This window comes from Macrosteles quadrilineatus, unplaced genomic scaffold (assembly GCF_028750875.1).
Source record: "Macrosteles quadrilineatus isolate MER2022 unplaced genomic scaffold, UCM_ALF_1.0 Scaffold_6__1_contigs__length_79288215, whole genome shotgun sequence".
Lineage (NCBI taxonomy): Eukaryota > Metazoa > Arthropoda > Insecta > Hemiptera > Cicadellidae > Macrosteles > Macrosteles quadrilineatus.
This window is the reverse complement of record NW_026542599.1, coordinates 73,921,931-74,066,109: the sequence shown is the minus strand read 5'-3', so window position 1 is coordinate 74,066,109 and position 144,179 is coordinate 73,921,931. Positions and strand designations below refer to the sequence as shown.

The following is a 144,179-nucleotide window of genomic DNA, read 5'->3' as shown; positions in this document are numbered from 1 at the left end:
TCTTTCACCTCTTCCTACGTTGCGGGTCTGTTTCTCTCTCTTCCCATAGCATTTTAAGATTGTAGATACCTTAATCTATTCGTCATAAACAGTTCACACACTCCGGACAGCTCGCCTTGAATACTTCCTTCACCACTTCCTACGTCGGGGACCTGTTTTCCTCCCTTCCCATAGCATTTTAGGATTGCAGATACCTTAATCTAATCGCCACAAACAGTTCCCACAGTCCGGACTGCTTGCCTTTACTACTTCCTTCACCACTTCCTACGTCACGGACCTGTTTCCCTCCCTTCCCATAGCATCATAGGATTGCAAATCCCTTATTTAATGGTCACAAACAGTTTCCACACTCCGGACAGCTTGCCTTGACTACTTCCTTCACCACATCCTACGTCGCGGACCTGTTTTCCTCCCTTCCCATAGAATTTTAGGAATGCAGATACCTTAATCTAATCGTCATAAAGAGTTTCCACACTCCAGACTGCTCGCCTTTACTACTTCCCTCACAACTTCCTACGTCGCGGACCTGTTTTCCTCCCTTCCCATAGAGTTTTAGGAATGCAGATAACTTAATCTAATCGTCATAAACAGTTTCCACACTCCAGACTGCTCGCCTTTACTACTTCCTTTACCACTTCATACGTCATGGACCTCAAGCTAGTGTCGTCATCTTATCTTATCTTACTAATATTATAAATGTGAAAGTTTGTGTGTTTGTTTGTTTGTTTGTTTGTTTGAAGTTCAATCACGCATTAACTACTGGACGGATTTGGCTGAAATTTGGCATAATGATAGCTCACATTCCCGATTAACATATAGGCATATTCTTATCTCAAAAATCCGTTCGGGCTCCGCCCCAGTGGCTCTTTAGTTCCCCATGTTAACCTTATGAGTATTCATATTTAAAGGGAAATAAACAATTTAGTCAGCTGTTTCAACTAAAAAGTTGGTTCTATGATATGAAAAAGCATTTAAAGTTATAAGATTTACCAACAGGTTGCAGCACTATTATTTTTTTCATTTATGAAAACAGCTAATTTGAACTAATACCAAAAATCTGTGATACACAATGAGGACTGTCAAAGTAGGATTGTTAACAGTTATGATTATGGTTTTAATTTCATGAATAATTTGTGATATTTTGCGAAACTTTAATAATTTATTTTTCTCTATTGATTAGGTGAAGTGGTAGAACATTTTGGCTATGGTAGATGTATAGTACTATAGTATATCGTCAATTTAAAGAAGCAACTTTTTTCATACTGTGTCCTCCCCCCATTGCAAACGCTAAGCTTGAGTATAATGCCAATCCCGTACGAAGGACGGGTTCTCCGCTAGTTTGATTATATTTATGATCCATACAGTTTCTGTTCTAATATCTGTGGAATAATGCTTTCAGCTATTTCTTTATCTACTGCATTCAAAAGTCAACAGCTGATCATATGTCTTTGTTTATGTGTCAAATACTGCTTCCATGGATTACATTGAAACTTTGTGACCCAGTGGGGCGGATTCCTGAGAGACTTTTTTAACGCCATATAGATGTTGGCACTCACCGATATGGTCTTTATCACCATGCAAAATTTGAAAACAATTGAATCAGCCGTCTAGGAGGAGTTTGCGTATTACGAAATGCATAAGAGTCGACGTATAAGAGCTTCGCTCGCTCCGCTCAATAACATAACATATTTAATACAGTTTGTTTGTTTGTTATATTATAATTCAAACAATTCCGAAAATTTAAGTAAAGGTTTAAAAAAAAATTAAGAAAAGAAAATATAGTCTCTATTTTCTTCTCAGTCATTATGCATGGTTTCAAAAAGTTTAGGTGAGAAAATAATTAAGGTAATTTGTTTACAGATTGTTGATGAATGCGGACGTACCAAAGGTAGACTTTCTGTGATGTCTTGTGTTGGTTTGGACTTCACTTCAAGCAAAAGACGAATCTACATCTACAGCTAAAATCCAGTATGCAAACTACATCTGTCAAGTAAAAAAATCAGTTGGAAGTCAGGAATCTGAAGGGGGTTATGGCTAAGTATAACGTTAGTTAGCTATGGAGTTAGGTTTCAGCGTTTTAATAGCCAAAAGTGGAACTGGCAGTAGATTTTGAATATTTTAGTTAGCTTTTACAGTTTAAAGTTAGCTGTGAGCTGTATAAATATCAGGATAAGGCCTCAAATGTGGACTTGTTAGGGCTTCTATAGAAGCAAGTAAATATTTTGAAGTTAGCATTTTTCAGTTGGGTTAAAACATGTTATGACTTGATAAGCTAGAGTATGAAGTTAGTGCCGAGTTTGGGTCCTTTAAATTGTAAGACCCCCTACAGGTCATCGACGTCGTTTTGAGGTGACCACAGAGAAGGAGGTATAATTCTTGAATTATACTTGGATTATAATGTATTTTTTGTACCAGGCAAGTTATCAGTGAACCATTGATTATGTTAAAAATTAAATACCCCTGATGCAGCAAATCTGCAAACTTAGCTAATCTCCATTCCCATTGGACTTTTACTTAATATTTCCTTACAATTGTCACAATTATTCCCTACTAGCCGCTATATCCTTGCTTTGCAGCGGGGAGTGCAGTTGTGATAGTCATTTGTAACGGAAATCGACACCTGGGAAAAGCGATTTTAGTAGCATCCGATCTCAAGGATGTTGCAAACATCACCTGAGATCAAGGCAACATCCGTGTTGATCCACTGCAGTTGTGATATTTTAATTGACACGACAACTATCAAATTCCTGAAGCCTCGATCAAAGGGTATTGGCGACGATGATTTAAAAATATAAGATTGTTCTTTTTAACAAGACTGTTGAATTCTACAGGATGGCAAGTGCTCGTCAAACTATAATTTTTTACAGGTATATAAACATTGTAAGAATGTGATCAAGTTTTTAACTGTAAAGTGCTGTAAGATGATCCAATGTTTATAGATAATAATAAATTATTGTTCACTAATATGTTGGCTGCTACTGATCTTGAAGTGCTGTTGTGTGTCACATTATATATTTTTCTGATACTGTAATTGTTTTTTTACAAATACAAGTCAGTACGAGACTGTGATTATGTGTTAGAAATGAATGAGCTGTGAGATCCCTTGTTCATTTATTATAATTTTTTGCAGTTTCTTAAGTTTATAAAAATGTAGGACATGACAATTCATTGTAGTTATTAAGTTTTGGTATGAAAATAGAAATTGGATCCGGAAGACAAGAAATGTGTAGAAATAACACAACAAATTTAATATAGTTTGATATACTATATTTTAAACAATTCCGAAAATTTTAAGTAAAGGCTTAAAAAAAATTAATATCGACTTGTAGCGTCCTTAGAAAACAAAATATGGTCTCTATTTTCTTCTCAGTCATGCTATGCATGGTTTTAAAAAGTTTAGGTGAGAAAATAATTAAGGTATTTTGTTTACAGGTTGTTGATGAATGCGGACGTACCAAAGGTAGACTTTCTGAGATGTCTCATATTGGTTTGGACTTCACTTCAAGCAAGAGACGAATCTACATCTACAGCTAAAATCCGGTTTGCAAACTACATCTGTCAAGTGAAAAATCAGTTGGAAGTCAGGAATCTGAAGGGGGTTATTGCTAAGTATAGGGTTAGTTAGCTATGGAGTTAGGTTTCAGCGTTTTAATAGACAAAAGTGGAACTGGCAGTAGATTTTGAATATTTTAGTTAGCTTTTACAGTTTAAAGTTAGCTGTGAGCTGTATAAATATCAGGATAAGGCCTCAAATGTGGACTTGTTAGGGCTCCTATAGAAGCAAGTAAATAGTTTGAAGTTAGCATTTTCCAGTTGGGTTATAACATGTTATGACTTGATAAGCTAGGGTATAAAGTTAGTGCCGAGTTTGGGTCCTTTAAATTGTAGGACCCCCTACAGGTCATCGATGTCGTTTTGAGGCGACCACAGAGAAGGAGGTTTAATTCTTGAATTATACTTGGATTATAATGTATTTTATGTACCAGGCAAGTTATCAGTGAACCATATGATTTGGCGACGATGATTTAATAATATATTGTTCTTTTTAACAAGACTGTTGAATTCTACAGGATGACAAGTGCTCGTCAAACTATAATTTTTTACAGGTATAAACATTGTAAGAATGTGATCAAGTTTTTAACTGTAAAGTGCTGTAAGATGATCCAATGTTTATTAATAATAATAAATTATTGTTAACTAATATGTTGGCTAGTACTGATCTTGAAGTGTTGTGGTGTGTCACATTATATATTTTTCTGATACTGTAATTGTTTTTTTACAGATACAAGTCAGTACGAGACTGTGATTATGTGTTAGAAAGTAATAAGCTGTGAGATCCCTTGTTCATTTCTTATAATTTTTTGCAGTTTCTTAAGTTTATAAAAATGTAGGACATGACAATTCATTGTCGTTATTAAGTTTTGGTATAAAAATATAAATTGGATCCGGAAGACAAGAAATATGTAGAAATAACAAAACAAATTTAATACATTTTGATATACTATATTTTAAACAATTCCGAAAATTTAAGTAAAGGTTTAAAAAAAATAATATCGACTTGTAGCATCCTTAAAGAAAACAAAATATGGTCTCTATTTTCTTCTCAGTCATGCTATGCATGGTTTCAAAAAGTTTAGGTGAGAAAATAATTAAGGTATTTTGTTTACAGGTTGTTGATGAATGTGGACGTACCAAAGGTAGACTTTCTGAGATGTCTTGTATTGGTTTGGACTTCACTTCAAGCAAGAGACGAATCTACATCTACAGCTAAAATCCGGTATGCAAACTACATCTGTCAAGTAAAAAAATCAGTTGGAAGTCAGGAATCTGAAAGGGGTTATTGCTAAGTACTACAATTTTAGCCTTTTTATATTGATGTGTGAAATGTAACATTATATGTTATTGTGATAATTCTGTTAGATGTAAGAACAGAGTATCTGATCAAGATCTGTACAATGAAGCGCTGCTAGATGCTACATTGTTTTTTAATGATAATTAATTTGGTATAACACAGTGTGGTTATACGGTGATTTATTTATTTATTTTATTTTATTTTATTTTCCAATGCTACAAAACAGCACATGCCAATTACTCTGTAGCATTAATCATATAAAAATAACTTTAACAGAGTATTACAATATATAAATTAATACAGTAAGGGGAAAAAAGTCTGTCTTCTATGGTGGCAGTCATATAACACTTTCACTGAAAATATAAATATAATAATATGGTGTGGTTACACCATAATCCGTGATAGTAGAGTCATTTGAGATGTTTACCTACATTTTCTTATGTTTATTGTTTTTTTTTTCTTACAGACTTAAAGACGGTGCAAGATTGTGATTAGGTTTTTGACAGGAAGGTGCTGTGAGATGTTACATGGTTTACTTCATTTAATTATTCTTTTTTAGAAATCACAGTATGCTGCTCCGTGATTGTGGAGTAATGTAAGATATTAGATGATTTTTCCTTGTGATAATTGTGCTCTTTACATAAAATAAGACATTGCAAGATTGGAATTAGGTTTTTGGCAGCAAAGTGATGTTATATGGTACGTTGTTTATTACTATAATGATGATTGTTTTATACAAAAATATAGGCTGCTACGTGTTTGTGAAGTGCTTAGAGATATCACATTATTTTTTAGAAAGTAAATGTATGACTTGTTAACTGTGGCTTCAATTTAAAATTACTCGGATTAAATAACCTTAACAAGGGATGACAGTGCTTAATGATAGGCATACCACAAATTGTAAAAGTGATATGTTTTGTGACAAAAAAGTAAATTATTTGTTGTTTATTGAACAGTCTCTGTGAAAACAGTGTTTCAATGTTCGAATAATAAACAGCAAGACAGTGATTCAGTGTGTTGTTGTGCATTTGCAACTACTGGGGAGGTAGTGTTAACAAAATGGATTGGCTACCACTGTAAGTAGCCGCTGTGATGTGTTAAAGTCTTCTGATCGATAAAAAAAACAAATGGACAAACCAGTGTTTCAAAATGATTGATAATCAGCAAGGATCACGACTGTGATTCAATGTGTTGTAGTGCAGTGCGTGAGTATTACTAGGGAGGTAGCGTAAACAAAATGGATTGGCTACCACCGTAAGTAGCGTTGGATGGGGCTACTTACTTTGACTATATGCTCTATACGGTTTTTGAAGAACTACTTTGAAGCAGCAAGCTAGTAATGGTTTTGTGATGGATACAAAAAGGACTATATCTCCATATTGTTAACAGTGGTGTTCTGAATCTACCGAAAGTAGACAAAATCTTTGGAAGTGCGTGAGTGTGAGGGACAGCGACTACGTGTCACCTCGACAACCAGTCACCCCGACCAAGCGTCACCTTTTAAGACAGGTTTTGAGGTGACACGTTGTCGCGCATCGTTCCCGACTACCCGTCACCGTTTGAATGAGGTGACAGGTAGTCGGAGTGACAACTAGGCGCAAGCGTGCGAGGTGACAGGTTGTCATGTACGAAGGCGTCTAGTCGTCACCTCCAAAGAGAGGAGGTGACACCTTGTCTGGGTGACACCTAGACGCGAGCGTGAGAGGTGGCGGTTTAGCGTCGATGCAGCCGACAACTTGACACCGCCTCAAACCGTCACTCCGATAGTATCATCACTTTTAACTAAAATTACATATATGAACAAACTAGCAGAGTACCCGTCCTTCGTACGGGGCTGGCGTATACGAATACAATGCTTATTGCAGTTATACTCATGCTTTGCATTTATTATAACAAATCTAAAATAGACATAATGTTCTACCACTGTACCTAAATAATAGAAGAAAGTAAATTTTCAAACATTCGCACAATACCGCAAATTATTAATTAAAAGAAAAATGCATACCGGTACGTAAATGTAAACAATACTACTTTGCAATTTTCATTGTGTATCACAGCTTTTTGTTGCTGCTTAATTCAAATTAACTGTTGTCATAAAATAAAAAAATAAATAATAATAGTGCTGCACTCTGTTGGTAAATCTTTTAATTTTTAATGGTATTGAATATCATAGAACCAACCAGTTTAGTTGAAACAGCTAACTAAATTCTGTAATTCCTTTTAAATATGAATACTATTCTTTTCTTTAATCATACTAAATATTATAAATGTGAAAGTTTGTGTGTTTGTTTGTTCGTTTGAAGCTCAATCACGCACTAACTACTTGTCGGATCAGGCTGAAATTTGGCAGGATGATAGCTCACATCATCGATTAACGTATAGACATATTCTTACCTCAAAAATCCTTTCGGGTTCCGCTCCAGCTAACCCGAAATATGTTTTTCATATAAAATATGTTTTATATGTTTTTCAACTTTACATCACTCGTGAAGGAGTTGTATACATCACGCTTGGGATAGGGAAGTTTAACATGGCGGGTTAGGTAAAAAATATACCTCGACGTTCAACGCTAGAAATCAGCTGTGTGCTTCAATTTTATTGTGTTGATTTAAGAATTTTCCTAACGTAGCTTTTGTTTGTAAAAGAACCTTACTGTTAGAAGATGAGTGAAATGGATAATACAAAATATTGAATGTAATCCCCTGTATATTTTCGGGTCAGGTAAAATCTTGTACGTTACACGTTACGCAAGAGCGTGTTTACATCACTTAGGTGAATTATGCAACTCGCATTCGCTCGTTGCACAACATTCACCTGCGTGATGTAAAAACGCTCCTACTACACTTGTAATGTAAATAGCTATAAATGGGTTTCATTACATCACCGAGTGAGTTTTTTTCAACTTTACATCACTCGAGAAGTAACGAAGTTATATACATCACGCTTGGGATAGGGAAGTTTAACATGGCGGGTTAGGTAAAATATATTTCAAGCTTCTATATCAGATTAAGACAGAGACATTCACCTGCGTGATGTAAAACCGCTCTTACTACACTTGTAATGTAAATAGCTATTGTAATATTCAGTAGATTAAGACGAAGTTAAAAGGTTAGTCAGTTTTGTTGGAAGAACAGAATTGCCTCAAGTTCAAATAAGAAATATTTATAACGGTAGGAGGAGACAATTAATAATAAAATATCTTATCTGTATGAGGAGAGTAGAATAGGCCTGCTCTAACAGATACTCATCCAGATACACATTTACTTGGTAAGATATATGCCAGTTCTGCTATGCAACTTACTTTAGAAGTGAAAAACATACGAAGCACATAGTGTTGTCTTGGTGGTAAAGTTAACTTGCTTAATGTCAGATCAAATTAATGCATACAAGAAATGTTTTACTTCTGACACTAACAGATCGAGATATTTCAAACATTTACGAAACCATAATAATGCCTTGACTGTGATAAATTCAAGTTAGATTATAGCAAATCTTGGCGGACCTTATGTCTTTATTGTAAACTTTAGAATTACTCACTCTACCTCAATTGAAAAAAAAAAACGCAAATGGGTCGTTTAAGCAACTTTCAATGGTGTTGTTACTTTAGCCTATTCAAAGCAGATTATGGCTGTCCAGTTGGTAACCCAGAGTTTCTGGGTAAAAAATGGAGCACATGAAAGGGTTGATATCACCATCACCCCACTTTTCAGGATTCTCTACGGAGAAAATTCGTTTGATCAAGGGGATGCCTCAATTCAAAGAAATAAAATGGCCCAACTTAAATTACTTAACACAGGTTATCAGTGAGGCTACAGTTTTTTAAAATTTTATTCTCAATGCTGTGATAACTTTGTTGCGACATGTTAACTCGAACTGAAGCAGATCGTTTAGCATTTATTAGAAGTTATCAGTATAAAACTGAGAGCCGAAATAATGTAGGCGAACCTTGACGACGCAAATGCAGATATTTATAATTAGTTTCTAACAAGTGTAACTCTAAGATGTAACTAGAATTACTCGAATATGAGCTTAACACTTTGTTCGGCGCTATGTTTCATACTATGCGGCTCATTGAGCCGCGCGGGTTCTCTAGTATTAAATAAACTAGGTAGCATTCGCAGAGGCATCCACAACATTGAGCGGAGTCATCAGGGTTTATTTTATACTAGGTGAAACCCGTCGAAATCGACGGTTAGGGGCCTCCTCGTTTATATGGTCGTGTAGCTTCATTGGCAACAAATAATGTAAATGAAATAGCAATGGGGCATATCCTAAGCGAAAAACATACTGTAAATTGGCTGTTACGTAAATATTGACATTTACATGCATTGTTAATCAACGTATCTTATAAAGGATTTAAAAGGAATATGACCTTTCTGTCATGACAGTAGCTGCTTAAATAGTATTTACTCTTACAGCCAAAATATCGTGTTACTTTCAATAATGTTACCAACCCAGTGAGCCACGGTCCGTAATATAGACCAAACTGCAAATAATTTGTCAAAATAGGTACCATTTTAGGCAAGGTTTGTGTGTTTGGATGTTATTAGACACGTTAAGAGCACACTGAACTTCTTCTGCAGATGAATAACTGTTGGAGAAATATAAGCCGAATCATAAATGTCACAATGTGAGTTTGAGTTTTAGGCTGCTGCTCAGTGCACTTTAAGGATATATTTTTTAGAGATAAATTAAATTGTTTTTGTTGCTGAGTAGCGCCAGTAAACATGCACAACACTTTTTTCGTTAAGCTAGTAACATTCAAAGGACCTCGAAGAGTTCAAGAAAATAACATTGCAAAAAATACTTCCTTTGGACAATTCAGTAACTCTCAATAAGTGTTTGTTGTTTAAAATACAATTTAAAAATTAACAGTTGTTTCATAAAAAACAAAAATTATTATCCACATGGCCAAAATGTAAACAAATCTGTGGAGGGATCTTTAAAGGCTTCTGGGGCAGAGCCCTAAGGGAATTTACTTCGTTTTTCTTTTGATAACTCATCTACAGACCAAGACCGTTCTTTGGACACCTCTACCAAGTTTCTACCCCCAGACGTTCTCTTAAATTAGCAGAGGAAAAGTTTCTAATTAAATATTTAGATTCCCCCATGTTAATATTATGGGAGAAAACCCAACTTTGATGGAAAATCCAGTCCAAACTAATAAAGATTTCAAACAAATAAAAACACTTTGTAAAACTACAGATCAGGGCCATTCTTTTGACACTTTAATCATCAAAATTGGTCCAAAAATGAGGGAGGAGTTCTGTTTACAAAAATCGGCTTAGCGTATTATATATATGGATGGATGGATTGTGTTGACCTGGTCCATTGAGCTTTATAATTATTCAACCTACCATTTTAAGTAAAGACTTAATTTTCGTAGAGATAAATATGTAGAGGCAGTTGTATGTAATAAGTGGGATTAAAAAGGTGTTGTAATCTAAGAAATATTCAGGTAGACTTGGTCAGACTTAACCCGCTGTTGTCAAAACATTGGTATTGTTGTAAGACGAGAGGGACGAGAGGGTGCGCTACCCTTTCCCGGCGGTCATTGCCACTGATTCTAAAAAATTAAAGGGAGGCAGTAGCAATGACCGCTGAGACGCAACCCCTCGGCTTCCCAGAGAAGAACAAGAGCTACTGTATGTTTTGACAACAGCGGATTAGGCTTGTCCGGTATCTGCGTGATGATGGACGCAAACATTGTGTAACGTAGCTAGAATTGGAACACCCTGGAGAAAAAATAAAACATGATACACAATTTTTAAAGATGTTTTGTTAACAAGCACAAAAAACTTCTCAAAATTGTTTTCAATTCACAAAACTTAAATGACATACCAGTAAAATCAGTTCAGATTATATTTTGGCACTTTATTTTGTCATTTTTCGATCTCTGAAGATATTGAGGACTTATATACTATTATGAAATTTATAATTTATTACGAAATACAAGTTTAATTCATTGTTCAGGACTTAAAAGACTCCATTTAAAACAGATGATTTACACAATTGGCAGTACATGTGGGTGATTGCGCCAGTGAATAACCGTGCGTATGATATAAGAAAATCATATCAGGCTTCCGGTCTTCCTATTCTATGACAAACAATTTTAAAAGTAACTTTCGGTCCTTACATGGTATATACTTTGTGGCTGATTAAAATACCCCCTCCGCACATTTATTCCTTGGTTTTTTTATATTTTTTTGTTAATAGTTTAATATGAATTAAAACTATATTACAAATATATTATATGTACTTATCTTTTCTCCAACCTTCAATAATTATATAATCCTATAGATATATTTTGGTCTAAGACGAACCTTCAGTGCAATATCGGTTTTCATTTAAGCTATTAGTCATTCCAATCGGACGAGTTTCAAGCAAAGGCAAGGTGAACAACCTACATAAAAATTATTTTCTATAAAGTTTGTCTATGATTTAAAATCAATTGCTCCAGTATTGTTTATGTTTTTGACTCAAAATAACCGTTGAATTACAGTTTTTAATTTGATTGTTGAACTATTGATTGTTAGAATCAGCTAAGTTCAAAACTCTACTATATCAAGAAACAATATTAATAAATCAAAAATCATAAATATGATCATTTCTAGGATATGATAATTATTTCGACACTGCCGAGCAGAATGGGTCTTTTAGTAAATTCATATTTTATTTCCCATGCATCGCAGAGAAAATCTACACAAACCTTTTAGAAATATATTTTCCTGTATATGTGCGGAATCCCTATATAAATAAAACAGGCTCAAAAATAAGTACAAAAATCTGTAAAAAAAATAATACCTCCGCTGCAGCAAGCCTGCAGTCTATTAATAAGCAAATTCCCATTTACTTGAACTGATTTTCAATTAGGCCTAAAAATGCATTTTTAGCATTCAGTTTAGCGAGTAACTAAGTTTGCTGCTACAGGGAAACTAATAAAGTGTGTATTTTTAGAAAAATAATAATATCTCAGTATATAATAAATAAATTTGCCAAGTTTGATCAAAATATTTCCATAAACAAGCAACTACAACATTTTACAATATTCTTCATAAGAATAACATAGGAAATTTCAGATCACATTTTTATAAATTTTCTCTGTACAATAACTAATAATTGTACAAAAATACTTAGATATACTGAATTTTTTGTGTTTTAAGCTCTCTAAAGAGGTCTATAGGCAATTTGGGAAATTTTGTGTCTTGAGGGACAAAAATGAGAAAACCCAGATTTTTAGCGGAGCGGAGCTCTTATACGTCGACTCTTATAACAGTTAATAGTAAACAGTGATTAACAGTTAAATAACAGTCAAACAGTTAACAGTTATATTATATTTTTTTAAGTAACCCGTTTTATTAGCAATATGGATTGGTTTGTTAGTTCGGGGTTTAAAAGAACAGAACGACGTGTTTTAATGCGAACAAATTTGAAGTGTTTACATGGTAAGACATACAGCTTTTTAAATAATAGTATCTTAGTCGGTATTGTGTTTTTTATGCGATAGGCTTACTTGAGAAATATTGAATTTATAATATTAGCATTCATAAAATAATTAAGTACTATGTACCTGTTGCTCCAAATCTAGCAATTGTCAAGTACCGTTGTTATAAAGGCGTTATTTAAAACTGCAGTAACTACAGTCAAAATTTTCGATTTTGATAAGTTAAAAAAACTCAAAGTTTGTATATTTGTATTAACAAGAATACCTTTTACTTAAGTCAGGTAAATGCATCCTTTAACATTTAAAAGTCTATTCTTGAACTTCCCAAGAGTTATGTGTTCAATATGTAAGATACGTTTTTTTCAGTGCTGTTTGAAAGCTTATATTTTGGAATATCAGGTTTAATTTTTAATTGAATAATAGTTTTAATCTGTTGAATTACATGGATTATAAAAATTAAATATATATTTGAATTTAATGATTGTAGTAAGCTTAAGTAAAGGAACTTAATTTTAATTTAGCATGAAACGTATTTTTTTCTGACATATCTTGTAGTTTTTTTTTTATATTTAACTAGTTCATTTTTGTGTTTGAATGCAAGAAACAAATTTCTCTCGTGGTCATAGAAGGCCTAGTGGATAATAATTATTAATTTATCCAAATACACTATGAGCTATTTCAATGTATGTTCAATTAATTGGTCAAATGTCTAACGGCGTCTTAAAAATTTAGTCTCAAATGTAACATCTGTTATGATCTGGAACTAAGTTTATATTTGGCACTAACATGAAAAATTTTAATCGCAAAAGGTCGTTTTTATTTCCTCAGGCACAATGACTGACTTCTATTTAAGCTGAGAGCATGCAATGTTGGCTTGAACTAAAATTTATGTAACAGTGTCACTGAACTTTTTATAAAATCTCCTACATTGGAAAATGTCCTAACTGCATTTAGATTGCAAATATTTTTTTTTCTTCTACTTGTTGCAGTATACAGAACCAACCTAATGTTATTTGGTTCTAACTACCTATATTTTAGTATTATTTTATTAATTTGTTAGATTTTTTAGTTTTATTACCCGGGTGGAGCCTGCGTGTATCATCAAGTTAGTGAAGATTAAACATGCATAATTTATAATGTATTTTATTATTTGTTTATTATTTATTGTAACATATACAATTATTTGTTTTCAAGCATGGTAGCGCCGATAAACCAAGTGGAGAAATCCTATTATGCGTTATAAGAAAACGTAAACAGATGGAGCGGGGTGGCAGGTAGTCGGGGTGACACGTTGTCGCGAGTGTACGAGGTGACTGTTTGTCGTAAACGGCAACGACAGATCGTCACCTGGGCCTAGAGTAGGTGACGGGTAGTCGGGGTGACACGTTGACGCAAGCGTGCGAGGTGACAGGCAGTCGTCTCTACACACGACAAACAATCACCTCCAGAGAAGAGGTGACAACTAGACGAGGTGACACCTAGACGGCATCGTTATATTTTTACGAGGTGACACGTTGTCGTCTGTGCCCAAAATACCGAGGTGATGGGTTGTCGGGGTGACACATAGACGGCCACCCGAGTGTGATAGTGATACAATTTTTCAAGTAGTACATCAACGAATTTAAATAGTTTTTTCTATACAGTCATATACGTGTCTCCATTCCGGTATTATTTGTTGAACATACTTGGTTGAGATAGTTAGGTGGCGATATTTATCTTTTCCCGTTTTTCTTTAATTCAGTGTCAAACAGTTTTGTTGTTGTGCCCTTCTGGTGCAAATTTAATTTAAAGAGATAATAAAATAACGATTAACGATTATAACTTGATTAAATATATCCATTAGAAAGGGTTTTTACGTAAAATACAATACTCGAGACCTTCAGCAGCATGATAATCCAATTCGCCATGTGTTCAGCTGGTAAGGATAATAAGTATTTTTTAAACTTTGTACAGTATAACAAAAACTAAAAAAAAACACACACACAACTTGGAAATATCCTTTCTTGTCCTGGAAGTGTTATATTTGTTTTGTTATTATTTATTTTATCCACTAAAGTGGAGTAGGTTAGGAGGGAGAGTGAGATATCGCCAAAAATCTAACTAGCTCAATAAGACGCGTCAAAGTGTTACATTGTGTGTGAAGTGAAGTGATAGAAGAATGGACTGTGAAAATTTGTCTACCATGCAGTGAGATATGCAGTCGAATTAGAATCATGAAAATGGTGACAGTGAAGTGTTACATTGTATGTGTAGTGAAATGATAGAAGAAGAGACTATGAAGATTGTCTACCATGCAGTAAGATATACAGTCGAATCAAGGAGTGGTGACAGTACAGTGTTTTATTGTTTGTAAAGTAAAGTGATAGAAGAATGGACTATGAAAATTTGTCTACCATGAAGATTGTTAAAAGAGTGGTGTCAGTGCAGTGTTATGTTGTTTGTGAAGTGAAATGATAAGAGAATAGACTATGAAGATTTGTCTACCATGCAGTGAAATATACAGTAAATCAAGAATCAAGAGAATGACAGTGAAGTGTTAAATTGTTTGTGAAGTGAAATGATAGAAGAAGAGACTATTATGAAGATTTGTCTACCATACAGTAAAATATAGGGTCTAATCATAAGAATCAAGAGAGTGGTGACAGTGAAATGTTACGTTATTTGTGAAGTGAAATGACAGAAGAATAGACTATGAAGATTTGTCTACCATGCAGTGAGATATACAGTAGAATCAAGAATTAAAAGAATGGTGACAGTGAAGTTTTATGTTGTTTGTGAAGTGAAGTGATAGAAGAATGGATTATGAAGATTTGTCTGCCATACAGTAAGATATAGGGTATTATCAAGAATCAAGAGGGGGGTGACAGTGAAGTGTCCTTGATGTTTGTGAAGTTAATGGATAGAAGAATAGACTATGGAGATATTCCTACCGTGCAAAGAGATAAACGGTAAAAAATCAAGAATCAAGATAGTGGTGATAGTGAAGTGTTAAGTTGTTTGTGAAGTGAAGAAATAGAAGAATAGACAATGAAGATTTGCCTACCATGCAGTGATATGTACAGTTAAATCATGAATTAAGAGAATGGTGACAGTGAAGTGTTTTTTGGGGTCGCCGTCTATGTGTCACCCCGACAACCCATCACCTCGGTATTTTGGGCACAGACGACAACGTGTCACCTCGTAAAAATATAACGATGCCGTCTAGGTGTCACCTCGTCTAGTTGTCACCTCTTCTCTGGAGGTGATTGTTTGTCGTGTGTAGAGACGACTGCCTGTCACCTCGCACGCTTGCGTCAACGTGTCACCCCGACTACCCGTCACCTACTCTAGGCCCAGGTGACGATCTGTCGTTGCCGTTTACGACAAACAGTCACCTCGTACACTCGCGACAACGTGTCACCCCGACTACCTGCCACCCCGCTCCATCTGTTTACGTTTTCTTATAACGCATAATAGGATTTCTCCACTTGGTTTATCGGCGCTACCATGCTTGAAAACAAATAATTGTATATGTTACAATAAATAATAAACAAATAATAAAATACATTATAAATTATGCATGTTTAATCTTCACTAACTTGATGATACACGCAGGCTCCACCCGGGTAATAAAACTAAAAAATCTAACAAATTAATAAAATAATACTAAAATATAGGTAGTTAGAACCAAATAACATTAGGTTGGTTCTGTATACTGCAACAAGTAGAAGAAAAAAAAATATTTGCAATCTAAATGCAGTTAGGACATTTTCCAATGTAGGAGATTTTATAAAAAGTTCAGTGACACTGTTACATAAATTTTAGTTTCAGCCAACATTGCATGCTCTCAGCTTAAATAGAAGTCAGTCATTGTGCCTGAGGAAATAAAAACGACCTTTTGCGATTAAAATTTTTCATGTTAGTGCCAAATATAAACTTAGTTCCAGATCATAACAGATGTTACATTTGAGACTAAATTTATAAGACGCCGTTAGACATTTGACCAATTAATTGAACATACATTGAAATAGCTCATAGTGTATTTGGATGAATTAATAATTATTATCCACTAGGCCTTCTATGGCCACGAGAGAAATTTGTTTCTTGCATTCAAACACAAAAATGAACTAGTTAAATATAAAAAACAAAAACTACAAGATATGTCAGAAAAAAATACGTTTCATGCTAAATTAAAATTAAGTTCCTTTACTTTAGCTTACTACAATCATTAAATTCAAATATATATTTAATTTTTATAATCCATGTAATTCAACAGATTAAAACTATTATTCAATTAAAAATTAAATCTGATATTCCAAAATATAAGCTTTCAAACAGCACTGAAAAAAACGTATCTTACATATTGAACACATAACTCTTGGGAAGTTCAAGAATAGACTTTTAAATGTTAAAGGATGCATTTACCTGACTTAAGTAAAAGGTATTCTTGTTAATACAAATATACAAACTTTGAGTTTTTTTAACTTATCAAAATCGAAAATTTTGACTGTATATAGTTACTGCAGTTATAAATAACGCCTTTATAACAACGGTACTTGACAATTGCTAGATTTCGAGCAACAGGTACATAGTACTTAATTATTTTATGAATGCCAATATTATAAATTCAATATTTCTCAAGTAAGCCTATCGCATAAAAAAACACAATACCGACTAAGATACTATTATTTAAAAAGCTGTATGTCTTACCATGTAAACACATCAAATTTGTTCGCATTAAAACACGTCGTTCTGTTCTTTTAAACCCCGAACTAACAAACCAATCCATATTGCTAATAAAACGGGTTACTTAAAAAAAAAATATATAACTGTTAACTGTTTGACTGTTATTTAACTGTTAATCACTGTTTACTATTAACTGTTATAAGAGTCGACGTATAAGAGCTCCGCTCCGCTAAAAATCTGGGTTTTCTCATTTTTGTCCCTCAAGACACAAAATTTCCCAAATTGTCTATAGACCTCTTTAGAGAGCTTAAAACACAAAAAATTCAGTATATCTAAGTATTTTTGTACAATTATTAGTTATTGTACAGAGAAAATTTATAAAAATATGATCTGAAATTTCCTATGTTATTCTTATGAAGAATATTGTAAAATGTTGTAGTTGCTTGTTTATGGAAATATTTTGATCAAACTTGGCAAATTTATTCATTATATACTGAGATATTATTATTTTTCTAAAAATACACACTTTATTAGTTTCCCTGTAGCAGCAAACTTAGTTACTCGCTAAACTGAATGCTAAAAATGCATTTTTAGGCCTAATTGAAAATCAGTTCAAGTAAATGGGAATTCGCTTATTAATAGACTGCAGGCTTGCTGCAGCGGAGGTATTATTTTTTTTTACAGATTTTTTGTACTTATTTTTGAGCCTGTTTTATTTATATAGGGATTCCGCACATATACAGGAAAATATATTTCTAAAACGTTTGTGTAGATTTTCTCTGCGATGCACGGGAAATAAAATATGAATTTACTAAAAGACCCATTCTGCTCGGCAGTGTCGAAATAATTATCATATCCTAGAAATGATCATATTTATGATTTTTGATTTATTAATATTGTTTCTTGATATAGTAGAGTTTTGAACTTAGCTGATTCTAACAATCAATAGTTCAACAATCAAATTAAAAGCTGTAATTCAACGGTTATTTTGAGTCAAATACATAAACAATACTGGAGCAATTGATTTTAAATCATAGACAAACTTTATAGAAAATAATTTTTATGTAGGTTGTTCACCTTGCCTTTGCTTGAAACTCGTCCGATTGGAATGACTAATAGCTTAAATGAAAACCGATATTGCACTGAAGGTTCGTCTTAGACCAAAATATATCTATAGGATTATATAATTATTGAAGGTTGGAGAAAAGATAAGTACATATAATATATTTGGAATATGGTTTTAATTCATATTAAACTATTAACAAAAAAAATATAAAAAAACCAAGGAATAAATGTGCGGAGGGGGTATTTTAATCAGCCACAAAGTTTAAACCATGTAAGGACCGAAAGTTACTTCTAAAATTGTTTGTCATAGAATAGGAAGACCGGAAGCCTGATATGATTTTTTTATATCATACGCACGGTTATTCACTGGCGCAATCACCCACATGTACTGCCAATTGTGTAAATCATCTGTTTTAAATGGAATCTTTTAAGTCCTGAACAATGAATTAAACTTTCATTTCGTAATAAATTATAAATTTCATAATAGTATATAAGTCCTCAGATCATATCACAATATCTTCAGAGATCGAAAAATGACAAAATAAAGTGCCAAAATATAATCTGAACTGATTTTACTGGTATGTCATTTAAGTTTTGTGAATTGAAAACAATTTTGAGAAGTTTTTTTTGTGCTTGTTAACAAAACATCTTTAAAAATTGTGTATCATGTTTTATTTTTTCTCCAGGGTGTTCCAATTCTAGCTACGTCACACAATGTTTGCGTCCATCATCGCGCAGATACCGGACAGGCCTAATCCGCTGTTGTCAAAACATACAGTAGCTCTTGTTCTTCTGTGGGAAGCCGAGGGGTTACGTCTCAGCGGTCATTGCTACTGCCTCCCTTTAATTCTCAGAAACAGTGGCAATGACCGCCGGGAAAGGGTAGCTCACCCTCTCGTCCCTCTCGTCTTACAACAATACCTATGTTTTGACAACAGCGGGTTAAGTCTGACCAAGTCTACCTGAATATTTCTTAGATTACAACACCTTTTTAATCCCACTTATTACATACAACTGCCTCTACATATTTATCTCTACGAAAATTAAGTCTTTACTTAAAATGGTAGGTTGAATAATTATAAAGCTCGATGGACCAGGTCAACACAATCCATCCATCCATATATATAATACGCTAAGCCGATTTTTGTAAACAGAACTCCTCCCTCATTTTTGGACCGATTTTGATGATTAAAGTGTCAAAAGAATGGCCCTGATCTGTAGTTTTACAAAGTGTTTTTATTTGTTTGAAATCTTTATTAGTTTGGACTGGATTTTCCATCAAAGTTGGGTTTTCTCCCATAATATTAACATGGGGGAATCTAAATATTTAATTAGAAACTTTTCCTCTGCTAATTTAAGAGAACGTCTGGGCGTAGAAACTTGGTAGAGGTGTCCAAAGAACGGTCTTGGTCTGTAGATGAGTTATCAAAAGAAAAACGAAGTAAATTCCCTTAGGGCTCTGCCCCAGAAGCCTTTAAAGATCCCTCCACAGATTTGTTTACATTTTGGCCATGTGGATAATAATTTTTATTTTTTATGAAACAATTGTTAATTTTTAAATTGTATTTTAAACAACAAACACTTATTGAGAGTTACTGAATTGTCCAAAGGAAGTATTTTTTGCAATGTTATTTTCTTGAACTCTTCAAGGTCCTTTGAATGTTACTAGCTTAACGAAAAAAGTGTTGTGCATGTTAACTGGCGCTACTCAGCAACAAAAACAATTTAATTTATCTCTAAAAAATATATTCTTAAAGTGCACTGAGCAGCAGCCTAAAACCATAAAACTCAAACTCGCATTGTGACATTTATGACTCGGCTTATATTTCTCCAACAGTTATTCATCTGCAGAAGAAGTTCAGTGTGCTCTTAACGTGTCTAATAACAATCATACACACAAACCTTGCCTAAAATGGTACCTATTTTGACAAATTATTTGCAGTTTGGTCTATATTACGGACCGTGGCTCACTGGGTTGGTAACATTATTGAAAGTAACACGATATTTTGGCTGTAAGAGTAAATACTATTTAAGCAGCTACTGTCATGACAGAAAGGTCATATTCCTTTTAAATCCTTTATAAGATACGTTGATTAACAATGCATGTACATGTCAATATTTACGTAACAGCCAATTTACAGTATGTTTTTCGCTTAGGATATGCCACATTGCTATTTCATTTACATTATTTGTTGCCAATGAAGCTACACGACCATATAAACGAGGAGGCCCCTAACCGTCGATTTCGACGGGTTTCACCTAGTACAAAATAAACCCTGATGACTCGCTCAATGTTGTGGATGCCTCTGCGAATGCTACCTAGTTTATTTAATACTAGAGTACCCGCGCGGCTCAATGAGCCGCATAGTATGAAACATAGCGCCGAACAAAGTGTTAAGCTCATATTCGAGTAATTCTAGTTACATCTTAGAGTTACACTTGTTAGAAACTAATTATAAATATCTGCATTTGCGTCGTCAAGGTTCGCCTACATTATTTCTGCTCTCAGTTTTATACTGATAACTTCTAATAAATGCTAAACGATCTGCTTCAGTTCGAGTTAACATGTCGCAACAAAGTTATCACAGCATTGAGAATAAAAATTTTAAAAAACTGTAGCCTCACTGATAACCTGTGTTAAGTAATTTAAGTTGGGCCATTTTATTTCTTTGAATTGAGGCATCCCCTTGATCAAACGAATTTTCTCCGTAGAGAATCCTGAAAAGTGGGGTGATGGTGATATCAACCCTTTCATGTGCTCCATTTTTTACCCAGAAACTCTGGGTTACCAACTGGACAGCCATAATCTGCTTTGAATAGGCTAAAGTAACAACACCATTGAAAGTTGCTTAAACGACCCATTTGCGTTTTTTTTTTTCAATTGAGGTAGAGTGAGTAATTCTAAAGTTTACAATAAAGACATAAGGTCCGCCAAGATTTGGTATAATCTAACTTGAATTTATCACAGTCAAGGCATTATTATGGTTTCGTAAATGTTTGAAATATCTTGATCTGTTAGTGTCAGAAGTAAAACATTTCTTGTATGCATTAATTTGATCTGACATTAAGCAAGTTAACTTTACCACCAAGACAACACTATGTGCTTCGTATGTTTTTCACTTCTAAAGTAAGTTGCATAGCAGAACTGGCATATATCTTACCAAGTAAATGTGTATCTGGATGAGTATCTGTTAGAGCAGGCCTATTCTACTCTCCTCATACAGATAAGATATTTTATTATTAATTGTCTCCTCCTACCGTTATAAATATTTCTTATTTGAACTTGAGGCATTTCTGTTCTTCCAACAAAACTGACTAACCTTTTACTAACCTTTTAACTTCGTCTTAATCTACTGAATATTACAATAGCTATTTACATTACAAGGGTAGTAAGAGCGTTTTTACATCACGCAGGTGAATGTCTCTATCTTAATCTACCTAACCCACCATGTTAAACTTCCCTATCCCAAGCGTGATGTATATAACTTCGTTACTTCTCGAGTGATGTAAAGTTGAAAAAAACTCACTCGGTGATGTAATGAAACCCATTTATAGCTATTTACATTACAAGTGTAGTAAGAGCGTTTTTACATCACGCAGGTGAATGTTGTGCAACGAGCGAATGCGAGTTGCACAATTCACCTAAGTGATGTAAACACGCTCTTGCGTAACGTGTAACGTACAAGATTTTACCTGACCCGAAAATATACAGGGGGTTACGTTCAATATTTTGTATTATCCATTTCACTCATCTTCTAACAGTAAGGTTCTTTTACAAACAAAAGCTAGGTTAGGAAAATTCTTAAATCAACACAATAAAATTGAAGCACACAGCTGATTTCTAGCGTTGAACGTCGAGGTATATTTTTTACCTAACCCGCCATGTTAAACTTCCCTATCCCAAGCGTGATGTATACAACTCCTTCACGAGTGATGTAAAGTTGAAAAACATATAAAACATATTTTATATGAAAAACATATTTCGGGTTAGCTGGAGCGGAACCCGAAAGGATTTTTGAGGTAAGAATATGTCTAGCTATAACGTTAATCGAGGATGTGAGCTATCATCCTGCCAAATTTCAGCCTGATCCGACAAGTAGTTAGTGCGTGATTGAGCTTCAAACGAACAAACAAACACCCAAACTTTCACATTTATAATATTTAGTATGATTAAAGAAAAGAATAGTATTCATATTTAAAAGGAATTACAGAATTTAGTTAGCTGTTTCAACTAAACTGGTTGGTTCTATGATATTCAATACCATTAAAAATTAAAAGATTTACCAACAGAGTGCAGCACTATTATTATTTATTTTTTTATTTTATGACAACAGTTAATTTGAATTAAGCAGCAACAAAAAGCTGTGATACACAATGAAAATTGCAAAGTAGTATTGTTTACATTTACGTATGCATTTTTCTTTTAATTAACAATTTGCGGTATTGTGCGAATGTTTGAAAATTTACTTTCTTCTATTATTTAGGTACAGTGGTAGAACATTATGTCTATTTTTAACCGACTTCCCCACTACCAACAAAAGGAGGAGGTTCTCAATTTGTTTGTGGCGATGTTTTTTTTTTTCTATGTATGAGTGAAAATTTAAAAACGTACGTTTTCATGTCCCTGGCCTTTTACTTCGTAGATACTGGATTTGTAGTTTATTATTATGTGTTTTAATATTTTTTGGGACGGGGGCAACATGTTACACACATTTATTTGGTTTTAAATAGGTTCTAGGTATTTTTTTCGTATTTTTAAAGTCTCGAAATTCACGACCATGACGTGTCCCTAGGGTACATTTTCCAACTTTCACGCTGTTTTTAGACTAATTATTCATGCCGAAATATATAAAGCCATATTTTTATGTCATCAATGGTTATTAAACTTACAAAAAAGGAGCATATTATAATTTTATTGACATTGCAGACTGACTACCATGACAAAATAAGTCTGTCCCTCGATTTGGCGTCACGACCATTTGGGAAAAATTTTCAACTTTGGAGCACGACAGTGGCAAGCCTGGCGACGATGGAGTCAGTTGGTTTTAGAGACTAGTTCGGGGTGTACGTCAGGATTGTTGTGCCGGTCGTTTTGAGTTGAAAGGAGGAATTACAAGATTAATAAAGGAAAGATTGTGTTTTTTGTAATTTTGGTGTGTCCATGACCGTACGTAGCCATTCGATGAAGTAGACATGGTGTTCATTTTTGTTTATAAGATATTTCAATTGCTAGATTAACCTAGAAGTCCACTTTGTATCCTCGAACATGAGGTGCAGGGCTACCGCCAGAACAGAGCCAAATAACACGTAATTTCACGACCAAAGTTTCACGACCATCGTGGTTTTTTTCACGACCAATCCAGCCTTATGGATTATAGTGTGTTTGTTCGTGACAATAACTTTAGTATAATTGTAAATTGTACGGTTTAGTTCAATTGAAACACATAGTTTTATTATAACTAACAGTATAATTGAAGGATTGTTTGGAAAGATTTTAGATTATTCCAGACAATTCACGACCGTACCGCTTGTCCCTGACCATCACGTTTATGATTTCTATCATAAAAATTTCAAAAATTAAAATATTGTCATATTTAAATGTTTTATACACAAAAGAAGCACACCTCTATACAAACATAACGATTTTTCGGGTCTCAGGTAAGTTTTTTTCGGAGTAATACAAACTTAAAAAGATTTTATTGGCTTTTTTCTATTTTTTGAGTTTTTTTCATTTTTTTCTAGAAAGACCAAATATACCAAAAGCTCAGTGACCTTTTTATTGTATAATGGTCATGAAAGTAAATTAGTTTATAGCAAAACATAGTTATAAAAATAATATTAACTATTTTTAATATTCATTTAAACGTCCGTTATGGTCGTGACAGGATTTTGTGTTTTTCTACTAAAGATGCTCTTTAAAAAGAAAACTACCAAAGATATTGCGTTACCATGGACATTTTATGAAACTTCAAATGTTAATGAAATAAAAAAAATAATAAAAGTTTTGAAAAAAGGGGGAAAAAATTTCCAAAGTGCTTTTCCTGAAAACGTACGTTTTTAAATTTTCACTCGTATGTTCACCAATTTCTCTGTGATTCTTTTACCGATCAGTGTGGTTCCACCACCAAAATAATCAGGAGAGTTTCTATTTGGTACCTTACATATTATGTTTAAGTATAATATTTGTTTCGGTGAAAAATTCTGAAAACCTTAAATATTCAACATTTATTTTGTTTACATTTGTGCAGATTGTTTACATTTGTGCAGGGAAGGCAATAAAATAATAATAACATTCCTACAGCTGTTAGTTGAAACCATTTAAATGAAGCTACAGACAATTCTTCATGAAACAGTTGCTTCATATTGATCAATAAACTATTTCTTGCCATGGAGCCTAAATGAATTACATTGAGAAAAATGCATTTTGTTTTGGTTACTATAAAAAATGTATTTTGACGTTCGACCTGAATCAACACTGCGAAAACAGTGTTTCAATGTGAATAATAAACAGCAAGACAGTGATTCAGTGTGTTGTTGTGCATTTGCAACTACTGGGGAGGTAGTGTTAACAAAATGGATTGGCTACCACTGTAAGTAGCCGCTGTGATGTGTTAAAGTCTTCTGATCGATAAAAAAAACAAATGGACAGACCAGTGTTTCAAAATGATAGATAATCAGCAAGACTCAAGACTGTGATTCAATGTGTTATAGTGCAGTGCGCGAGTATTACTAGGGAGGTAGCGTAATCAAAATGGATTGGCTACCACCGTAAGTAGCGTTGGATGGGGCTACTTACTTTGACTATATCTCTATACGGTTTTTGAAGAACTACTTTGAAGCAGCAAGCTAGTAATGGTTTTTGTGATGGATACAAAAAGGACTATATCTTCATATTGTTAACAATAGTGTTCTAAATCTACCGAAAGTAGAGAAAACCTTTGGAAGTGCGTGAGTGTGATAGTGATACAATTTTTCAAGTAGTACATCAACGAATTTAAATAGATTGTTTTTATACAGTTATATACATGTCTCCATTCCGGTATTATTTGTTGAACATACTTATTTGAGATAGTTAGATTGCGATATTTATCTTTTCCCGTTTTTCTTTAATTCAGTGTCTTTAACAGTTTTGTTGTTGTGCCCTTCTGGTGCAAATTAAATTTAAAAAGATAATAAAATAACCATTAACGATTATTACTTGATTAAATATATCCATTAGAAAGGGTTTTTAAGTAAAATACAATACTCGAGACCTTCAGCAGCATGATAATCCAATTTGCCATGTGTTCAGCTGGTAAGGATAATAAGTATTTTTTTAAATTTCTACAGTATTACAAAAACTTTAAAAAACACACACGACTTGGAGATATTCTTTCTTGTCCTGGAAGTGTTACACTTGTTTTGTTTTAAATTTTTTAATTTCTACTAAAGTAGAGTAGAGTAGATAGTAGGGATGAGTAGAGTAGATAGGAGGGTGGAGTAGAGTATTAGAGTAGGGGAGGGAGAGTGAGATATCGCCTCAAATCTAACTAGCTCAATAAGACGCGTCAAAGTGTTACATTGTGTGTGAAGTGAAGTGATAGAAGAATGGACTGTGAAAATTAGTCTACCATGCAGTGAGATATGCAGTCGAATTAAGAATCATTAAAGTGGTGACAGTGAAGTGTTACATTGTATGTGAAGAGAAATGATAGAAGAAGAGACTATGAAGATTGTCTACCATGCAGTAAGATATACAGTCGAATCAAGAGAGTGGTGACAGTACAGTGTTTTGTTGTTTGTAAAGTGAAGTGATAGAAGAATGGACTATGAAGATTTGTCTGCCATGAAGATTGTCAAAAGAGTGGTGTCAGTGCAGTGTTATGTTGTTTGTGAAGTGAAATCATAGAAGAAGAGACTATTATGAAAATTATCACTCATGCAATGAGATATACAGTCGAATTAACAACCAAGAGAGTGGTGACAGTGAAGTGTAACATTGTTTGTGAGGTGAAATGATAGAAGAAGAGACTATGAAGATTTGACTTCCATGCAGTGTGAGATACAGTCAAATCAAGAATCAAGAGAGTGGTGATAGTAAAGTGTTAAATTTTTTGTGAAGTGAAATTATAGAAGAAGAGACTATGAAGGTTTGACTACCATGCAGTGAGATATACAGTCGAATCAAGAATCAAAAGAGTGGTGACAGTGAGAAGTTCTGTTGTTTGTGAAGTAGATAGAAGAATAGACTATGAACATTTTTCTACCATCCAGATATATATACAGTGAATGAAGAATCAAGAGAGTGGTGACAGTAAAGTGTTTTATTTTTTGTGAAGTGAAATGATACAAGAAGAGAATATTATGAAGATTGTCTCTCATGCAGTGAGATATACAGTGGAATCAAGAATCAAGGAATGGTGACATTGAAGTGTTACATTGTTTGTCAGGTGAAATGATAGAAGAAGAGACTATGAAGATTGTCTACCATGCAGTGAGATATACAGTCGAATGAAAAATCAAAAGAGTGGTGTCAGTGAGGTGTTACGTTGTTTGTGAAGTGAAATGAAAAAAGAATACACAATGTAGATTTGTCTACCATGCAGTGAGATATACAGTCAAATAGAAAATCAAGAAAATAATGACAGTGAATAATTACATTGTTTGTGAAGTGAAGTGATAGAAGAATGGACTATAAAGATTTGTGTACCATGCAGTGAGATATACAGTCGAATCAAGAATCAAGAGAGTGGTGACATCAGTGAAGTGTTATGTTGTTTGTAAAGTGAAGTGATAGAAGAATGGACTATGAAAATTTGTCTACCATAAAGTAAAATATAGAGTTTAATCGTAAGAATCAAGAGATTGGTGACAGTGAAGTGTTACGTTGTTTGTAAAGTAAAGTGATAGAATAATGGTGTATGAAGATTTGTCTACCATATAGTAAAATATAGGGTCTAATCATAAGAATCAAGAGAGTAGTGACAGTGAAATGTTACGTTATTTGTGAAGTGAAATGACAGAAGAATAGACTATGAAGGTTTGTCTACCATGCAGTGAGATATACAGTTGAATCAAGAATCAAGAGAGGGGTGACTGTGAAGTGTCCTTGATGTTTGTGAAGTTAATTGATGAAAGAATAGACTATGGAGATATTCCTACCGTGCAGAGAGATAAACAGTCAAATCAAGAATCAAGATAGTGGTGATAGTGAAGTGTTAAGTTGTTTGTGAAGTGAAGTAATAGAAGAATAGACTATGGGTTTCCAAGTAATGTGCTGTTAGATCATTTGTTGTTCATTTAATGTGATTATTTCATTGAAATTGTTAGCCTTTTTTACCTTTTGCTGTGAAATGAAATTATTGTAATTGATTGTTATTGTGGTACTGTAATTCTGTTAAATGTTAAAAAGAGATTGTGTACAAGGTCTGTTCAGTGAAGTCCTGCGAGCTACATTGTTTCTTTTAATGATATTTTTATTTAATATAACACAGTGTGGTTATACTGTGATGGTGTGGTTACACCATAATCCTTCATAGTAGAGTCATATGAGATGTTTACCTAAATTTTCTTGTGTTTATTGTTTTTTTTTTCTTACAGACTTAAAGACGGTGCAAGATTGTGATTAGGTTTTTGACAGGAAGATGCTGTGAGATGTTACATGGTTTACTTCATTTAATTATTCTTTTTTAGAAATCACAGTATGCTGCTCCATGATTGTGGAGTAATGTAAGATATAAGATTATATTTTCTTGTGATAATTGTGTTCCTTTACAGAAAATAAGACATTGCGAGATTGTAATTAGGTTTTTGGCAGCAAAGTGATGTGATATGGTACGTTGTTTGTTACTATAATGATGATTGTTTTATACAAAAATATAGGCTGCTACGTGTTTGTGAAGTGCTTAGAGATATCACATTATTTTTTAGAAAGTAAATGTATGACTTGTTAACTGTGGCTTCAACTTTAAATTACTCCGATTAAATAACCTTAACAAGGGATGACAGTGTTTAATGATAGGCATACTACATATTGTAAAAGTTATATGTTTTGTGACAAAAAAGTAAATTATTTGTTGTTTATTGAACAGTCTCTGTGAAAACAGTGTTTCAATGTGAATAATAAACAGCAAGACAGTGATTCAGTGTGTTGTTGTGCATTTGCAACTACTGGGGAGGTAGTGTTAACAAAATTGATTGGCTACCACTATAAGTAGCCGCTGTGATGTGTTAAAGTCTTCTGATCGATAAAAAAAACAAATGGACAGACCAGTGTTTCAAAATGATTGATAATCAGCAAGACTCACGACTGTGATTCAATGTGTTGTAGTGCAGTGCGCGAGTATTACTAGGGAGGTAGCGTAATCAAAATGGATTGGCTACCACCGTAAGTAGCGTTGGATGGGGCTACTTACTTTGACTATATGCTCTATACGGTTTTTGAAGAACTACTTTGTAGCAGCAAGCTAGTAATGGTTTTTGTGATGGATACAAAAAGGACTATATCTTCATATTGTTAACAATAGTGTTCTGATTCTACCGAAAGTAGAGAAAACCTTTGGAAGTGCGTGAGTTTGCTTTTTTTATACAGTTATATAGGTGTCTCCATTCCGGTATTATTTGTTGAACATACTTGGTTCAGATAGTTAGGTGGCGATATTTATCTTTTCCCGTTTTTCTTTAATTCAGTGTCTTTAACAGTTTTGTTGTTGTGCCCTTCTGGTGCAAATTAAATTTAAAAAGATAGTAAAATACCGATTAACGAATATAACTTGATTAAATATATCCATTAGAAAGGGTTTTACATAAAATACAATACTCGAGACCTTCAGCAGCATGATAATAAAATTTGCCATGTGTTCAGCTGGTAAGGATAATAAGTATTTTTTAAACTTTGTAAAGTAACTTATCACAAAATCTTAGAAAAACACACACACAACTTGGAAATATCCTTTCTTGTCCTGGAAGTGTTATATTTTTTTTGTTATTAATTTTTTTATCCACTAAAGAGGAGTAGGTTAGAAGGGAGAGTGAGATATCGCCAAAAATCTAACTAGCTCAATATGACGCGTCAAAGTGTTACTTTGTGTGTGAAGTGAAGTGATAGAAGAATGGACTGTGAAAATGTGTCTACCATGCAGTGAGATATGCAGTCGAATTAAGAATCATGAAAATGGTGACAGTGAAGTGTTACATTGTATGTGAAGTGAAACGATAGAAGAAGAGACTATGAAGATTGTCTACCATGCAGTAAGATATACAGTCGAATCAAGAGATTGGTGACAGTACAGTGTTTTGTTGTTTGTAAAGTGAAGTGATAGAAGAATGGACTATGAAGATTTGTCTACCATGAAGATTGTTAAAAGAGTGGTGTCAGTGCAGTGTTATGTTGTTTGTGAAGTAAAATGATAAGAGAATAGACTATGAAGATTTGTCTACCATGCAAAGAAATTTACAGTAAATCAAGAATCAAGCGAATGGTGAAAGTGCAGTGTTATGTTGTTTGTGAAGTGAAATGATAAGAGAATAGACTATGAAGATTTGTCTACCATGCAATGAAATTTACAGTAAATCATGAATCAAGAGAATGGTGAAAGTGCAGTGTTATGTTGTTTGTGAAGTAAAATGATTGAAGAAGAGACTATTATAAAAATTGTCACTCATGCAATGAGATATACAGTGGAATTAAGAACCAAGAGAGTGGTGACAGTGAAGTGTTATATTGTTTGTGAAGTGAAATGATAGAAGAAGAGACTATTATGAAGATTGTCTCTCATGCAGTGAGTTAAACAGTGGAATCAAGAATCAAGAGAATGGTGACAGTAAAGTGTTACATTGTTTGGGAGGTGAAATGATAGAAAAAGAGACTATGAAGATTTGACTTCCATGCAGTGTGAGATACAGTCAAATCAAGAATCAAGAGAGTGGTGACAGTGAAGTGTTATATTGTTTGTGAAGTGAAATGATAGAAGAAGAGACTATTATGAAGATTGTCTCTCATGCAGTGAGTTAAACAGTGGAATCAAGAATCAAGAGAATGGTGACAGTGAAGTGTAACATTGTTTGTGAAGTGAAATGATAGAAGAAGAGACTATGAAGATTTGACTTCCATGCAGTGTGAGATACAGTCAAATCAAGAATCAAGAGAGTGGTGACAGTGAAGTGTTATATTGTTTGTGAAGTGAAATGATAGAAGAAGAGACTTATGAAGATTGTCTCTCATGCAGTGAGTTAAACAGTGGAATCAAGAATCAAGAGAATGGTGACAGTGAAGTGTTACATTGTTTGGGAGGTGAAATGATAGAAAATGAGACTATGAAGATTTGACTTCCATGCAGTGTGAGATTCAGTCAAATCAAGAATCAAGAGAGTGGTGACAGTGAAGTGTTATATTGTTTGTGAAGCGAAATGATAGAAGAAGAGGCTATTATGAAGATTGTCTCTCATGCAGTGAGTTAAAAAGTGGAATCAAGAATCAAGAGAATGGTGACAGTGAAGTGTTACATTGTTTGGGAGGTGAAATGATAGAAGAAGAGACTATGAAGATTTGACTTCCATGCAGTGTGAGATACAGTCAAATCAAGAATCAAGAGACTGGTGACAGTGAAGTGTTATATTGTTTGTGAAGTGAAATGATAGAAGAAGAGACTATTATGAAGATTGTCTCTCATGCAGTGAGTTAAACAGTGGAATCAAGAATCAAGAGAATGGTGACAGTGAAGTGTAACATTGTTTGTGAAGTGAAATGATAGAAGAAGAGACTATGAAGATTTGACTTCCATGCAGTGTGAGATACAGTCAAATCAAGAATCAAGAGAGTGGTGACAGTGAATTGTTATATTGTTTGTGAAGTGAAATGATAGAAGAGGAGACTATTATGAAGATTGTCTCTCATGCAGTGAGTTAAACAGTGGAATCAAGAATCAAGAGAATGGTGACAGTGAAGTGTTACATTGTTTGGGAGGTGAAATGATGGAAGAATTCACAATGAAGATTTGTCTACCATGCAGTGAGATATACAGTCAAATAGAAAATCAAGAAAATGGTGACAGTGAAATGTTACATTGTTTGTGAAGTGAAGTGATAGAAGAATGGACTGTAAAGATTTCTCTACCATGCAGTGCGATATACAGTCGAATCAAGAATCAAGAGAGTGTTGACAGTGAAGTGTTACGTTGTTTGTAAAGTGAAGTGATAGAAGAATGGACTATGAAGATTTGTCTGAAGAATTGACTATGATGACTTACCATCTGAGCAGTGAGATATAAGATCAAATGATTAATCAAGAATGTGGTCACAGTGAAGTGTTACGTTGTTTGTGTAGTGAAGTGTATTGTGAAGGTGAAGTGTTAACGTTGTTTGTGTAGTGAAGTTTATTGTGAAGGTGAAGTGCTTAACTTAATGTCTCAATTAATTTTTTTTACACATATAAAATCATTATATGAATGTGATCAAGTTATTCACAGCGAAGTGCTTTATGATGTTCTACTGTTTATTAATAATAATAAAAATTTGTTTACTAATCTGTAGGCTGATACATGATGGTGAAATACTGTGGTTTGTGTCATTATACTTTTTTTTATACTGTCATTAGTTTATTTTTAGACTGAGACTGCGATCATGTGTTTCCAAGTAATGTGCTGTGAGATAATTTGTTGTTCATTTCATGTGATTATCCAGTGAAGTGCTGCGAGCTACATTGTTTCTTTTAATGATAATTAATTTTGTATAACACAGTGTGGTTATACTGTGATGGTGTGGTTACACCATACTCCGTCATAGTAGAGTCATATGAGATGTTTACCTTTATTTTCTTGTGTTTATTGTTTTTTTTTCTTACAGACTTAAAGACGGTGCAAAATTGTGATTAGGTTTTTGACAGGAAGGTGCTGTAAGATGTTACATGGTTTATTTAATTTGATATTAGATTATATTTTCTTGTGATAATTGTGTTCCTTTACAGAAAATAAGACATTGCAAGATTGTAATTTGGTTTTTGGCAGCAAAGTGATGTGATATGGTACGTTGTTTATTACTAAAATGATGATTGTTTGATACAAAAATATAGGCTGCTACATGTTTGTGAAGTGCTTAGAGATATCACATTATTTTTTAGAAAGTATATTTATGACTTGTTAACTGTGGCTTCAATTTAAAATTACTCGGATTAAATAACCTTAACAAGCTATGACAGTGTTTAATGATAGGCACACCAAATATTGTAAAAGTGATATGTTTTGTGACAAAAAAGTAAAATATTTGTTGTTTATTGAACAGTCTCTGTGAAAACAGTGTTTCAATGTGAATAATAAACAGCAAGACAGTGATTCAGTGTGTTGTTGTGCATTTGCAACTACTGGGGAGGTAGTGTTAACAAAATGGATTGGCTACCACTATAAGTAGCCGCTGTGATGTGTTAAAGTCTTCTGATCGATAAAAAAAACAAATGGACAGACCAGTGTTTCAAAATGATAGATAATCAGCAAGACTCAAGACTGTGATTCAATGTGTTATAGTGCAGTGCGCGAGTATTACTACGGAGGTAGCGTAAACAAAATGGATTGGCTACCACCGTAAGTAGCGTTGGATGGGGCTACTTACTTTGACTATATGCTCCATACTGTTTTTGAAGAACTACTTTGAAGCAGCAAGCTAGTAATGGTTTTGTGATGGATACAAAAAGGACTATATCTTCATATTGTTAACAGTGGTGTTCTGATTCTACCGAAAGTAGAGAAAACCTTTGGAAGTGCGTGAGTGTGATAGTGATACAATTTTTCAAGTAGTACATCAACGAATTAAAATAGTTTTTTTTATACAGTTATATACGTGTCTCCATTCCGGTATTATTTGTTGAACATACTTGGTTGAGATAGTTAGGTGGCGATATTTATCTTTTCTTGTTTTTCTTTAATTCAGTGTATTTAACAGTTTTGTTGTTGTGCCCTTCTGGTGCTAATTAAATTTAAAAAGATAATACAATAACGATTAACGATTATAACTTGATTAAATATATTCATTAGAAAGGGTTTTTACGTAAAAAACAATACTCGAGACCTTCAGCAGCATGATAATCCAATTTGCCATGTGTTCAGCTGGTAAGGATAATAAGTATTTTTTAAACTTTGTATAGTATAACAAAAACTTAAAAAAAAACACACACAACTTGGAAATATCCTTTCTTGTCCTGGAAGTGTTATATTTGTTTTGTTATTATTTTTTTTTATCCACTAAAGTAGAGTAGGTTAGGAGGGAGAGTGAGATATCGCCAAAAATCTAACTAGCTCAATAAGACGCAAGTGTGTGTCAAAGTGTTACATTGTGTGTGAAGTGAAGTGATAGAAGAATGGACTGTGAAAATTTGTCTACCATGCAGTGAGATATGCAGTCGAATTAGAATCATGAAAATGGTGACAGTGAAGTGTTACATTGTATGTGAAGTGAAATGATAGAAGAAGAGACTATGAAGATTGTCTACCATGCAGTAAGATATACAGTCGAATCAAGAGAGTGGTGACAGTACAGTGTTTTGTTGTTTGTAAAGTGAAGTGATAGAAGAATGGACTATGAAAATTTGTCTACCATGAAGATTGTTAATAGAGTGCTGTCAGTGCAGGGTTATGTTGTTTGTGAAGTGAAATAATAAAAGAATAGACTATGAAGATTTGTCTACCGCCATGCAATGAAATTTACAGTAAATCAAGAATCAAGAGAATGGTGAAAGTGCAATGTTATGTTGTTTGTGAAGTGAAATGATAAGAGAATAGACTATGAAGATTTGTCTACCATGCAATGAAATTTACAGTAAATCATGAATCAAGAGAATGGTGAAAGTGCAGTGATATGTTGTTTGTGAAGTAAAATGATTGAAGAAGAGACTATTATGAAAATTGTCACTCATGCAATGAGATATACAGTGGAATTAAGAACCAAGAGAGTGGCGACAGTGAAGTGTAACATTGTTTGTGAGGTGAAATGATAGAAGAAGAGACTATGAAGATTTGACTTCCATGTAGTGTGAGATACAGTCAAATCAAGAATCAAGAGAGTGGTGACAGTGAAGTGTTATATTGTTTGTGAAGTGAAATGATAGAAGAAGAGACTATTATGAAGATTGTCTCTCATGCAGTGAGTTAAACAGTGGAATCAAGAATCAAGAGAATGGTGAAAGTGCAGTGTTATGTTGTTTGTGAAGTAAAATGATTGAAGAAGAGACTATTATGAAAATTGTCACTCATGCAATGAGATATACAGTGGAATTAAGAACCAAGAGAGTGGCGACAGTGAAGTGTAGCATTGTTTGTAAGGTGAAATGATAGAAGAAGAGACTATGAAGATTTGACTTCCATGCAGTGTGAGATACAGTCAAATCAAGAATCAAGAGAGTGGTGACAGTGAAGTGTTATATTGTTTGTGAAGTGAAATGATAGAAGAAGAGACTATTATGAAAATTGTTTCTCATGCAGTGAGTTAAACAGTGGAATCAAGAATCAAGAGAATGGTGACAGGGAAGTGTTACATTGTTTGGGAGGTGAAATGATGGGAGAATACACAATGAAGATTTGTCTACCATGTAGTGAGATATACAGTCAAATAGAAAATCAAGAAAATGGTGACAGTGAAATGTTACATTGTTTGTGAAGTGAAGTGATAGAAGAATGGACTGTAAAGATTTGTCTACCATGCAGTGCGATATACAGTCGAATCAAGAATCAAGAGAGTGTTGACAGTGAAGTGTTACGTTGTTTGTAAAGTGAAGTGATAGAAGAATGGACTATGAAGATTTGTCTGAAGAATTGACTATGATGACTTACCATCTGAGCAGTGAGATATACGATCAAATGATGAATCAAGAATGTGGTCACAGTGAAGTGTTACGTTGTTTGTGTAGTGAAGTGTATGGTGAAGGTGAAGTGTTACGTTGTTTGTGTAGTGAAGTTTATTGTGAAGGTGAAGTGCTCAACTTTATGTCTCAATTAATTTTTTTTACACATATCAAATCATTATATGAATGTGATCAAGTTATTCACAGCGAAGTGCTTTATGATGCTCTACTGTTTATTAATAATAATAAAAATTTGTTTACTAATCTGTAGGCTGATACATGATGGTGAAATACTGTTGTTTGTGTCATTATACTTTTTTTTATACTGTCATTAGTTTATTTTTAGACTGAGGCTGCGATCATGTGTTTCCAAGTAATGTGCTGTGAGATAATTTGTTGTTCATTTCATGTGATTATCCAGTGAAGTGCTGCGAGCTACATTGTTTCTTTTAATGATAATTAATTTTGTATAACACAGTGTGGTTATACTGTGATGGTGTGGTTACACCATACTCCTTCATAGTAGAGTCATATGAGATGTTTACCTATATTTTCTTGTGTTTATTGTTTTTTTTTCTTACAGACTTAAAGACGGTGCAACATTGTGATTAGGTTTTTGACAGGAAGGTGCTGTAAGATGTTACATGGTTTATTTCATTTGATATTAGATTATATTTTCTTGTGATAATTGTGTTCCTTTACAGAAAATAAGACATTGCAAGATTGTAATTAGGTTTTTGGCAGCAAAGTGATGTGATATGGTACGTTGTTTATTACTAAAATGATGATTGTTTGATACAAAAATATAGGCTGCTACGTGTTTGTGAAGTGCTTAGAGATATTACATTATTTTTTAGAAAGTATATTAATGACTTGTTAACTGTGGCTTCAATTTAAAATTACTCGGATTAAATAACCTTAACAAGCGATGACAGTGTTTAATGATAGGCACACCAAATATTGTAAAAGTGATATGTTTTGTGACAAAAAAGTAAAATATTTGTTGTTTATTGAACAGTCTCTGTGAAAAACAGTGTTTCAATGTGAATAATAAACAGCAAGACAGTGATTCAGTGTGTTGTTGTGCATTTGCAACTACTGGGGAGGTAGTGTTAACAAAATGGATTGGCTACCACTGTAAGTAGCCGCTGTGATGTGTTAAAGTCTTCTGATCGATAAAAAAACAAATGGACAAAACAGTGTTTCAAAATAATTGATAATCAGCAAGACTCACTACTGTGATTCAATGTGTTATAGTGCAGTGCGCGAGTATTACTACGGAGGTAGCGTAAACAAAATGGATTGGCTACCACCGTAAGTAGCGTTGGATGGCGCTACTTACTTTGACTATATGCTCTTTCTTTACGGTTTTTGAAGAACTACTTTGAAGCAGCAAGCTAGTAATGGTTTTTGTGATGGATACAAAAAGGACTATATCTTCATATTGTTAACAATAGTGATTTGATTCTACCGAAAGTAGAGAAAACCTTTGGAAGTGTGTGAGTGTGATAGGGATACAATTTTTCAAGTAGTACATCAACGAATTTAAATAGTTTTTTTTTATACAGTTATATACGTGTCTCCATTCCGGTATTATTTGTTGAACACACTTGGTTGAGATAGTTAGGTGGCGATATTTATCTTTTCCTGTTTTTCTTTTTATTTTAGTGTCTTTAACAGTTTTGTTGTTGTGCCCTTCTGGTGCAAATTAAATTTAAAAAGATAATAAAATAACGATTAACGATTATAACTTGATTTAATATATCCATTAGAAAGGGTTTTTACGTAAAGTACAATACTCGAGACCTTCAGCAGCATGATAATCCAATTTGCCATGTGTTCAGCTGGTAAGGATAATAAGTATTTTGTAAATTTTGTACAGTATAACAAAAACTAAAAAAAAAACACACACAACTTGGAAATATCCTTTCTTGTCCTGGAAGTGTTATATTTGTTTTGTTATTATTTTTTTTATCCACTAAAGTGGAGTAGGTTAGGAGGGAGAGTGAGATATCGCCAAAAGTCTAACTAGCTCAATAAGACGCGTCAAAGTGTTACGTTGTGTGTGAAGTGAAGTGATAGAAGAATGGACTGTGAAAATTTGTCTAACATGCAGTCGAATTAAGAATCATGAAAATGGTGACAGTGAAGTGTTACATTGTATGTGAAGTGAAATGATAGAAGAAGAGACTAAGAAGATTGTCTACCATGCAGTAAGATATACAGTCGAATCAAGAGAGTGGTGACAGTACAGTGTTATGTTGTTTGTGAAGTGAAATGATAAGAGAATAGACTATGAAGATTTGTCTACCATGCAGTGAAATATACAGTAAATCAAGAATCAAGAGACTGATGACAGTGAAGTGTTAAATTGTTTGTGAAGTGAAATCATAGAAGAAGAGACTATTATGAAAATTATCACTCATGCAATGAGATATACAGTCGAATTAAGAACCAAAAGAATGGTGACAGTGAAGAGTAACATTGTTTGTGAGGTGAAATGATAGAAAAAGAGACTATGAAGATTTGACTTCCATGCAGTGTGAGATACAGTCAAATCAAGAATCAAGAGAGTGGTGACAGTGAAGTGTTACATTTTTTGTGAAGTGAAATTATAGAAGAAGAGACTATGAAGATTGTCTACCATGCAGTGAGATATACAGTCGAATGAAAAATCAAAAGTGGTGTCAGTGAGGTGTTACGTTGTTTGTGAAGTGAAATGATAGAAGAATACACAATGAAGATTTGTCTACCATGCAGTGAGATATACTGGCGAATCAAGAATCAAGAGAGTGGTGACAGTGAAGTGTTACGTTGTTTGTAAAGTAAAGTGATAGAAGAATGGTGTATGAAGATTTGTCTTCCATACAGTAAAATATAGGGTCTAATCATAAGAATCAAGAGAGTGGTGACAGTGAAATGTTACATTGTTTTATAAGTGAAATGATAGAAGAATAGACTATGAAGATTTGTCTACCATGCAGTAAGATATACTGGCGAATCAAGAATTAAGAGAGTGGTGACAGTGAAGTGTTACGTTGTTTGTAAAGTAAAGTGATAGAAGAATGGTGTATGAATATTTGTCTACCATACAGTAAAATATAGGGTCTAATCATAAGAATCAAGAGAGTGGTGACAGTGAAATATTACGTTTTTTTTTAAGTGAAATGATAGAAGAATAGACTATGACGGTTTGTCTACCATGCAGTGAGATATACAGTAGAATCAAGAATCAAGAGAGAAGTGACGGTGAAGTGTTACTTTGTTTGTGAAGTGAAGTGATAGAAGATTGGACTGTAAAGATTTGTCTGAAGAATTGACTATGATGACTTACCATCTGAGCAGTGAGATATACGATCAAATGATGAATCAAGAATGTGGTCACAGTGAAGTGTTACGTTGTTTGTGTAGTGAAGTGTATGGTGAAGGTGAAGTGTTACGTTGTTTGTGTAGTGAAGTTTATTGTGAAGGTGAAGTGCTCAACTTTATGTCTCAATTAATTTTTTTTACACATATCAAATCATTATATGAATGTGATCAAGTTATTCACAGCGAAGTGCTTTATGATGCTCTACTGTTTATTAATAATAATAAAAATTTGTTTACTAATCTGTAGGCTGATACATGATGGTGAAATACTGTTGTTTGTGTCATTATACTTTTTTTTATACTGCCATTAGTTTATTTTTAGACTGAGGCTGCGATCATGTGTTTCCAAGTAATGTGCTGTGAGATAATTTGTTGTTCATTTCATGTGATTATCCAGTGAAGTGCTGCGAGCTACATTGTTTCTTTTAATGATAATTAATTTTGTATAACACAGTGTGGTTATACTGTGATGGTGTGGTTACACCATAATCCGTCATAGTAGAGTCATATGAGATGTTTACCTATATTTTCTTGTGTTTATTGTTTTTTTTTCTTACAGACTTAAAGACGGTGCAACATTGTGATTAGGTTTTTGACAGGAAGGTGCTGTAAGATGTTACATGGTTTATTTCATTTGATATTAGATTATATTTTCTTGTGATAATTGTGTTCCTTTACAGAAAATAAGACATTGCAAGATTGTAATTAGGTTTTTGGCAGCAAAGTGATGTGATATGGTACGTTGTTTATTACTAAAATGATGATTGTTTGATACAAAAATATAGGCTGCTACGTGTTTGTGAAGTGCTTAGAGATATTACATTATTTTTTAGAAAGTATATTAATGACTTGTTAACTGTGGCTTCAATTTAAAATTACTCGGATTAAATAACCTTAACAAGCGATGACAGTGTTTAATGATAGGCACACCAAATATTGTAAAAGTGATATGTTTTGTGACAAAAAAGTAAAATATTTGTTGTTTATTGAACAGTCTCTGTGAAAACAGTGTTTCAATGTGAATAATAAACAGCAAGACAGTGATTCAGTGTGTTGTTGTGCATTTGCAACTACTGGGGAGGTAGTGTTAACAAAATGGATTGGCTACCACTGTAAGTAGCCGCTGTGATGTGTTAAAGTCTTCTGATCGATAAAAAAACAAATGGACAAAACAGTGTTTCAAAATAATTGATAATCAGCAAGACTCACTACTGTGATTCAATGTGTTATAGTGCAGTGCGCGAGTATTACTACGGAGGTAGCGTAAACAAAATGGATTGGCTACCACCTTAAGTAGCGTTGGATGGCGCTACTTACTTTGACTATATGCTCTTTCTTTACGGTTTTTGAAGAACTACTTTGAAGCAGCAAGCTAGTAATGGTTTTTGTGATGGATACAAAAAGGACTATATCTTCATATTGTTAACAATAGTGATTTGATTCTACCGAAAGTAGAGAAAACCTTTGGAAGTGTGTGAGTGTGATAGGGATACAATTTTTCAAGTAGTACATCAACGAATTTAAATAGTTTTTTTTTATACAGTTATATACGTGTCTCCATTCCGGTATTATTTGTTGAACACACTTGGTTGAGATAGTTAGGTGGCGATATTTATCTTTTCCTGTTTTTCTTTTTATTTTAGTGTCTTTAACAGTTTTGTTGTTGTGCCCTTCTGGTGCAAATTAAATTTAAAAAGATAATAAAATAACGATTAACGATTATAACTTGATTTAATATATCCATTAGAAAGGGTTTTTACGTAAAGTACAATACTCGAGACCTTCAGCAGCATGATAATCCAATTTGCCATGTGTTCAGCTGGTAAGGATAATAAGTATTTTGTAAATTTTGTACAGTATAACAAAAACTAAAAAAAAAACACACACAACTTGGAAATATCCTTTCTTGTCCTGGAAGTGTTATATTTGTTTTGTTATTATTTTATTTATCCACTAAAGTGGAGTAGGTTAGGAGGGAGAGTGAGATATCGCCAAAAGTCTAACTAGCTCAATAAGACGCGTCAAAGTGTTACGTTGTGTGTGAAGTGAAGTGATAGAAGAATGGACTGTGAAAATTTGTCTAACATGCAGTCGAATTAAGAATCATGAAAATGGTGACAGTGAAGTGTTACATTGTATGTGAAGTGAAATGATAGAAGAAGAGACTAAGAAGATTGTCTACCATGCAGTAAGATATACAGTCGAATCAAGAGAGTGGTGACAGTACAGTGTTATGTTGTTTGTGAAGTGAAATGATAAGAGAATAGACTATGAAGATTTGTCTACCATGCAGTGAAATATACAGTAAATCAAGAATCAAGAGACTGATGACAGTGAAGTGTTAAATTGTTTGTGAAGTGAAATCATAGAAGAAGAGACTATTATGAAAATTATCACTCATGCAATGAGATATACAGTCGAATTAAGAACCAAAAGAATGGTGACAGTGAAGAGTAACATTGTTTGTAGGTGAAATGATAGAAAAAGAGACTATGAAGATTTGACTTCCATGCAGTGTGAGATACAGTCAAATCAAGAATCAAGAGAGTGGTGACAGTGAAGTGTTACATTTTTTGTGAAGTGAAATTATAGAAGAAGAGACTATGAAGATTGTCTACCATGCAGTGAGATATACAGTCGAATGAAAAATCAAAAGTGGTGTCAGTGAGGTGTTACGTTGTTTGTGAAGTGAAATGATAGAAGAATACACAATGAAGATTTGTCTACCATGCAGTGAGATATACTGGCGAATCAAGAATCAAGAGAGTGGTGACAGTGAAGTGTTACGTTGTTTGTAAAGTAAAGTGATAGAAGAATGGTGTATGAAGATTTGTCTTCCATACAGTAAAATATAGGGTCTAATCATAAGAATCAAGAGAGTGGTGACAGTGAAATGTTACATTGTTTTATAAGTGAAATGATAGAAGAATAGACTATGAAGATTTGTCTACCATGCAGTAAGATATACTGGCGAATCAAGAATTAAGAGAGTGGTGACAGTGAAGTGTTACGTTGTTTGTAAAGTAAAGTGATAGAAGAATGGTGTATGAATATTTGTCTACCATACAGTAAAATATAGGGTCTAATCATAAGAATCAAGAGAGTGGTGACAGTGAAATATTACGTTTTTTTTAAGTGAAATGATAGAAGAATAGACTATGACGGTTTGTCTACCATGCAGTGAGATATACAGTAGAATCAAGAATCAAAAGAATTTTTGACAGTGAAGTGTTATGTTGTTTGTGAAGTGGAAATCTGGAATCAAGAAAGTGGTGATACTGAAGTGTTAAGTTATAATAATAAATGAAAATTTGTTTACCATGCAGATATATATACAGTCAAATGAACAATCAAGAGAGTGGTGACAGTGAAGTGTTACATTATTTGTGAAGTGAAATGAAAGAATAAGAGCCTATGAAGATTGTCTACAATGCTGTGGGATATACAGTGGAATCAAGAGAATGGTGACAGTAATGGTTTACATTTTTTGTGAGGTGAAATCATTGAAGAAGAGACTATGAAGATGTGACTACCATGCAGTGAGATACACAGTCAAATCAAGAATCAAGTGATTGGTGACAGTGAAGTGTTACGTTGTTTGTAAAGTGAAGTGATAGTAGAATGTACTATGAAGATTTGTCTACCATACAGTAAGGTATAGGGTCAAATCAAGAATCAAGAGAGAAGTGACGGTGAAGTGTTACTTTGTTTGTGAAGTGAAGTGATAGAAGATTGGACTGTAAAGATTTGACTACCATGCAGTGAGATATACAGTCAAATCAAGAATCTAGAGAATGGTGACAGTGAAGTGTTACATTGTATGTGAAGTGAAATGATAAGAGAATAGACTATGAAGATTTGTCTACCATGCAGTGAGATATACAGTTAAATCAAGAATCTAGAGAATGGTGACAGTAATGTTTTTCATTGTTTGTGAGGTGAAAGAAGAATAGACTATAAAGATTGTCTACCATGCAGTGAAATATACAGTCGAATGAAGAATCAAAGAGAGTGGTGACAGTGAGGTGTTGTAACATGGTTTAGTTTCATATAGAAATTTGAGAAATAATTTTTATTTTTTGTTGTTGTAATGATTTCAAATTAAAGTTTTATATTCACAATAGTCAGGAGTAGCCTGCAGTAGCAAGACATCTTGATAAGAAAGCTCTGGAAGCTTCCTTATCACCTGGTCCAGTGCAAGTGCTGCAGCAAGGAACAGCAAAGACGTCACAGACCGGACAGTCACGGGCGAGGGCCACGACGAGGAGATGACCAGAACTACTGGGAGATGACACCTGGGCGAGGGGAGAGTCTCGCGGACCACTTTGGATCTCCGGATGTTCAGAACTTCGGATGTTTTGAAACTTCGGATCTTTGGAACTTCGGATCTCAAGTCTTTGGATCTTTGGCCATGGCATCTTCGGTGAGCGGCGATGAGAAAAGAACACTTTGTATAATGAAGCATGAAGATTGTATATAGCTTAAGTCATATAAAAATTAAAATATTTTGTTTACAAATTTCTATTTCAGCAGGGGGGGGGAATTTTTGTAACATGGTTTAGTTTCATATAGAAATTTGAGAAACATTTTATATTTTATTTTTTGTTGTAATGATTTGAAATTAAAGTTTTATATTCACAATAGTCAGGAGTAGCCTGCAGTAGCAAGACATCTTGATAAGAAAGCTCTGGAAGCTTCCTTATCACCTGGCCCAGTGCAAGTACTGGCCGGAGTAGGGGTAGAAGGTTCCAGATCTGAGATATCTTATACACAGTATAAGGGAGCTTCTTCCATCTGGGATTGTTAGTTCAAGAGTGTAAATGTACAGTGTCCAGACCTGGGGTGAACTTCTGCAGCCTACTCAGTGAGTAGTAAGTTTATTTTATTTTATGTTATTTTAATTCATTCCCTTTTAGCCCTCTCTCTGCTAATTATTGTAATAACAAGAAAGATCATAGATGTTTGCTTATTAAATATTAAACTTTGCTTTCAATTAGTAAAAGATGTAAATATAAAATGAACCTTTTTATTCATCTAGAATTTCTTTAAGAGAGTTCAATTTGGATATATTAAAACAATAAATGCTAACTATAGTAATAATTTAAAGTTCCTAGAAAAGTTTTGCAATTGTAAATTTTATTTCATCCAGGAAGAAATTAATGTAATTTAATTTTTTAGGAATTTTAATTTAACTGTTTAGTTTTTTTAATTTGAAGAAGTTTGAATTTAATTCAAAGAAGTTTGAAACATTAAATAAATATGTATTTGTACTGTAAAGCTAGAAAAGGGTTTGTTTGTTCACAGGGCTCAAGTGTGTACCAGGAATTAATTGTTTGAAAATGCCCCATAAAAATATTAGCTGAATGTTTTAAATTTGTTAATTTCTTTTGATATTCTAAAAACAAATGGAAGTAATGGATTTCAGTTTAATTTCGGTCTCTTAAAGGTGTAGTAGATAGTGTTTTAGAAGAAATTGTTTTATTTTAAATAAACTATGATTTTTGTAACAATGATGAATTTTTATTTTGGGTATCCTCTTTAGGTCAATTGCACAAAATGAAAAAGTAATTAATCTTGGAAATAACGTTACAGTGTTACGTTGTTTGTGAAGTGAAATGATAGAAGATCGTCATAACCTAACCTAACCAACCAAACTTGCTGATACTATAAAAAAGATAGTTAAAAACCGAATGAAGGTTTACTAATCTAAAAAATAATTCTCCTCATAAAATAAAATTATAAATGCCTCAAATTCTAACAAAAGATGTACAGTTAAGAAGTAAGTGCATTCTAAGCATAATCATTGACAAAAGTAAGTGTCACCGGTGGGATTCGATCTGGCTACCTCTTGGACATCAGCCAAGTACGCTATCCACTGCACCACGAACACCGATGTCTGCACTTCATATCGTTGCGGTAATGGTGTTCCCTCAAGAGAAGAGAGTGACGTCAGCCCCCCCAATCCTTAGCAGAAGAGGTTCTCATCAGTTTTTGAGTCCTGACCAGGAACCTGAGACGCTATAGTGACCGCTAGAGACCAGCATATCTACCGGCGACAGGGGAGGGGAGTAATGAAGAGTTCAGCAAGTTCAGTGGTAGCCATTGTTATTTTTTGTTTATTGACAGCTGTTCAACATTTTATGTTGTACTGAAATGTTAACGTTTTGCGGTTTGCACAAAAGAATACATACAGTAGTTAGAACGAATATGATAATCACGATCGTGTATTTGACTCCTTAGGTTCAAATTGTTTATAGACGGGATGACACACTTTGACCAAAAATCTTGACCAATGTTTTTTTATTTAGTAATTGAGATGTTTTCTTTATTTGGATTGAATGGATACATTTGTATGATTTAATGGAATGATATAATGATACAGCGTGATCTAGATAAAGTAAAGGCACATTTAGCTCAAATTACTGCATCAAAACTGAGATAAAGTATCATGGCGTGTCTACTTGAAATTACTTAACACCTTAAATTAATCAGCTCCTTCCCCAAAAAAATTCTATATCTGCCACTGTACAGTGGTAACGGTGCCCATGGCAGACGTAATCAACCTCAAAACCACCACTAATATACATTATAAAATAGCCTTTAGGTCAAATTGCATCTTATGAAACTCCATCGCTACTCAACCAATCATTACTGACTGAGGATAAATAAAATTTAAAGATTTGAATAAATAAATTTAATTATCACAGAATCACAGCACCACAGTAAAATGGGCGATGACTTAATAGTAATTGACACTAACAATGAATCTTTAATCACACAAACAATGATAAATACAGACTTAGAAGAAAAACTAACTTGGAAGTGACCCTGATGAAACTATAAATATATATAAAAATATTACTTTGAATAAAAGGTCCAGAAAATCATCATCATTCAAGAAAATTACAATTCTATTTTGACAAAACTTTGGTACCTAATTTTTTTTAAATGCAACCAACATTACACCCTAAATAATGTGTGTGCCAAACACTAAAAACAGAATTCATAGTCATACCTGTGAGTTTAAAACAAATAAGTTAACGTTATTATAAAATATACAATATAACAATAACCATAAAGCTATTAAAGTTCACATATAAAATACAAATTACCCTGAAAACTCAAACAAAGTTACATATAAAAATAAATATATCAATCAAATATTGCACACAAAGGATAAACTCTAAACTGATAAAAAACATAACAACTCATATGTAAAACTATATCTTAAAACTAATTAATTGTTACAGAATATCGTATAATAACAGAAATCAATCTGAGATGGTAGATCCTATGTTTAAAGCTTAAAGTCCTTTTAGGAAAAAAGAACAAAACTAGTTTGTTATTTTATTATAAAATTTTCTTTTTAGATTTTAAAAAGTGTTATGAATTAGATGATGGAATGATTCATGCATTTATATTTACAATTACTAAACGGTTCTGCTAAACTAACAAAATAATTGTCTAGTTAATAATAAAAATATTTAGTTTATCTAAATCACTAATGGTAAAAGTTTGAGCAACAAACATTTGCAAATTATGACACTGATAATACTCTCATAATAAAAAAATAACACTGTGTGTTCAAATATCTAATCTGCAATACTAACCGGGACAAGGGAATGTAAGTAAACTATCTTGTACAATATAATAACCTGTTTTCAATACTTCTTAAGAATTCTATATACTATTAGGATTAAGCGTTCACTGAGATTACATTTTCTCTAGTTTCTTCTTGTCGTTCACTTCTCTTATTTTGATCTTCCTCGAGTTCTTCTAGAAAGAGATGTTAAAATAAATGTCAATATGAAGTAACTTTACTTTGCACATCGATTCAGATACCTGTGCAGTAAAACCCGTTCCAAACATCTTTTGTTGATCTCTTGCTATCAAAATTGCCTTTGAATTCCAACCAGTGATTTAATTAATTAGTTATCCAAATTGGCCTCACACTCTATTTTGGTCAATTGGTGTTTTAATTTATCTACAACTTCAATTTATCATAGCCCCAGTATGAAAGTGAGAGAAAGGAAAATAGTGCGAATGCTTAGATATAAAGAATAATATTTAGAGGTCCAACTATCACTTTGTGCTGTGTGGTTTTAAACCATCAAATAGGAGGATCAAACTCATATGGTTTATGGAGATATTTTATAGAACATCAAGGAAGACAATGAATAACAGTGATGATAGCTCAAGATGTCATATATATTGAAAAATAATATCAATTTTACATCATTAAAATTTCAAAAACAGAAATTTGAACACCCACATTGTGTGTTATAGAAACATTATTGATCAACAAGCAGTTATTTAATGGACCCTAATTATGGCTTAGAAGACGGAAAACAGTCTATAGCCATCTTAAGATTAAGGAAGAAAGGGGGTAGCAAAGAAATTAATTATGTTTCATGTAAGAATGTGCACTTCCGTGGATTGCCAACTGTGCTATACCTAACTACTCTGTATCACACCAAAAACCAATCTACTCATTTTTAATTTTTACAAAAATATAAGTCTAGTCAAGATACATAAAAAAAAATGTGGGTTAAATATTTGATTTAGCTGTACATCTGTTTTTTTTTCCAAACAAGGGATAAATTATGTTAGGATGAAACCATTGTATCTTAAAAAAAAAAAAAAATTGTGTAGCACATGGTTAGCATGCAAGCGCAGAATTCTTTGGTAAAGATATGTCGATTTTATTTTTGTAAAAAATAAAAACCATGGAGTTTATAAAATAAATTCATACAAAACAAATAACTAAAAAACCAACAAAGTTAGTGTAGGCTTTAAACAGTTGGTAGAAGTTAAAAAATATAAATCTTAAGTTTTTAGCTTGGCTACAAATGGAAATTGAGGGAACAAGGATAAAAAACAAATAGATTGGTCCATAGAAAGACTTCAAAAGAAGAAAACAAAATTTATAACCAAGAGACCAGAAATCAAAACATTTAACAACATAGAGAAGGAAATCACAAGAAACCCCAAAGAAATAAAATAAGCTCCAAAATAAATTCTAAAGACAGGATTGAAAGACTAAACAAACTGAAACGATAACATAATCCAACAAAATACAGCCAAAAACAAACGATAATTACCAGAAGGGAAATACCACCACTGTCATAAAAACATTGACTTACTGAACACAAATTTGAGTCTCCGTTTCTTGTTAAATTTTACAAATCAGAGTTGGTGAGTTCGTGAACTCACAGTTTTGTATCCAAGAAGTTTTTTGAACTTCCTGCCAAAGAAGTGTACCCAACATTTATTGCATACGTTCCCATCTGCAGGCAGCACAAGTAGCAAATAAAACATGATACATTGTTCAATCACAAAGTTAATCTCCTTTGGAAATTTTCAGCAAAATTTAACCCATCAAAAAAGATGTGATGCACCGTTTTACATACTAAAACATTACATTTCATTATTTTCCATTTCACCTCAAAGTTAAAATGTTTGTGATATAAACTTAAAATGATGGTTAAACTTTCACAAAACCATATCTAATCCTAACCTTGAAACTGCCTTAGAAGATGTCAAAGCAAGCAATACTCTGTCAAATAAAGACAAAATCGGTTCATTTCACTTGTGGAATTCCTTGAAACGAAATTCACTGTAACATTAAAAATATTCCTAAATGTTTGTTAATATGAGAGGGTTGTCTGTATAAATGTAAATCAAACTCCCATCGCGGCCGATTGAGATAGTTCAAATCTGAGACTATCCGAGTTGTGCTCTTTACTCCTTCACAACTATTTTAGCCAGTTCCCATATCTAAGATTAGTTTCCTCATGGTATAAAAATTATTTGAAAATTTACACTCATCTCAAGTAGGAATCGCAATACACGATTAGGTTACTGTCAACCCCAATTAAGAGTCCTTGGAGCCTAGACGTTACTTCTAATCTCACAGCGCCCTAGATATTTAAATACAATCACTTCGGTATTTGTAAAAAATATTTTGAGATGGTAAAAAACTCTTCAGCGGCTGTTTGAAATTAATAAAATTATCATTGCTGTTATGGCAGGAAATCCATGATGGCCGTTAGCTTCCATGGACTCCCTTGTAAAACAGTTAAAAACTACAAAGAAAATTTATCTCACAGTGCACTAGATATTTAAATTATAATCAATTTGGTGCTTGAAAAAATGTTTTTGGATGATAAATAACCCTCCAGCAGCTGTTTGAAGCTATCCAAGATGGCCGTTAGCCTCCAAGGACTTTTAAAATATGTTGCCAGTTGACAAATGTCTAAGCAGCAATTTGTTACATCTGGACAACCATACCCAGCAACAATGGGTGTTCATCAAGTAATTAAGTTGAGGAATCTACTTGCTGATCAGCGAGCAAAGTTGATGTCTCTACCCTCTATTGATTGAATCTCTCATTCAGTCACACCACGCCCGCATGCAAAACATGTAAACATTGAGCATAAATAAATAAATGCATTTGACCACCAGAACTTCCGACACCCCTTACACAGTTTGGTCTTTTACTGCCGTTAACTGACAATGGACTTCAACATCGCTTGACATCTCAAGCCACATAAATCACAGGACGCGATTCATACTTGGAGTATAGGTTTCCCTCAAATTGTTTTTGGCTATGACGAGAATGATCGCCCCATGAAGGTGGGAACCGGCTGGATTATTTGTGAAGTAAAAATCACGACCTCGATAAGCCACAAAGACCTTGATTGACAACCCTCGAAGCCCAGAAAAGACTGAACCAGACTTTAAGGTTTAGACATAACAAAATATGAAATTTAATCCATTAACTGATTAAAGTATGATTCTAGTAGTTCTAGATCCTATCTTGGATAAGACTACAAGAATCCCTCAGCAGTGAAAGGGAGATAAACTTTAGTTATACTTGCTTCAAGTGATTCGGAGGCTAATATCATGAAAACAGTAATATTTACCTGTGGTGGGCGTATTACAAAGTGACATAACGGCTACAGCTCCCAACAAAGCTGCTCCACCACACACGTATGAGAGGGACTCTCTATAATGTGTCGCACATGTTGGCCAACACGTCCTGAAAAAAAAAAAACATCAATACGTGACATAACTGCATCTAAGAATAACTGGTCTAAAGTTAATTTGCTTTTTGGAGCTATAAATATCCAGCCTTATATTCTAACACAGTATTCAGGAGATTCTTAACTAATTGTAAAAAATGTGGCTTAGTTGAAGTTTTTGTACACAGTTCCATTTAAATTAACTAGGTAATGGCAAATGATTTATTTTCCACACAATGTTACACAGAACAAGCAAAGCTGAGAAAACAAATACTGAGTAACAGTCACAAAATGAGATCAATAACCTAAATTAATGAATAAACAATTAAAAAGTTTTTTTTAAAATCAATTTTATATTATATTTGAGATACTTTAACCCTCCGAGTGTTTTGTGTCGATTTTTCAACTCACAAACACTGTTTACGGCGAAGGCTCTATGACTGACAAAATCGGATTGAACTGGATCGAGTTAGGTATCGTTTTATTTGGCAGATTCTAAGCTTTCTCCCGAGGTCTGTCTCTAAGCGCTTTTTTTTCTCGAGCCGATCATAATTGTAGCAGACAGCTGACGTGCGTATTTGTAAACAGCTTGGTTAACCTCGCACCGATAACTGATGTGTTTTATTACGTTTATCATTGTTTTAATGTTAAAAATCAAAAGTAGTGATATACGTGGTGCATTATAAGAAGATTTAAGTGATTTTGAAGGGCTGGTTGATGATCCTGAAGAAGTAGGTAGTGATATTGATGTAAATTATCAGCCAGATTCCTAGCTATGGTTAGGCTATGCATTCTTAGCTAAACACTATGTACTGAAATCTGTTTTTTGCCCATAACTTATTTATTTGCAAATTTACTTCCTTATATTATTTTATTTTTGGGATCCTCATAAAATTCTGAACAAAGTGGCTATTTTAAAATATTTGTAGACCTATAAATTATAACAATTTATTGAGCCCAAACATAATTTTTTTTCATTTATTTTATAATTTTTGTGAAATGTTAACCCCACAAAAATTGTTGAACATTTTTTTGTAATGTTTTATATTTTACATTGAAGCCCATAATTTTCCAAACAAAATTATATATAAAACAGTATACTTTACATTGTTTTTAAGTTTCTAAGATACATTTTAATAAAACCCTGCGATTATGCAATAAATGCGTGAACATTAAGATTAAGACCAAAACTAGAGACACTTGGAGGGTTAAGACGGTATACTAATACACATTTTAACTCAGACACTATGCTGGTTGTCAAATAATCGGATGTCTTGCTAAGTGACTGTGGTTACAGTTTATTATGATTTACATGATTTTCTGGGTTCTTAATTGATCTTATGAACTAAACTTGAAAACTCAGAACTTGTGAACATTGAATATTCTGAATTTACCAAACAGAAGATTTATGAACATCAATAATTTAGTCTCCAAAAAACATATTGGACCACACAATTTCATAACATTTCCCTAGCACTACGGTACTTAAATATTTTTGTCATAAAGATTGAAGAGTCATCTTGCAAATATTACCATACAAATTAGAAATTTCAACGGTATGTTTATTCCAAAGTATAGTGGTACTTACCATGTTTGAATGACCATGACTAACGCTCCGTTTGACAGTTTATCACAGAAACTCATGAGTCCGTAGATGAAAGCTCCATTGTTGAGATCATGTCCAATCAGATCTGCAGTGATTCCTAGACTTGTAACTAGCAAGGCTGACGACGTTATTCCTGTGAATCAATTATATCAGAACTTACAGTTGTTTCTAATAGTATATTTCACGATTAAGTTCTAAAATAACTCTTTTTAAGACAAACTCAAGCGGAACAGGGCAGCTAAGTGGTTATAAAGCTTGCCTGGTTATCAAATCGAATAATCGAAAGGTTACCGGTTTGATCCTGAGAAATGTCAAAAGGTGGTTTGAAACTTGGCCCAGCTGTCCTTGATCATTGGGCTTCTAATAAATAGTCCTGACTATAGAAACAGCTGGTTTTAGTAAAAGAGCTACACAAAAAATTTCGCTCCATTCTACGCTCATCCTTAGTTCAATTTCAATTATAATAAGGCTACACAATAAAACCTCACTAACTCGACAATTTTTGCCCCAGAGATTGTTGAGTTTAGGGGTTATCAAGTTATCCACAGCATTGAAAATTGTGATGAGTTTTAATAAATGAATACATAAGACTAAGTGTTTACATATAAATGTATTACCCTCATAAGTATTTAAAATAGTCTTCAAAGAAATGTTCAATATTCAACAATTAAATCTCAAAAAGTTAAACACAATAGTAAGACAAAGCCAGCTAGACATGCGTCTACGGTTGGATAGTGCGAAAATCGTCCCTCGCTCTTGTCCCATACTTGTGAACAGCATTGCCTTGAATTGGCAAGTTTTGAATCAGCAATAAACCACAGTCTCCAATATAAGGAAAGGTAGGGTCAAGATTCCAAGCTCCCTGAAAGCAAACCTACACATCTCTCTTTCATGTTCACTTAAATCTGCAATGAGTCTGATGGCTCTTTTCCTAAGTCCAAACACCATTTCAAAATCTCACTTGGCACAAAAAGTTTAATGTTCTCGATGACAGCTGATTCTTTTTGTCCTAGATTAAAAAGAACTACTATGGCCCCCACTCATGTATAACAAAGCTGGTTTTGCTGTGATATGTCAAAGAACTAGTATTATGGTATGAGACGAAAACAGTTTTCAACAAAAATGCCTCAGTTAGGTGTCATTAGTGGTGCTTAAATTGGACCCAGGTCAAACTAAGCATTTTTTAGTTATACAATCAAAACTAGGCTCACCGTAGAGTCCAGCGACGGCGTAGATCAAGTACGATGTGTAGAATTCCCCCTCTCCCACCCTCACCCAGATGGACACTCCAACACCGACAGCAGCTCCGAAACAGAAGGCCACCTGTCAACCAAATGTGAACAATTTATTGCAATTTGTACACATAATTTATCATAATCTACAGGATGAATCTCAATGAAGATCAAAACATCATTACACACGTGTCTTTACAGTTCATAGTTAGCCTATAGAATATTTGCATACATATGAAAATTGTGCATTACGCAAAGCTTAAATAACAATGGCCATGGATTCTGAATGAGACAGGAGAAGTCTAGTTAACAGCAAGTAAAAGCAAAACTCAATATTTGTTCGACGTTCAACACGAGTGGTTGGAAATTGAAAAATAAAAATTCATAACACTCTGTTTCCACTCGATGAATTACCTTGCAACGACCTAACGATAAATTTTCCTAACGCTTACCTTACGACCGCATTTTTTGTTTAGAGGTTTGATCAGCGTGGACATGAGGAAGCTGAAAGCATACATGACGAGAGGCAGAATCGCAATGTTCTGACCTCCGAGGTGAAGCACATCGTGGAGATACAAAGGGAAAATTGTCTGGCTGATGTTGGCAAACAGTCTAGTGGCCATGTACAATACTGCAACCTGCAAAATACATATAGAGGTACAGAGGGAAAATTGTCTGGCTGATGTTGGCAAACAGTCTAGTGGCCATGTACAATACTGCAACCTGCAAAATACATATAGAGATACAGAGGGAAAATTGTCTGGCTGATGTTGGCAAACAGTCTAGTGGCCATGTACAATACTGCAACCTGCAAAATACATATAGAGGTACAGAGGGAAAATTGTCTGGCTGATGTTGGCAAACAGTCTAGTGGCCATGTACAATACTGCAACCTGCAAAATACATATAGAGATACAGAGGGAAAATTGTCTGGCTGATGTTGGCAAACAGTCTAGTGGCCATGTACAATACTGCAACCTGCAAAATACATATAGAGGTACAGAGGGAAAATTGTCTGGCTGATGTTGGCAAACAGTCTAGTGGCCATGTACAATACTGCAACCTGCAAAATACATATAGAGATACAGAGGGAAAATTGTCTGGCTGATGTTGGCAAACAGTCTAGTGGCCATGTACAATACTGCAACCTGCAAAATACATATAGAGGTACAGAGGGAAAATTGTCTGGCTGATGTTGGCAAACAGTCTAGTGGCCATGTACAATACTGCAACCTGCAAAATACATATAGAGATACAGAGGGAAAATTGTCTGGCTGATGTTGGCAAACAGTCTAGTGGCCATGTACAATACTGCAACCTGCAAAATACATATAGAGATACAGAGGGAAAATTGTCTGGCTGATGTTGGCAAACAGTCTAGTGGCCATGTACAATACTGCAACCTGCAAAATACATATAGAGATACAGAGGGAAAATTGTCTTGCTGATGTTGGCAAACAGTCTAGTGGCCATGTACAATACTGCAACCTGCAAAATACATATAGAGATACAGAGGGAAAATTGTCTGGCTGATGTTGGCAAACAGTCTAGTGGTCATGTACAATACTGCAACCTGCAAAATATAGAGATACAGAGGGAAAATTGTCTGGCTGATGTTGGCAAACAGTCTAGTGGCCATGTACAATACTGCAACCTGCAAAATACACATAGAGGGATAAGTCAAGTATTACCATGGGGGCGATTGACCACTTTTAGGACAAAATATCCAAGCACATCTACTGTTATTTTCAAGTACAGTATAGACAATAATCTTTTTACCTCTACAAACAGTATATGGAGAAAGTATTGTTTCTGTCAAAATGTTCGAGTTTGAGTTTTGGGTCCCCTGAATTCAAAAAGGTTGTTTTTGTGATGTCTGTACGTGTGTACAGTGCTAGACCACACCTGTGGTTCAATTTTGATGAAGTTTTGTATTTATGTACTAACTAATCTATTACATCTCTAGGCGTTTTCAGTTTTTTGAAATTTCAATTATTAATTGAGATTTATTCCCTATAAAACCCCAAAAAAGTAATAAAATAATTGGATAAAAAAACCGGAATAAACGATTTTGATTAAAACATCGTTCTTTTATTGTTCTTAAAATTATACAGTAGAACCTCTTTAATCCGAACCCCCTTAATCCGAACGTCCACTAATCCGAACCCCTCATTGCTGTACTCTATACACAGTACAGCAGTTCTTTATTGTATACTGTATTTAATTTACAATACTGTTTATTCACCATGTTAACCACTGTATTAAATAAACACTGTAAAACATTTTTTCACTATTCCCAAAATAATGTTGATCAATTTTAGCCATGTTTTAGCTATTCTTATAAGTAAAAACAACAATATGTTCTGTAATCCGAACTTTTCAATAGTCCGAACTACCCCTGGTCCCAATTAGTTCGGATTAAAGAGGTTCTACTATAAGTCCGATTCAAAAGTAATTACAACTTTTGTAATTTCCACTGGTCAATCCTACCCCTTGCCCATAAGGGTTGTTGACAAGCTTATTGGAGAAAGTATGTGCCAGATTGCTGATATTATCGATATGGGTTTAAAATATTAATTTTTAAGCTTTTTTCAAGTGACAATGACAAGGCCTTGATTGTATAATTGGCCATACTGCAGATAACTTGACTATATAATAAACAAATGCTTCAGATAAACATATACTTGAGTGGAATTCAATTGTCATTATTTCATTCTTTACATTTTCATGGATCTTGATATTATCAATTGGGGAAAACTACTACTATCAGAGGTAATCCCCTAAATTGTTGTAAACTACTATTTTGTGAGTTAAATAACAATCTCAAGTAAATGTATATTTATTTAATCTTCTACTAACTCATTATGTCCCATTAAAACGGTATCAAACATCTTGCAAAAAATTTTATGTAGTCCTATATCAGGTTCAAATAAACTACAGGTATTTTGGAAATAGTCTTCCTGTATTTTGGATGACTACTCATGACTTCTACATAATGTTTGCAGTTTGTAACCAATGTGTATGACACTAAACAAGCTATTAAACATTTTTTAATAATTTATACTTTTTACTGAAATGGCGACCATAAATAAGTATTAACATTTGGTGGTGAAAATTTACACCCCTCACTTGACCTTCTTCAACCATTTTCCTGACTACTGCCTTGAGTCAAAATTATTGTCAACATGAGTACAATTTTGAGTAGAGTATTCCACAAGATTGAGCAAAAAATACACATCAACAGTGAAAATGTTCTTGATTCTGTTATTGAAGATCACTAAGACAAATACATCACATTCTAAAATACTTAAACTAATTTTATAAACAAAAATTGTAGAATGAAAAGAATAACCTAGCTTAACTTGGAAGAAGTACAAGGCCGAAGAACTCACAGAAGACACATAAAAAAACAATATTATATTCCCGGGGGGTCTCTTTCTCTACACTTGACAAAGTCCCCTAGGAACGAAATATTTTGTGTGTCTTTTGTACTACTTTTACCTTTGACATAACTTTCCCATATTAAAGTTTTGGCCGGTTTTAGAACGAAAGTGGACAAACTATTTAACCAAGCCAAACTAAAAAGAACTGCTTAATACTTAAATGCTTAAACTACAACAAATAAATATAACTTTCACTAAAGCTGTGACTGTATCATTCAACTATGTTCAAACAAATTATCGACTACAACTCCAATACTGACGAGATGTCTACTATACTATACAAAACTATACTAGTCAGGGGCTCTACCTGGTACAGTCGTATTTTCCCAAACAGTCCCCAAGGAGAGATAGAGACAGATTCTTGTCTAGAGCCAGGAATGCCGAGCTCATCGTGGGGCAGCAGCGTCTCCCGCTGAGTTTCCTTCACTCCCGTGTGGAAGACGAACGACGTAACACAGCCCAGCGCCACCACAGTGTAGGCCACAACCTGTCAATCACGTCAACTAGAGTTATGCACCGTGCCGGACACCTGGACGGGAAATGACTTTGTCCCTTGATTTTAGAGATAGGGCAAAAATGGCATAACAATGCAATGTAAACAGAATTTTAGTTAGTGAACCTCTTAGGGATTTCAGTACAAGCAGGTTACACATTTAAGTATGAAAAAAGGTTGAGAAAAACAATAAAGACAGTAGTTAGAACAAAAAATATTTTTCGCCACACTACACTTTTTAAATTGACTTTTGACGCAAGGATTTAGTCCGTAAAACAGCTGTTTACTCCTGTTACAGCTATTTAGCTTGATTAAATGGGATTTCATTATGTAAATTTTAATTTTTTCAATCCTACTTTTTAACTAAACTACGCATTTTTTGTGATGTATTCATGAAAAATCTTTACCAAAACGACTGTTGTTACAAGGTGTCAAGTATGATAACAATAAACAAATAAATGTAATAATAATTTCAAATCCAATCAATTTGTGTTCTGGGAAAAACTTATGAGTGATGAATGTATAGATAAAAATTTTATAGAAAAAATATTTGTTGTTCATTAGTATGTAAAAGGAAGTATAAGTACTCACTCAAGTGATAAGTGAAATGATGAGATAGCAATGAGTCATGTTGGAATTTCCACAAGAACTGCAATGAATATTGAGATAGTGGATTTGAACGTAATTCTAGTTACGACCTACGTCAACAACATTGTAAATCATTTACTTATCATTGTTTAGCGCATGGTTTTCACCATACATTCATTGGCTATGTTAATCACCCACTGAGCGTTAAAAGATTTAATAGCTTAATCCATTCTCAGGTATTAAAAATAATGTAAATTTTTTTTCTACTATTGAGGTTTTTTTAGTTACTAAATAATTGAGATTTATTGTTACTATTGAGTTTTGTTGAGTTACTGTAGTGTACAAGATCCCAAGATCTATATATTTATAGACAAGCATGTTTCTTAAAAACCTTTCTCAGCTCGTGTGAAATGAAATGAAATATCATTTATTTACACAGGCAAAGTGTGCAACGCAGGGAAAAATCTACGCATATATAAAAAAAAATTTCTTGTAGATGTGCAAAATCCCTTTATAAATTAAAATAGACTAAAAAATAAGCACAAAAATGAATAAAAAATTTTAAAAATGAACATGGGCCTTATGGATTGCTATGCTAGTTACGAAATTATAACGAAATATAAACAGAAAATCAAAACAAATGGAAGAAATTCCAATCACATGTTTTATTTACAGCGTGGGGCGAAAATAAGTCTGTACATTACATATTTTTGGTCGAGAATTCGACCACTGAAAAACCTTTAGGTAGTATAAAAAAAAAAAATTGAACCGTAGTATGTAGAGATTTTGCTTGAAAGTGTTTGAGAAGCTTTGGGTTTTTCTACCAAAACCTGGAGTTTGATCAACCACTCACTGCACTGTCTTAAGACATTTTGGTAAACTCACAGTTAACAAGTTTTTTCCCTTCAACAATACTAAGCAAAACTTTTTATGTGCCACGCTTATATCACAAAAGTACTTTAAGATCAATTTACCTGGAATTTGCCGGTGTCCTTAGGTGTGATGGGAGCGTCAGGGTTATTACTGTCAACTTGTAGAACTATCCACAAAAGTAAGTAGACCACAATGTTTGAGATTACGGTGAAACTATATCTGCAACAAATCAGCTGATAAGAGTAGCCATCAGCTGTTTAACTGAAACACTATTATCAATCATTGGGGACACTTGATAACACAAAATGTTAACACAGTCATGAGGACAATAAGATACAGACATTGAATTATTAAATCATTCACTAGTAGGTGTAGTATAGTTGAAAAACATTATAAATAAGTCTATTGCAAATGTTATTCCAACCGTTTGTAATATCAACAAGATGCTGTTATAATTAATATACAAGCAATACTCATTGATTTTAACTAGAATTATTAATAAAATAAATAAAAACAACAGAGATGCAAATTTAAAATAAAATACAGTAGACACACAAAAATAAAAAGGTTTGAAGAAACATTTTTAAGATAAAGAGATAAACTTTTAATTGCAAAATTAATTTGACTTACTTAGACGGAACATTGGGCTATAAAGGTAATTTTAGTGTCTCTTTGAATTGGAGGGGCAGAATATGCCTGTAAAACTATTTATAGTTATGTATAATTTTTTTTAATCAGGGGAGTTTATCCAAGGAGAATGGGAATAATTTTAGATATCCAAGATTTAAAAACTTATAACGGTAGAAATAGAAAAATAATACAAATTTGTCTTTACTGGAGTAAATTTACGTTAACAAGGGTTAACTTTTTCACTATGTAAAATTGTAAAGCTTAGACCAACCTAATGGCAAGAAGTGAGGTCCTCTCGTGTTCGTCCGGAGTCAACTCGGGCACCAGGGACAAGTGAGAGATCTGCGCAGACGCCCAGCCGAACTGGAAGATGATGACAAACGCGGAGTAGTAGATCATCTGGGCCCAAGAGTCGCTGTCTTCGCAGCCCAGACACGGCGTGAAGATGAACGGAAAACTGGCCACCACGCACAGCGTGCCTGAACAATACCTACTGCTTAGTTGATTAGAACAATAAATGCAGTTTTCAACCGTACAGGCGTGAATTATTCTTGTAACTGTTGTAAAAAGTAACTCAAGATATTCCATCCGAAGGGGGGGGGGGGGGAGAGTGAAAGATCATACAATTTCGTACAAAATTATGCCAGTCCAATAATTATTTTAAAATATATTGAGTTTTGAACACATATAGTAGTGAACAGAATGAAATACAAATCTCCTACAAAACAGCTACCGGTATGTATATTTTACCTCCGTAACAAACAGTTTCAATCAGAAATTTTTAATTTCCATCTAGGCGTAAAAATTAAACGCTCGATTTACTATGAAAGAACACTCAGCATCCTTGGGAACTCAACTCAAAATGATTTCCTGAACAAAAAATCCAACACCAAATCAGTATCACAAAAAACTACTGTCTCACCTATCAAATGCCATGTTTTCCTCCGTCCGTACTTGCAAATCCAAAAGTCGTCACCTCGATCGGAGAAATATCCAACAAACGGTGTTGCTAGTCCATCGGCGATCTGTCCTGTTAGCACAACTATGCCTGCAAGACTGCTGCTGAAGAGGATGACTTTGTTGAAGAAGATGAGTGTATAGGTGAACCACATGGAGGCGCAAAGGTCGTTGAACACATGACCCACGCCATAGGCCAACTTGCGGCCTAGAGTAAGGGTCATCCTAGGCTTGCCACCTGTCACAAACAAAAATTTTTGTTTCAATTTTCTAGTGAAAAATAAAATTTTTTCCTTTTTATTTGACTACAAGATCGCACCACTCATCCTACACTCATCTCCATTAATACTTGGCTTAAAATACCTACAATGCTGGTATGGTTGCCATTTCAAAGTAAAGTTAAGTACCGGTATCAAGACAAATTAATATTAGAATACCCCTGCCGTAGCAAACCTGATGACAAAGCCAATTTCCATTTTCCTGATCGGATTTCCATTAAAATAATCCCTTAAAATTGTCAAATTTGCTACCTATATTAAGGGGATCCGCCACCTTTAAATGGTAAATTTTTTTTCACATTTTAAAAAAATGTTATTTTTCTCTTCTGCATACTTTTCTGAGTATGTGGGTGAAATTTGAAGACAAACTGAATATTTTTTCTTTAAATAATATTAAAAAATAGAAGTTGTTACACATTGCTGTAGAAACGCTATAGCCTACTTTAAAGCCTGTTTTCCGCAAGTTCTGTTTTTCCGTGTTTCTTATTACATATGTTTGAATAACTTTTAAAGTATTATAGATATAGATAGCCATTAAACTTGTTACCACTTGTTCCTTGTTATATTACTGAGATAATTGGTCATAAGAAATTGTATAGCTAATAAAATAAAATAATTATAATTTTTTTTTAATTTGTAAAATAAAAATGTTTATTTTAAAAATATTAATTGCTTGTAACTTTTTTTCTGAAATGGTATTTTAATTATAATGACCAAAAAGTTTCTAGGTATTATAAGGATAAAAATAAATCAATAATCATTGCAATTGATCTAAAAATAAAAAAGTTATTCAAAGATTAGCAATGTACCTAAAAACGCGAAAATAAATCGCTAAATATTTTTTTATAAAAAAACCGAAAGGTGAAAATTAAATTTAAAACCTCAAAAGCTCATTAAATAAAGGTACTAAATATAATACCTGAATAAAAAATGTCTAACTTACTAAATAAAAAAAATTTCATTTAAAGGTGGTAGATCCCCTTAACATTACTTCAAATGACTGCTTATACTTTCAAATTTGAGCAAAATGTCCATAAACAAGCTAACTACAAAAAGTTTATTTATTCCCAATAATTATAAAATACAAATTTTAAATTTAAAGCATCTCAGAATTTGCTTCTTAACTATTAGGCCCACAGCGCTTTAGTGTACTAAATTGTTTATAACGCCCCATAGAACCCTGTTTACATAGTCCGATCTTAATGGTTCGTGATCTCATTAGAACAAACATAGATTTACACATTTGTAACAAATTTAATCAAAATCAGATAGTTTTTACTCAATTTATCGTGCTAATGGACACAGTCACAGAGGTATATGGTTGAACAGATGGTTTTTGTGGCCTCTGGGGGGCATTAAAACAAAACCTGGGTCTATGTCTTACCATGAGACCTACTTAATCTATTTATAGGAAAATCGCTAAAAAGAATAAAAGTATATCAGAGTCAACTCAACAAATTAGTCCAGCAATACTTTGTAAAAATAAACTAAATTTAACTATTTTGAGCATTTTTGTGAGGATAGGCTTGCCTGAATGGGAAAAAATCCACTTGGGCACAAGAAACACAAAACCCAACCCTATACACAAGAGTTAGAGTTTCCCTAAGGATTTCCAACCATGGAAAGTTTGAGATGTAGAGAAGGTGAGAACAAAGATGTATAAAGTTTTGTATTTTTGTACCAGAGGCTACTATTTTCCATTTAGATAAACCTACTAAACTAGCCAACCTCATAAAATATACCAGAGAATTAGCAGTTAAAAGTCGCTAACTTGCAGTTGATAACAAGCAAAAACTTAAGCTAAAGATTTAGCAGAGCGTATATTCAGGACGTACAAAATTACTGATTATAATAAAATATTATGTTTAAGTTTTCAAATAATAAAAAATCACTATTGTACCTTCAATCACAAAACATGCCTTTGCCATTTTTGCCTTCGAAGAGAAAGAAAGCTACAAATAAGTTTGGGACTGAAGAGCCAACAATAACAATGAAAGCAGTATTCATGACAGAGTAATTCATTAAACATACATAAAAAAAACTATAAAAATGTCATCATGCTAAATTTAACATGGCATTAAACTTTAAACTGTAACAACCAATGGCAGTTGCATAATCATCACGGTTTAAGTCTTCTTAAACCTACTGACAAATCTAAAACAATAGATATGTTAAAATCTCACTTAAAGGACATGCTGTTACTATCTCCATCATTAAAGGAACGTTAGATGAGAGGAATAATATTGCAGCTGATTAAAATTAGAATATTTGTAAATTTCTGTATGCAAACTATATGTCTCTTATGCACGATTTCTGAATTCCGATGCATCAACAAAACTTAAGGTTACAAAGTTTTTTTAATTGCACAAGTTCGGGCGAGAACCAAAAGGAACACTAGATAAGGGGGATAATATTGCAGCTGATTAAAATTGAATATTTTTCAATTTCTGTATGCAAACTATATGTCTCTTATGCACGATTTCTGAATTCCAATGCATCAACAAAACTTAAGGTTACAAAGTTGTTTTTAACTACACAAGTTCGGGCGAGAACCAAATGGACCGCTGGTCTTTGATAATAAAATAATGGGAAGGAGTAAATAATTTAGTTCAGGTTAAGAGATGTTTTTGGAAAAATCACTGTCGAGCACCTTTTGAAACTCAATTGTTGGGTAATCCTTTAATAAGCACTCAAGTCAAGCTAGTTCGATATTACCAATTTAATAGTAATTATTTAATATGAATGAATGCAAATGCAATACTTGTTTATTTGAGGTGAATTTAGGAGCACATGGTCCGTTGTTAAAATATCTTTAGATTAATATAAAAGGATTTTTACTGCAGTATAGTAAACAATATAAAATAGCAGTGACAATAACTTTATATCAACTAACACAACATAATACAACTCAATAATATTAATTATATCAACATATCCTTCAAAATAAGTAGTCCTTTCTCCTTCAGTAAGTATGTCAAAATTTTAACTACAAAGAGATAAGGTTGTTCAAAACTGTACCAGCCTATACGAGATCTTTTAATTTTGCTTCGGTCAAAATTACTCTTAAAATTATTTTTAAAATATACAAAGTTTGCTTTTCTAAGGACTTAAAAATAGCATTTCATTATAAAGACTTTATAATGGCAACTTCTAGCTGTAATTAGTCGGGTATGTCTTATGACAGAGTTGTTTTTCTATCCAATTTACTTTCTTTCAAGTCAATTAATGTTTTATTTTCTGTAACATAACAATTTTGATGTAATGTTGACATACCTTACTGTAACAATATAATGTTATCAATGTTAAACATTTACCATTACTGTGTATAGTCTATAGACTTACTGTTTATATTTAGGCAATACAACACTATTGAAATAATCCTAATTTTCATGCATTATAACCTTGCTATCTCAATAAAAATATTTAATAATATATCTAAAAAAATTAAACCTTTCATTCATAATAGACATTGTTTGTTAAGCACTTTACATAATTTTAGCTCTAATAAAACTAAGCAAATTTCAATCAAACTCACCTTTACCATTACCATTGTTCATATCTATGGTAGGTTTCATGTTTTCGAACAAATCAGAGAAAAAATATTTTTAAATTAAGAACAACACTAACAGGTTTTACCTTCGACAGTGAACGACAATATAAAAATCGTGAACAAGTAAACAGGTCATGAAGATGACTGACATGGAATTGATGTAGAATCTGTGATATTCATATCTCTACATTGTTTTGAGTGACATTTTTGACAGTCTAAGATTAAACAGCTCCAAGAATAGCTAAAATACTTTAAAAATTTGCTTTTTAAATTGACTTGAATATTTTATCTCTCTTGTATTGCAGAGTTTGTACATCTTAAGATTTAGATCTGCTGTGGAGGTATAAATTAAAGATACAAACTGACTTCTTTGTTGAATGGAATGAGCTATCCAGTGTTAAATTAAAGGTTTGCTACGTTTGTTCCAAGGTAAAATTGAAGTGTTGAAAACTTTCAATTAGTTCCAATCTAAGTAGAAATCGATAATGTTGGTAAAATAAAAAGTTATTTAATAAATTTCTTTACCCTATGGAAGACTTTGTGGTGTTTCAACTATTTAACAGGCTTTTTGGCAATTGTAGTGAATATCTATTGGTTTCTAGACATAAATCATGACAGGACATAATTCGGTTTCCATTTCATTTTATTTTAGAGAGAGATATTACTGAACTTTTTGATTATGTAGGCCTATATACTTAAAGAGATAAAGCATGAAAAAAATCAAGACAAGGAAAGTTTGTATTTTTACTTAAACCTTTTAAATTTATGCTATTCTATATGCTAACTATATACAGTAGACTCCCTCTTATCCAGACACCTTTTAACCGGACATCGGTTTAACTGGACTACACTCGGCGGAAATGACATCTCTTTAACTAGACAATTTTTATCAGCACATTGGTTTAACCGGACTAGATCGGCAGGAAGTGGGCGGTACTGAAATGACTGTTCTCGTGAGAAAGATTTGAGACCAAATCGTGTCTAAATACAATGCTCTCCTAAATTTAAGTCGAATATCACAGTAAACGGTCCGTTTTAACAAGTCTTTGGGGACGTCGGTTTAACCGGAAAACCCGTTATCCGGACTGGTCTCGGTCCAGAGGAGTCCATATAAGAGGGAGTCTACTGAAGGTAACCCCAAAATAATCTTACCTTAAAACTATGGTAGATATTGTTAAATCTTCTTCTGCTTCTTGCCTGAAAAAAATGATTGCTAAACAATAGTGTACATTTGCATTTATCTGTGGTATTAGAGACAAAAAGTACATTGGCAGTTTAGGGTTCAAATCTGAATTAAATTTCAGTTGTTTGTTTGGAAATGTTATTCAGACCCCTGCAATATAGGTATTAAACTTAAATAGTTTTGAAATTTGATGTTTCATGTAACTTATTAAGGTTTCTTTTATAAGCAAGGTGCCGGTAAGTTATCACAGGTAATTTTTATAAATACTGATTAGTTTTGTATTAACTCTGTTTATTAAAAACCCAAAAGTAAATATTTACAAACACAACATAAAATAAATGAATAATAAACATATGTTATTTGTCATCTTCCCCTTGAGCTTGGAGTCCTAATCTTTTTTTTATAAATCTATTATTTCTTCTCTTTATACCCTTATCTTTAGTAGAAACTAAATAAGATCTGGGTTGTTGAAGTTTCTTCTCTATTACTCCTTCATCCCATGTTTTATTGAATACATCTTGAACCCATACTTCCTGCCCTTCAGTAAAACTATCTTCACCGTTTAAAGACTTTCTATCATAATATGACTTTTGTGCTTTCTGAGTTTCTATCATTTTTTCATAGATGCTGTCCTCAACAAGTTTGGGTTTTAATAGTTCTTCTCTCATTGGAATTTTACTTCTTAATTGTCTGCTGTTAAGAAGCTGAGCGCTGGAGAAACTTCAAGGTTAGATATTGGACTGTTTCTGTGGTTTAATAAGTACTAGTGTACCTGTTGCTCGAATTCGAGCAATTGCGAACCATTACAGGCGACTCAAAGATTATGGAAATACTCTGATCCACACAACAGTTAGATATAATCAAAATCTTTTGTAAATATCATATCTTTTTTCAAAAAGTTGATCTTGTTTTTTTAGTGTTTTTAGTGTAAAAAAAAACATTATTTCTATTTCTTTTACTTGGTTGTGTTCTATGACTTTTTCTATGTTTCCATTGTTTGCAAATCGGTTATTTAAATGATTGCTCAAGAAATGTAGCCACAGTGTTAATTCAGTTTTATTTTTAGCCTATATCAAATTGTCCAAGATTTCTCGCTCTTTTCCATTGTATTAATTACACCAACCGAAATTTCGTCTACAGATGCAATATGCCAAAGAATATCACCTACCTACAATCTCCAATAAGTTGTAAAAAAGGCAGAAACCAACCCATACAATAGATATAAGTTAACTCCATAAGAAATAATTTTAAAAGTTACTGTGATATTAGGACTTTCCACTGATTTTGTAATAGAACATTATATTGCAAAACATGACACGATGCAGAAGGAAATCAATTTTAAAATCAGCAAAATCCATTGCAAATACTGTACGGTACTTCATTTTGACAAATTCAATAAATCACAATTTAAATATAAACAGCTGTTGCATTAAAAAGTAGTGTAGAATTATGCATATGGTCGAAATGTAAACAAATCTGAAGAGGCAACTTTAAAGGCTTCTGGGGCAGAGCCCCAAGGGAATTTACCTCTTTCCTCTTTTGATGGCTCATCTACAGACCAAGACCTTTCTTTAGAGACCCCTACCAAGTTTCTACGCCCAGCCGTTCTCTCAAATTAGCTGTGACAAAAACCCCGTTTTCCTTTATAAGAATAACATGGGATGGGAATTTAAAGGCCATGGGGTAGAGCCCCAAGGGAATTCACCATGTTTCTCTTTTGATGGCTCATCTACAGACCAAGACCTTTCTTTAGACACCTCTACCGAGTTTCTACGCCCAGCCGTTCTCTCAAAATAGCTGTGACAAAGAAAAACAGTTTCAAATTAATATATAAATAACTGCAGATCTTGTTTTGTTTCTTGACATTTATTTAACATTTCTTTCACTATTCCGACAGATTTTTCCACTAATCCATTTGATTGAGGATAGTATGGACTTGTTGTGATGATTGTTACATTCCATTCCTGAGAAAACTGCTTAAACTCGATACTGTTGAAAGGCATATTATCAGCAATCAGTGTTCTAGGTATCCCAAATCTAGAAAATACTTCTTTAAGCTTAGAAATAATAACTTAACTACTTTTTGAACTTATCTTCAGAGCCTCAACCCACCGAGAGTAATAGTCCACAATTACTAGATAATAACTTCGTTGAAATTCTGCAATATCAACTGCAATTTTAGAATTCAAGACCGTGTCAACTTCAAAATTGTTTTGATCTGTTTTACCTTTATTATTGACAAGTCGCACATTTTTTTCTGCAAGTTCAGATGCTTTACAGAAGTTGATTACTCTATCAAAACTTGTATCTTCTCTTAATAGTTTCTTTGTAACTCTTTATTATTCACTCCTAGAATTATAAGTGCTCTCAATATTTTTTCTTCCTGTTCTTCAAACTTGCAACATCTTATTAGATTTCTGAGGTCTGCGTAAAAAGAGTCAACATTTTCATGAGGTAGTTGTTTTCTTGAAAATAAATTATGAATGCTCATGGTCATATTTTGTTTTGGTACACAGTGTTTTTCCAATGTCTTCATCACGTTTTCAACAGTTTCAACCACAGACTCATCTTTTATTGAGTTGTACAATTTCAAACCATCTGTCCCCAGTAGATTTTTCAGTCTGGCTAATTGAATTTCCTTACTTTCTTTCGTTGTTTTTGTAGCAATAAAGTAAATGTTGATTTCTTCCTTAAACTGTTTAAATTTGTCTGAAATGTTCCCCTCCGATAGGTTGAGTGGATCTGGTTTGTTGAACTCCATAATATTTAAACTTTACTTTCTCTTCTTCTATTTAAACTTAACTTTTGTTCAAAATCGACTGCGCCATGTTTAGTTTTGTATTAACTCTGTTTATTAAAAACCCAAAAGTAAATATTTACAAACACAACATAAACTAAATGAATACTAAACATATGTTATTTGTCAAATACTGTACCACATTTCTTACCTTTATGCATTAGAGTATTCATTCATATAATAATACCTGATAAAAAGTGTTGCACTCCTACATTTTAACTGTCCAATGAATAACATTGAAATCTTTTGTCTCTTTTATACAAAAGATGTTGGTTTGTATATTTGTTTGTATATATGTTTCGCAGAGATAAACTTAGACATCACTGGACCAATGGCCACAAAACTTGGTGCATAGGCTTACACGTAGAGTTTAATGGAGTAGGTTTATACAACTTCAATTTCATGATAACCTTCATACTTATTTAAGACATAATTTTTAAGACAACTCAAAACCTTTGTATTGAGAGGTTTGGATTGATACAGCCATAGATAAAACATACTCCCTTAGTAGATTTCTCATCCTTATGGAACAGCTGAAGACAATTTTATTGTTAGTTCATGTACGGTTTATGTAGAGGTCGTGTTTTGTTTACAATTTGTTTCCCGTTATTACAGCCATTTAAAACCTCGTTTAACCAAATAATACAATCTAATCATAAACAATAACTTGTCCCCTAGTTATATAACCAAACAGTAAAGCACAAATCAAGAAATTAACCCTAAAATAATGGAAACAAAGTTTCATCGACACTAGCGCCTTTGTGTCACGTACATGAACTAGACACGAAAAACGTGCTTCAAAATTTACAATGGGATGAGAAGTCTACTTGTGTTGGTTAGTCTATGATACAGCCTAGGATTGGTTACATTGGGAATATCCAGGGCGGATTTAAGGTTATCTTTGGGGGGGGGGGGGTGAATCAATCACTTTGGGAGGCACGTCCGAGTGGTCTGAGGGGTATGGACAATTTTGAATAATTACGAGTCAAAAAGTGAAAATTATCTAAAATGGAATGTTGTTTCACACACAAGTGACTAAAAACTATAACAGTTGTGCAGTTTTTAACAATATGTGGCATATGTGACTTAGTTAGTGGTTGGAAATATAGCGCTCCTAGTGGCATTTTTACTGTCCCTAGACAGTTTGTAATATATAAACCTTGTGCTTGGACCAGCTGATTTACGCAAGATAGACAATTAACGAGGGGAGTGTGGGGTGTTGTTATGACATTATATATCTGGAATGTTTTATTTGAATTTCAAAAATTTATAACATCAAAATGAGAACAATGTTTGTGTTATAATTTATTTAATGGAAGATTACTGTATAAATATTCACACTTCGTCTTGACAAGGGAAGGGGCCCCTCCTTAAATCCGCCCCAGGGAATATCAACTTTTTGTGGGGTTCTCTTTTTGTTCAAAACAGCTGTTATTCTGTAACATAATCTCAACATATAAAAATAATTTATAATAATAATTTAATCAAATAAATAAATAAATAAAAATATTTTAACAACCTAGCTAATATTTAAATAATTCAAAACTAATGAAACAATCAATTAACTTAAGGAGACTCGAAGGGGCGAAAGAAGACGTGAGCGACTATGAGCTATACACCACCAGCTCATTCTTCCGCGTCGCTGGAAGGGTTGCGAAACAAGCAAATGCGCTAATCCTCCGCAGGAAGGGGGGAAGAAGAGTCGGAACGTACCTCAAGATATCCGTTCGATTCCCTCCATCGTGATTGATGTTTCCGCGTTGTTTTTTCCTTTTTATTGTCAACCGGTGGTAGGTTGACCTTTTAACCAGGGAGGTGTAAGAAAGGGGATTAACCCCGTACCCAGGGTGCTCATCTATGCAGACACTCTGTTCACATTACACTTAGTCGACCAGTTGGTGTGAACAGAGTTGAACAGTAGCATGAGCATCGATTTACAAATTCCTTTCCCAGCTGATGTGAGCTAGGCGATGACCGGTAGGGCTGACTTCCAAGAAACATCGTTAACCTATAAGCCACAAACCCTATCGGTAATCAGCCAATGAGAAGGGCTAATGAATAAGATGGAGGGGTGAGGAGTCTCGGAGCTGGAGGACCTGAAGGAAAAAATCAAGGAGATCACCACGGGCCACGGGACCAAGAAGATTGAGAGTTTCGGAGTGCATGTATCGGTGCGTGTGCTTCTGGGACAATAAACAGTATCTAAAAAGAATAAAGTATATAGGCCTAACTAAAGTTTTGTAAAACTTACAAGTCATATAATTTGTCAGCTACTCATTCTTTTTAATTTTTCAATTGATTTTCTTTTCTTGTAAATTTAATGCTGTAAATTAATTTATCTTACTATTGTTGTTTTTTGCCTTTTCATAGTTTTCTTTTGCTGCTGTAACTCTTTGTAGCTTTTGTTGTTTTTCTAAATTTAAATTTTGTTCATTACACGTTGAGCCCTTAAACAGTCTTATGTCTCATTAAACTAACACCTCTTGACTAAGCTAAGCGAGTGAAACCTTTAGGAAACTTTAATTTAAAGTGAGGCATGGGACTCGCAAAAGATATTTTACCTAATGAACTTATTTTAATGAAATTCACTACCTACAATATTACAGACCAGATTGTGGGCTGCGGAATTTAAGTTTATCACCCATTACCTAACTGAATTTGTTGTGTCTATCTAAGTTATACCTTTGGCATTTTTATTAAGTTCCTTTTTACTAAAGAAACCGTCTAAATCCTGGTCTTGTTACTATTTAATGTCAATCTTTTTGTTAGATAGCTTTACCAATTGATAGCCTAATTAGATATGGAATCTGGGTCCGGGTCCATATTAAAGATAACAAATTCATTGCAACTTAGGTATGAGGTAGGGCCTATCCTATTACCCTTAGTGCTATGTGACGATATATCCTTGTGCGTCTTTTTTCCGAAAAGTGCTATGGACAATATATTTTGTTAGTGTTTCATCAGAATAACTTAGTGCTAAGCAACAATATATAATATCGTGCTGGCGCGACTTTAGACCGTGTGAGTTTAAATGGGCATATCGGTTGACTCAGTTTTGTTTTGAAACAGCGATGGTTTCTTTCCATTCCTCACACAATCAAGGCCCGATCCTACCTAGGCCTACTTACTTCCTAAGCACTTTTGAGATTTAAAATTTTATTTAGATAGGTACACATTTTTTTCTTGTACAGTAGACTTTCCCCGTGGCAAGTCTAGCACTTCATAGACGAAATACTGTAAGTAAAAAACTTAAGCATTTTTTGGAAAATTACACAAGAAATTTGGCACTGAAAGGGTTAAAAGTAAAAATAACTTAATTATTAACAGTCCACAAGAATTGGTAGCTTAAGTTGCATGGTTCCACCTAGGGCCTAGGCCTAGTTTGGATTAACTTAATACTGTTTTACATTGGTTTGCTTTTAGCACAAACTCCAAAAATGTACCTTTAAGTTATCGAATTTAAATTAGTCCTTAAATACGGTACATAAAACTTCTTACCTGAACAAAAAACATAACCTCAACCAATAACTTAAATTTTATTTTGTATGAAACAGTTTATACTTAGCTCATAAAACAAATCACACGTTCAAAGATACGTTATAGGAGGTGAGTAAAAACGTCAGTGATTGTTACTTAACTATTTTATAGAATTGAGTACGGTAATAATAATATAATGAAACCGAGGCTAACCAGAAACAAAAACGTCTGAAGAGTGCAATGACAAGAATAGTGACAAGACAATGAGTGCACAGTGCAGACGTCAAATAAAGAAAAAATAACTAACCAGTGTTTCCAGTCCAGAGAAAATTAATAATACCTCCTCACGTAAATCCTGCATTACCGCCATGGATTAAAAATTTACTTTCCCCTTCCATAGTTTAAAACCCCTTTTAGCAGTACTTTTTGAAGCCCTATATTTATTTTTTTGGAAAATCATTTGGAATGGAATGATTCGGGGTCAATATTTCGTTTATACTGACATTGACCATACATTGACTGGTTTTCCCCTTCCACAATATGTTTTTTATCCTCTTATAATTTTGTTCTACTGTACTAATCTACTAAAATAGTTAACCTAAAAATCATTTATTTTTCCTGTAAAAATAGTGAATTTGTAACAAAAAAAAAAAATTAAACGGTAATGAAATCAATGGCTCTGAATTCAATATAGTACCACCATAAATAAAACATACTTCCAAGATAGCTAACATTAGACTTACATGAGAATGAAAAAAGCCTCACACGTCATGATAATCATTGAATTCTTGATTACTGATTTGATTTGACAATTCGAATTCGGATCGGTTTCGGTTTCGAGTTTCCAAACCAAAACCAAAACCAAACCAAAAGTCAAGTCAAGCAAGAAGCAAGGCCTGCAAGGCGGATAGCCTAGGGTTCACTACGATACTCGGACAGAATACGATTGAATCTGTTAACTATGATAAAATATACTTAAGAAGAGCTGTAATAAACGATCTCACTTTGTACCTGGATTAGTGAAGAATGACGTGAAGCCGCTGGAGCTAGTTCTACTCCAGTCCAGTCCAATTGGGACATACTGGATTGAATCCATTTATAAAGCCATACATATACATATATAACATCTTCCTCTTCAAACAAATAAAACTTCCTCTTCACTTTTCAAATTTTTTAAATGATATATAAACAACATTCTCTTCTTAAAATAATAAAACTTCTTCTCTAGTTTAATAAACTTGAAATGACAAATAAACATCTTCTGAGATAAATAACAAAATTAAACAAAACTTCTTCTATTTACAACTTGTTTACTTCAGTTTTCTTATTGTTTATATCTTTCAGGGGTTCGGATAGTCCTTCCTGAACGAGTAGTCCTACGTTGAGGGGAAACTATCTCCCTTGGAGTTATGTGTTCTTCTTGGCTACACATTTCATCTTCTGATGGGGTCTTAGTTGGAGAAGGGCTGTTGTGGGGACTGAGAGTGGGTGACTTACTAGTTTGTTGGGGTGTGACTTTGATCCATTCTCTGTTCCGCCTGAACTGACCTGAAGGTGTCTTTACGCTGTAAGACCGGTCTGATAGTTGTTTACTGATTGAACCAAATTCCCATTGATTATACTTGACATTTGGCCTTGATTTTACGATTACACCTTGACCTACTTCCAATTCTGGCAGATTCTTGGACTTTCGGTCGTAATATCGCTTATATTTCTTCTTCCTTTCAATAAGTTTCGACTTCACTCCACTTGGTACTTCGGGTGACAACAAACTCCTAGTTACTGGGATGGTAGTTCTAGTCCTTCTTGACATGATTCTTTGAGCTGGGCTAACACCCACATCCTTAGCAGGCGTATTTCTAATTTCTAAAATCGCCAGCCACAGATCCGCATCATCACGATCAATTCTACGCAAATTATTTTTGGCAATTTTTACAGTCGCCTCAGCTTTTCCATTGCCTCTTGGATGATAAGGAGATGATGTTTTGTGTTCAAAATCCCAGTCTTTACTAAACTTCAACCAATCTGAACTAACAAAATTCGGTGCATTATCAGTCGTTACGCTTACTGGCACACCCCATCTACTGAAATTCTTTTTGGAAACACTGATCAAAGTTTCTGAGGTCATGTTTGGAAGCTCATCTAATTCCCAAAAGTCAGAGTAGTAATCCACAGTTACCAGGTAGTTTTGTCCTCTAAAATCAAACACATCCATAGCTATGTGTGTCCAAGGCAGGTCTGGAGTGTCAGGAGTTTGCATTGGAAGGTGTTGCTGCTCTGGAGAGTTAAGAAGGCAGGCTGTACACTTCTCAATACACTGCCTGATGTCTTCTGACATACGAGGCCAATATAAAATTTCACGAGCTTTACGCAAAGAAGCTTCAATTCCTTGATGACCAGCATGAATTCTTTGTAACATTTCTGGCCTCATAGCTTTAGGCACAACTAAACGGCTACCTCGAAACACTATTCCATCAAAGACCACAAGTTCATCTCTAAAGCCCCAATATTCTCTTATTGACAAATCTAGGCTACTTTTCAGTTTAGGCCATCCAGAGATGATAACCGATGTAAGTTTCATTAACACTGGATCCTGCAGCGTTATTCGCCTAATCTGGCCCAGTCGTTCACTCGTGACATTTAGATGTTTAGTGGGATCCACCTTTTCCATCCTTTTAAACATGTTCTCTTCTTCAATCATCTTATAAACATGAGAGGTTTCTATGTCTTCTTGATTCCTACTACGATTATCATAAGGTATTGCTGCTCTGGACAATGTATCTGCCAAGGTCATTTCTGATCCTTTTTTATATTCCAACTCGAAGTTGTACTTCTGCAACTTTAACATCATACATTGAAGACGCTTAGGTGCACTAAGCAAAGCTTTTTTGAAGATTGTTACCAGAGGTTGGTGATCTGTCTGGACGGTCACATCTGATTTTCCACTGATATAGTAATGGAACCTGTTACAAGCAAACAAGATTGCTAAACATTCTTTTTCTATCTGTGCATATCTCCGTTCTACCGGGGATAGCGTTCGTGACGCATACGCTACAGGTTGCCCGGATTGGAGAAGCGATGCGCCTAGGCCTATACTACTTGAGTCACACTGTATAGTCAGTGGTTCATGGACATTGAAGTATCTTAATACTGATGCGTTTGCAATGCTTTGTTTAATTTTATCAAAGGATCGATTATGAGTTTCGTCCCAAATCCAAGCTGACTCTTTCTTTGTTAACTGTCGGAGTGGTTCACAGAGGTCCGAAAGTGTGGGAACAAAACGGGCTAAATAATTAACAAAACCCAAAAATCGTTGGACATCTTTCACATTTTCTGGTTTCTTCATTTCAGTGATGGCCTGTACTTTAGACAAATCGGGACGCAATCCTGTGTTCGACAAAACATGTCCCATAAAAGATACTTCTGTCTGCCTAAGCTTCATCTTCTTTCTATTTAACTTTAGATTCTTCTCCCTTGCTCGTAAAAGCAACATCCTCAACTTCCTATCATGATCTCTTGAGGCTTCTTCTCCTGTGTCACCACAACCATAAATCAATATATCATCCGCGATCACTGCAACTCCTTCAAGATCATATAGTACTTCATGTAGTCTACGTTGGAACTCTTCTGGCGCGGGAGCTAGGCCAAATGGCAGGCGTGTCCACCTATATCTTCCATGTGGTGTCCAAAATGTTGTTAGCTTGCTCGACTCTTCATCTAGTTTTACTTGCCAGAACCCATTCTTTGCATCCATCACTGAGAAAACTTTAGCCTTAGATAAGTCTGGTAAAATGTCATCGATCGTTGGAATTTGATAGTGTGATCGCTTAAGAGCAACGTTAAGCGGTCGTGGATCAAGACAGATTCGCATCTTGCCGTTACGCATAACGACTACAATATTGCTAATCCATTCAGTAGGAGCATTCTCCTTTACAATAATGCCTTGACATTCTAACTCATCAATCTTTTCTTTCAACTGCTTACGAAGCGGTATGGAAACTTTGCGCGGGGAGTTTTTAACAGGATCCACAGTAGCATCTACTTCTAGGTGAAAAATTCCTGGTAAACAACCAAGACCCGTAAACACATCATCAAATTCATCAATTATATCATTGTCCTGCTGGTTAGTATTATTTGACAGCGAAGTATCAACATCTTCAACTTTGCACAATTGTGCTTTTACCTGCAAAATCTTTAGCTGTTTACAAGTCTCCGCAGAAATAAGGGGTCTTTGATACGCAGGAATGTCGACAATTTGAAAAGTCATACAATACACCTTATCATTAAAATAGCAAACAAGATCAGTCTCACCCACTGGTTTTATAGTGTTGCCACTGTAGCACCTCAAAATAGTACTAGAATCTTTAAGACTAGGCTTGCTGAATTCTGAAATTGCTTTACGAGCGATTTTATCAAAGTCAGATTTATGCATAACATTACACGAAGCACCCGTGTCAAGCTGACACTCAAAGTCACAAAAAACCTGGTCATGATCGAGAGTAGGCCTAGGCCTTGTACTGAAAGTTAGGTTAGTTACCCATTGTTTCTTGTCCGAAGCTGAATTAGATTTACTAGCTAAATTAAGGCTCTCAATTTTGTACAAAGATTCTGAACTACTGTCAGTTTCGTCAACAATGTTAACAGAGTGTTTGTTATCAGCAAACTTATTTTTTCTGGGTGCATTAGGCCATTTATTAGGTCTTGACTCGGAACTGTTACACATTTTTGAAAAATGATTTGGTCTATTACACCTATCACAAGTTTTTCCATAAGCTGGACATTTATCTCTTATCATTTCATGATTGTTCCCACAAAAAAGACAAGTTCTCCTATTTCTAAAACTAGGGAAATGTGTTGGCCTACCTTGGCTCTGATGTTTTCTTTCCTTCATAAAAACCTTGTTTACCTCCTGTTGCTGTTCACATGCACCTTCATTTTTACTGATATGCTTCAACTGGTTATCAGTAGCCTCGTGAGCCCTGCATATATCAATGGCCGCAGACAAGGTTAGTTTGCTATCCGACAGAAGTTTCTTGCGGAGACTTAGATCTGAAACACCTAAAACTAACTTATCTCGAATCATTTCAGATTCTAGAGCTGAATAATCACAAGTCGTGCTTAACTGTCTCAACCGGCATACGTACTGTTCTATCTTCTCATTCGGTAACTGATTAGCTGACCCAAACACATATCGCTCATAAATAACATTTTTTTCCGGTTGAAAATATTTATCAAAGCCTGCTATTATAGTCTTCAATTTATCTTCTGTGCTGTCATCATCGCCTAGATCTAAACTAGTGTAGATTTTAAGGCAGTCCTTGCCTATTACAGACAGAAACGTTGCTACTTTAACTTCTTCATCTTTATCATTCAGCCCAGTGGCTATTGAATAGTTTTCGAATTGAAGTTTGAAAAACTTCCAATTGTCTAGGACATCACCCTTTATTTCCATAGATGATGGTGGAGGCAAATTCATAGTTAAATTTACCAACGTACTAGGCTTTACAAGTTCATCCTCAGAACCAGCCGTCTGAGATCCTTTAGGCATTTTAAAAATTCAAACAAATAAATGTAGCTTAAATGCATAAAAAGAAGTTAAATATTTACCAAATCAACTTGTCCTAAATAAACTAAGCCGATATTTTAGGCTTGGTAGTATTAGACCTACTCTTAGAAAAATCTCACAAACTAGGCATAGGCCTACAATTTTTTAGCCTTTTAAATAGTTTATATTTTTGTTCACACTTGTAGGCTAGTAAATTAGGCATAGAACTGTATATTAATTTCATAGCAATGCATTTTCAACATAAGTTTAACTAATTTCAAACATCAAAGTAGAGTTGGCCTAGGCTTACTTCTTTCCTGTCAAAACTTGAACTTTTCTTGCACTCTCAAACATGAAAACTTCCATGACCTACTTTCAATTTTATGCCAACTGATTGGGCCTAGCCTACTATAAAAAGATCTAAAGTGCATATAAAAATTGAAAGTTTGTAAAAGAAAAATCCAACAGAGCTTTTAGTGGTAATTTACAATTAATGAGCTCTAGAAACAAAATTGAGATTTTCTGAGTCTAGCGTTCCGACACGTTTTGTGTTAAAACTTACTACCTTGCCGTGTATTTCAACCACGAAAAACAGACTTTTTAAAACTCGCACAGAATAAAAGAAACTTCACTTTTTCATCTATTATCATATATTCTTCAAGAAATCAATAATGGTTGGGTTTTATCACCGCTGCCACCATGTTAACTATGATAAAATATACTTAAGAAGAGCTGTAATAAACGATCTCACTTTGTACCTGGATTAGTGAAGAATGACGTGAAGCCGCTGGAGCTAGTTCTACTCCAGTCCAGTCCAATTGGGACATACTGGATTGAATCCATTTATAAAGCCATACATATACATATATAACAGAATCGATCTATCGTGACTCTGCGATAATTCTTTCTTACTGAAGTCGAATCGGTTCTATGACGACGGAATCATCGTATCTCGTCTCGTATCTATCGTATCCTATCATCCTATGTTTGTTGTTTACGTTTACGTGTTATGTTGTTATTGTTGATGTTGACATTGTTATTTTTGTGTGACAGTTTATAGTTGTTGGAGGTGGCCAGGTACACGATACACGTAAATTAGAAAATGGAATTAAAATGGAAATACCGTTTAAAATGGAATTAACTTTAAAAGAGATGGAAACTTGTGCAACACACATATAACAGATTTAAATTGTTATACGCTAAGGAGATTTCGGGCTATGTAAGGTTAAAGGAAGAATTTGACCAATTAGGTATGTTTGTCTGGCATCAAACTGATTTGCTTTTTCCACGAGAAGTACAGGTAGAAATATGTTATTAAGTTACCTAATAAATCCATTCATGTTATTGTCTCCTTGATTTGATAATTGACTAAAATTAAATAGATTAACTTAGATTATTAACCTCTAAGCCTTGAAAGTATTAATCAGAAGATTCTGAGGAGTGGCGGTAAGGTAAGTAATTGTACCTAATAAGGTTAACGTAGGGACTTGATGAAGTTTGAAAACATTTTTAGGATTATCAGTAAGATTTAATCGGTTTCTTAAGAACATTAAAGTTATGAAATTTTAACTTAACTTAAGTCGTTTCCTAAGATGCTGCTTAGTTGCAATTTTTGCAGTTGTCAGAGCGATTGAATCGATAGGTAGCCTACAAGTCTGTAGAGAACCTAACTTATAGCCTAGGCCTAACTTAACTTAAGTTACTATCAGATGGAAATTCAGTTTAATATTTCTATCGTAGGCCTATCAGTCGAAGTTTGCACTTGATATAACTTGAATAACTTATTTATTTAAGTTATTTATGCTTTTCAAAAAGACTCGTTAACACGTGCTGTGGCGGTTAAGTTGGGTACTTTGGTATTATCCGGAGGCCACCCTTACACAGCGCAGTTACCTATGTTAGGTTTGGTTTTCACAAATATGTTTGTTTGCAGGACTTTCCTAATTTCTTTATGAATCTTACAATACTTTATACTTTATACTTTATACTTTCTTATAATACCAGATGAGTCATAAATTACTTTTGCACGCCATATCCCCTCAAGTACTTAGCCAGGTCATTGACCGGAGCATTCATCACTTGTTACCACCAGTATCTGGGGTATTTGGCGGGCAAAAGTAAGACTCTTTTGGTATAGTTCAATTCATAACGAAACGAGGAAAGTTTTATAAACATATTTATGATAATCCAACCTATCATGACCGCCGCAGCGTGCTGCATACCTACTTGGCGGAGTATAGCGGCAGCGACGCATTCAACTCAATCCTCGCCAACATCACTGCCTTTTTTTCTGGGAGACAGAACTCAAAGGCCGCTAATTGTAATCTTGTCAAATTTGGACAGTCAGTCAATTAAAGCAGGTTTTTTCCTATTACAGTAGCCTATGTAGTTATTTTTGGACTCTCCAGTAAAAAATCTCTCTAAAATAATTGGCCTCCGGATAATACCAAAGTAGGCCTACCCTAACATTTCGCTTTGGCTTAGTTCAAGTTACCGGTACGTTAGTTTTAGATAATTACAAACAAGGCCTACTGTAAGTAAATTGTATACACACAAGAGTTGATAAGTATGCTATATCTAGTAATTGTTTTTAAACAAATAAATTTAAACTTGGACCTCAATTTGTAATCGTATCCTTTTTTGTAAGTTTTGTTAGCTACTTAACCTAAGTCAAGTTAATTTTAAAGATACAGCACACTGTTATAGATTGGTGGGCGATAATATTGACTAAGTTATATATACCTACTACATACAAGTTACCTGCCTAACTTATATATTATAGTCAATGGCGATAATCTACTTGAGAATCCTCATAAGTTAACATCAAATCAATATTGAAATTCAATAACTTATAGGCCTACATAACTTAAATAGGCTATTGATTAAACTTACTATATTTATATTTTAAGTTTATTCGATAGTTTAGGCTATATTATGTAATAAGTTATTCCATCGATAATATCTTAGCTATTCTCTTTGGAATTGTAGATTGATGTTTTAAAATTGATTAACTATAAGCTTTTTAATGTTTTTGCAGGTTCATACCCTAATCAACCGACTCTAGGCCTAGTCAGATTTCAAGTTTGCGTACCTCTAACCAACATTCGTAAAATGCATTGGAGTGTGGTCACAGATCTCTCTATTACGTAATAAATAAATCCAGCGGTGAACAGGTAAGACATTTATTTGTTTAAATTGTAAATTTATAGTAGTAACATTTTCTATACAGCCTCTGATCCCATGTAGGGTTGTCATATTAGTGGTGGTTCTAGATTAGAACGTTGTGAAGGGCTAACAGGGGTGATTAACACTAGGAGGGGGTTTCAGGGGTTCACCTTAGGAAAATCTGCTATTTTTAAAACTGTTTTTACGTCTCGGACTGTGTTCCAAAACTTCTGTCACCTATTTATGACAAAATTTATGTTTAAACTTATATTTCCAGAGTCAGATTCTAATGGGGAGGGCTCTTGCTCCTACAGCCCTCCACCCCTTGGAACCGCCCACTGCATTATAGTATTTTAATGTGGGAAAAAATTGAGAATTAATTTAGTTGGAAGATAAAATATAACGTTACAGCAACATTGGTAGAATAGGCATATAAGCTTTAACCAATTTCATGCAAATATAGGTATTTGATTAAGGTAATGTGATCATAAATTAAAAGCATCTGCGGCACTATTTAAAATCAAAATTAGGCTTAAGCCTAATACAGATAAACCATTGCTATTGCTAAAAAAAACCTGCATTAGTCTTGATTTTAAAATAGGTATGGGTTATATTTTTTGTAAACCATAAGCATGAGCTGTCTTTGTTCATAAAAAAAGTGAAGTTGATCTGTTAATTACTGAGAGAACCATGATTTGAGGTAGAAATAAATCTGGTCAAAAGGGACATTTTAATTATTAAATTATGTTAATTTAGAAAACTGCTATCTAACTCGTACTTAAATACAAGTGAATAAAATGTTGTGGATGTTCAATGAATTTTAGCATTAGTTTGTCTGCAAATGTTAATTTCTCGAGAACATGCTCCATTCAACCCAAATAGACACTTTAAAGTTTTAACATTGCAGTCTAGCCGAGGAGAATTGTTCATTCATCCTACACGAGCCTCCTTATTTTAATAACATGTAAACATTCTCTGTTCTAGAAGACTGAAGAAGGAACATCACAGGTGCTGTTACTTAGACCTTTCTACAGCATTGATGAATATTTGTCTTGGCAGCAACTAGAGTGACTACGTTACAAGTTAAATCATCTTTCTACTGCAACTACTCCAATCAACAAAGATTTTTAATCGATAACATATTGTATTGATGCCTTTTTCAATCTTAAAAATTGTAAAATAAAGTACTCTTCTTGTATTCTTGTATTGCATTCTTGTGTTCTTGTCCTCAATGTAAATAAGTGAACACAAATGATAGAAAAACTATTTTATATAATAATAAAAACTAAATAATTAATTGAGAGCCCTCTCGATTGGGATAACCCTATTGATATTTTACTTCTTTTATCAAAACAAATACTAAAATACTCTCTTATCGTTTTGTGTTAACTATATATAATTTAAATTATTTACAAAAACATCTTAATTATTTATTTTATTTATCTTTTATATATATTCTATTATAAATTACCACACAGTCAAGTACAAAGTTGAAGCTTGATTATAAAGTGCACTAATCATAGTAGGCCTATCAGTCAACAAAACTTAAATTGTTCACACCAAGTGGGAATATAATTATTTGAAATAAGTCTTTCCATCAATAAAATCTTTAAAAAATATTTAATTGCCTTGTAAGCTCGGTAGGTACTGAAAAGTGTAGTATACTCATCACCCATTTCAATGTAAGATTTGTTCTCTTGTTTTAAAATATTTATGTTTGCTGATATAGTGTTATAAGATACAGGGAAGGTAAAGTGTGTTCTCGGTAAAATGTACTTAGATTGGTATTGAATTGTACAAAAAATTAAAATTAAAGTCAAATATCCACAAACAAGCCAAAATAGAACCAACAAGTTTACCTAATAATCTACTTCAAAATTTATAACAAGTTATTTTCATGTTTTTTGATAAATTTTTTTTTAACATTAATGAATTATTTAAGTTTTTATAAGGTCAAACATGAGGAAACCCCAGCATTTTTACCTCTGCTCATAGTCCGATTATGCTAACGGAACGCTACAACAAACGTTGTTTTACACGTTTGTAACAAATTTCATCATAATTGGATTATTTTGACTCTTAATTTTGACTTTGAATTATACAGTATGTGTATAGGCATAGACTAAACTAAGCAGCACAAGTCTTAAGGGAGTATGTTTTATCTATGGTATAGGCTATAATTTACAGTAGAACCTTGATAACAAGACTTATAAGGATTATAAAATAAGACTTGTTATCAAGGTTGACTTCTTATCGAGGTTTGCAATAACATATGATTAGGGGTAAAATAATTCCAAGGGGATTTGAAAATAACCCTTGTTATCAAGGTTGACTTGTTATCGAGGTTCTACTGTATATGAATTGAACAGATGGTGCTAAAGGCTTTTAACTTGAACTGCAACTGTTACAGCAATTAAAAATTAAAATTAAAAACCAACAATGGGGTTGTATTATTTTGTTTAGAATTATTATACACCTTATTAAACATTTGGTATTATTATGCACTTCTTTTCATATTTTGAGGACCATAACAGGCCTCGGTGGTGTAGTGGATAGAGTGCCGGGCTGATAAGCCGAAGGTGCCGGGTTCGAATCCTACCCGTACCACTAATTTTTTGTCTTGGATTTTTTCATTATCAACAAGTTTGGTTAGGTTATGACAGTTTAATTTTATAATTAAAATTGAATTTGAGCCATTTATAGTTTTATTTTATGAACAGAAATATATTTTTTTTATTAAACCTTAATTTGATTTTTCATTATCAGCAAGTCTGGTGAGTTTGGTTAGGCTATGATAGTTTAATTTTATAATTAAAAAACTATAAAATTGAATTTGAGGCATTTATTATTTTATTTTATGAACGGAACTATTTTTTCGATTAATAAACCTTCATTAGATTTTTCATTATCAGCACGTTTGGTTAGGTTATGACCGTTTAATTTCATAATAAAAAATATAAAATTGAATTTGAGGCATTTATAATTTTATTTTACGAACAAAACTAATTTTTCAATTAGTAAACCTTCATTATAGTCATTCAGAAGCCTCCAAATGACACTGTCGGCAAAACTAATCCTGAAAAACAAATTGTACAGTAAGGTTGTAGAGGTGGATTGAGTAGATGATTTGAGTCCGATTGAAATTGAAAACTCAATACTCACAGACTCAGATCCAACAACAAACTCGAATCCGATTTTCCGATATCGATAGTGTACACGATTCAATATCGATAGTGAAATTGCAGACTCTCGATAGATCGATTCAATCGTATTCTGTCCGAGTATCGTAGTGAACCCTAGGCTATCCCTGCAAGGCTCGTTCAAGAATAAGAAATCTTCATTGAAAATTTAAATAATAATTGTTACTTCTTTAGTTTTACGTTCATCGTGTTTAACAGTTGTAATTTAAACAAATCTTTCATACAAATATCATCGGAGATTTAATTTATTGTGCCAGATCACTAACCATGCCTCTTTACAAGGGTAAGTAAAATTTCTAGGTTAGAATTGTGCATGATGCAGCACTTTTAAGAGATCTCTGAGTAATTGTATAGCTTACCTACCTTAATATTTTGAAAGAAATTGAACACAATTGATTAACCATACTGAGATAACGCCAACCTTGAGAGTTTAGATCTTATTAGGCCTATCAGCTTCATAACCTGTTAGCATCTAAAGTTATAGCCTAGGTTAACTTAGGCCTAATTTAATTTTAGAAAGAAATAAGAAAACATTTTTTGGCCAAATTTTAAAATTTGAAGTTTAAGGAAAATTTAGGGTGGGTACACTAACTGGGCTAACTTAGCCTACGCTAATATCGATTGAAACTATCGATTCGATTAGTAAACCTTCGTGCGATTTTTTCACCATCAGCAAGTTTGGTTGGTTAGGTTAGGTTATGATAGTTTAGTTTTATAATAAATATCTTTAAAAATATCAATTATCAATCAATATTTCTAATTTGATGTTAGTTTCAATTGATATTAGCATAGCCCAGTTAAGAAACTGTACCCTTTAGAGTTACTTAGCTCCATATTAGAACCTGCTTAAACTTAGGCCTAGTCGAGACTTTTTGGACAAAAGACTTGTTGAACTAACTTAGCCTACCGAAACGTCAAATTAGCTGAGTAGACCGTCATAGACCACTTTAACATATAGTAAAAACAAATAAGAGATGAACATTGATAGGTCAAGCCTTGATGTTCACCATCAATATAGCCTAGGTACCTACCTATTGTTTTGATGCAAAAAACATCAATGTTTTCAGGGCGAAAATAGGCCTGAAATATTGATGTTTCAAGGCAAAAACATTGACAGACAACCAATGTTTTTTTTTTTTTAATTTTAGCGAATCTCCTATTATAGGGAATAAGCTTTTACCTAACGTAGGTCTCATGGTAATGACCTGGACCCTGGACCGATTTACTTTTTGCTTTGATGTCCCCAGAGGCCAAAAACCCCATCCGTTCAAATTCATATGTGCTAAGTTATAGCGTATGATGAATCGTCCCAATAGTTTTTACGTGGATATAAAGACTGCATATTTGGCAGAAGTTAATTTACATCAGCCATTTGTCTGTGGCTCACTTAAACTACGTCCATTTCGGTTTTTTTAACCGGTGACAACCTTAATAAAAATGGAGAATGAATAATTTAGACCTTTCTATAAATAGTGAAAGCCGTAAATCGAGTCTGAAAAACAAGTTTGGGAAAATTTGTTGTGCACAAAGTGACCAAGCAATCAACCTTCTTTGAACCATTTTCTCAGAATTGGTCTTTTAATTTATATTACAGTGTCCCATATTTTACCAAGCTGAGTGAGGGTTAAAATTAAAATGCAGCTCCCATGAACTCTTCCAGTGTTCAAAGTTTGCTTTGAAAATTCAATTGAGAAGTAAGACTTTTATTTTAGCGAATTTCCCATGTAGGGTATAAAGGGAATAAGCTATTACCGTAGTACTGTACTCGTGGCCAGACCTGGACCCGGGACCGATTTACTTTTTCGTTTTGAGGTCCCCAGAGGCCAAAAACATCCTCCGTTCAAATTTATATATATATTTGTCCGTTAGCGCGATTACTCAAGCAAAAATTATCCGACTTTGATGAAATTTGGTAGAAACGTGTAAACCTACGTTCATTTGAACGAGTTCGCAAACCAGCATGATCAGACTATGGGAACGGGGCTTATGCCGGGTTTTATGGGATAAAAATTAAATTGGGCTTTCCCATTTTTTACTATAAAAACAAAAAAATTCACAATTTATTTCCAAACCCTTATGTAGAGCTTAAAAAAAGAAATTATTTTGTATATTGAAGTGTTGTTGTATGCCTAACGGTTGCGAAGATAATTAAAAAACATTTAAATTTATAATTCCCATGTTATTCTCATGGAGAATAAATAAACTGTTGTAGTTTGCTTGTTTATGGATATATTTTAATGAAATTTGGCAATTTTGTTTATTTTATATTAAGATTAAGCTATCAATATTTCAATAAAAAACACACAGCAATACCTTCCCTGTAGCAGCAAACCTAGGTAGTCATTAAAATCAATGTTATTTAAATAGGAAATAAATCTGACAACTTTCGGAGAATATTTGAGTAGAAATTCAGTCAGTTAATGGAAATTTGCTTAGTCGGAAGATTTGTTGTGGCGGGGGTATGTTGTAGTATTTTATTTTTAATAAATTTCTGTCTTATATAACATACGGCACATGTTTATTTAATGAAATGTATAACTAAATTTAAATGTTCAAAACAGGACAATATATAATATGTTTAATTCACAAGCGCTTTCGGAAACTAGGTTTCCATCGTCAGGCTGCGTTTAAACTAGTATAAAAATATGTTTATTTGTGTATGCGCATTGGTTTATGGAGTTTTGGATTGGTTTTCCAAGCGTAAATAAATTTACAAAGTGGACAAGTAGCTATTTTGTACCAACTTTAATCCGTATTTAGCCTCAATGAGTCAAAGATAGAAAAAAGAGAAAACTAATTAATTGCTGATGGTCATAAAGCTAAAAATGTTATTTGTCTGAGCAATAGAAAATACAGTTTCACAAAAAGCTTGTTTAAATTGTTCGGTTTTAAAGTACAGTAGGCCTAAATGTATTTATTTGTAAAACCGCCACCTTAAACGATTCTATCACTATTACGTGATGTAATTCATAGTTACAGTTAATGTCAACATTCGTGGTATCACTGAATTCTCGATTTTCCGGGGAGAGCCGTGTCAAGTCGGTATTTTGCAATATTTTCAAAAAAACTTAAACTGTTACTGATTGATAGAGCATTTTAGTCATTTGAAGAGTTTTACGACATGTAATTACATTATTTAAATTTCCTGTTTTATTGAAATTATTTTATTTAACCAAGTATTTTTAATTAGTAATAAGCTGTTTTGTCGCCATTCTGTATCTATTCATATATTTCAAGTATTGTATAAATCTTGAATAAAGCTTTTCTGATTCTGATTGTGATACCATCTCACTCCCAATGCTAAACCCTGTACTGAATTAAATTAATTCATGTTCTAGTAAAAGTGAAATGGGGAAAAGAGCTGTACAAGGACGTAGAAGTGAACACAGGAGAAGATCCCATGGTGTTCAAGGCTCAGCTGTTTTGTCTGACCGGTGTACAGCCCGAAAGGCAGAAAGTGATGGTCAAAGGTCAGACTTTAAAGGACACAGATTGGGGAAACATCAAATTGGACAATGTAAGTAAAGTCTTGCAAAATGCTTGGACCTTTTGACAAGCTGTGTTTACACAGTATGTGGCTTTTATGGACAACCATCACTTGTACATTTGTGCTTGTTGGTGCTTGTTATTAAAGGTTTGCTTCTACAAAATAGTCTGAGGCCTTTTTTAACCTATTTAGACCAATACATCTATTGCCAGCGCTTGACTTTTAGTAATGGAGATACCACAGTTCATCACCTTTACCTTTACCTTACCTTTACCTTCTTCTTCACCGCCACTCTCCTTAAGACAGGGGGTACGTCTTCTTCACCACCCCTATTCATCCTTCTCCTCTTTTTAAATATTTTTTTAAGCGAGTAACAATCCAAAAATAATAAAAGTCCAAGAACTCAGTTTACCTTGTTAAAACCTCTATTTGAATCTAAGCAAAATATTAAGATATACTCGTATCGTAACTAACGACCGCTAATATAGATAAGAATCGGTTAGGCCTACTCTTTAAATTTGAACGTATTCTGATTAAAATGTCAATGTTTAAAATCAATGAGTAGGCCTATACCGTACGAAATAAAACTAATGGAATGTGCACTGGCCATAAGACACGTGTTGTATTATCAGAGTGCACACAGTTATTTGTTGCGTTTGTTCCAGTTGATGTAATTTGTCGGGTATTTATACCTTGACCCTTGAACCTTGAAATGTAGCATAAACTTACTTTTGATTAATGTAACAGACAATTGTATGGGAAGTCTTTCCAAAACATCTTAAACATCATAGCCTTCTCAGTTTTGGAATCATTCAGGATCAACATAAATCAACCTCACATTTGTAATCAGGTTTAAGATTTATTCCGATCCCAGTTTTAGATATGTTGTGTGGTATTGATTAATGTAAGTGTTCTTGAACGTATTGTTATTTTAAATATGTTCTTTTTAGGGCGCTATGGTGTTGATGATGGGAAGTAAAGAAGAAGACGTCCCCACAGAACCCACGGTCAAACCAGTGTTTGTTGAGGACATGAATGAAGCAGAATTAGCGACAGCGGTGAGTTACGATTGCTATTCATTTTACCTTATCAAGATAATATTTTTCAATTGTTTATATCCTGTTCAATTAGGTCAACTAATTTTAATAATTTTATTCCCCTTTTGGTGACTTAAAATTTTACACCTTTAAATTTGTATAGGTACAACTTACTTATAATTTAATTTTTTGTATTCCATTAAATTCTGAAAAATATTACCATTGCAAAATATATGTTGACATCGGGATACGTAACTCTAAGAATACTAATATCACCGCCGCAGCAAAGCTGCGAAGAACTAAGCGATTTCCATTTACCCGATTGGATTTTTGCTAAAATCTTCTTAATTTGTCATGTTTTTTCCGTATAACATTAGTTCTAAGAGTATACTTAGGTTAGCTGCTACAGGGAAGGTAATAAAGTGTTTTTGTGTAAAATTTATTTCATCAGTTTAGTATGAAATAATTGATGTTCTTGGTCATAAACAAGCTAACTTACACAGTTTCTCCATTAGACTAACATGGGAATTTTAAAATTAAAATTTTTTAGCTTTTTTTAAATGTTCTTAACAATTAAGCGTATAACAACGCTTCAATATTACTAAATTTTATGTTTTGGTTTTATGCTCAAAAATGGGAATACACACAGTTTTTACCCAATAAAACCATGTTCCTATAGTCCGATTATGCTGGTTCGAGACCATTTTTGGAATACATTTGGGTTTAAACGTTAATACAAATTTGTTTCAGAATTGGATAGTTTTTGCTTGAGTTATCGTACTAACGGACACATATATAAATATTTATGAATTTGAACGGATGGTGTTTTTGGCCTCTGGGGACCTTGCCACAATCAATCAATTGACCTACATTCCATATATGGGGAATTCACCAAAAAACATATGATTTTGCAGATGGATCTACCAGCTGGACTGACCAATCTTGGCAACACATGCTACATGAATGCAACTGTTCAGTGTCTGAAAACAGTCCCAGAACTGAGACAAGCCCTTCAAAAATTTGACGGAGGTTTGTTGTGTTTAGTAATTTAGCAAATTTTACACAGAGTACAATTGTATACATCCTGTATGTAATTTTCAAAGGGATTTTAGAACAGTCTTTGCTATAATTGTTCTTCTTACTGTTTAATGTACATATTTTCCTTTCTTTTGATTGTGCATTTATTTCTTTGTCTAAAATCACTTCAGCTCAGTTTTGATATTTTATCTGAAATTATCAGAGTAGAGATACAAATCAAAGATCCTTAATGAGAATCAAAAGAATAGAAGTTGAAGACTGCTAGGGGTGACTATAAATCGCAGGACTGAGATGGTTTGGATATGTGCAAAGTAAGAAATCTAAGGAAAATGAGTTGATGGTGGCAGTGGGAAAGAGACAGAGGAAAAGCAAGAAAAAGGTTTACAAATGAGGTGAAGTGTGTGTAGAAGAGAGAAAGAGATGCAAGATGGGGGGGGGGGGGAAACTACAATTTCTGGACCTCAAGCTCTACAAGGATAGTTATGTAATCTGAAAGATTATCTTCCCTTGGTGCATATGTAGAGATTCAATCAAGCTTTATATTGCATAGAGTAATATTTTGCTTTATATGATATTTTTGAAATAAGATTCTTGTTTCCGTAAGGTGTCTCCATCAGCAACAACCTGCCAGCCCAGTCCATCACCGGAGCTCTTAGAGACTTGTATTCCGCCATGGACAAAGGTCCATCCATCGCTCCCCTCATACTGCTGCAAGTCATGCACATGGCCTTCCCACGCTTCGCTGAGAAGGGGGATAGCGGCAATTTCATGCAGCAGGTTAGCCTAACTGACAACATTGCTTACAAAATGAATAGTTGAAGTAATTTAATGTATAGTCATCATTTGCTTACTGATTGTTTATTTTAGAAACATCAATCTGAAAATCCAACCTAAACCAGTCGTTGTATGGTCAGATAAGCAAAAAAATGTAACAATGAAAATAATAAAAGTTTTTCCTATCAATTTGATATTTGTTTAATTTAACAGGAGCATCGAATATTGAACAAACAATTATAGTATGAATGAACACTGTTCAACCGATTAATCATATTCAATTACTATGTCAATGCTGTATTTTAAATTTATCTTCTAACACAACATACTACTGTAGTTGGTTGGTAACTCATGAACACCTCTTCTTTACAGGACGCCAACGAGTGTTGGATGGAGATGATTAGAATGTTACAACAGAAGCTTCCAGCCGTTAAACTGGACGGAGAAGAGGCCCGAGCTTCTTTTACGTAAGTTTGAGTACTCATTCACATATTTAATAAAATGAACTCTTCGCAGAGTGTGATACGGTTTATAGTTCAGTTATCCCCTATTTTTTTCATGTTCCTGTGATATTCGATGTGACATCAAAGATGCTATAGCTTAGAATAATCTGTCCTTTCAGTTTAGCTTTGTGCAAAAGTTGGCTTATTCGTGAGAAATCAGTAACATTAGGATGATCAGTCAGTAGCTCAATTTTACTACCTTAATTTTTTTTCAACTCCAGCGGCATTTCACGAGAGGTCAACTAGAGATAAATGTTTTGCGGATGTGCTGGGAATTGAACCCGTTCGTCACTCCAGAAGTCCGAAACGCTAACTACAAGACTAGCAACACACCCAATTAACTCAACACATAAAAGCATTCGCTGGCCACTGTGGACCACAAGTTTCGAAGCTTCAAGAGCTTTCCTGAGTTCACTTGACTTTGATTTTCTCTAAATTTGGTATTTAAGTGTTACTTAAATCAACGACTTGATCTTTTTAGTAAAATTATCATCGTTTCAATGACTTCTAGGATCTTCCTTCTGTGGTAATTTGAGCTAGAGGCTACAATTTTTCGTGTGACAAAAGAATGCTCTACTGTGACTGAGCTTTCAACTTTCAAATTTTTGGTAGACCCGATGTGTTTCTCTAATTCAAATTTTGATCAACCTTCAATGTTCTTAGACGTAACACTATCTCATGACGTATGTAATTGAAATTTATCTTTTTCTGGACAGACTAACAGCTTAATTTTTTTCTAACTTCGTTTTGTTTTAATATAAGACAATTAATAACTGTAGCTACTTGATGTAATGTGTGTTAAACTTTTTGTCCATTCATTATAATTGGTAAAAAAGAATAGACGAGTTTCAACTTACTCCAATCACCAGTTTGTTCACTGTGTAGTAACAGCTGTTGTTGTGACAGGTCAGTCATCGACCAGTTCTTCGGTGAACAGTTTGACGTAGAGATGAAGTGTGTAGAAGCCCCCGAGGAACCTCCGAGTCACAGTACGGAGAGTTTTAACTAACTCCAATCATCAGTTAGTTCACTGTGTAGTAACAGATGTTGTTGTGACAGGTCAGTCATCGACCAGTTCTTCGGTGAACAGTTTGACGTAGAGATGAAGTGTGTAGAAGCCCCCGAGGAACCTCCGAGTCACAGTACGGAGAGTTTTAACTAACTCCAATCATCAGTTAGTTCACTGTGTAGTAACAGATGTTGTTGTGACAGGTCAGTCATCGACCAGTTCTTCGGTGAACAGTTTGACGTAGAGATGAAGTGTGTAGAAGCCCCCGAGGAACCTCCGAGTCACAGTACGGAGAGTTTTAACTAACTCCAATCATCAGTTAGTTCACTGTGTAGTAACAGATGTTGTTGTGACAGGTCAGTCATCGACCAGTTCTTCGGTGGACAGTTTGACGTAGAGATGAAGTGTGTAGAAGCCCCCGAGGAACCTCCGAGTCACAGTTCAGAGAGTTTTCTACAACTCAGTTGCTTTATCAGCACAGAAGTCAAATACATGATGTCGGGGCTAAAAACTGTAAGTTGATCAAACATTGCCTAGTTGAAAACTGTTAGTTTTATCCGTTTTGTTTAGGGTAGAAGTTTGATAACAAGAGGTTGTGTGGGGAAAATGAATTCCCTTTTTGTTTCTAAGTGTATTGAAGAGTGTACTAGATTGTGTTTTGGATGTATTTAAAACGACAAACACTTAAGCAGTTGATTTAATTTATACAAAATCCAATATTTCGCTTACTACAGATAGGAAAGGTTAAAAAATTATGACAGTTGTAATTCGCTCAAGGACAATGCGAGAGCTATATGACAGGATTAGTATGTTAAGAAAAATAACATATAACTACAAACTAAACAAAATTCAAAATGCATTTTTTTGTCAATTTTGCAGAAGAACTGTAATTATATAATAGGCCTAAATGTGTTTTTCTTTTTGCAGAGACTACAAGAACAAATTACGAAACACTCTCCGACCCTGAACAGAGACGCTCAATACTTAAGAGCTGTAAGTCCTTTGAATATAGCTACATAAATAAGCAAAAAAGGTTTACATTATATTCACATACTTTGTACAAACATTTTAAAAGAATACTCTTAGAGTAGAGTAACAAGTGAGTAACGTTCTACATTTTTTAATCCAAGTATTCTAGTGGGTTGGATAAGATTATTAGAATGTCTTTAGTGTAAAACACTTTTTCAAAATACATACATACATACATATCCTCTCCCGTTGGTTATCTCCGTTGGTTCACTGGGCCTCTCCATCTTCTTCTGTTCCTCCACAATTACTCTTCCACCACATACTGCCACTGCACTCTTCTCGTTTCCACATCTCGTCTCACCCCACCAATCCACCTTCTAGTTCTTCCTCTTGGTCTTCTTATGTTCATGTAAAGCTTACATTCTTTCCATTTTTAAGTGGCCAAACCATCTCGATCTCGATTTCTTTACTCATTCTCTCAAACATCTTCAACTATTTTTCTTCTCAACTCTTTATTTCTAATTCCACCCAATCTTGTTTTCCCTTTACCTCTTACAAACTTCATTTCCCCCGCCTAAACTCTACCTCATTCCCTCTCTGTTATCTTTCAAGCTTCTGCATCGTAACTATCAGTATTTAATAAAATTTATACATGGTTTAGGCCTAAAATATTCTTTTTCAAATTAAAATTTTATAATTTTCTTTTTACCTAAACTCTACAATTTTTAAGAAATCTATTATAATTTTGAAGAAATGTAAATAGGTAAACGATATTTCTTTCTTTTCAGAGCAAAGTAAAAAGATTACCAGCTTACTTAACGGTGCAGTTTGTTAGATTCTTCTATAAAGAAAAGGAGTCAATTAACGCCAAGGTCTTGAAAGACATCAAGTTCCCCATTGATTTTGATGCCTTTGAGTTGTGTTCACCTGAACTGCAACAAAAGCTCATCCCCATGAGGACACGTTTTAAGGTGAGACTTGAAAATGATAACTATGTACACTCACTTTTTGAGTAGTTAGCCATGGTGATGTGATTACCATCATGAAATTTTTTTAGAACAAACTCAAGGTTTAAATATCATAGTTTTATTTGGTAGAAATCCAGCAACTGTTTTTATGGTGCAGATTTGTTGATTACCCACAGAAAAGCAAGATACAGAGGAAATATTCAATGGTACACTTAAGTTGTGTCTAGCGCCAGTCTCTGATGTCTTGTGCAAATTCTATTGGTCGTCCCCTTAGCTCTCCTCTCCCCACTCGGAATCACGTATTATAGCGCTCACGCTGGAGGAAGAGCCTGTACGCTACAACTGTTCTTGTTCGGGCTCTTCCTTGCTCTGTACTATAATATTTCAGCCCCAGGCATTCCAGAGCTAAAAGTGCACGGCTGTTCCATAAGCATGTTTCCTCTGTTTACTTCACTGTGGATTACCTACCACCTTAAAAAGAATCATAGGTGTTTTATGAAGGAAATAATATGCCATATAACATATATAATCATATATTAGTTACCTATCATGGATGTTTAAAATTGTTAAACTAAGCGCTGATTTAATGTTTGTAATTTTTCAGGAACAAGAAGATAAAGAATTGGAGGATGCGACAAACTTAAAAAAAGTTGGACCCCTTGGTGATAGGAAAAAGAAAGAAGGGAAGAAGGAACCATATTGGTTCCCTGAAGGTAGAGTATCTTTCATGTTAAAAACTCTGTGGTAACTTGACTATACAGTAACAGAAGTATTTTACTTGATAAAAAAAGTTTCCCTAATTTTTAAGAACAATGCACATTTGCAAATTTTAAGTTTTATCTAGTCAGATACAATCTAAAATATTCAAACATAGCAGTTTCTACAGTTCCATTCTGATGATTTCATCACACAACTGATCAACAGGATGGAAATGCAGGTATTCATAGTCTCATAAGTGCCATAAAACGTTTCAGTGTTATAAACATTGAGTTAGAGTAGCCAAAAGTAAGAGTAGCCCAAGAAATGTTTCCAACACTACAGAACTAGAGTGCCTATAATGTCTGTGTTCTCCGCAGACCTGGGTAGCAACAACTCAGGGTTCTACACACTGCAGGCCGTGCTGACGCACAAAGGCAGGTCGAGCAGCAGTGGACACTACGTCGCGTGGGTGCGACAGAGCCCGCGAGGCGACACGTGGCTCAAGTGTGACGACGACCAAGTATCTCCCGTCACTACCGAGGACATACTCAAGCTCTCTGGAGGCGGTCAGTATCTTAAACATTTATCATTTTTTTGGTAAAGAAGGATTAAGGCCAGGTTTTATGGATTTTGGTATAGTTAGATTGAATAGCAGGTTTACTTTATGCGTTCGGCTGTGTTTTTCGGTACAATCTCTCGCAAATGGGTCAGGCAAGGCTGTTTTCTTGGCTACTGAATTCAGCAGGGGTTGTAACGTACAACTGAAAAGCTCAAGGTCATTCATAATACCACAGCCGTATTCAGCAGCCAGGAAAACCCACCTTAAATGATAAAATAGTTGAATGTACAAATAAGCACATGTTACGACGAAACATAGAATTGTTTATACTGAGCGCTAGCTTCTTAAGTTGTAGTATTTGTTCTTGTTGTAGCCCATACATATACCTAGTTTAAAAACATGTATATATAATAATGTCAGTGAAATACCAAAAAACCCAGTTCAGTAATGAAGAATTCTGCTACACACAATCTCGCGTTAGCTCCATCAAGTGTGTTTCAAATCAATTTATTTATTCAAACACAATGACAAAGGGCATTATAACACTAAGCTACATAAGCCTCATAAAAGGCTTTTCTGTAGCATTTCTTGATTTAACTTGAGTGTCTTTTTCATGCATCTCTTTGAGTCAGTCATAATGTGTGAAACTTAGTTATGTTTCTGTCAGCGCAATACAGAAGTTACTTTGCAAATCAACACCAGTTCCAATTACCAAAACAACCCTAAAGTTTTAAGGGGTGCAGTTCCTTGGAAGGAATCAAGGCGAGACAATGGCGGATCCAGAGGGGGAGCGCATTTTGGAGACTTATTTTACGCAAACTTTTCGGGGAGGGGGGGGGGTGGCCCCGAACCCCCAGATCCCCTGGTTAGCCCCCCTTGTAACTGGTGACTGTTCTAGATCCGCCACTGAGGCGAGACTACCAAACACTTGCATTAGCTGTAATTTTTCGCCAAGTCATTGCATGTGCCTCCCCTATGTTGCTGATCAAAATTAATTGACTTAAAAACCAACTAAAAAGGCGTAGATTCTTTCAACTTGAGTATTATATCTTGTTTTGATTCCTATTGGTAATTAGCACAGGTGATAACTACATTTTTCTCTACAAGTAAAGTAATAATTGAATGAAATTATCAAAGATCTACAGGTTGACATAATATGTTTACCTTGGCTTGTGTAGGTGACTGGCATTGTGCGTATGTGCTGCTTTATGGCCCCCGCATCTTGGAAACCCCGCTGGAAGAAGAATCAGCTCCCACTGCCATGGAGACTGCCCCCGCCAGCAACGTTAACTCTTAACTGATCTGGGACTTTATTTATTGAAGCATTTATAAACGACTGTTGAGTTTTTACTTGATGTGCTTGTTATGTCTAGGCTAAGAGAATAAAATTTATTTCTTAACCTTAAATTCCTGTTATTGAACACATTCACTATCAGGTGACTCGAGGCATCCCACACAATGGAGTGTAACGGCCAGCACCTTGTTGAAGATGATAGGACAAACAGATGTTGAAAACTAATTTTAAAATTGTATTTTCATTGGTTTAGGTACTGTATGTATATATATTTATAAATGTTAATGCTTGGTTGTCAAATAATGTGAGACTTAAAACTAAAAGTGGTAATTTTGTTAAATGTTGGTTTCGGCAAAAATGCTAGTATCTGAACCACATGGTGTAACAGTGAACATTTTCAATAATCCTACTAATATTATAAATGAGAAAGTTTGGATGTATGGATGTATGTATGTTTGTGACAAGTAAACACGAAAAATACTGGTCGGATTGGGCTGAAATTTGGCATGATGATAGCTCACATTCCCGATTAATATATAGGCATATTCTTATCTCAAAAATCCTTTTGGGCTCCGCCGCAGTGGCTCTGCAGTTCCCCATGTTAACCTTATGAGTATTCATATTTAAAGGGAATTAAAGAATTTAGCCAGCTGTTTCAACTAAAAGAGTTGGTTCTATGATATGCAAAAGCATTAAAAATTTATAAGATTTACCAACAGGGTGCAGCACTATTATTTTTTTCATTATTTATGAAAACAGCTAATTTGAACTAAGCAGCAACAAAAAACTGTGATACACAATGAGAACTGTCAAAGTAGGATTGTTTACAGTTGTGTTTATGTTTTTAATTTCATGAATAATTTATGATATTTTGCGAATTTTTAATAATCTATCTTTATTGTGTAGGTGAAGTAGTAGAACATTATGGCTATGGTAGATGTGTAATACTATCGCATACCGTAAATTTGAGGAAGCAAATTTTCTCAAACCGTGTTTTCTCACATCGCAAACGCAAAGATTGGGTATAACTGCAATAAGCATTTTATACTTATTTGCCAACCCCATACGGGTACTCTGCTAGTATCTTATAAATGATGGTTTAGAAAACAATTGTAATTCAATTCCGCAATTTCAAATTTGTTTTAAACTTGTCATTTAAAAATCCAGTTAAAAATACCAAATATTCCAAGGTATCTTCTTGTCTCCTATGACCTATAGATTTGTAATTTTATTTTTGGAAATCACATTTTGTGGCCCTGCACTTATCACTGTGCTAAAGCAGGAGAACTACTGTTTTGAGCAGGTCCCTTCTTGCTTAAACTGCCTTTAGAGTTTAATAAGTTGTCTGGGTGGGAACAGGGACAGATTTGTCCAAGGAAACATATTGCAGAGTATTTGAAAACCATAACAATATAATCTGTACATTTAAAGTGGGGTCAACATTTTCATAGCCCAGAAACCAAGCTTCAATATTATAAAAAAATACCCTTAGCTGCCTCCAAACAAAACAGCTGTGAAAGCACTACTCGGGACAGGAGTATGTTATATCTATGTCGCGACGTTGCCACTTCTAAGGCCGCGACCTGGAGTTAAAGGTGGTCATGGTTCAATCCGCTAGTCTGCATCTGCAACTGCAAGTAAAATAGGGTAGAAGAAACAAAGGTACCGGAACGCCGGTCCGCCACAAGTCGAGCATTGCGTCTGACAGTAAAATGTGTTAATGATATTTTATGACAGTGACAACCTTGTGGTCCTCCCTCAATCTTCTCTTCTTATCTTAGTATGTTTTATCTATGGTACTGGATAGGTATTTCTCAAGAAGATTATTACATTCTCTACTTTCCTGTCAGGTGACATTTTGGGAAACGCTGAAGTGATGGCATGAAAGACATGTGAAGGGACTCGCGAATGACATAATTTTGTAAAATTAGGATGCCGCAGTAAAGACACCAATCAAGAATGCCGGATGAATGAGTACCTCATCATGTGATTTTTTTTATAGTTAACAGTCTGCAATTATTGTGTATTCCATAAACTGTCTGCGTTTTATTTCATTGTATGCATTATTAAAACACATCAAATTTTTCTAAGTCAACGAAATTGAAATAATTAATTCAATAATGAACTGAGCATATATGTATTAGGTAGTAATATTTAAGTTGTTTATACTTTTTCTTACTGCCCTTGGATAGAGTAATATATATGCAGCATGGTTTGTTTTAAAATCATAACTCGGTGATCTCAACTGTTTCATTAAACTATATATGGTATGCATGGGCAAAATCCATAATTATTTTTGTACGTTCTTTGTTCTCAGTTGGCTAACCTGTCAGTTTGAAAATGGCAGATTAGTGTCTGCAGTTTGCTGTGTTTGTTGTAAGAGAAATCGTAGTCTTTCGTAGTTGTACACTTTACTTAGAATTTGTATCAATATGCCTGAATTTTATAAAGTAGAAATCAATAGAACAGAATGGGAAGTCCCCGAAAGATACCAAATGCTGACACCAGTAGGTTCTGGAGCATATGGCCAAGTTTGGTAAGCTGAATTATTTTTGTAAGTTTTAAGACCTTGAATAAACAACAACTCTGATTTATTTTTAGGATATTTAATGAGAACCCTTTTTAAATGGCAATTTCCAAACACTTTGTGTATAAATCCAAGCATGATTTATGCATAACTTAATGTTAGTTGGTGTTTATGTGAAGGCTTTATAGGTAAGTTAAGCCCAGAAATTAAGTAACCCATTTTAGCTCATCTCACCTGTCACAGGCCTAACAGAGGACACACACTCTCCTAAAAGAGTTCTTATTCTAAAGGCTTGTTTACATGTTTAAACAATGCCAGTACTCAGGCTTACCATACCAACAAAACAGGAAGGTTTTTTCGACGACCTAAGTTATATCTAAAGTTAACAGAGAAACCTATCTGGGCCAGGCCTATTCAATAATGTGTTCGGTCTATGGCTGTTATCAATCATCATATGAAATCTTTTGAAACCATTAGCAGACCAATTTATTTACAAATCTATGTATTTTTGAATCATCGGTTAACTTACTGAAATAAAATAGTTAACTTAGGTAGGTATTTTTAATTAGGCCTGTAAGACGTAACTTACAAAAAGTTGGAAATTCACATGATCCCAAGTTATTTACTTAACATCATGTTGTCTTAGGCCTACACCGGAGTTTGGAACAAATTTTGGGAACTTTTGCAACTTAATTCGTTTGTACCAAAAGTTTACAACAGACAGTGCACTTCTCTTGGATTTTGTTTGAAACATTATTTACCGTTCCTGAAGGACATGAGGTCAGTCCTTCTTGAGATTACTATCAAAGAAGATGATCTTTTAGCCTACTGGCTGCGGGGGCGTGTGTGATCCTATCCAACCAACAGAGATTCGAGATGGTAGGCCTACTGGGTGAGAAAGTCACCACAATCCTGATTAAAACAGTGGCAATGAACTGCTAATTTATATCATGCAAATAGAGATGATATCGACCTTCCATTGGGGGAGCTGCGGATGGACTGGAGTTTCAAAACATGTTTGAGAATGTCCAGTATTGGCTTTGAATATTTGACTGGAACGGGAGGACTGACGCGGAGGGCGTGGCACACAGTCAAGTGATGGGTAGGCACTTGAGGTGGTAGGAAAGTTTTGTAAACAGTGTAGAAGTAGACCTACAGAAACACATGTTTAAACCACACCCTTTGATCTTTACCTACTTCTGGCAGGAAACAAAATTTCTGTTGTAAGTTCAATACCTACCTACCTACTAAAAAAACTCTTCCAAACATAAAAATGTTTCTTTATCAAAAGTAGTGTTTCTTGGTTTGTTAGGAACATTTGTTGTAAAAACGTGTTCCAAACTCCGGTGTTTGCGCTTCTTTAAGTTGGTAGGCCTATAATATAATGGTAGCCTAACATTTCCATTATTGACATAGGCCTAAGATTACATTTAAATCCAATCAATTAGGTCATAGTTCAACTGTACATCGTTAAGATCTGTCAACATAATATGGAAAAATTGATTATCGACCCATTTAACAGGTGGATCTAACTTAGTTTATGTCAGGTTACCTTGAAACTGAGTCATCAGTTGGGTCATAGCCTGCCAGTGCATTTGGTTTGGTGTCTAGAATGTGAAGTTATCGTTTTTGTCCCTCTAATAATGTGTATTGTGTTTAAATGTCATTTTAACATAATGTGGCTTTGATGATCTTAAGTTTGAAAACCAAGCAATAAATGCTCTGAAGACACCAGTAAGTAATAAAGTGATTTGTTGACAATCTGTGTAATCTAGGTAGGCCTAATTGTGGTAATAATATCAATCTTGTAGGCTACATTTGATATTCCTGTGTTGAAATTCTTTCCATACAACCAGACTTGAACATTGCTTCAGTCTCGCCATGCCTGTACAATCATATGTGGGCAATCATATGAGTCTGCACTCAAATACTGATGACTTGACTTAAGCTATTTTGAATGTTTCAGTTCTGCTGTAGACAACAAGTATGGAGCTAAAGTAGCAATTAAAAAGTTAGCTCGCCCATTTCAGTCAGCCGTCCATGCCAAGCGAACATATCGGGAACTCCGTATGTTGAAGCATATGAACCATGAAAATGTGAGTAACTTAGGTATCATATGAACTAACTTAACGTCATTTTTTTTAGCTATTGATTTCCTATATAGGGAATAAGCTATTACCATTTAAAAGAAAATTATCCTACTGTTTAGGAGAAAAAACTATAAAAACCCATCAAAATGTGGATGTTAGGATCGAACATGTCCTTCTTAGTGAATTTCCCATATGGGGAATAAGCTATTTAACTTTAGTGTACTTTGGGAAATGAGCTTGTCTAGTGGTAGAGCGCTTTGGTGCCCGAGGTCCCGGGTTCAAATCCTGCGAATCCCCGATAGATTTTATCTAAGTGATAATGCCGCAACCCTGTAGGACTATCCTGAAGTAATGTGTAAAACAGTTCCGGGCTAGAACTAGCGTCCTAGGATGTGTAGGTAGGACATGATCATTCTGTAGTGATTTTTTTCTGTTTCAGGTTATTGGACTACTAGATGTTTTTCACCCTTCCACTAGCCTAGCAGATTTCAGTCAAGTGTAAGTAGATCTGTTACAGTAGGCCTATTATTGACCCTTGGGACTTCTATAAGCGTAATTAATTGTTGTCAGTTTTTGCTTTGACATTTAGTTTCATCTGTTCTTTTACTTTATGAGTCTTCAATCTAATCAGTAGGCTTATTCTTATTTGGTTCAATTACCCCAAAATTAGTCGAAGCAGCTTAGTATTTTAAAACCGAGGAATGAAAAATCAGTGGGATGGGTGGAATGCTTTGTGTAGCTTTGTTATCAAAGATTAACTTAGCTGATATTGGTTGAAATTATTTGGCTAAAATTCTAATGCTAAAAAGATCGTTGACAGGATAGGATATTTTGGATATTTTAGGATATTTTGGATTCTCCTAATCAAAAATTGGATTGTTGCGACATTTTATTTATTTATCGAAGGAAAACTCCATTTTACATTTACAGTTGTCCTTCGATATTCGGACAGGTACGGAACTGACGTGGTGTTCCGACACTATTACTTTATCTGCTATTTTACTCCAGTACCAAAAATGTCGGATTTCAGATAATGGCTAATTTGTAATGTATTGGATTGAAAGCTTAAACTATCATTGTTATACAATGTAACAGTATAACCATTAAATAGGCCCATTTGGATTATAATACTACAGAATGAAGTTTTAACAAAAGATTAATTGTACATAGTCTGTTGCATCCAAGGTCATCTAAAATGTCGGCCTAAGATCACATCATTGTACTGTATTATTTACATGGTGAAAACAGAAAAAGTACAGTATGTCTTCTGTCGAATCTCGTTCTTGTTTCCAACATAGTAAGGTGTTTGCAGCCGATGCAGCTTCTTAACAGCTGACATTGAAGCTTGATTCTGGCGCTGCGTCCTGAATCATTAACTGCGGTGACTTCTTGTACAGTATATCTGCGTGTGTCACATCGGCATCGAGGTTGTCTTCCAACATCTATGTGCCGGATTAACTACATAGGATTTGAATTCATTGAGGGACTATATGCACAAAAACGGCAAAAGGTCTAATAGAAAGTGATGATACTATGATCTAGTAGGCCTACTGATTAAAAAAAAATAATCTGGCCAAGTAGTAGTTATACAAAATTAAAAGGTCCAAAGATCAAATATGAGAAAAGTTTCAACGTCGTCCACAAGACTAGAGCTTATACTGTTTCCTCAAGTGATTGTAGTTGTGTTTGGACAGGTATCTAGTCACACATCTGATGGGAGCAGATCTCAACAACATCGTGAGGACGCAGAAGCTCTCCGACGACCACGTGCAGTTCCTCGTCTACCAGATCCTTCGAGGCCTCAAGTACATCCACTCGGCAGGAATCATTCACAGGGTCAGTAGTTACATTGGAATCATAAAACTGTCAATAAATTGCCATTTGGTGAATATCAGTTTTCCACTACGTTTTTTTTTTTCACGATCCACGGTTAAAATGTGTTTTTTTTGTGAGCCCTTAAAATTGTTGTGTTGTCAAAATTGTTTGTACAGTAGAGTCCCGCAAACTTGGCGTAATGTGGACTGGAAGGGTGCCGAGTTTGTGAAATGCCGGGTTATCGGGAACTAGGGTAAAAAATAAGAACAATACAATTTTTAAGTTTTTAAACTGCCTCTTTTATTTATATTTATGTTACAAGTTAGTATTAAGTCATCAGATATAGCACAACATATCCTTGGTACGAGCTGCAAATGATTTGACTTGATCTGGCTTGAGTCCAGGTTTAATTCGGACTAAAAAAATCACTAATTTTCTGAGCCAGGTGATGGCCGAGTTATCCAGACTGCCGGGTTATCGAGTGCCGAGTTTGCGGGACTCGACTGTACTATTTGACTAGTTATAGTTCAGAGTAAATTGTTTTTGTTTGAGGAAAGGCTAAGATTGTGATTCTTAGAATAAAAGGGTTGCAGCTAGTGTATTGGCTAAACCATGTAGTAGACACAAACAACACAATATCTCTTAAAGGGCTTTGAATTAATTGAAAATGATTTATTTAAACTGGCAAAGTTAGGGCCACATGGCTCTGTTTTACACTTAACCTGACTTTGACAAGTATAAAGAGGGGTGTTTGGATTCATCTACACTTCCTAAACTCCTTGAACAAATACCTAAACATGAGTAAGTAGTCTCCTAGGGACGAAATATGGTGTTTTTTCTGTGTACTATGGCCTGCAAGTAATTTTATTATGCTAGAAAAAAATGTAATCTCTTTTGAAATATTAATCATCTGTGAAGAGAAATGTACAGCAAACCTGGCCCAAGTATTTGGTTATGTATTTGACTGTTGACAGTAGAATCAAAAAGTCAATGGTTATGCTAAGTAGCAAATAACTGTACGAGTATCAAGTGTAATCTTAGAATGATAGTTTGTCAAGTTGTACATGTAAACCTGCTCTCTTGTCTGGCATCGACTTCACAATCCCTAGAGGAACACGTTCCGGGACCATCTTCGGGAGAAGGTACGAGCCCTTTTACTATGCTTATCACCATGCTACTTCACGACTTCTAAGACTTGGCAGAATTTTTGCTCGTCGGTTGAACTTCTTTTTCTCAGCTAACTCCTTCAAAAAAGTCCAGAAGTCCAGAGGCTTCTGCAGTGAACCTCTGCAAATCGGACAGTCAGAAATTTGTAGCTGTTGTATGTTTCTTTATTGCACTAATTTTTTGTTGCTTGTAATTTATTTACAGTATATTAACTTATTGAACAACCGCCCACATATATTTACTATTGATCTTTGGTTGTTGCTTAATACATGCACAACAATGTATTTTCACTGTATTGGTTATAACCGTTTAATGAATAAATTAATGAATATTTGTTTGACAGGACCTGAAGCCGTCCAATATTGCGGTGAATGAGGATTGCGAGTTGAAGATTCTGGATTTTGGACTGGCTCGGCCGACCGAGAATGAGATGACCGGATACGTAGCAACTCGGTGGTACAGAGCACCTGAGATCATGCTCAACTGGATGCATTATAATCAGACTGGTAAGCTTTTTTTTTTTTTTTTTAAAAAAAAGAGGTTGGCGGCCTCTTTTAACTTTGCATTTGCCCGTCCACATAGACTAAGCGCCCGTGCGTGGATCGTTAACAGCAAAGCAAGGAGTGAGCCGGTACAGTACAAAGGTGAACTGTACTGATAAAATGTTATCGGCAGTGACCAGGATCCGAACCCACGACATCGCTGCCTTGGGCCCGAAGTCCGCGACGCTACCGACTGAGCCACCGACTCACTAAACTAAACTAAACTAAACTAAGCTGGCTAGACTTCAAGCCTAGGTCTTATGGTTGACAGTTAATTCTCAATTTAATATTTATAAAACCTTCAGTGAGAAGCATTCTGATTCACTTTGGTTAGTCAGCTGTTATGGATCACTCTGGTTTAGTGAATAATCTCAACTGACTTTCGTTAATTTATTCTTCCTTATTGTACCAATGTGTAAGAGTCAATAAATTATGTTCGTAGTTGTCTGGCTACCTACTCAATCAAGAGTAGGTGCTTTTAAAGCCCTAGTGAAGTGTGTTACGAGTCGATTTGTGTTGAAAGTTAGCAATTACTCATTGATTCAGTTTGTGATCTGTTAAAAAATTTTCTAATACCTATAGAATCCCTCATCTTTAGTTATGTCCATATTCATTCAGTACACCAAGAGTTTTATGATTTTCAGCTAAACCACCAACTGGCACTCGTTTTTCGTTTCTTGTGTATCATAAGGTTGTTAGAACTTATTGCCAAATGGTTTCTTTAAGAAACGTTGGCCCCCATAGAAAGGCACAATCCAGCCTAAAAGTAGGTCTATTACAAGTTTATAAGATTTTTGCCCACTTTTACAAAGGAGAAATAAGATGGTAAAGGAGAAATAAGATTGTTTTAAACTGATTTATAGACTCTTAGCCCTTCTGTAAAATACTTCATAAACTTTCATGATGTAGAACATTGTTTACCAACAGTTATGCTAATGCTAAGCCTTTTATGAACTAGGTTCCCAACAGTTCTAGTCCTTTCTGTACTAGTTCCACCAGCATACTAAGCCTTTGATGGACTAGGTTCCCAACAGTTCTAGTCCTTTCTGGACTAGTTCCACCAGCATACTAAGCCTACTATGGACTAGGTTTACCAACATGCTAAGTCCTTTTATGGACTAGGTTCACCACCTCACCAACATGCTAAGTATTCTATGGACTAGGTTCACCATCATGCTAAGTCCTTTTATGGACTAGGTTCACCACCTCCCCAACATGCTAAGTATTCTATGGACTAGGTTCACCATCACGCTAAGTCCTTCCATGGACTAGCTTTACCATCATACTAAGTCCTTCCATGTACTAGGTTTACCATCATGCTAAGTCCTTCCATGTACTAGGTTTACCATCATGCTAAGTCCTTCCATGGACTAGGTTTACCATCATGCTAAGTCCTTCCATGGACTAGGTTTACCATCATGCTAAGTCCTTTGATGGACTAGGTTTACCATCATGCTAAGTCCTTCCATGGACTAGGTTTACCATCATGCTAAGTCCTTCCATGAACTAGGTTTACCATCATGCTAAGTCCTTCCATGGACTAGGTTTACCATCATGCTAAGTCCTTTGATGGACTAGGTTTACCATCATGCTAAGTCCTTCCATGGACTAGGTTTACCATCATGCTAAGTCCTTCCATGGACTAGGTTTACCATCATGCTAAGTCCTTTGATGGACTAGGTTTACCATCATGCTAAGTCCTTTGATGGACTAGGTTTACCATCATGCTAAGCCCTTCCATGGACTAGGTTTACCATCATGCTAAGTCCTTCCATGAACTAGGTTTACCATCATGCTAAGTCCTTTGATGGACTAGGTTTACCATCATGCTAAGTCCTTCCATGGACTAGGATTACCATCATGCTAAGTCCTTCCATGAACTAGGTTTACCATCATGCTAAGTCCTTTGATGGACTAGGTTTACCATCATGCTAAGTCCTTCCATGGACTAGGTTTACCATCATGCTAAGTCCTTCCATGAACTAGGTTTACCATCATGCTAAGTCCTTTGATGGACTAGGTTTACCATCATGCTAAGTCCTTCCATGGACTAGGTTTACCACCATGCTAAGTCCTTCCATGAACTAGGTTTATCATCATGCTAAGTCCTTTGATGGACTAGGTTTCCAACACAACATGCATTCTATGGAGACTAGGTTCACCAACATGGTAAGTTCTATGGACTACGTTCACCAACATGGTAAGTTCTAAGGACTAGGTTCACCAACATGCTAAGTCCTTTCATGGACCGTTTCACTGTATTGTGAACTTGTGAAATATTGTAACTCATGTTATTATGGAATAGGTCCGCAACTAGTTATGTCTTAAACAAACTAATTTTAGGGATGGTCAAGTCTCGAAATTTTAAATCTCGTTACACGAGACGAGATTTTTTTTTGGCCGAGATTTTAATTGAGACGAGAATTAAAAAAAAAAAAATTAAAAACGCCTGCAGAAAGTAAATGCAATACCCGCAATACAGGAGCGTGTTGTAGTTGCGTTTCCTTTGCGAAGGCGTTCTTATTTAATTAATTCTATAAATGTAAATATTACTCTAATTATTTTAATAATATTACTTTAATAACATTTGAGAAGTTTTGTTAAGTGTAAGCAGTGTGAGGAATGTTTTATTACTATAAAAAGTCAAAACAAGTACGGTAACTATTTTATAAAAATTAATATTGCTTTTATTTTATGATTTATTTTATTTTAGGATAAGTTGAACTCTATCCTAACTGATATCACTATGTTTCCTAATCGTAGGCATTTTTAATAAGTTAGGCGTGATTAATAAAAAAATGTTATGCTGATGTTTTTTAATAAAAGATTGTAAATATTGTTGCCTATTATCATTATTTTTGTATTTAAACAGTCATCTAACAATGTTACAAAATCAGGTAAAAATTTTGAACGTGCATTTCCCGTTGTGTATGAGAAGGGAAATCCCATCTCGATCTCGTCTCGAAATTTTATGAGAAATAAAAAATCTCGTCTCGTCTCGTCTCGAACTAAAAATTCAATCTCGTCCATCCCTACTAATTATAATTTGATTTACTTTTTATTGATTGTTGGGCTTGTTCCAGTGGACATCTGGTCGGTCGGATGTATCATGGCTGAGCTTTTGACCGGAAGGACCCTCTTCCCTGGGACGGATCGTATCCTTTACATCAGTTCAGACTGTAACTTACTAACACTCTGGTTGAGGTACCATCGTTGTGTTCCTTTTGCATGACCTGTGCACCACACACAAAACCGCACAAAGTGTACATGATTTACGCTTTCCAGTCAGATTTTAGGAGTTAAGCTTTTTATAAAAGAAAGCCTAGTTACTGATTAGGATTTTTAAGCGAGTTCAGATTGCTTACCTGTGGAAAGTTGAGTACAAGGTTACAACACTAAAACACTTAACAACAAAAGATTTGCCTAGTATAGGAGGCATATACAGGGTGTTCATTTGAAAACTTTCCATATCTGTTGTGTGCAAAGGTAAGGCTTTTAACACTTGTTTGTTCTCAATTCCCCCTAACTTGGACATGCCAAATCCAATAAAATTATTTTCAATTTTGAAAAATGCCCCAAAAGGGCCCAATTTGGGGGGTAGGGGTGCTTTTTGAGAAATTTTGAAATGTAAACATGGGTTGTGTGATACATCAATTTAAAGCTCTAATCACCCCGATCATTTTGGTGCAAAAAAGGTTTAATTATCTTTAACCATATTTACAGGGTGGGTCAAAACGTTTTAAAAAAGGACTTTGAAGTTAAGTACCGTATTACCCTAACTACTGAACGGAACAGCGCCAAATTTCTTTCCAAGCTTATTCTTGAGCTACTCTTTAAGATAACTTGTAGTAAGGGCATTTTCCAATTTATTATCTAATTTTAAAAAAATCTCAAATTTTAAGAATAAAAGAAATCTGAAAACTAAAAATTCTTAAATAGCAAGGTATAACAAATTTCATACCACGTGAAAGGTCCCTTTTTAACAAACATTTTACGTATTTATGTTTTCTTTCTATCTCTTTCCGTTTAAAAATTGCAGTGGAAAAACATAATTTTCTATGGTAAAATTATAACTAGTTTTCTAATAAAACACATTGCACTTTGTACAACGATGTAGTAGGATTCATAACAAATTGATCGACTACTTTTACGTGTGTCAGAATTCATCCTGTTCTTTTCTCATTGGTAACTGAGCCAGTTTCAGAAAACTTCCTAACTAAATCATTTACAGCCATATGACTCAATGTTATACCTGGATATCTATTGTTAAAAACTTTGCAGTTATCCTGGAACACTTTTGTTGTGACCAATAAGTAAAAATAAAGTCTATTTTTTAAGTTTACACCATATTTGATTAGGTACTACAGGAAATGGTACTTTTGAAATTAGTACTACCATTGACTAGTCAATGGTACTACAGAAAGCGGCCCACGCTTGGGTTTTTCTCATCAGCTATAAAACTTGTTTTTCACAAAGTAAAACGTAATGACTTGTTTGCCTATCTGCCTAAAAATAATTATGAATTGTTTCCTTCAGTTATTGCACCACTTAATGTGTCTAGAGACGAATTTTGGCTGTTTTATTAGAAAACTAGTTACAATTTTACCATAGAAAATTATGTTTTTCTACTGCAATTTTTAAACGGTAAGAGATAGAAAGAAAACTTAAATACGTAAAATGTTTGTTAAAAAAGGACCTTTCACGTGGTATGGAATTTGTCATACCTTGCTATTTAAGAATTTTGAGTTTTCAGCTTTCTTATATTCTTAAAATTTGAGATTTTTTTTAAAATTAGAAAATAACATGGAAAATGACCTTACTACAAGTTATCTTAAAGAGTAGCTCAAGAATAAGCTTGGAAAGAAATTTGGCGCTGTTCCGTTCAGTAGTTAGGGTAATACGGTACTTAACTTCAAAGTCCTTTTTTAAAACGTTTTGACCCACCCTGTAAATACAGTTAAAGATAATTAAACTTTTTTTGCACCAAAATGATCGGGGTGATTAGAGCTTTAAATTGATGTATCACACAACCCATGTTTACATTTGAAAATTGCTCAAAAAGCACCCCTACCCCCCAAATTGGGCCCTTTAGGGGCATTTTTCGAAATTGAAAATAATTTTATTGGATTTGGCATGTCCAAATTATGGGGAAATGAGAACAAACAAGTGTTAAAAGCCTTACCTTTGCACACAACAGATATGGAAAGTTTTCAAATGAACACCCTGTATATAACTTATCTTCAAAGTCTGAATGAGTACTATATTAGGACAAATTGTAATTTTTATGTTTTGGGACCTTTTGTGGTGTATTGGATTCATTTTCAACTACCTAACAATAATGCCGTGATGATTTTGAAATTTTGAAAAATATTTAATTTTAAATATATTTTTCGTGTTATTGGCAAAATTAAATCGTTTTAGATATGAAGGGCCAAAATCATGATAGCATTGTCAAAACCTATTAAAATTAAAAATGTTTGATTGTAAAACAAATACTGGTAACTGGCCTATTGGTAACATAAATGTGATAGGAATTAATTTTTATAAAGTAATGCATATTTTAAAATTTGCTATTTGATTGATTGTTTTTAATATACCTAGAAAGTTTAGTCTAATTTCTTAAATACATCATTTGTTTGATTAACAAAGAACCCAAAACAGATCTTGTACCTTTTAGATAGTTTAGTTAATTTTAGATGATGACAATTTTGCAATTATTTTTTTATGGTTTTATATTAACTTTAATAGTCAGTTTTGTCTTGCCATAAAAACTTGGCCTCAACATAAACACTCTTTTTAATAGTTATGGTCAACTTTTAATCAACCTTTTTATTTAGACTTCTTTCAGAAATACAATAATTTCATGTTATTAATAATGCATTTAGTTAATATTAATAATATTTATCAACATTATACTGTTTATCAAATATAACTTTAGATAAGGAAACTATTGTGGAAATGCTAATTACTGTAATGCCAGATTAGACAATGAACAATTTGATGATTCAGTATTGAATGTTGTTAACAGAAGCCAAAATAGAGCTGATGAATTTAATTCCTTTTCGTGATTAGTATAAAAAAATGTTCACAATAAGATTTTGCTTATTTATTTTTAATTTTGTAGCTACAAATAAGTACATACTACAAAAAATCAATTAATGACAACATAAAATCACTTTCATATCCGTGGCATGCAAAAAATCATTGCCTACGGGATTTTATTTGTTTTGTGGTTTTTGCATGAGAAGTTGTGTACCTATTATTGATATCTGTGTAATTGTCTTGTGTATAATCAATCTGTTTCGATTCACATATTTGTCTAACAAGGAAATTATTTTTATATTTTATCCGTTGGTTTTTTATTATTTCTGTACATTCACTGATAATTTCGCTCTAAATTTTTGGCTTTCGCACTGGAAATTGTTTTTAAATATATGGAACTTTACAAATATATAAATAAAACTATCGGGTCGGGTTGAAAGTGGTCCACTCATTGACCAAAAGCCATTATGTGTACAAAGTTCCTTTTCAAAACATTTTTATTAGGTCTACACCAATTTTTTAAAATAGAAATTTGACGACAAACTAGGAATAACTACATTTTGTCAGCCTTTACTCTCAGTTCTTATACTTGTTACAATCATTAACACAGACATGAACCGAAAGATATGATGTTATAATTGGGTTCGTGGCACAAAATGGTTCTTAGTTTCAGAAGTTGTATAACTTTTACAGACTGGCAAGGGCATATTTGTATGACTAGCTTGCATGTACGGTAAAAAAATCTCATGAATTCTCCATTTAAAAAAACCATTAAATGGTAGCCCTACACTAGCTGATCACATTGCTAATTAGAATAGTGTTATGCTACTGTTGAGGAAATTTTTCCGAGTTTGAACTTAAATATCTCTGGGATTGATCATCTTATTGTCTTAATTTTTGCTGTGGTGAAAGACCCTAAAAAATACAGGCATAAAAAATGTATCTCCTCAGATTATAAATCTAACATATATTAATTATTTCTTGAGTCACGACAAACTGGTTGAAATTTTGAATAAAGTTTACAGCGTCTTAATAACGATTTTAGCATACAGTAAAAAAATTAAAAGCAGCAAAAACAATGTAACCAACAATGTAAACCTACAAGTAAGCTCTAACAATTTCAGAACTATTGGTTTGGGGTTTTCTTTAGACTTCAATGTTTGTGAAGACTTCTTAAAACCTGTCCTTTTTAGAGTCTTTATACTTTTTCTGGCTAACTGAAAATTATTTTATTACATGTCAAATGTATTCAAACTAGCTTTTTTATTTTTATTTCATCAAATTTCATCAACTTTTTTATTTTATCAAAATTTGATGATCCATCTCGGAAATACTCTAAACTCGTATGCATGTAGTTGTTTCCTCGACAGTAGATTTGCTCGCTTGGGAGCAGCTTGGAGACCTGGGCTTGTGTCTGTCTGTATCCTTAGCTGATAGATATCCACCAACTGAACCTTATCATGGAGATCTTGGGCACACCTAACGCTGAGTTCATGGCGAGAATCTCCAGTGAGTCGGTAAGTTGATTGACTCACGCTTACGCTTATCGGCCATGCTTTAAACGGTTGGCGTCAGTGCTTAATGCCGTTAGCATCAGTGCTTTGCCCGGATAGCATCAGTGCTTTGCAGTTTAGAAGGTTAATTTGTTGGGGCAAATGACTCACACATTTTCATTTAGTCTTGTAAATGAAGGTTACAACAAGAAATGTTTATCTAGTGGTCCTCTGCGTCTTGATTTAGTTTTCCTTTTGTCAAGTAGGCATATTAGTAATGTGGTACTGCACAAATAATGTGTGGTTTCATCCATACATTTTCTTATAAATTCCTATAGCTCAGTTTTTAAGTTTAACGGTGTCTGAACGAGAGAGAGTCTCGTATACAGTAGACTCCCTCTTATCCGGGCTCCTCGGGACCGAGGCCAGTCCGGATAACGGGTTTTCCGGTTAAACCAACCTCCCCAAAAACTCGTAAAAACGGACCATATGAATGCGTATTTGACTTAGCTAAATTTATGAGAGCATTGTATTTAGACACGTAATCACTGGTCTCAAATCTTTACCACGAGAACGGTCGTTTCAGTACCGCCCACTTCCTGTCGATCTAGTCCAGTTAAACCGATGTGCTGATAAAAATAGTCCGGTTAAATAGATGACATTACCGCCGAGTGTAGACCGGTTAAAAGGTGTCCGGATAAGAGGGAGTCTACTGTACTGAGTTTTAAGGATGAAGTTAGTTATTCACGTTTACTACAAGCACAAAGTAAGTTTCTCTTAAAAGACTTCATTCCCAGAACAAACAGAATTATTTTAAACTTACGGTATGTTCAGTTAATCCTATAAATACGTAATTTCTTTACACACTCTTAGGCTTATGTACCAATGTTATGTGTTTAGTCTGTGACTCACCAGCAATGCACGTAAATGGGATCCATTTTACTGTTTAAACATTTGCTTTTTTGTGTTTTTAATAAATTTCACAACATTTGTGAAATTCATTTGGTGTTTTTCCAACTGCTTGCTAGTCGCCAATGTGTGTTTACTAAGTGTTTTGTTAGTTATTTTTTTGTTTGACAATATGGACACAAAAAATTATAGTATAAAAAATAATGTGAATACAGTAGTAAAAGTGCAAAGGAGTGTCAACTATTCAATAAATATGCCTAATTCATAAAAAACCCACTAAAAGCCATACAATAATAATACTCAGAATAAACTAAATAAATTGTATAATTGAGCTTGGTGGCTACATAACGCAGAGTGAGTTGAGCCTTAACACAAGTAGATGTTGACCATTTAACCAGAGTTCTAGTGCTGTGTGGTACGCCTCGCCCGGATACGGTGGCTAAAATAACCAGTGAGGAGGTATTACGATTACGAGTCAATTATTAATTAATTGTAATATAATTTAGTTGTGTACTTTATAAAAAAAAATCTAACTACTGATTGCAAAGCGGTAGTGGATATTAACCATTAATAGTTTAGTATTTTTTATGATGTGTTTTGTTTTTTTAAATTTATGCTTTCTATTGAGGTTTAAATTTTTGCCTATGTGTTTTTAACCCATTGGCCTACTTCGACGGTCGCTAACCGCCGTGACGCCGCGGTCCCTAGTAATACAATGACGAGTAGCGACCGCGCACCAAGTAGTTGTCCGTTTCAATGCTAGATAGCAGCACTAATCAGGCAAACTGCTTTACCACGGCCTGTTTTTAGTTGAAATGAATTAGTATTTCAGTTTTCGGGTTGGTAGGCCTGTTTTTAGTGCGAGTAAATATTGATTTCTTGGCAACCTGTTGCTCTCAGCTTTCTGCTGTGTTTGTTTACAGAATGGCGGGTCGGGATTGTTTACGTTCGAGTGAAATAGATCGTTTTATTGATGATGATAGTTATTTGTTGAGTGAAATTGATAGTGAAACGAATGAAGATGTCAATGAACGAATGTTTGAAAGTGAGAATGAAAGTGAGAACGATAGTGAGACGGAATCTGACGAAAACGAAGAGGCTGTTGACGAACCTGACGATCTACCGGTGGATTTGGTTCTTGAAACCATTGAAAATGTTGTTCGTGGAGATGGCAATATACCAATGGACTCTATTGAGGAAATTATTGAAAAGGTGGTAAGTGGAGAAATTGGTTTTTTAGAGGAGCCTATGGCGTGGGAAGATGCTCCCAATGAGCCAAAAAATATTGTATTTTACGGTGACAAAGTAGGAGTAAATATTGCACAATCGCAGCTCCTAGATTCCGAATTAGATGTTTTTTCTGAGTATCTAGGCGATGATTTCTTTGAGCGGATTGCCATAGAGACAAATAATTATGCTGCAAAATGTTTTGCAGATCCAAACCGGAAAAAACTAAAAGATGATTCTAATTGGTTTGACTGTGAGACTTATGAAATAAAGGCATTTTTTTCCTTATTTATTCTAATGAGTGTGGTACAAAAGCCAACTTTGCAGTCTTATTGGAGCAAAAGGAAAGTAATTGAAACTCAGATATTTTCTGAAATAATGCCGTTTCGAAGATTTCAAATGATCATGCGTTTTATTCATTTTTCAAATGAAGCAACTAGTCGGCCTACGGATAAACTGAAAAAAATCAGACCTGTAATTGACTACATGTCAAACAAGTTTTTACAAAACTACACCCCGGACAGAGATATCTCTGTAGACGAGAGTTTGATGAAATTCAGAGGCAGACTCTCTTACATACAATTCAACAGAAGTAAGAGGGCTAGGTTTGGTATAAAAATTTACAAACTATGTGAGTCATCAACAGGCTATTGCTCTGCCTTTGAAATTTATACGGGCAAAAAGAGTCTTCCCAAGGGTCAACTAGTTAGTGAACAGATAGTTTTGCAACTCACAGAGCCGTTTTTAGATAAAGGCTACATAATGCATATCGATAATTGGTATTCATCACCAAGATTGTTTGTGAACCTGCTTGAACGGAACACATACGCAATTGGTACCGTGAGACCCAATAGAAAGAATATGCCAGGTGATATGAAGGAGCCCTTGGAAAAAGGAGAAGCACAGCGTAGAAGTGCGGAAGGTCTCCTTGTGGTTAGGTGGATGGACCGGAAGGCTGTGAACACGATTAGCTCCAAACATTCTGACATCGACTTTACGTCAACAGGGAAAATGTCAAGGCCTACAAGGGACAAACCTGCTACTACAATCATGAAACCTAAGCAGATTATTGAATACAATCAGGGCATGCTTGCAGTTGACCGCCAGGACCAAGTATTGTCTTACAACCCAGTGATGAGAAGGTATGTGAAGGGTTATGTGAAGATTTTTTTCTACCTTTTTGAGGTTTCTATGTTCAACTCTTTTGTAGTTTACAAAAAGCTATCTGGCAAAAGTAAGCAGCACTTCTCTGAGTACAAAACAAATCTGGCTGAACAAATCACTCAATCAATCCGGCTACGACCGAGGACATCACCTGGAAGACCATCGACAAGTAACCCAATGCGACTCCAGGGACGACTTCATTTCCCAATGACCATACCAGCTACACCTTCCAAACCGATGCCAACTAAAAGGTGCCTTGTATGTTCCTCAAAAGGGCTCAGAAGAGAAGTGAGGATCCAGTGCAGCAAGTGTGTGGTGCCGCTTCACATCGACGGCTGCTTTGAGGCATACCACACCTTAGTGAACTACTAAGAGTTGAGGGACAAGTGTAAATAGTGTATATAGTGTAGTTGTAAAAAGCAATCATGCCCAGTCAAAAGAAATTTAGTTAGGTATATTGTTTGTGAAGTGTGAAGAGACCTAACTTACATGAAATTTATGAAGTGAAGGCCTACATATTGGATAATATTTTAAAGGTACGTGTTTTCCATTTATTATTTTTATTATATTTATTATTTTACCAGGCCCGCATTTAGCCTATTATTATAAGTATCCTTATTTTGAAATGGTAAACTTCTAAGGTGATCTTTTCTATGTGGTGTCTAGGTAGGCCTAACCGAAGCCTAAGTTACAGACTGCGCTAAGTCCATAACGTCTTGTTACTATTTAATTTTTTGAGGACTTATTTATCTTATGTAAAATTATAACAAAAAAAATTCTTATTTGTAACTAAATACTAAATGATAAAAAAATAAAAAAAAATAAAAAAAAATAAATTGATGATTTAATTACTAATTAATTAATTAATTAATTAATTATAATTAAATTTTTAAAAAAAATTTTAAAAAAATCTAATTTTTATATTTTGATATTAGCTTGACATGTTTCCAAAGTTTGAAAGAATTCTGATGCAAAATAAGAGAGATATAAGTGTTAATGCAAAAGCCTGCAAAATCCTAGAAATTAATAGGATTTCCAAGGGTTCAACAGGGCCTATAATATGCGTAGGCCAATGGGTTAATGAACAAGGATGTATGATATTTTTATTTAGGTAGTTTTGCTTATGTAGCTGTACAGTTTATTCTTTAGTTTGTTTATCAATCAAAAATATATTTGTCTAGATTGTTGACATTTAAAATTATTTTCTGTTTTATTTAAATACATAGCTTAGGACTTTTTAGGTAGTTACTAAACCAATTGTTGCCATTAATAGAATATTAACTGTTTTGGACAACAATTTTTACATTGGTAGGATATGAAACAAGTTTTTTTATTAATACCTTGCGACTACCTTACATTTCTTAATTGATATCCTAAAATTAAGTGTTAAATGAAGTTAATCATTCACAAGACCTTTATTTCCACCTTTGTTTATTTCCAAAAAAATCCCAGAAAGCATTGGCGATGGAATAGCAGAACTCTACTGCATTTTAGAATAATGTTAAGATATTAATAAAAAAATTACAACTATAAACTTAAAAATTAAAATTTGTAGTGGAAAAATTGGTACAGAATTATGGACACATAATACTAACTCATTTACAACATTCCTTACACACTTTCCTTAAAGTTTTGAAGTTTTTACACGCTTTTCTTATTCTTATAAACCAGGTTTTATAACAAAAGTAAAAGATATTTTTTTCCAGGCCAGAAATTATATCCAGTCGCTGCCTCCCCTTGCAAGGAAAGACTTCAACGTTGTGTTCCGAGGTGCTAATCCTGAAGGTGAGATGTTCGCTTTGAATAGTTTCATTTTAAATCTTGTGTGTATGTCAATAAAAAAAAACATATTTTTGCTGTGACTGTGTGTTGCAAACTACTGCATCCTACACCACATTACAATCTTCCTTTCTTTGTGATTGATAAATAGGTAAATGGCCGAGATATATCTTAATTTTGTTTGTAAATGTGTTAGCTATCAAGACGACTCGTTTACTGAACGTAAGCCTGCTCTTGCCCAATAAAGTAGCCCAGTCCTTATTGCCTGTTCTCTACAGCATTTATCCCTGTCTTGCCAACAGTCTTGTAAGGATTTGTTCTTTTGGAAATGTCCTTATGCAATTTCTGTCGCAGCTATCGATCTGCTGGAGAAGATGCTGGAGTTGGACGCAGAGAAGCGCATCACCGCAGAGCAGGCTCTGGCACACAAGTATCTCGCGCAGTACGCAGACCCCAGTGACGAACCTATCAGTCCGCCATACGACCAGAGCTTTGAGGACATGGAGTTACCCGTGGAGAAGTGGAAAGGTAAGTCACAGATTGTGTTTGAGGTACAAACTACTATTGATACAATAGAACAATAACAACCCACCCTTGAAAATGTTATTTCCAAATACCATTGATTTTGTTATCCTAGTCATCATTATTGCAAAACTCAATAAGAAGTGTAACATTGATAATTCCCATGTGAGACTTGCTATAGAGTTCTACTGTATCTATTCCTTTGCCGGTTTCTCTTCTACGTCAGTACTGGTACAGGTCGCTGACAAAAATTGATTCTCGGTACCAGTACTTTCAGTACCTAACCAATATAGTACCATTGACTTCAAGATACTGAAGTAGACATCCCAGTCCATATGGACCAACTGGAGTGTTTTTGTTCTCTACTCAAAAGAACTTAGTTGAATGAGCCTTTATCAGAATTCACTGCAGTCTAAAATTTAATTTTCCGCTTTAGTTTTTATTAGTGAGATAGTTGATGTGACATAATAGATGCCATTGGTTAAGCTGTGATTTCTTGATTAAAAGTTGGCTTATTTGGCAAAAAATCTTAAATTTACAATAGCACACTCTGTTGTTGGCTGGATTCCACTATGTTAATTTTGATTCAAAAGTGAATGACAACTTTAATATGGGGATGGAATGTCTATATAAAGATAGTACTAATTTCTTTCAAGCAAGCGTTATATGTTTTACTTTGCATGTTTAATACATAAGTTGCCACACAATTTTTTAAAGTTTCTATACAACATTTTGTTATATTCTTACCTGGGTTCTGCACAAACTGTGTACAGGTCTCTCATAGCAACAGATTTTACATGGCTGTCGCCCATGGCTCTTTTCCTGAATGTGAATTGTATACAGTAGACTCTCGCTCATCCGGATCGGCCTTGTCTGGACTCCCGCTAGTCCGGATTGACAATCGTGATTTTTTTTTTAGTAGCACAGTACAGTAGAAGTCCGATTATCTGCTAAACGGGACCGAGACTACCTCGAATAATCAAAAACTCGGATAACATGGCAGTAAAAATTATAGGTTATAATAAGACAAACATCATATTGAAACTGTGGAATATGGTTTATTATTACAGTACAGTAATAAGTGATTTATGATTAAATAAAAAGATATTTCTCTACCAACAATCGATTTATTACCGGGGAAACTGCATTTGCCCAGCTATCAATACTGTGGACCTGGAACAAAATTGAAAAAAAAGGGTATATACAGTACTGTATCTGCTCAACTCTCGATAGTTCGGATTTTTGGTAATATCGACCAGACGTCCGCCACATGAGCGAGAGTCTACTGTATTACTTTCTGTAAAAACCTTTATTATATTTCTGTCATCCATGTATTTCTTTGTATATTTTTGAGTAATTATAGAGGTCAAAACAGGTTAGTTTTCACTTTAAATGCACTTTGTTTTTTATTCTCCTTTTTAATTCAGCAACATTTTTCATTTGGTTTAGAATTACTCCTCAAAATTAGCACATGACTTTGAATTTTCCAAAACTTCACTGAAGATGTTAACCTAATGAGTTTTATTTTCAGAACTAGTCTACCAAGAAGTAACAAATTTCGTCCCTCAACAGCTTCCCGCGGCCGCTCAACCCGCTGAGACTTAAGATCAGTCTCGTCTCCTTTGACCTGAACCGTCTTAGATAACAAATTTGTGATAGCAGGAGAATATTACTTGTGTTGTCTGATAGCTGTTTAAAACTTCTAGGAGTTTTTTTTTTATTTAATTTAAATTATTGTCAAATTTTATTCCAAGTAGGCCTATTGGAAAACTAATAACAATTAACAATGTTTGCAATTGCAAACAAACTTTGAATTTACCTGGTAGGCTGCTTTCAAATTTTATTTAACGTAGTTAAATTTTACATAGACCTTTTGTTTATCAATAAGGAAATATAAACATTAAACTGACAAATTTGTTTAAAATAAACAGTTATCAGACATAAAACGGCGCAAAATTCAACTGCAAGTGCTTTAATAGTTAAGGATTGAAATATAGGATAACAATATGTATAATTAACACCACTAAAATATTTTTTTATTTGAGATTAACCATTAACAAGCGATAGATTTAGATTTATTTTGATCTAATCCTTTTAGCAACCTTTAACGTTAGAAAAAAGGTTGTATTTTTGTAGTACAAATTATTTTAACAGAGATTTACTTGGTTGATTTCTTAATTTGCTTCTTCGGGAAGGATTAGAGTTGTACTTTATTTTAACACTAATTTTATTTATATAGTTGAAATTTGTAAGAGTTTAATCGTAAATAATTTTTTTTTTAATAGTATGTGTTTTACTAGCATTATTTGCAAATGGCTGCTAATGTACTTTGGCTTAGTCGGTGGAATGATATTTTTATTTTAAATTCTAGCTAAGAAAAAAATTGTAGCATTATTGTCGGTTGAGTACATTAATATTTCTTAACATGTAGCTGATTAAATTGGTCCATTATTATTATACCTATAGTTATGTGGTATTTGTTATTTTTTTCTTTCATCTGATGAAACTCTTTTTACTAAGTAAATAATTTTTTTTCCAAAAGTTCAATCTTTCTGTGTCAAATAATGATTACGTGATACATTATGACTAAATACCCAATGGGATGCTGTAAATATTGATATCTTTAAGGGTTTTACAAACTATTTTAATTTTTTTTTTGTAAATTATAAAAAAAAATGTTGGTCTCTTAATGAAATTATTTTAGTTCATCGCCTGCTATACATACCTTCAATAATATTCTGCAAGTCTAAAAGGTAATGTTTTCCTAAAAAGAAAACTTGAAATCTAAACTTCAAATAGTAAACAATTACTTATAAGTTATTTTCTAAAATTGTATGAAATTTTATAAATCTTAATTTTTTTCTATTTACAATTTAATTTTTATGTTTACATACAAATTTGTATAAAACCTTAAAAATTTGTTCTAAGTAGAGGGCGAGGGTTTAGAAAGAACTTGTCTTTAACCTAAAATTTAGTTTAATTGTGAATTGACATTTTAAGATGGTCCATTTTACACTATTTTTTAGGCTCTTTTAAACGTACATCCTAAAACATAGTTTAAAACATTAATTTATTTGTTAGGGAATAATTGTATTTTGTGTTGTAATTACCTAGAGTTTACTTACATTTAATTGAAAATTTGTGTGTGTGGAATTCATCGATGTCTATATCAGTTGTTGTTTTAGCTTTTTAGGCAAATTTAAGTGTCTATTGTGTCTATTTATATTCATCACTTTTAAAGTTCCTTTTCAAGATCAAAATGTTATAAATTTTCTCCTGCTCATATTCGGTTTGATTTTAAAGGACGTGTTAGATTAAGTATATTGCTCATTTCAGTTCTCGACTTTCTTTAAGGATTAACATTTGTCTAGCAGTTTGATTTGCTCATTTAACCATTCCACCAAAATATTTGGATACCAATATTTCTATAGTGTGGATTATAATCAATCAACTGTCCAAGCCAAGCTATTTTGTAGCACTTCCATGTCAAAATGTTGAAAGACACAAAAGTTAAGTGAGATTTTTCAGTGCAATGCTCTAGTATGGTTTTGTTATTGTAAATAAACGTAATTAAATATTATTGTTGTTAATCAAACGATCGTGTTTTGAAATTCCCCAACCTTTGATCCTCATAGATTGTATTGATTTAGCTATGGTTTCATTGTTTTTACTTTCTCCCCCTATATACATTGTATGGAGAAAGTATTATTTTTGTCAACATTTTCGAGCTTGAGTTTTGCGTGGATATTAGGGCAATATTATCCTCACGGTGGTCACCGGGTTCTCACTTGGTGCCTCAAAGTCAGTTAGTTTCTTTTGAAAATTGATTCCACGGTTAATCATTTAGATTTCAGAGGTAAAATAACCGAAAGTGTCTGTGAAGATTGTGCAATCAAAAACTTCATATCATTAAATATTTTCATGTCTTTTATTTCAAAAGATGTCCACGATTTCACCTTGACCGCAGGGGACCCACAGAATTTTGTTTTGTGTTGATTTCGCCACCATTGCAGGAGAATATTATGTTTCCGCGATCGCCAAAGGTTCACTAAATCACCATGAATATAGGAGGCAATCACAATTCCCCCACAATCGCAGAAGATATCCACAATTTCGTCGCAGGAGATAAAGATGATGTCCCTGCAAACGCGGCCTGCAAAAGCGGAAGACCATTCATAATTCATCAAATTTGCTGAGAAGCTCAGAATTTGTCATCAGAAGTCGTTAAAACTGACTACACCAATTACTATATTTAAAATCAATACTTTCCAAAACACCCCTGATTTTTTTTTAATTTTAGATTTTTCATGGTGATTTCCCATAAAGTAACGGGAAAATTGGATTTTCTCAAAAAACTGCTCAAACAATTTTTTTTTTTTTTTTTTAAGAGGTTGGCGGGCCTCTTTTAACCCTGCATTTGCCCGTCCACATAGACTACAGATCTGTGCGTGGAACGTATCCAGCAAAGCAAGGGGTGAGCCGGTACAGTACAAAGTTGAACTGCACTGATAAAAGTTTGTGTTTAAAAACTATGTTTTGATCCTTTCAACTTTAAACAAAACGAAACAACCCTCAATGATTAAAATACATGTGATTCAAAAGTTATTGCAGTTTTTGTGATTTTACCAATAAAATATCATAGTTGCTCCCTCTGCTTACCCATTGTAAGGGGTTTTTAAAATCTAATGAGAGAAAGTATGTACGAGATTGCTGATGCCATTTATTTTTATCTTAGGACCATCTTCACTAATCACTGCATCTGAGTTTGAAATTTTAACTGCAATCTGATTCTGATAATATCCACAAACTTCCAGTTTAAAAATTAAATATATACTGCTAAATAATCACAACTAACTTAACTTGATCAGTCACAGAGAGTTTTCATTGTTCATTTTACACTCGTTCTTTAATTCAGATCCTCGCCACATTCAGCTTATATATTTTTTAGCTCAGTAGCTCTGATTGCTGATTCTGCACCATCATTGTGAGGAACTACTCACAATTTTCCAGAACGAAAACACCTGCTATAGACCGAATGACATAGAATACGGGTTTAAAAGATATTCAATGAACTCAATTCTCTTGCGGCTAATCTAAAACAAAAAAAAAAAACAAAAAATACTCATGAAACATGCATATATTAATAATCCCAATCCACCACTTATATCGCAATTCTTGAGGTTGCACGGGTTGGGGAATGTGAGGAACACTTTTTGTACAATCTGTGTAATCGCCACGTTCACGGTTGTCCTGGAACCTGGAACAGACAGGACGAGGATTAACCGAGCAACCGTGACGGACAGATGACGTCACGGATTAACACCCGCCGCCTCATCAGCGAGAAGAATAAAAATAAAACCTGGCGAGCATTTGTCATCATTAGGGTCCGCGAGGTGGGGTGTCTAGGTATGTGAAGCTACACTCCCAAAATGTACCTAGCTTCATCATTCATGAGCAGAATGGGTCGGTAAAATTACAGTATAAATTACTTCAGTAACTGCATTTTCTTCACTTTGATTAGATTTTCAGTTTACAGCTTAAAACCCCCAGGAATTACGCTTCTATAGACTAAATAGGAGTACAGTATTCTGTTAAAATATTGTACTCCTACTAGTCCTACTGTGTTCTGTTAAAACCAGACGCTACCTTGGGTGTCTGTTAAAACTGCATGTTTCGTGGCAACTGCAACATCATCAGGTTCATCCTCTTCTAGGATTAATAATAAGTATGTTAAATTAACTACACTTAAAAATTAAACACAAAACACACGTTGACAGGACACTTACACAGTTAACAAAAAGTATTTTTCTAGTATTCGTGCGGTGACCAAACGCGTGCACTCGCCGCCACGTAGATCTAATTAATGTAAAGTATGTTTTCCAATCCACTGCATGGAAATGATCACATTAGAAGAAGAAGAAGAAGAAGAAGAAAAACACGCTTTATTTTTCACAAAACATTGACAACATCAAATAAAAGCATAAATCAACAATGGTTATAAAACCGTCTGTTGTGGTTGGCACAATGCAGTATTCTTTTAGTAAAAATAATCACAATCTTTAAAAGTATACAAATGAAAACCTATTTTTGAAAGACATGTTTTTTAGGCGAGGTTTTTATACTGTATTGATCAGCTTGTGGGCTTCACTCACCTTAATTTGTTAATCCAGGACTCGTCAAATGTAACACAACGAAGACACAAACACACATACACGCACAATAAAAATCGTCCTTGGATTAATTTACTCCGACGTTTCGCGGGACCAAGATAACGTCCCGCTTCCTCAGGGAATTAAAACTTTGTTTCTCTCGCGTACGCGAGCCGAACGCCTAACCACGACTGATTATTAATTAATTAATCCAAGGACGATTTTTATTGTGCGTGTATGTGTGTTTGTGTCTTCGTTGTGTTACATTTGACGAGTCCTGGATTAACAAATTAAGGTGAGTGAAGCCCACAAGCTGATCAATACAAATGAAAACCTACTTGAAAAGACATCAAACATTCAAATATTTTTAGTACTCTGAGCATGAGGATGAGAGACAGAACATTTGTTACATACAGTCATCTAAATACAATTAATTTTTTTTATCAGAATTTATTTTACAATCTGTTCAAATATGAGAACAATAAGTAAAACATTTATCAAAACAATGTCAGGAAGCAAGCACTCATGTTCATCAACAAGTCTTGCCAAAAATTGGATAAATCATTTAAATATTTACAGAAATCTGTAGCTTAGGTTGAAATACATAAAACAAGGAATGAACAGAAGGACAAAATCAATCAACGCTCTAGTCAAAGTTAAATTCGTTTATGAATACCATCGCTGTAATAATAGAGATCGATTATCAATACCCATGAATGAATTATGATAAATTATCACATTACTATTATACACCTGTAAACAGTACGAGTATAATAGCTCATTGCCGCTCGCTAATCAGCTGATTACACAGTAGTTACACCAATCACAGTCGCGTATCAGGTACGTTAGTCAACAACCGGTAAGCAAATGACATAACCTTAAAAAAGCAAACGTAAATGACATTTTATAGCCTACATCCAAAAGCTAATCTGTGTGTTATTATAAGTTAATAATGGTGGTAGGAAAAATCTGTTGTGTATTACAAGTAAACAGTCAAAGCTTCGAGCGGCCATCTAAAGTTCTCGACTTACTTTGTGCCCTTAATACACAAATAGCTACCGATATTTCTAAAAGTGTCCTGTTAACGTGTGTTTTGTGTTTCAATTTTAAAGTGTATGACGAACCGTAGCAGAGGATGCACCTGATTATGTAGCAGTCACCGCGAAACAAGCAGTTTCAACCGATTCAACGAGACCTCGGAAAATATTGTAAGGTAACAGAATACTCTTTTTATATAAATCATTAAATCAATATCTAGAAGTAGGACAATGGGGTACAGTTTCTTAACTGGGCTATGCTAATATCGATTGAAACTATCGATTCGATTAGTAAACCTTCGTGCGATTTTTTCACCATCAGCAAAGGATCAATACCAAACGACCCCTGTCAATTTATTTGATTTTATTCGCCAATGGTGGTTTATATTAGCAGCCCCGCGGTTTTTACACTTTTTCCCACAACCCCTTTTTTCTAGGCTCCAAAAATAAGTGTATCTGCAGGACCCCATACTTTAATCCGCCAACCCTTTTAAGCTTCAATAGCAAATCTATTAGTCCCTATACTAATCAATTTCAAACAACCCCCTTTAATTTTAAGGAGTAAAAGTTCAACAATACTACGTCCTTCTCTCGGGCATATTTTCGTACTAAATCCAAAAGGCCCAAAAATACTAGTCTACGTCCTTCCCTTCAGGATGCATTTCATACTAAATCCGTCCAGGTCCCAGGTCCCTACAGCTTAAGTTTCCTCCTGGGCATATTTCATGCGTAGCCTACTGTAGGTTCCAACAGAAAATGTATTTGAGCCTTATGTCCTATTTCAAATGTAGCTCCCTTCTAAAAACAGTAACGTTTTACACTCCTCCTTCAAGACTTATTTCAAGCTTAACCCATTTCATTTGAAACTTAAATTGCAATTATGTCCAAAGGACGAATCTTATTCTTGGCAAACTTCAAATATATACTACATCCCTCTTTACGCATTTCCCTCTGTGCTATACTGCTATAGGGTACTATATATAGTAGCAGTCTGAGATGTTAACAAAAATCGTCACAATGGATTACTCCGTATAGTCAAAAACTTTTTTCTTTTGAACCAATGAACCATGAACCGTAAGAAGTTGAAAAATATGGACCACGTCCCCGCGCCCTTTGCCTCTCTCTTCCACGGAGAAGAAGAAGCTCCTTTGTCCGACAGCTGTGTCCAATGCCTCCAATCTCCCGGTTTCCCTATTGTCCAGTCTTCACAGTTTTTATTCCGTCTCAAAACGCGTGATTCCACGATCTTGTAGCAGCGTGACGCGACTTTTTACGCTGTCACCGTCTTCGGAACGGTTCCAATCTTTTCATAAAATATCGTCTAGAGTAAAAGAGTTTTTTTCCACGTGACCCTAACAAAATGGGGATTGTAGTCCATTACAGATTGTTGGATTGTACCATGTTTTTCACCTAGTTCCACTGTTATTATAAAATATCGTCTTGTGAAGCAAAAGAGTTTACATACAAGGATATAAAAACGGGGAAATTTTGAAGGTAGCGCTGTGGTAAAGTTTGTAAGGTATTTTATGTTGGATACAGCGGGTAAACGTTCGATTGCAAGATATGATGCATTTTGGGTTGTGGTAAGGGGGGGGGGGGTAAAAACACCCGGCAATATTTTTTTAATAGGTAGATTTATTTTGGTAAAAACAGTTTTAAATTTAATTAAATAACAATTAATTAATGTCTCACAAAAAACGCACTCTACATACAAAAAGGAAAGAATCGCGCCTTTAAAGTTTTGCCGTTTTTAGGATAGGTAGTAAGTCTGTGATCGAGTATAATTAATCTAATGTTATGTACAGAGAGTTTGTAAAATATAATTTTGAATTGTTCTAATATCCTAAATAAAATAAAATCATAAACCAAATTTAACCTTACTTGACCAGGGTTTTTTCATAATGTCGGATTAAAACAGTTTTACTTTCTCAAAACCAATTTATATTTTGATAACAGGAATGGATTCAAACACTATAAGACAAAACTAAGTTAACTAACTTAAATTGACTGAAATCCGTAGGAACTTCAATAAAAATAATTCGTGTGTATCAATAAAGCTTATAGAATCCTACAATTAAACGGAGATTAAAATTTAGTAGAGTATTTGGTTGTTTCGATCAGCTTGAATGTACTAGGGAGTTTAGACGCGTTTTAACTATTATTTTTAGTAATAATTTTAATTAAATTTTGATTTATTTATTTACAATATTTTTAGGAAATAAATTCCACTAATTTAATATTTTGTTTGATATTTTAATTTTTTATAGTACCGGTAACCCCTCTCAAAATGGCATTTTTCATTGTGTGCCTAAATATTAGAGCACATGTTGTACAATTTTGTTTTTTTGCATAAGACTCTTAAATGATAGCAGTATTTGTATAAAACGTCATCTGCGGATATTCGGTATATAATTAAAATTGTCTTGTATCTTCTTACAAAACCTCTTGGTTCGTTTGAGAGGTTAAGTGGTAGAGAGGACTTGCTAGTCCTAACTTCGCCTCTTAAATAAAGACATTTTTCATTTCATTTCATTTCATTTCTTATGCCTTTTCCCCCTCTTATTTGTATTCCACATTCAGTTATATTTCTCCTGGGAAAAGTTCAAACTAAACTTAGCAGTTCACTTTATACATGTCCGTTTGGAAACAATGTGTGGTTCTGACGTCACTAAGTAAATGGGAAATAATTAATCTAGACCGTAGCGTATCCAGAAATGCCGTCTGTAACTGATGGTATACATTCGTCTGGTGCGACTCATTTACATAGACATTGTCTGTTCAATGATTGACAAACCCTAACCCGGAGTCCTAGCTGATTGACACCTCTATTAATAAAACAGTAAATAGACCCTAGTACTACCAGATCAGAAACCAGATTGTACCATACTGTAGACTTATGTTGACCAGAAATCGATTTTTGCCTATTCAAATTTTACACGTACAACAGATAAAACATCAAAATTCATGGGTTTTTTTAGGAACGGTGATACGAAACGTTATTTCGAAAACGCAAGTGATTCAAAATCATTTTATCGCCACACAGACTGTATACATACTATACAAAATCTATATAGTACTCATAAACCACTGTGGTTTGTAGTGTAAGGTTGGCAAAATTTACCGTAAAGTTGCCTTTTTATGTACCGTATGCAATGGACCACTAGATTCTTAATTTTCGATGGATCTGTGATCAAAGTTCATTGAGAACATAGCAGTGCTTGGAATGCAAATTACAAGCTATTCATGTATCTTATGGTAGGCTAATATACCATTCTCTAACAGCTCGTAGCTGATAAGATATAGTGTCCACCTTACCTATATTCTGAAGGTCATCAGTTTAATTATGTCTTCTAAATCAAATTAATTATTTAAAATTAGATTATCTTTTAGAAAATATGCTTATTCAGTTCCTATTTCTACAGCACTGACAAGTCCCAACTTTGTACACATTTTTACCCCAGGAATACGCTTCTATAGTCCGAATATGAGTAGGACCTGTCAATTTAGTTTTTTCATTCCGTAATTAGCTGTGTTATAGGTGACAATAAATATGCATACAATACGGTTTTCAAACGAGACCTTTGAACCCAAAAGAATAAAATCTTAGCTTAAAATCCTAGATTTACTGCAAACCCCACCCCATAGGCTTAGCACTAAACTCAAAGATTTGTGGCCGAGACTCAGAATATAATCCGGCAATCAAAAGGTGAGAAACGCTCCGGTAAATAAGGGATATTAAAGTCAGGCCGGGGCGCGAAACTTCGATATCAGCTATAAACTCTTGTAGGAGGGGGGGGGGCACGATTGCTGGGGGGGGGATAATTTGTAACCATAATCTCAACCAGGTGTGGAATTCTTCAAACTATTATAGCAGATAAGCGGGGGCGTGAATTTCGTGAGGCATTAAATCGAAACGAGCGTCGAGCGAAACGAGCGATACAAAAGATTACAGAGGGGGGTGAGAAATAAGTTTGGGCAGTTATTATTTTATTTTATTTCCCACCTTGACAATCTAGAACGCTAGTTTCAGCACGGAACTGTAACCAAACAGAAGTTCTAACCATTTAAGCTCCATTTTAACCCCTTTTTAATGTTTCGAGAATGTTAAGAAATTTGGGGTTTTTGCCTTCAGGTAAGTTGATCACCTGATGATTGGTTAGAACGTAAACCTTCAAATTTAAACTTGTTCTTTATTTATAAATCCGTATTTGGTTAAATTTGGATTATGAAGTAAGCAATCTCAAAGCTTGAAACTCCACCTACATTTCCTACAAAAACACAGAAGATGATGAATTCTCGATTTGAACGGAAAGAATTTCAAAAACGTGTTATGTTGAAAAAGTTTAATATTATGTGGCGCACGATCGAGAACCGATCACGCATCTGAAGACTGTTCATAGGAAAGAGAAGACTTCCTTCCAAACTAGGTAAAAGTTGCAACTTGCTACCATCTAACAGACGTAAAACAAAGAGAATGCTGACTTACACAGAGAAGTAAAGTTTATTACTCTCTGGAAATGTATCTTTTATGGAAAGGGGTATAGAGTTTACAAGAAGTTAAAGGTTTTCGAAACTGTGAGGTATGTGAGTTTACGTTTTCAAACTCACGTGGTGTTTAGATAAATTCATTAAAGCTAAGAGGAATTTAGGATATGGTGTCAAGTCAAAGTTAAGTGGAGTTTTACGTTGTCAAAGATACCAAGTGTTTAGATTACATTATCAAAGCTACATTTTGTTGTCTTTATCAAAGTTATAGGGCATTTATGTTAATGTTGTCATAGCTACGAACGAGGTTTTAGGTTTAAGTTGTCAAAGCTATTTTATGTTTAATTTATCTTGGCAAATCGACTGTGTGTTTAAGCATTGACTATTGGATACAGAAGTTGTTGTAATAATAGTCAAAGGTTTAAGATTGTGATGTGAAAACTTCGATGTGTTTAGATTTATGTACTACCAACAAGGAGTTTAGGTGTATACTTTAAAAGCTACGAGGTTTTTTGATTTTTGTTATCTAAGGAATGAGATATTTAGGTTTATGTTGAAAGATACGAAGAGATTATATGATTATATTGTAAAACCTTATTAGTATGTCTTGTCTTAATTCTGTAACTCATGTTATAGTGATTTAAACTGTTACAGTTTACATTTTAACTTCACGAATTACTTAGATTTTCATGGTTTAAACAGTAAAAATCTAATTCTGCTAAACTCCAACGCTTTTTTTAATGCGTTAACTTAATACCAACACTTGTAATAAATGGGTTCGAACTCCCGTCCATTTTATATAAAAAAAATAATTGTTGCTAGCGTATTGTTGTTCTTAAAACACAAAAATATATATATTAACTTTGAAAGTAAACAAAGTGGAATTGATTAGTATCGTTGAGATAAAAAGCTATAGAAAAAGTTGAGTATTTTCCTTAGTCGATTCATCAATTCGTTGACCAAGTCATGACAAAGTTCTAATTTCCAAATTACTTCTTCCCCAAACAAAATCATATGCAACAACAAAAAAATTACAACGAACTTTAGAGAGTCAACTTCGTCTTAAAGACAACTCTTTCCAATATCTTGTACATAATATTGTACAGATTTCAACAGTTTAACACTCGTAGAATAATTGTCTACAACGAATTTTGGAGAATCGATTTCGACTCAAAGACAACTATTTCCACAAACATCTTGTAAAGTTTTCAAGAGTTTACATCCCAGAATCCTGTGGGAACGAGGTGCACTCCGAGGTTGTGCTCGGTGTCCAGGTCTGTAATTGGCCCAGACGGCTGAGATCTCTGATAAACCTGACAATTTGTTGGACAGACTTCACACCTCACGTTTGACCCTCGGATAACATCGACCTTGGACTTGTAACTTGCCGACTCTTTGTTTCGTACTCAACAGTACAGTCTCTTGGACCAGAAGTGTATGTTTTGACTTCAAAAAGTCTCTCGAAAAAAAGTATGTGTTCCTTAAGATTTTAACAAATAACTTGCACACTTTTGTTTTTGCATTCTGCTGTTTGTTCTTCTTAGGAATTTAACGTTCAATATGCCACCTCAGAGGCCTTATGTGTTCTAAGAGGCTCAGAGGTTTGTGTTCCTTTTGAGTTAAGTGTCAAACGTGTGATTTGTTTCATAATATTCTACAGTAGGGCGTTTTTTAATCCATTGTTTTCTCGGAACTTATCAGTCATCTTCATCTTAGGACTTTGAATTTTCTGTCATCATGTAGTTTGTCAACTGTAAGTTCCATAGTATCATTGACTATCGGATACAGAAGAAGACATTATAGCTCATAATAAGTCATTCCATCAGTTCGACTTGGTAAAACCCATCGTGTAATCGGCAGAAATCAGTAACTTATATCAGCACAATCTGTAGGTGGCTCTCATCAACTAAGACAAATTTGATCAAAATCCTGGCTACAGCTTTAACATGGGGATGGATGCTACAGCGGGCTTCCTGATCTTGGAAGTTTTTCCTTTGACGTCAATTAACTTGATTCTTTGTTCCTCAGCCATAGTATTCTTCAATATTACTCTTTTTCATAGAGATGTGTGTTCCTTTTGATCTCAGAGTTGAAAATGTCGACTCTAAGTTCCAGAGCATTCAACAGTACAGTATTCGTGTTCTTAATTGTTGTTTCCAATGATCTTCGGGTTGTTTACTGGTTGTGTAATATCTGTGCCAAAACATTCTGATAGAGTATTCTTGTCCTGAAACACTTCTTTTGAATTAAAAGTTCAACAAGTACTGTTTCTTTTTACCAACCTTTTAATTCATAAGATTACATACAGTAACCCACTTAGGAGTTTGTGCTTCCTTTAATAACAGTGTTCAACATGTAATTTCCCATTTTCCCATTTCGTTTTTTTCGATAGCCATAGATTCTATAGTAATTATCTTGCTCTTCGGAGTTAGCGTTTCCTTAACGTGTTAAACTTATTACTTGCCAACTGTTTGGTCCGTATTCTTCTTCTTAGGCGTGTGTGTTTTCTTTGGTCTTGTTTTCAAACATGTAGTTCGTCAATTAATTAGTTTTTGACATTCTAAAATCAACTAAGCATCTATAAAGATGTTCTTGAAAGTTTGTGTCACCTTGGACTACGAAATGTAACTTCCCAACTTTCTTTGTTCCATGGTATTTTACAATGTATCTAGTTTTATTTTTCACCGTTTTTGACTTCATTCTCGAAAGAAAATTAGTTGTTGAATTCGTATGCTATTTTACACTGACGTATCTAAAACAAATGGATACGTTTAAAGCTAAAAATTATTTAAGCATTTGAGAGAAATTATGTCTAGTCTATAAAATTGGAGATGTCCGTTAGTATGTAAAATAAATAAATAAGTTGAAACGGATATAGATTTCTACGTTAACCCCGTTCTAAAATTCGATTGTGCTTATACAATTTGTATTATTTAGTGAAATACGATGCATACTTGCACGGTGATTTTAAAAGACAAATAGCTTGAAAAATTACATAATACTTGACTTCCTCCCGTCACATTCCACTTCGTAGAGGATTAAACCTCCAATCCTACCTACGTCTGACTTGTCCGTCTAGTAGAGGATTAAATGGAGAACCTCCACACGATCCCAGCTTCAGGTGAGACAGATGTTGTTTCATTTGTCTCTTTAACATGCGTTTCCTGCGGTTAGAAAGGGCTAAACATATCCCACATGCCATTCCTTTTGGTGACGAGGGGAGAAGAAAATGGTCGTTGGATTAAAATATTAAACCATTGTGTCTATTATAGGAGTATTATGATGAAGAGGTGGTGTCTTTGTGTTGGTGACGTGGTGCTTGATCAAATAAAGGAATCATAAACCCTTTTAAAGGAAAGTGATCCAGATTGGTAAAATCTTTTGGATGTGTTTAGGATCAACCCGCCTCATTTCGCCGGTGTTCGAGAGAAACCCCACTAGACTGGCAACATACAAATAAATGCAAGGTTTGTTCCTGGTCAATGCAATTACGTAACATACGCCTACAGTACATAGTTGAAATGTTATAGGGAACATCAAGAATATGGACGACATTTTGGTATTTTCATGTCCTCGAAATCCTTTCAGACCTCTCCCCGTTCACGTGCAAAGTTTCAAGACAGAGCTTGAGGAAGTAACTGGGTTTTTATGGCAACAACAATGTTTGTCACACATTGCCTAAACTTACTCTGATTACATTTCGTTAAAGTTACGTCAAAAATGTTATTCTCTACACATATTACTCAACGATGAATGGAAAAAAGAAAAAAACCTAAGCCTATACAGTAGTTTAATCGTAGGTCAATTACTAGTCGATTTGCACGATTGGAGTTATACCAACAGTTGATTTTAAGAACACTTTTACGTTGGTACTAGCTCTGTTACTTGTGTTCGTTTTCTGATTTTCCATGACGTGGGTGAGATCAGCCATTCATAGGCTACTCCTACGATTATCCGAACTACGAACTCAAAACCCATTAAATCCGGTCCAAATTGGTTCGAGATAATTTTTCGTTGATCAATCTTTTCACAGAAATGTCGTTACTTATGATGTATCACTTATGAAATCTCACGCTTTAAATACAGATCAGCCGAATTAATCTTGTTTATGGGGATTCGGTCATCACTACCTATGGACCGGAGGCGTTGTTTTAATTGCTAATCTGAAGGAGAGCTTAGGTTAATAGCTCTGTTATCTCCTGTCCGATCGAGCTGCCTGTATTAATATACATATACTTGGAGAATCCATTCGGTGGGTTGGCCCTACTGTAATGAACAGTTGGTAGCACTGTAATAGCCCCGATCAGCTGATAGGCTGCAGGTGTTTATCATTTTCATCTTCACCTTCATCCAACACCTAGTCAGCATTTTGGATAGTCGGCGTGCTATTAAAAATACAGATACTGTGTGAGGTATAAGATTTTTTTAATTTTGACGGTTTATGCATTAAATTATAGCTGAAGCTAATCGCACTGTGAAACATTCCATGAACATTTTGAGCAAGAGAAATTACTGTTGGTGCAAAGAACTGCAAGAAGATGCTGAGAAGTGGAATACATCCTGAAACTTTAGCCAAACTCCAACGTCAATCACCTTATTGCTAATGATATAATTTCCACACAGTGAACACAAATATCTTATATGCACCTTAAACCAGACGAACTTTTGCAAATTCACTCAAACAATTTAACATCCACCTCAATCCAAGAGCTCCGCCCGTGAATTTTCTTCTCCTTGACGGTCAGTATGAGTATGGATCATACTTGCACCTACCTTAGAATCATAACATTACATATGTTGTGCAATATTCACTTTTCTCCGTCGTCTGTCTTTGTTCCTTTGTCGACTGCACAGCTGACGAGCTCGACCCACGTCCAAGCACGTTCCAGCCATTCTATTAGTCAGAGTCGCGTCAAGGCATGGTAAAAGCACGTTCGTGTGTGAGGCAAGTGTTGAATAATTGCTGTCGTAACTGAGCAACAAATCGTTTACATCAGTGGTTATTGAGTGTGAGAGTCAAAGGGATAAATTTCAACGGCAACATTAAAGGCGATATTGTTATGGCTTGAAATGAAATGAAAATCCTTCTTTGTTGAGGCGAACCTCGTGATTCTTTCTTACATCTCTGAATCAACTGGCTTCAAAGTACCATGTGAGAGGGCAAACGAGGTCGAGGTAATTGGACATTTTATTGTTTGCTGAAAAATACTATATACCATACATAAAACATACTCCCTTAGAATGTCATAAATGTTTACTGTATCAGTTTTGTGTGTCAAAATTATTTGATTGTTGGCCTAAAACACGTAAGCTCAAATTCACTGCAAAACAATCCGGGCTTATTATGAGTGACTAGGTAGAAATTAGGATGATTTCATTAAATTCTTTTTGGTATGATAGTCGATGCAAACTGAGCTGTGCTTTCTTACTCAAACGGTAAAATTCGACTTGAAATTTCAGAGTGTTGCTTTCCTTGATAAAATCTTAAAAGAACGTCTTCATTTGATGATTTGATGCTCAGCAAAGATGATACGATTAGTAAATACAGATAAAATGTGCCGTCAATGGTTCAGTGGTTTTGACTCATAAAAGACGGTTACACTTTAGTAATCATTAAGTTACGGTGGTATTATTTCGTATACCAAAACAAACTATTCAACCACTAACTATTATCAATTCTACCAATTAAAGCCCCACCGCATTGATAGTTCAATCCAGTCTAAACCCATCTTGGATTACAATTAATCTCCTGCCGGACCAATTAGAACAATCACATCTACTACGAAGACTCCATGTTGCCGAGGCCTAATTAAAATCTACCCTCTACGGCTCTGACAAGCGCTGGTGTCTGTGAGGACGGAGCGAGGTGATGAATAAAACAAGCAGTAGAAAGAGAAGACAATCAGATCCAAAGAAGGGAAGATGCTGAGAACAAGATTTGAACTGGCGACGCAACTGCAGTCGTTCCTTTTTGGTTTCCTGCATCTGCCACTTGTTTTGCTGTAAGGATTTGTTCGGATTCCCATCCATCGGTGACGTGTATCCGAAGAAGGGTTCCTGAGGTTGTTTCAAAGATACAGTTTAGTAAATATTATTTTTTTTAAGATTTGTAATGCAGAAACTTATTAAATACTTTCTTTTCATATTCCTCAAATCCAACTACATTAGAACTAACATGGTGTAAACACATTGTTTTCAGGATGTTGGTTCGTGGATGTTGTCTCTTGGATGTTGTCTCTTGGATGTTGTCTGGTGGATGATGTCTTGTGGATGTTGTCTCGTGGATTTTGTCTTGTGGATACTACTTGAAGAATGTCGCCTCACGGTTGTTATCTGATAGGCTTTGATAGATTTTGCCCGGTGGATGGTGTCTGGTGGATGATACTTGTTTGATGTATATTGGCTGTTGTTTAGGGTCTAGTGGATGTTGTCACGTGGATATTGTCTTGTGGATACTTCTTGAAGAATGTCGCCTCACGGTTGTTATATGATAGGCTTTGATAGATTTTGCCCGGTTGATGATGTCTGGTGGATGATGCTTGGTTGATGTCTATTCTGTTTTGTTTAGTGGATGTTGTCTAGTGGATACTCTCTGGTGGATGTTGATGTTGCCTGGTAGATACAGTCTTGGAGCGTAGCTGTAGCAGCAGATGCGGGGGCAGAGACACGCCTACAGAGTACAGATTATCACTTTCATAATCAGATTCAAACGAACAATGGCAACAAGAACAGGATATGCAATCTCACGGCAACACCTTACGTAGGAATGAAGGAGCAGCCAAGTTCCCCAGTTGCAGCAAACCTGCAGTCAATAAGAATCGGTTGTATCAAAAGACTTTTGATGTATATTCAAACTCTTTTCAAATAATGATCCCATTCCAAAAATAAATACAGTATCATGAATATCAATAATTTGGTTGTTACAAAATAAAAGAAACCCCGATGTTGTAATCAAGTATCTAATTGTTTAGAGAGGCATATACATTAGCTATTTCCTTAAACAAGGAAATACTTTTGAGTGCGTTCCTCTAGAAAAACAATTTTAGTTGAGTAATTTTGCAATGTAATTGGTAATTTTCCTGTATTTTCAATGAATGAGTTACTAAAGGCTGAATTGTAATGATATGTATTGAGATTTTAACAGCACAACTTTGCCTGTTGATTTTCAACTCTCCTCGAGGTGTCTTCTGAGATAAAACCTGACCCGGCAGCTGCTTTGAGGTCTGATTTCAGCAAAGTCTATGTTCGCGGCCCAGCTGACATCTCCTGTGGTTTTGCCAGTTTTTTGGGGAGATATGGACCACCCGTGCTGTTAAGGCACGCGAACCTTGTTATGGTCCTTAATACAGATTTAATGCTATTTTAAGCCTTTAATCCCCTTTATTTTTCTCGTTTGTGATACATATCTTACCAGACCTCAAAGTATGTATTGTTTTGAGTTGGTCCTTTGTAATGAAAAAGGTAATACATTCGACTAATATGTCAGTGGCTTGCAACGTTGCAAAATTATCGTTAAGGAACTTTATCTTCTCTCAGATCCTAATCCTGAAAAAAATTATATTTTTAGTTTATTTACCATCCAATTCAACTGTTTTATTCCAACGTTCATGAAGATTTTTTACAAGTTTAAGGGTGGATTGGGCCTTTTTCTGGTAGTTTGGGAGTAACCCTTCATGTTGTTCTATAGTAGAAGCGTTGTAAAAAATCATTAAGGGCAAATATTTTAGTTAGTTCTTTTACCCTGTACAAACAACTCAGCAAGAACTATGCAAACATACAACGACTATTAAGTTACATTTAACATTTTAGCGAATTTCCCTATAGGGAAGTAGCTATTACCGTAGGTCTCATGGTAAGACCTAAGCCCGGGACCGATTTACTTTTTCATTTTGATGTCCCCAGAGGCCAAAAACACCATTCGTTCAAATTTATATATATCTATATATAGATATATATATGTCCATCCGCACGATAACTTGAGTAATTTTTGTCCGATTTTGATACAATTTGGTTTGAAGGTGTAAGGCGGGATAAACTTGAATGAGTTCGCGAACCAGCATGATCGGACTATGGGAACGGGGGTTTATGGGGGGTTTTATGGGGTAAAAATAGGTTTTTCCCATTTTTGCCGCTAAAAACTCAAAATTTCACAATTTCTTTTTAAACCACTTTGTAGAGCTTAAAAAAACAAATAATTTAGTATATTGAAGCGTTATTATGCGCCTAATTGTTACGGAGAAAATTAAAAAAAATTGTAATTTTAAAATTCCCATGTTATTCTTATGGAGAATAAGTCAACTGTTGTAGTTTGCTTGCTTATGAACATATTTTGATCGATTTTGAAAATACTTTTATTTCTTACTAAACTATTATCATTTTATAAAAAAATCTTTTTTACCCTCCCTGTTGCAGCAAACCTAAGGTACTTGTTAAACTAATTCTATTTAAATAGAAAATAAATGTGCTATTTTTATGGAGGCATTTTAGTGTAAATCCAATCAGGTCAATGGAAATTCGCTTAGTCTGCAGGTTTGCTGCGGCGGGGGTATTTTTAACATACTGTATAAACTTGGTACTCAGACTGACTGTGTTTAGTGTAAATAATTTCAAATATTCAACTTTCAACTGAACTTTATTCCGACATCGATCTTATACAATGTAAAACTTTCAAACTGTCAAAATATGTTTAGCAGATTTGATTTATTTGGACTTGTCCAATCGTCCGCACAATGGTTATTCATACAGATTAGATACTTATTAATCTAAAACAATTTTTATTGCGAGCATTTAGTCCTCTGATAAATACTATATTTAACTTAGAAAATCGTACGTTTGAAAGTTTGATAATCTACCGAAAGATAACCAGAGATATATAACAACAAATGCTCACAGGAACACAAGTAAACGAGTATTATTCGTGACGCAACAAGTATAAAAGTGCGAAGCCCGATATTGTACCATATGGTTCTGAAACTCTATACTGTAACCTGGAGCAATCAACACCTCAACAAACCAGGCTTCAGTTCCAGTCACGAATGAAACTGGTTCGTCTAAAGTGTTGTGGGAAGAGCTTTTATATTTGACGGTTTAAACTGTGTGGTACAAAATATGGTAATCATTGATCATAAATAAACTAAAAATAGTTCGAGAGATGAATAAATGTATGAAATTATTCGTCAACTAGAAGCCCAAATAATGATTTTAAGATATTCTGCGTATGCCACAGAAAAAGTGGAATGTGCGTTTCCGTTATTTTACAGAAAACTGTTCATTTTTATTTGAGTTCTATTAAAAAGGTGTCACGTTTAAAAGTAATCAATGATAAATCCACCATTCTTGGGGTTTTATGTTCTCGTTGCTATGGAAATACTGCTTAAAATATTCGGAAACTACTTCTGATGTAGTATTAAATCAATTATTTTTCGTAATAGAAATTGCAGCTTAATGTGTTTCCCTGACGAATAACATGTAAATTTCATTCATCAGAGTTGCTTCCTACAAGAGACTGAAAGACAAAGAAACATGTAATATATCTGGCCGACACAGGACAAAGGATAGGTTCAAAATAAAATGATAGTGAAATGTAGGCTATTTGCCTTTTAAAGGACGATTTAGATATCAATAAATGGATACTGTATTTATTTAACTCACTGGCATACACACAAATTGTAATATTCGTTGCTTTCTCAGTCCAGTGCAATAGTAGGTCCACTTTCAGAAGAAAATCTTTAGGGTAGTTTAGATTTTTCAGTCCCTTTTATATTCTACGGGACTGGATCCAATTCATACGTTTATTCTAGAACTTTACTCATAGTATTTGCTCAACATTATTTTCATGCGTTTGAGAATCTTTTACTAATTTTCCTAATCATATTGAGAAGAAGAAACTTTTCAAATACGTAATAGCCAACACAATTCATAAATATCACATGTGGTATTCTAAAACGATGCAAAAAATCTAAGACTTTTTCTAGATCGAGCTACCTAGGCTTTTCCAATTGTGAGTCTGGGGATGTCTCCATACTGCTACATATGGTAGCGATACTGTACTAGGTAGTAATGGTAACCGGTTGGACTTACCGTTGGTGGTATTGTGGTTGTAGCTAGAGCTAGAGGAATGTTGCTTGTGGGAAATTGCCTTGTACAGAGAGAAGGTACACACAGCATCTGCGATCATATTGTAGCAATCCAGCATTTGTGGACAGGTGGAGAAACAACGGTTGAAAATTTCACAATACTTTGGAAAACGTAGAAACCGCTTCAAAAGCGAAGGGCATCAGCAAAATTGTATAGAAATCGTAGATAGGTGGGAAAACTGTTGATGAAAGTTCACCATACTTTGTAAAACATCTTTAGCAGCATCTGCAATAGTTCATCGTGGACAGGTGGAGAAACAAATCTGTTGAAGATTCCACTATACTTTGTAAAACATCTAAAGCTGCTTCAAAAGTGAAGAATATCAGCGTCAATTGTTTAGCAATCTTACTAATATTATAAATGTGAAAGTTTGTGTGTTTGTTTGTTTGTTTGAAGTTCAATCACGCATAAACCACTGGACGGATTGGGCTGAAATTTGGCATGATGATAGCTTACATTCCCGATTAACATATAGGCATATTCGTATCTCAAAAATCCTTTCGGGCTCCGCCCCAGTGGCTCTGTAATTTCCCATGTTAACCTTATGAGTATTCATATTTAAAGGGAATTAAAGAATTTAGTCAGCTGTTTCAAATAAAAAAGTTGGTTCTATGATATGGAAAAGCATTAAAAATTTATAAGATTTGCCAACAGGGTGCAGCACTATATTTTATGAAAACAGCTAATTTGAACTAAGCAGCAACAAAAAATTGTGATTCGCAATTAAAACTGTCAAAGTAGGATTGTTTACAGTTATGTTAATGTTTTTCATTTCATGAATAATTTGTGATATTTTGCGAATTGTTGATAATCTATTTTTCTCTATTGTTTAGGTGAAGTGGTAGAACATTATGGTTATGGTAGAAGTGTAATACTATAGAATACTGTAAATTTAAAAAAGCAAATTTTATCAAACTGTGTCCTTCCTTATTGCAAACGCAAAGCTTGAGTATAACTGCAATAAGCATTTTATACGTATATTCCAACCCCGTACGAAGGACGGGTACTCTGCTAGTCGTAGATAATTGGGAAAACAACTGTCGAAGAAAGTTCACCATACTTTGTGAAACATCTTTAGTAGCATCTGCAATAGTTCATCGTGGACAGGTGGAGAAACAAATCTGTTGAAAGTTCCACAATACTTAGAAAAACATCTAAAGCTGCTTAAAAAGAGAAGGACACCAGCGTCAATTGTATAGAAATCTTAGATAAGTGAAAACAAACTGTTAAAGAAAGCTCACCATTCTTTGTAAAACACTTTTAGCAGCATCTGCAGTAGTAATAGTTCATCGTGGACATGTCGAGGAATATATCTGTAGAAGATTTCACAATACTTTGAAAAACGTATTAAGTTGCGAAGAAACTGTTTAAAAATATTTCTCAATGTACAAATATTTCTGAAAAATAATTTAGATTTAGATTTAGATTAATAATATGTGAAGAAACTGTTGAGTGGAGGATACGATATTTAGGAGAACATCTTAAAATATGGAGAAACTGTTGAGCGGGTTCATAATATTTAGGAATTCCTCCTAACATGTGGAGGGACTGTTGAATGGAGTTCACAATATTTAAGAAAACGTCCTAGCATGTGGAGAAACTATCGATCGGAGGTCACAATATTCTATAAAACACCTTAAACCAACAGGGTAGTTAAGTTAATCAATATGAATCATAGCACTAATTATACGAAACATTGACTCAAAACAACGACATATTCTATTAAAGTGGATTCGGCAAAACACACTCCTTTTATCACCGCTGAAGAAATCCCCTGAGGTCTAGTTGAGAACTATTATTTTAACTCCGACTTGTCTGAAACAAGTTAACATTCCTCGTAAACTCCTCGGGTTACAAACAAGCTCGAATTCTCAAGTCAAAAAGAAGATCGGAACATGTAAATGAGCGTCTGATGTGTCGGAGGCTGATAGTATCTGATGGACGGCTTCTAGCCTTCACACCGACACCGTCACCTGATACACTGATAGTCCCCGTCTCACACACGCTAGGTGCGACTGTCAAATGTTATCGGGGGCGACGCACGCACCAGTCGCACCTAGATGTTGTGAATTGATGTCAATTACATGGATTGAAGAGTGAAATAATTAGCTTTAAAAATTTTCAGACCTAGGACATAGGACCATAGGAATCTGTATGGGGTTTTTGCACGAGCCCAGATTTGTTTTTCACATTACTTCAGGCTAGATCTAGGGGTTACGGCATTATCACTTGGAAAAAATTCATTGGTGATTCGCGGGATTTGAACCCGGGGCCCCAGGAACCGGAGTCCCGCACTCTAACCACTAGACCAGCTCGCTCCCCAGAAATCTGAATGGTAATCCGCACTCTAGCCCTGGGTAATCTGTAGAGGTATTTACTTTACTTTAGTCATTTTCTTTGGGATTCCTTAGTTCATAAGGATATACAGTAATTCTATTTATCTTCACAATAATTGAATACAATTACGGAAAATAAAAGCTAGCTCATCAACGCGTTCCCAGCGTTACCGGATTGACCTCAAAAACATCTGTAAAAAACTGAAATGCAAGCAGTGGTTCATATTTGGATAATTCTATTTGATATTGTAGTCATTGTACTGTCTAAAGAAAAACTAAGAAGTAAAGAGTTAAGATGTGAGTTATATAAACTTACATTATAAAGGCCTAATCTGATCTATAAGAATGATGAAAGGGAATATGTATTTTTATCCATGGTGAAATGTTTAGTCGAAGAGATGAAACAAAGATCCTAGAGTAACCAACACGACCCTACAACCAACTGAAAATTCAAATACATCGTTTTACATGTAAGAACAAATTGGCGGCGAGATCAAAAGACTAGTTTGGTCGAGCGAACAATACGTCGTGCGTCGTTGTCGGACACCCTGTACGTCGCCGTGCGAATAAACTGGAAACACCGCAAACAAAAACCAACAATGGCGTATACATTAACACTTGCCTGCCACCGGGCGCGACAGAAGCAGCCCGCCACTGCTGGAAACTGTTGACAAGCCTGCATTCAGCGGAAACACGGCGAGCCTGCCTCAGATTTATCACCTTGTCGTGACAAAGCCATGTAAAATTTAACAGCTGAAATTTGTGGGAACGAGTTTGTTTTACCTTAAATGGAAGAGGTGGCGTGAGCATTTGATGGAAACAAGGAGATTTTGAACAGATAAAAGGCATTTTTCCTAAATGCAATTATCCGACACATTTATAAAGCAGTTTCTTTCAGAGTGTTAGCCTTGCATTTTTTATCCGAATCAGTGCTTTTTGAAGCAGTACCCGAACGTACACATTCTTTCCGTGCTTTATCTTGGAGTGGCATTTTTTCGGATTAGTGCCTTTCAGGAAGTCACACTAGGGCGTAAAGTGACTCTTTTCGACTCAAGCTCAAGTTTCACGACTGAGGTCGCAAAATGAGCGAGGGTTGAAAAGACCGACACTTGTGTGATGAACTATATTTCTCGTCATATTGCAACATTATTTATAAAACTGAGCAAGAAAACAAAAATACTTTTCTTGTAGAAATAACCTCTCAAAACGACTTTGAATTTTTTTCAATTTTTACCAAAGCAAACAAGCAGCTACCTACTAAAAAAAAGGATTCAATCATTTTGTCTATCACAATAATTGTTTTAGTGCATGTTATACTGTCGATGTCGAACCAGTGATATGAGTGCAACAATAAGCTATAACCAATGAAGTCAATCGATACATACATTTCGATGCGACTGCTTACAATCGAAGTTTACAACCGAGCTTACAACAGCTGAATTTTACTCCTTAGAGACTAAGAACTACTCTAGACCCGTAACGCATGTTTAAAACAGCTGTTTTTTACACTTGTATTTACCTAGCATTTTTTCATTGCATAATGCCATAAGTTTGTCGTTTACGCCCATTGAAGATTGATTATCTAGTAATCCAATACCTAAACAATATTGCCAATTTCAATATCAATTCCAGACAACATACGCATCCAATATCAAACAAGAGCCATGTTATACGCATGTATTAATCGACATCTGCATTAGATATTGAACCACATGGGCTCTATTAGAATCCGCCCAGCAGCAGGCAAAAACTACACGCTTCTGAATCCGTCAACGTGTATCAATATGACAATCATTTATTGTTGCTGATTTAGAGCATGAGAAAAGTCAGTAGCATTTTGGTAATCCAAAATTGGGCCTAGATATGCCCTGAATCATTAGCCGTTTAAAATTGTCCTGGCAAAAAATCAGCTCATTTTAGCCAAGAAGACAAGCCAGACAAAGCATCTCACTCAATTCTATAATCATCCTTTACAAATATTTATTTTAGTTAAAATACACCCTAGTGGTGTCTCCAGCTTAATTGAAAATGGTTATTCTTAAGCTAATGATTATATAATACAAATTCAATATGACTGTAGGTGCAAGTATTTTAAAACTTGTTGTTAAGCTATCAATGTTAAATTATATTAAAATATGGATTTATTCCCAATATATTGATGTGATTTGATGTGAAAGTCTTATAAAACTTGTCAAAGCTGTTTTCAAAGTATTCTATATTTTATTTAGTTATTAATTTTTTAATGGGTAATACATTGATAAATATAAACATTAAACCTGAAAACATGAAAAATTTTATAATTTTGATTACTTGTGCACAAATCTTGGAAACGTGCTGCTTAAGTTAACAATGTAAATTATCTTGATCATTATAAAGATTATAAAAACGATAATTTTCTTCGATAATCTAATACTAACGAAATACAATGCATAAAATAATATAGTAGGTACGCTTTAATTCAACGAAACAACTGGGCTCATAGGTCTTTAATTGAACTAAATAACTTCTTTAACAGCAAATGCGTATAACAAAACTAATTAAGAACACAAATTTTTTATTTTATAAACCACTGTCCAAGATCAAGTTAACCTATTTTTAGAATTTATTTTTGTGAAGAATACACTCAGCTTCATGGGACTATACAGTTTCTTATGAGCTGTTCGTTATATTTAAAACCAACATTCTTTCAATCCTCAAAGGATTCGCACCTTGAAATAAGCTTGAATGGTACGCCTACTTAGCCACAAAAAGTTGAGTAAAGAAAGGAGGGAAGGTGAGTGTTTATGTAGGACTTTTGTTGGGGTTCGTGGGAATATTGTTGACTCAAAGGTCCTCAGCCGTGGCAGAAGAGACGAGATCTGCCTTCGGGAATAAATTATAATGGAAGTTTTGTGATTTTAGCTTGCCACAATGTGAAGCATACTGTATAGTCACGTTTCTCCAAACCAATAGTTATTCGATTAAATATATTATACTACTACGGGAGAATTGATTTCTACAAGTTATGTTTTAAAACTTGAATGCTATTGATAAAGTAAATTCTTAGGATGATATCCAAATTTTTAAACTCTTTCAATTTACTAAATGGCATGTCACTATTTATAGGTAAGAAGAATTTCTTACTAAGAGTTCTTACTGGATTCTACCTTTAGGTGTTCACCAGACAATTTAATATTCTTCCTGGTATTTTAATGCAACATATGAATACCATTAACTGTTAGAATCGGATTTTTATTTTGGTTATAAATTGCAAAAAATACGGCTTAATGGTTTGGTTTAAAAGCTAATTTGGTCTTCTAATTCAGTATTTTTATAGTTACAGCCTAAATATTCGAATGATGAACATACCTAAGTGGATTAACGATAGGTATATAATTCATTTAAGGCGACCATCAAAACATAGCCAAGATAAATAACCCCGATAACATTTCTAAGCCAGAAAGAAACTTCGGGTACACATTTTTTTGCCGTTAAAAAGCTTCATTAAAATAGGAATCTCGGAATTCCCGACACCAGCGACAAGTTAATGGCAAATTTAAACGACAGATGTTTTGGAAAAAGAACACAGGCGTCGGTAATCGCCGAAACAAAACGAATTTCGGACGTGAAAAAGTCGCCGACGAGTGAACGAGGCGAAAAAGTCCGGAATGCAATGATTCTCTGAAGAGATGGCATCGAACAAGATTCTTACGCGGTGAATTAAACATCCAGGTTGGGGAGGCGTCGAGGCGTGCCTGGAACGCTGTACAGAGTGCCGGGAACGCTGCACTGAGTGCCAGGAACGCTGTACAGAGTGCCGGGAACGCTGTACAGAGTGCCAGGAACGCTGTACAGAGTGCCAGGAACGCAATCAGCAATATTATGCAGTGACGTGGGTCTTGAGCGAGGGGTTGCTTAGAACTATTGTATATTACTACTGTGATATGAAATTACGAGGGGACCCAAGCGTAAGTTGCGCAGATTATAGCGTCCAAATAGTTATTTGTGTAATTAGTGCGCGATGTGGCACTTTTCCGCACATGAGAGAAATGTTAACGTTGTGGAAAGTTTCTCGATCGTTATTTTCAAGCGTACACGTATGACGTGCCTTTATAAAAGCATACGGTTTTGAATTGTTTGGTTGGAAAACTGGAGTGCGGAAAAATGAGTGCGGCAAAAGTAAAATAAGTGCGGTAAAAGTA

General features: G+C 34.4%; 4 protein-coding genes and 1 long non-coding RNA gene across 11 annotated transcripts; 3 read left to right on the top strand and 2 right to left on the bottom strand.

Moving 5' to 3' along the window:
* Positions 1-44,884: 44,884 nt before the first annotated feature.
* LOC128997190 (major facilitator superfamily domain-containing protein 12-like) lies at positions 44,885-70,551 on the bottom strand. Of its 3 annotated transcripts, XM_054422787.1 has the most exons (11): positions 70,352-70,551; positions 64,026-64,070; positions 59,011-59,283; positions 58,360-58,567; positions 57,560-57,677; positions 55,812-55,991; positions 52,514-52,699; positions 52,041-52,152; positions 50,812-50,962; positions 49,125-49,240; positions 44,885-45,975 (listed from the first exon to the last, which is right to left on the bottom strand). In XM_054422787.1, the coding sequence occupies exons 3-11, from the start codon at positions 59,267-59,269 to the stop codon at positions 45,896-45,898; spliced, it is 1,410 nt and encodes a 469-aa protein (XP_054278762.1). In that variant the 5' UTR covers positions 59,270-59,283; positions 64,026-64,070; positions 70,352-70,551; the 3' UTR covers positions 44,885-45,895. The 3 variants fall into 3 exon arrangements, with proteins under 3 accessions (XP_054278762.1, XP_054278763.1, XP_054278761.1); XM_054422788.1 differs by lacking the exon at positions 64,026-64,070; XM_054422786.1 differs by lacking the exons at positions 64,026-64,070; positions 70,352-70,551 and adding an exon at positions 62,859-62,984.
* A 1,028-nt stretch (positions 70,552-71,579) lies between these two features.
* On the bottom strand, positions 71,580-76,698 carry LOC128997285 (uncharacterized protein K02A2.6-like). 2 transcript variants are annotated; one of them, XM_054422912.1, is made up of 2 exons: positions 76,186-76,698; positions 71,580-75,388 (listed from the first exon to the last, which is right to left on the bottom strand). In XM_054422912.1, exon 2 carries the CDS (start codon positions 75,219-75,221, stop codon positions 71,655-71,657), a length of 3,567 nt encoding a protein of 1,188 aa, XP_054278887.1. In that variant the 5' UTR covers positions 75,222-75,388; positions 76,186-76,698; the 3' UTR covers positions 71,580-71,654. The 2 variants fall into 2 exon arrangements, with proteins under 2 accessions (XP_054278887.1, XP_054278888.1); XM_054422913.1 differs by having other exon boundaries at positions 71,580-75,379.
* A 330-nt stretch (positions 76,699-77,028) lies between these two features.
* On the top strand, positions 77,029-80,222 carry LOC128997135 (uncharacterized). Of its 3 annotated transcripts, none has more exons than XR_008491099.1 (3): positions 77,029-77,125; positions 78,913-79,048; positions 80,025-80,222. It is a non-coding gene; the product is annotated as an uncharacterized LOC128997135 (long non-coding RNA). The 3 variants fall into 3 exon arrangements; XR_008491100.1 differs by having other exon boundaries at positions 77,066-77,175; XR_008491098.1 differs by lacking the exon at positions 77,029-77,125 and adding an exon at positions 77,199-77,326.
* Positions 80,223-82,342: 2,120 nt separating this feature from the next.
* Positions 82,343-94,690, top strand: LOC128996403 (ubiquitin carboxyl-terminal hydrolase 14). Its single transcript, XM_054421718.1, has 12 exons — positions 82,343-82,523; positions 85,579-85,757; positions 86,678-86,785; positions 87,679-87,793; positions 88,407-88,579; positions 88,949-89,043; positions 90,445-90,601; positions 91,016-91,081; positions 91,846-92,028; positions 92,630-92,738; positions 93,102-93,290; positions 94,462-94,690. Exons 1-12 carry the CDS (start codon positions 82,508-82,510, stop codon positions 94,578-94,580), a joined length of 1,509 nt encoding a protein of 502 aa, XP_054277693.1. The 5' UTR covers positions 82,343-82,507; the 3' UTR covers positions 94,581-94,690.
* Positions 94,691-96,920: 2,230 nt separating this feature from the next.
* On the top strand, positions 96,921-119,449 carry LOC128996386 (mitogen-activated protein kinase p38b-like). 2 transcript variants are annotated; one of them, XM_054421687.1, is made up of 10 exons: positions 96,921-97,113; positions 99,071-99,200; positions 99,634-99,692; positions 100,889-101,030; positions 102,520-102,682; positions 105,802-105,873; positions 111,542-111,621; positions 115,260-115,338; positions 115,687-115,860; positions 117,386-119,449. In XM_054421687.1, exons 1-10 carry the CDS (start codon positions 97,010-97,012, stop codon positions 117,457-117,459), a joined length of 1,077 nt encoding a protein of 358 aa, XP_054277662.1. In that variant the 5' UTR covers positions 96,921-97,009; the 3' UTR covers positions 117,460-119,449. The 2 variants fall into 2 exon arrangements, with proteins under 2 accessions (XP_054277662.1, XP_054277661.1); XM_054421686.1 differs by lacking the exon at positions 111,542-111,621 and adding an exon at positions 110,198-110,277.
* The last annotated feature ends 24,730 nt before the right edge of the window (positions 119,450-144,179 follow it).

Coding starts and splice junctions, on each gene's coding strand:
- LOC128997190 (XM_054422786.1), bottom strand. CDS start 62,898: ATGAAACCTACCATAGATATGAACAATGGTAATGGTAAAG. Junction 59,284..62,858: donor GAACAATGGTAATGGTAAAG/GTGAGTTTGATT, acceptor TGTTTGTGACAG/GTGGCAAGCCTAGGATGACC. Junction 45,976..49,124: donor TTGTAATACGCCCACCACAG/GTAAATATTACT, acceptor ATCTCTTTCTAG/AAGAACTCGAGGAAGATCAA.
- LOC128997285 (XM_054422912.1), bottom strand. CDS start 75,221: ATGAAGGAAAGAAAACATCAGAGCCAAGGTAGGCCAACACATTTCCCT.
- LOC128996403 (XM_054421718.1), top strand. Junction 86,786..87,678: donor AAGCAGAATTAGCGACAGCG/GTGAGTTACGAT, acceptor ATGATTTTGCAG/ATGGATCTACCAGCTGGACT. Junction 87,794..88,406: donor CCTTCAAAAATTTGACGGAG/GTTTGTTGTGTT, acceptor TGTTTCCGTAAG/GTGTCTCCATCAGCAACAAC.
- LOC128996386 (XM_054421687.1), top strand. CDS start 97,010: ATGCCTGAATTTTATAAAGTAGAAATCAATAGAACAGAATGGGAAGTC. Junction 97,114..99,070: donor GGAGCATATGGCCAAGTTTG/GTAAGCTGAATT, acceptor TGAATGTTTCAG/TTCTGCTGTAGACAACAAGT. Junction 111,622..115,259: donor CTAAAATAACCAGTGAGGAG/GTATTACGATTA, acceptor ATTTTTTTCCAG/GCCAGAAATTATATCCAGTC.